The sequence below is a fragment of the Zonotrichia leucophrys genome, chromosome 4, assembly GCF_028769735.1.
Source record: "Zonotrichia leucophrys gambelii isolate GWCS_2022_RI chromosome 4, RI_Zleu_2.0, whole genome shotgun sequence".
Taxonomy (NCBI): domain Eukaryota; kingdom Metazoa; phylum Chordata; class Aves; order Passeriformes; family Passerellidae; genus Zonotrichia; species Zonotrichia leucophrys.
Window position 1 is genome coordinate 57,115,845 of NC_088173.1, and position 116,053 is coordinate 57,231,897.

Sequence of the window (116,053 nt, forward strand, 5' to 3'; positions counted from 1 at the left end):
CACCCTGCCCAGGGCATTCTGAAGGGCTGCACAGCACTCAGGGGACCAGCCCAAAGCTCCTCCCAGCTTTGTGTTGTCAGTGAAGCTGCTGAGGAGGCAGCTGGACCTTCATTCCAGTCACTGATGACTAAGTTAGCCCTGTATTGAACCCTGGGGGACACCACCAGTGGCAGGCCTCCAGTACTCATCCCTCACCCACTGGGCTCTCCCTCACGCCACCACACACACACTCATCTATTACTCATCTCTTCCTAGCACGTTTCACTCATCACAACAGAATTTCTGCTCCCTGCCAGTCTCCACTGCCCAGAGAGGAATCCTTCTAACTATCAAAGCAAGGGGGAAAATGCATTGCTGTCTTTTCACAGAGTTCAGATTAATGAAAACTGACTTCCTTGGAAACTACTTCAAAAATGCAACTTAGAGTCATGGGAACCATAAAACCAAATGAAAAACCCCCATACATTCTATACCATTGACAGCTCTGCAACCATGACAACACCCACTCACCTGCCCAACCTCTGCAGCCTTCTGGCATGGCACTCTAAAAGCACAGATATTCAACTGCTGCACACATTTATTTATTGGTGGGAATGTTTTATTTATGTCTTTCAAGCCCAAATACAAAACCAAATGCAAAAGGAAGGTGGCAATTTCCCTAATTTTGCAATAAAAAGAACAACTTCAGGATGAGAGAAAAGGGGAAGAAACCAGGCTGCTAAAGATGTATAATTGTTACCCAAATGCAAACAGTAAAATTCAAATTCTCTGCGGAGGTTTATATTGTACTTACGGATTCAAAATTAAAAAAAGAAAGTCACCTAACACAAAATAATTCAGTAAAGTACAGTTAAGTGCCAAAATTGAAATAAAGTGGCATTAAAAAAAAACTGAAGATTTTCCCATCTTCCCCAAATTATGTAAAATAAAACCCAACACCCTTCAAGCCAAATGAGGTTGTGAGATTGTTACAACACTGTACAGTACACTCATAATTAAGATTCTGAAGTTGTGGGCAGGGTCAGGCTAGTATACCAAGTCTCACTCCAAGGATTGTTAACACAAGACGCGAGCTGTAAGTAAAGTGCATGAGAGGAAGCCTGCTCAGCTAAATGGAGGAGAGGGTCAGACGTCAGCGCTCACTCGCCAGAGCGGCAGCAGGCCCGAAAACCACACTGCAAATTCTGGCATCCACTGGCGGTTTCAGCATGAGGACCTGCACAAAAACAACAGAAACGTGAAAAGAAGGAAAGGCCACTCATTTAAAATCATAACTCTCATGAACTGGTGATTCAGAAAACATCTCATTTTTTACAATGCACTACTCTTCACTCAGTACCATGAAGTCTGAAATGCTGCTGGTGCTATCATGGTGTAAAAGCCTCACTTGGAACAGGTATTTTGAAGAGATTTTTGCTCCATAGCTTAGTCCCATGAAGGTAACACATCCCAAGCTACACAGAAGTACCATAAGCAACGCTAAATGAGCAACTTTATGCAAGCTGCCACAGCTTCAGAACTGAGTGGTTTTGACAGTGTATTTTTAATTCTCATTTTTCAAATTCAGATGCCAAAGAAACCATAACCTCTGAAACTATGTCTGTGATAATGGAAACAGGTATTTTGGCCTGGAAGTATTTTTTTTTCTCCATGAACACTTCATGGTTGGCCAGACTCTCACATACTCTTGACTGGAAATTCAACAACTATAAATAGAATCACCTTAACATCACTGTAGTCATCAGAAGCCATAAGGCTAAAGATGAGCCATTCAGAAAAAAGAATGAGTTGCAAGCACAGAAAGCACAAACCAACACTGTAACTACCCACCTCCACTTACCTTCACTTACTCGTTTCATGCAAAATGTTAAAGTGACCATGAGATAAGAAATTACTGCATTTATTCAAACAGGGTTTAAATTCCTGCAGCCATATGTCTGCTTTGAGACTCATTTACACTCAGGCTGGCTCAACTCTGGCACCCAACAAACACTGGAAATGGGTTGCTGAGCCACCTCAAACAAGCTGGTGAAGACCTAACGAGGACAACAGAAATTTTCTCCATTCATATGAGAAACAAATCAACAAAGATTTCAGCTGTTTTTAATGTATTTAGAAAATCTTTTAATGAACTAGGGCACCATGCCATATTTGGCTTTTTACCTCCTTCAACAGTAAAGCCATAATTCAATTAATTTCCAAGAGTCTGGGGTCTTGAAAACAGCTTCCTACTTTATGCCACAGACCAATAAGCAATACTCTATACTGTAAATAAATTAAGATACATAAGACTGAATGAAACCTGAAACTGTAATGAAAGACTAGAGTTACAATATAGTGAACTTTTCACTGGTCAATAAACTCATTTTCCTTTTCAAATCCTTTTATTCACCTGAACTAAATGTTGATCCTCCATGTCACTTCCGAGCTAGGGTTTGAAAGCTTCTCCGTAAGTCCTTTAGAAAGAAGACTCAGTGCTCCTGAGCAGCCCTGTGGCAGAGCATGTTCTGTGCAGCAGCATTTCCCAGGCGTGCCTGGCCTTCCCAGCACTGCCACAGCTGCACAGCACAGCAGGGACGCTGAAGCAACTGTCACATTTCTAGCAAAATGCTTGTTGACAAACATACAGAGCCACAACATCTCAAGGAAGGGAATTCTAAGTATAATTTAATATTGTTTTCCATCCTTTTCTTGCTCATTTTGTTACTCCTCATGCTCCTAACTAGAACATACCAATTTCTAGGTCTGACCAATGCTCCATCTAACACTCCCTTCCCCACTGGCAACAGCAAGTGGTGTCTAGGGACATGATGTAAGCCTATCATGCACCTTCTGTGCTTTTCCAACTACCCTTCCTGTTCCATCAGGGACACTGAAGTCCATTTCCTTCAGTACTTGTTTATGGCTCAGTTGTGCGTGCAGGTTTTTAACCTCTTTTTAAACCTCCTTCCACAGTTCTCCACAGGACCAAGTTCCAAAGTTCACTACACTGTGCATCTGTGTAAAATTCACCCAGTGCCCTCGAGCTCTAACACTGCAAAATTTGGAGAACTACCACGGCACATTCACCTCATCTACTGCTTTCCCAGTTCTGTAACAGTCATGCTCCCTTTTCAGCCACCTCATTCCCACACTGAAACATCCAGCTTTTTGAGTGTTCAGTTCCCTAACTTTTTAGAAGGCCTCTTCTGTATCTTCTGTAACTCCAGTGCATATTCTCTCTCCTCAGGATGGGGAGACCAAGCCCACCATGCAGTGCTCCACCTGTGAGTGCCCCAAGGCTCCCAGGACCTTGCACAGCACCCTCTATCTTGTTCTCACCACCCTGACGATGGTGACATTGGTGGCTTTTTGGCTGCTGCTGCAAATAGGAAAGATCTCAGAATTAGCACCAACAGCTCTCTGAAATCATCATCTGCACACTGCACCTGCCAGCTCTGAATTCTGTTTCATGCAATCACAGTTTGATTATTCCCAGCCACCCAGACCTTCAGCACACATACAGCTACAGTGAAGCTTCCAGAAATCATCAGTATCACTATCATTACTTGAAGACCACAAAGCACCACTCAAAACCATGGAAATTACTGTGTGCATTTCTTACACCACAACATAAGAGAAATGCTGGGTAAGACTGATCTCAGCACAGAACTCTTGGGAGGGGAACAGGGAGAAAGCTGTCACCTCCCAGGTTCCTCTCCTGAACAGTGACCATTAAGCCCTTTCTTCCTATCCTTTAGCTAGCTTTCAGTTTTTAAATTTAAGCCACTCTAACAGCAACTTAAGATGTGAAAAACTTGGATATTTCTAAGTAAATTGGACCATCTGAAATGCTTCTATGTTCATTTCCCAATTCATTAGGCACTGACTTACAAATTACATTAAGCATATCACAGTGAAATTTCACCCTTCTTCCCACACTGCATTTCTTGCCCCATGTCGAATCCTCATACCACCACTAACTTTCCTTTACAGCATGTAATAAAGAATTCAGATAAAATACAACATTCAGTGTTCAACCACATCTTCTGAAATCTGCCCTCCCTCTACTCTTTCTTATCATATATGGGCAACTCCCATCACTTGGAGGGTATTCTATGTTCTTGTTATAACAAGGTAGTATCATTAATGGTTGTTTTAACAGTAAGGCTATCTGGGTTTGAGCTATTTATGGTTTGACATGTCAGTTGATCTCCTCCATCATAAATCATTTACCTTCTCTATAAAATCCCTAGTGCTTACTTTGCTCTTTTTTACATTTGGTACAGAGAGCAAAATTTAAATGCCTTTACTTTTGTTAGCCACGGACACTGGGTTTGTTTTCCTGGCTTTATTTACTACCATTGACCTTTGGCTAGATCTCTTTGGTTTTGTAACCTCTGACTTCCACAGTCTTTCCTACTGACCTCATTTGGACCAGACTTTGTTTTAGAATTCTGTTTAAATTCAAATGGCCTCTTCAATCTTGCCAAAAGAACACGTCTCTTCTGTTTCCTCTGGACTCTGTATATGAGGTCTCCCAACTCCTTTCACCTCACTGAAGCATTAAGGTTAAGCAATATGGTAACTGCATATATTCCTTTCATATTGACCAGTGTGATGGTCATTTCAACCTAACAGTGGAGATGAATCACTTCCACAGAATCACAGGATAGTCTGGGTTGGAAGGGACCTTTAAAAGCCATCTAGTTCCAACCACCTTGCAATAATCAGGCACATCTTTAACTGGATAAGGTTGCTCAGAAAACCCTTTCAGCCTAACTCCAAACATGTCCAGGGATGAGTCTTGCACCACCTTTCTGGGCAACCTGTTCCACTATCTCCCATCTTCACTTGCCCATTATTGCTTTCAGCACAGCCCAGTCAGCAATGCACTGGGTATCTAGGGGACACTGCTCCACACAGCAACTTCACACACTGCACACTTGGAGGACCAGCTGATGATCTGAATGAACTTCGACAGTTTTGATGGGCAGGTATAGCAAGCAACCACTGGGTGTTTGCAGTGTCAGGTTCTGGCTCATGTAAGAGAACATCTTGACAGGGATGAGCCAGATACCATCACTGCTGGATGTAACAAGGAGCCCAAAATGGAGTCTTTTAGAACAACATGTGATGGAAGTGTGGGGAAGGAACAGTACATGCAGTGGATCATAAGAAGGGTATTTCCTTCTGTGAAAGCTTAGGAGGTGCTAGCAGAGAAGTGCTAAATTAAATGTGTTTTGGGTTCACCTGGGAAAGCAAAGTTATTCAGATTCTCATCTAACCTGCCACAGTCTACATTACTGGTTTAGTTACTTCTAAACTAGATTACTGTAATGCTCTTTACAAGCACATCTGATTACTCAGATGCTTAGGGGACTCAAAATAGAGGTGAGGTCTGTTTACTTGTGGTGAACATATAAACACATAAAGAGGTTTGGTAATGTAGGAGAGGAGCAGATCTATTTGATTACTCCATTTTGTTACATGTACTAGTAGAACAAAAATTAGTCAGAATTCCCTAGAATGAAGTTTGGCATTCCACCAAGAACACATGACAACACGGATCAATACCACAGTAAAAGAACCTCTCCTGCCAGGGCAACTGGCTGCCACCAGCATATAATATCCTTCCAGAGATCTGTGAGTACACTGGTAATCTGCAGAATTTAGACTGAGACCTACACTTGGAACACTGTGCTCCCACAGAAGTCTGCACACAGTGGTCCATGAACCTTAAAAGAACTTGCAAAGTTTTGGCTTGACTGCTGAAAGACAGAGCAACTATGACCAGTGACTTTTAAATGCTGGAAGAGTGAATAATTAGAGTCAAACTTTATTTCATTAATGCCCTATTTCTTTAATTACAGAACCTGAGGACTACATAATTTAAAAAAAAAACCTCTAGAAACTGAATCATACTTAAATGCTGCAAAGAGCTACTGCTGCAGAAATTAAGGAGCTCATTTTTCTAATGCCAAGCTGAAAGCACTCCAGGCTTTGAAATGGAGAAACGAGTCAGAAGAACGGACACAACTGGACAAAACAGCCCGAGGACAGTAAGAACTGAGTGGCAAGATGTAACTCAAACAGTAAACTCTTCTTGCTGAGTTCAGTGTGATCCACAACCAAATTTGTTTTAGGCAAATGAAATCAGCCATTAGTAGGGATGTACACTGACAGATTTGTTTTCAGCTGCAGCTGAGATTTCTCTAACTCCAAGTCTCCAGCACTGTGAAAAACATAAGAGATCCTAAACATTAGTATGCAAACCAAAAACTGAAGTGAAGCTAACAGTAAACAAACACAAAATAGATCTGGAAGTATATGCAAATTCATGGTTTCTGGTCATAAAAACTGTACCATGTTACTGGTGTGCAACAGCAGTCAGACTTAAACCCAACTATGTCACCATAGCTGCTCTACTTTTCTAATCTTGCTCTACTAAAAAGGTAGAACAGTAACTGCTGAAAATACAAAAATTGCAACCAATGTGCCTACCAAACAAGCCCTCCACAAAGACATTCCAATGAGGCTGGGTTGTGTCTAAGGGGTCCCATTAGGCTTAGTGTTTATAGGGGGAAAAAAAAATCTTTAAATAAGCTGCAGGTAAAAATAAAGCCCTTATTCATCAGCAGATGGCAAAGTTATATTTTTATTATTCATAGATGGCTAAATTCCATGCTGTTGGCTCCATGGTTTTTTTCTGCAAGACCAACAGGTTTTCCAATCTCTGATCCCAGGGTAAAACTCCTTCCCCAAAAACAATCACTGATAGGCTGGGGGGCAAAAAAAATGCAATTATTCTGTACATGCTTACAGATCAGTAAACTTTGTGCAGCAGTTAGTAATACAATCTGTAAATGTACAGATAAACAGCTTCAGGTATGGATTGATTTAAATGCAACAGCTACTGCTTTCCCTAGTTACTTTAGAAACACTAAATGATACAGAAACAGCTGCTGTAGGAATCCTGCTGCCCACAAAATGGAGTAAGTTTCACACTGAACAGCCCTATCACAATGAAGTTTGATTGAAAATGCAAGGAACAAAATCCAGACAAAACTGCAGGGAATTGATTTATAAAGGCTACTTTCCATAAAGCCATAAACTCCTGAGATGACATTATTCCTCAAGAGATGTAAGAGTCAGACCCTCAGAGGCTCCCTGTCCTGTGCACTCCTCTCCACAGGAGTAACTGTTGACCCAAAGGCATGCAGGATGCTTTAGAGAACTAAGCAAAGCTTATCAGCTCACAGATTCCAGCAGGCAGTAAAAGGAAGGAAGTAAACAGCAAGAGGATCAGACAACTTTACAGAATGATGCAAAAATATTGTTTAAATTGAAATAATTTCTTGAGGATACTATGAAACAGCCAAGCTTTAAAGTGGCGGACTCACACACAGATTTGGGCATTGCAAACTAATATAAAGATGTTTTGGTGGATTTTATAGGGACAAGATGAAAAACAGAAATGTCTGAGGACAAATTATGTCTGGTCTTACTGGCAGAAGTATAAACAGAGGAAAAGTAGCAAGCAATTAGATGTAAAAGGAACAGGATTCTAACTGGTCTTTGAAGACATCTTTAAATTCAATGCAGGAAAGAGAGTCAGTGAAGGATTTTTAAAAAAAGTACCTTAAAATTTTCAGGTGGAAATGAAAGACAACAGAAAGTAGATTTTTAAATGCTGTAGTCTAGACAGAATGCAAGAAAGTAACAAAAAGCGTCTCAAAAAAAAAAAAGCAGGGTCAAAAAAGTGCATAAAGTGCAAAAATTATGGAAACAAGATAAGATTTAGTACTTTCACTTCTAATATTACAATCCAATCCAAGTGTATCATCTTGTATCTATTTCCATGGATTGAATACCCAAATATCAGTACAGATTTACTTGCATACCAAAGTTCTGACATCTGATTCCCAGGCTGGGACTGCATCTCAATACAGATGCAATTATTGAGCTGGACACCATGAACTAGCAGGTAATACAATTTTGGTTTACACACAATTAGATGTACAGGCCTGTGAACTTGGTTATCATCTTCTTTTCCCTTGCCTTCTGTTGCACTTACCTGTTTTAAATTCACACACGGAATACCAGTCACACCATGGCTCCCATCTCTAATGCTAGCAATGCTTACTTAATAGACTGAATTCCAATGTGGAAAATACCAAAAAGACTTGCACCATGAACAGACTTTATGCATTTTTACACATCCTTCTCCAGATCCATCCCTAAGTTACTGACTCAAGCAAAACCAGAAAAAAAACTGAATTATGTTTTCCATAAGGACATGTGATGGTAGAATCAAAAATATCCTAAACCAAAATCAGTGCAATAAGAGAGGTTTGCATGGCAAAACACACATCATTGGTTTCCTAAAAATCCCAGCTTTGGTACCAACCTAATGAAGCTTCTGTCTGAGGTTATGACCACATAGAAAACACACAACTGCATGGTTTACAGTGGAAACATGGACAGGGCAAGTGTGTAATAGCAGCTATATGGAGACTTACTTTCTACCCCTATTAGTTATGCTAAACTAAGTTAAGAGACACAGGCACTAAAAATGCTTTCCTATGTAATGCAGAACTGTACTAGTGTTACCAAAAAAAACCAACCAAACAAAAAAAAGGCAAAACTGATTTAACAGTCATAATTTTGTAATTAATCTGTGAAACCCAGTGCTACACAGACATTAAAACCAGGTGAGTTTTGGTGGTTCTTTTTCTTTTAAAAACTCCCTACACCGAGCATCACTCCCCAGAAAAGCATCACATCTTCCTAGAAAGACATTACCGTTAATGTTGTCACAGTAGTAAAAGTGTTCATCTTTCAGAGAGGGGCATGCAGAAACCAGCTCCTGCAGGCCTGCCCCAGTTACAGAGAGACAGCCCGAGAGGTTCAGGTGCTCCAGATGTGGCAGTCCTCCTCCCAGCGTCAGCGCCCTGTGGGGACACACAGGAGAGCGTTAGGAGCCCGCACCGCAAGCACTGACACCGTGCTGCACCACAGAGCTGCTGCGCCTCCTGCAGCACACACACCCCTAGGGAGCCACTGAGCTTCAAACCTGGCACTTCTGTACTCTCTTTTAAAGGGGGATCACCCCTGAGCCACACAACAGACCTGAACAGATTTCTACAGAAGCAAGACTTTAGCGGGAAACCAATTTTTTATGGATGACACCAGACATGACCAACTATTTCAAAGAACTACAAAGCCATTATTCTTCAAAATATCAATTATTTTGTCAGCTCTTCCAAGGTGATGCATACTCCTCATCTCACACTAAAACATGACACTCCCAAGTTTGGTTATTTTTATGCTTCCCAAAGTTTGACCTTTTTTTTGTTAGACTTATTTTGGAATCCAAATTAGTGTTTTCCTAGCACTGACAGCAGAGCTTCTCTCTGCCAACGCACCATCTTATTGTTCAAATGTAGTTCTCTAGCTTTCTCTGAGTGTCAGAGAATTTGGTTGCTGATTCAACAGGCACACAGACGGACCACACCTGAGCAATTACTCCATTGAACCTGCTCTCTTCTCTGTGAGCCAGCCCAAGCTCAAGCAGAAACAAGCTCACTCACCTGAAAAAAAACCCACCAGGCTTGAATCACCAAACTGTAGATTCAAGCCAGGATTTAAAACTGAAGATGCCATCAGAGCACCACTGTACAATCTTCTCCTGTCAGCAGGGAGAAGTAGAACTGCAGGCCACAAAAGCAGCCATCAGGTAACAATTTACATGGAGTAAATGGACTGGCATGTGTTTGTATTGGGGGGTTTCACTCTCTTCCCCCAGGGACTCCAAGTACTCTTGTGACTACAAGAAGCACTTGTTGCAACACACTCTCAGCTCCTCAATACTTTTACCCAAAAAGCACCAATGGGAAACCAGCAATGCAATTAAACCCTTGCTGTGACTCAGTGACAAAATCTCCCTTTGCTCCCACACTACTGAGTCATGAAAAACCAGACCAGTAACCTGTAAAATACACACAGCACAACCTAAGCAGCACCTAACAAAATCTGTCAGGACAAGTCCACTGCAACACTTGAAGAGAAACAAGCTGCAACACAACGCCCAGCTATCTGAAGCATACCCTGAGGAAGGGTAACACTGGTGAGGGAGTGGCAGAAGAATCACAAGAGACACCTGAATAGCTGGTGCTTGTGAACATCAAATGGGGACAGAATCTCAGGAGAGACAAACTGATGCCAGCAGCACCTCACACTACTCCTCAGTTTACCAGAGCAAACAGCACAGAAATGCATGAAGTCTTCCCACTCCAAGAAGCTTTAATTAGCCCTTAGTGCTGCAGCACACCTGAGCAGGAGGCTGCAAGTACCCCAGCCTCATCCCATTTTCACTACAAAGCAGTAACTACATTTTTCGGACAATACAAAGTATCAGTGGCAATAGCAAACAGAAAATTCTGTAACTCACGAAGCCATCTCCATGTTCAAGTTAAACATTTTTTCTCCTCCTTTAACTGTTACATGAGGCTGCATTGAACATGTTGTTCTGCACATACAGAATTATCATAGAATCATTTGGGTTGGAAAAGACTCTTGGGATAATCACATCCAGCTGTTAACCCAGCACTGCCAAATCCACCACTAACAGCACCAAGTGTCACAGCCTTTGAATACCTCCAGGTATGCCACTTCCCATGGCAGCCTCTTCCAATACTTGAAAACCTTTCAGTGAAGAATTTTTTTCTAATGGCCAATCTAAACATCCTCTGATGCAACTTGAGGCCATTTTCTCTTGTTACTTGAGAGAAGAGACCCCACCTGGCTACAGCCTCCTTTCAGGTGGGTGTGAAGAGCAGGAAGATCACCCCTGAGCCTCCTTTCCTCCAGGCTGAGCCCCCCCAGCCCCTCCTTAGCAGACCTGTGTCCCAGAGCTTTCCCCATCTCCACTGCCCTTCTCTGGGTACAGTCCAGCCCCTCAATGCCTTCCTTGCAGTGAGGAGCCCAAAAGTGAGCACAGGATTTGACGTGTGGCCTCACCAGTGTCAAGAACAAAAGGACAGTCACTGTCCAGGGCACACTATTGCTGATACTGGCCAGGTGCCCCCTGGGCACACCTGGCTCCTGTTTACTCACTATCAAACAGCACCCCCAGGTCCTTTTCTACCAGGCAGCTTTCCAGCCACTCTGTCCCAGCCTGCAGCACTGCCTGGGGTGCTTGTGACCCAAGGGCAGGTCCTGGTCCTTCACCTCATGGAACAAACAACTGCCTCAGCTCATTGATTCAGCCTGTCACTAAATTATATTGTTATCCAGACAGGTTAATCAAGATGTTACTCCAGTTTTACAGAATTTTAAGCATACTGCAGGCATAATGAAAAGATTAGTGAATCAACACAATTTCTTAACAATAAATCACTAACGAGTCCAAAAGCATTAATACTGTCTAGAATAACAAATCCACAAAAATACTTGACTTCAAAAGACAGATATAAAAGATTTTACTGTTATCTCCAAAAGAAAAGCTGGAAAAACTTTTCAAGTCTAGTACTGTAACTATTTAAGAGGGAAAGACCACTTAAAACTTACCAGTTTCTTCAATAAAAATGTTTCTACTGAAATTATGCATTCATCCCAAAATGGTCCAACAAATAAAATCAGAAAAAATATCCCACAGCAAAATAGTTTGAAAACATCTCCTCACCTGAGAGCACGGTCTGTTATCTGGTAACAGCCTGACAGACTGAGGAACTGAAGAACTCGTGCAGTCTCTTCCTCTTCACTCCCAGAGTATGCAGAGTCTTTTTTCTCTGACTGCTTAGTCCTTATTGGTTTTCTACACAGCGCAGAGGACTCTGGAAGTGCTCGGATAGTTCTTAGTGCTGTCCCAGCACAACAAAAGGAGTGACCGCAGTAAATCAAGTCAGTAGAAGCACAGTGCTGCTGCCACCCTCTAGTCCTTAACCCATAAATGTCTCTGTTGTAGCACAATGCAGAACAATTAATATGGGATGTTGGTTCCATAAGACAAAATCCTTCAACATTCCTGTGTCTCCACTCTGCAGCATCTTCAATGTCAGCTAAATCATCTGCATCTAGCATCCACACATAAGCAGAACTGAAGTTTTCTGAGCTGTCAGGTTTAGTCCAGTGCTGCTCACCATTTCCTCCCTGAATGAGATTTTCGTTGCTGATTTCATGCAAACCATTATACTTCTGGTTGGACTGCAGTGTAATTTCTCTGTTTTTCCACAAAGTCTTAGCACTCCTGTTCCTGCAGCTTTTCAGAATACCTCTGGTGTGATGAGTTGATATGATACCCAGTGCTCTGGAAATCCTCTCTATAGCCACATCTGTAATTTTTTCACATCCAGACAGATCAAGGTGGCGTAGATTTTGACAATACCCAACTGAAGACCAACTGAAATCAGGGGGGGAAAAAAAAGTGATTTGGTTGAGTGGTGGTGGTGAAGTTTTTATAGGTTTTGCTCCGAAACAACTGTTAAGGCTAAAAGTATGAAAAAACACTTCACAAATAAAGTACTTTTATTAATTCACATAATATATAGAGAAGCTACCCCAGGCAGATTAGATTTGATACTCCAAGTGCTCTGTATACACCTAGAAAAATTATGTCTAGAGAAACATGAAATCATTCATGAATTAGTAACAACTTCTATTTCTCCATGTACTGAGACTTAAAAGAAGTCCAAAGTTACTACATACTGAATAACTGTTTGAATAATAGATCAGACTGCAAGCACCAAATACACACATAACAATATTGAAAAACAAGTGGATTATACTCACCAGAAGCTACCATGAGACATCTGAATTACTAAACATTAAAATTACTTCTTAAAAGGCTGAAAATACCAAACCAGCAAATTTCACCCCCAAAATTTCATCCCCAAAAAATACATCTGAGATTCCATACTCAGTTTGAAGTATTGTAACAGTTGTAATTTCTAGAATTTTGAGTTTCTCAAGCTTGGCTGAAATGACAGTGTACTTAGATCATATGTCCTCCTGTCCTTTCCCATTTTTCCTAGGAATACTAGATGGATTCCTGAAACAGAACCTGTGTTTCTAATTATTCCATCATTAATTAAAAATCAGACTTTTCCATTTTAACAAAAGCTTACTCCCTTAGTCTTACCTTTTGCAAGTGGAATGGAAATTTTACTTACAGTAATATTTTTACATTATTAGCTATAAAAGTAGGTAAGTGATTTCACTGACCTTTACCTATCCATAGTTAAAATTACCATAATTTACTACTTTAAGAAAATTTAGTATAAGTAAATTAATATTAAATTTTAATTTACATAAATATTTTAATTTATCTGATTTTACTATAAATTTACTATAAGTAATTTACTTCTATAAGTGACTATTTATATTTAGAGCAAGCCAAACTCATTTTCTGAGTTACAAATTGGAGTGTTGTAAATACAGATATATGATGAGAGGCAAATAAGGTAAATTTCACTAGATACTGACTTCTGAGCCCTGAAAATTCTATTATGCTTTTATTTCAAATAAAACTTCTTATACAAGCTGCAGGGTGTTGCTACCAGCATCCATGCTGGTAAGATTTTGTGTGGTGTTCACACTACCTGAGAGCACTACATGATATAAATGCAGAACACTGAAATACCTGCTGAGTTTCAATACCACAGTCAGACCCACTGGTGCAGGTTCTGCATCCATGCACCATCCCACTGACATCAGTGACCTTTCTGCAGGCCTCAGTAACACTCAGGAACCCACAGACAATACACCTAAGCCTTAGAGCTTTGCCTATCATTTGATTGGAGTGTCTGAAATAGCAATATTCCACACTCTAGCAGCTGTAGCAGGCCAAGAGAACTTCCTTAACTGAGCAACTCCATAAAAATCTATGGACAAGTTCTTAATATTAGAGAAAAACCACAACCTACCCATAACCTATTGTTATGGGTAGGTACACACTGATAGGTAAAAAGCATCCAAGAGTGAACACAGAGAATTTTAAATGGCCACTACAGTGTTACATGTTTTACTTCATACTTTAGTGATTTGTTACCCTGGTTTAGTTCTTAGTCACAAGTCACATGGGAGTTAATAATTTGATTTATCTTTATTTCTTTCTTTCTTGGCAATGGACTAAGAAATGTTTGAATGTTTCTGCCCCACATTCAAAAACCTGGATTATAAGTTTTTTTAAAGGAAACAACAGTTATCTAACCTTTCAAATACAGAGTCTGAAATATCAGTTTGAGTGAGATCCAAATATTCCAAGTTGGGGCAAAGCTCCAAGATCTGTCTAACCTGGAAAAAAAAGGAAAATAATCAGTAAAGATACAAGCCACTAGGGCTGCTCTAAGTGTCTAGAGACAACTTACAAATTAGCATTGTTTTGGACTGCAACCCACTTAACTCCCTAAACACGTCAGTTATTAATTAAAGACTGCATAGCCACAGTTATTAAATGCAAGTTTCAAATCACACACCATTTTGCTGGACACTGCAGAACTGTAGGCCAGTACCAGTGTCTTCACTGAGGAGCCTACAAGCGGGAGGACATGATGAATTAGGCCATGAAGTAAACGTTTTTCCATTTGTGCTATATTAATGGCAAGTGAATCTTCAGCTGCTTCTTCTGCAAAATAAACCCAGAGAGAAAGAATTAAAATCATTAAAGGACTTGGAGAAATATTTACTACAGGTTATGTACTGCTCAGGGCAGCCCGGAGCAGCTGTTTCCAACAACTTGCTTTAGATATTGAAATTCTATCTCACAGAGCATTTTATACCTCTATCTATCTATCTAGATATATCTATAGCTGTCATTTAACAGCTTAGGACAAATTTTAAATCAAGCCTAGAGTGCATCAGGATGCAAGATGATTAATCCAAACTTTCTGAAGAGATGAAGCCTACTCTGTACCTTCAGACACATCTCCATAACTCTTTTACCTCCTCTCATGTTTGCTCTTCCCTAGACAAATTAATTCCAGTCATTAAAATCAGATGCCTGCTTGTCTCCTACCAACTCCATCTCCCATTTTTCCACTCAGCTTGTTTCTTACAGCTATGTCATCTTCACCAAAATCAATTTTACCTACCAGATTCATCTATGTCAGCATCTTCATCCCATTCCTGGAAAGCACGACTTTCATCTTTTCTGTTTTTCACCCATTCCTCATCAGGTTCAGTCTCAGTATCTGCAGCAGGACCACTGTACCAATCACCTACCCACCACCACCCCCAAAAAGAAGAAGGAAAAAAAAGTTAATAAAAATTTCTCACTGCAGCAGAAATCAGCACTGAAAGCTTTTCAGTATACTGTGACCTGATTTAAGAGATACAAATGAATTTTAAATTCATCTCAACTAAGACTGGACTAAACCTTAAAATAATTATTTGTTTGATCTTCATCCTTAAGCTTCAAAAGATTCTTAGAACAGTTTCAGTACCACCCCAGAAGTCACAGCTTAGTCTGCCTGTCTGATACACACCTGCTGTCCTCACTTAGTAGGGACCAATACGATCACAAAAATAACAGAAACAATCATGGAATATTTGGACTGTCTAGGTGCTTAAGTTCCTTCTGGTAAATAATTATTCATCAGCTTTTAGTTTAATACTTGGTTGAAGAGATCTCTCTTTTCCTCTGAAATATCACAAATATACAGTTAACCAGCCTGGTTTTAGTCCCTGCACGTGACAACTCCAAGACCACAAAAAACCAAATTCTGAAAGTATCCTACTTAAAACAGCTACAGAATACTTGTAACATACATATGACTCAAATCAATACACAATCATTTTTTAGAACATCTGGATGAACATGAAGATCAGCAACAGCTCTGCTGTTTTAGCTGGTAAAGCACCCCTTCCCCCTTGAAGTGAGTGCACAGGCATTAATTTACTTCTAGTTTGGATAGATGGTAGCACTGGGCTCAGGATAAGCAGTGTACACATAACTGAAAAACAAACCACCTTACTGAACTGTCTCACAGGGGGGAACCCTACTCTTCCTAAAGCAAGAGCAACTCCTGTTGAGTCATAGCTAAAAGAACAATGTTTCTTCTATGAATAACACAATGACAATGAAATCCTAATTGACTGTCAACCATGAAGGTTTTGGTAACATTTCTCATCATCTTTAATCCATCTTCATATTGCATAAGAAGCCTCAGAGGCCTGTGTACTAGGAGGGGGAAAAAAGTAAAAAATTTAACTAAGCCTACATAAAAATACAAATTTTTTCCCCTCCCTGTTGCAGTAAATCCCATCTGAGAAGCTTCCACCAAGTTAGAGCACTTCTGTACAAACAACTGTAGTAGTACAAACAGTACATCATGAGAGCTGCTTCCTGTGTTGTGCCAAATCAGATTTAGAAGCACTCATTTTAGCAGTTGCCTATTACCTTTTTTTTTGTTTTGTGTGTGTGCAGCACTGAATTATCAAGACACTGTGCTGCAAAAGCAAATTTAAGAATTTGAACTTTGGAGCCTCTCTACTCAGTCTTTGGAAGCTCAGGAACCAAACCATTGCTTTCAGGAAGATTTACCCAAATAAAAAAAAAAATCAGACCAAGAAGTTATTTAATTCCTCCCTGCCTTGTACAAATTTTAGAAGCCATAAAGAATTCACTTTTTATATATCTCTAAAGCTAAGTTATATAAACACAGCTTTTTCTCTTAAAATCTCAAATGCATACAAAAGACTTATTAAGCAGCAGAGACTTTCTCCTTTCCCGGAGCTACACTGACGTGACAGCACTGTGAAGCCTCAGTTCCACACTCCAGTGATTCTTTAATGCTCACATAAATATGGACATAAGGCTACAAATACACTCTGATGACTTGTAACTGGCCTCACTGGAATACAGAGTATTTTGTCTATTTGAACAGGTACTTTTGCAAAGGTCATACTTCTCAATAGGAAATTCTAATTAACAGAAGAGTTTGAGGGAAAAATGTTTTAAAAAAACACTTACTGCAGTAGAAATTACTGAAGTAATATACCTAGAGAATCAATACTAAAACTAAACATTTATTCAGTTTTCTTTGAAGCTTAACTAGATTGTGAAACAATTGTGAGGAAACATTAGAACTCCACTTATTTTAAACTTCCTTTCTGCAGTTATGCATTTCATTTTTACCTAGTAACCTAAGAAAATAATTTTACTGACATAAGTGTAACAGCAGCATTTATAATTCAAAACTCCTTAGATTATTTAATAATTCAGAAGTTGTATTAGTGAACATATTATCAGCATTCATACAAGCAAGAGAAGGGGGGGTTTTACCTCAGTAAAACTAGGTAAGGTGGATGCAAAATGTGCTCAGGAGTTTCAATCAAGACAACTTCTAGTTTCTTAATTCTACAAGACTGATGTATGTTTTGGGGATTTTCAACATTCAATCCAGTTTCAGGACACTATCCTTGTCAGAAAGGAAACACCTCACTTGCTCAGCTGCCAGGCTCAGCCTATACTAAAACACACTTTTTTTCAGGCCCAAAAATTCTGATAATTGATGTGCTTCCAAAGGAGCTACATGGGACTTACCTCTGGCCCAGCGAACAGGGTAAAGATGCTTCCACAGAGATCCAGTTTTAGCCAACTGTGACCATTCAGTGCTTACTTGACTACACTGACATAACTCTTGGGGATTAAGGTAACTGAAAATGGTCACCATTACTTCAGGAGGGAGATTAGTAATATTTGTGGTGTGCCCTGTTACTTCGGTTTCTGAAATACAGAAAGCACGTGTTAATTGAAGTACAGCCTCACAGCTTTAATAACAGCAGTGCAACTCACATTTTGACTTGAAAAGTCAAAAGTCAAAAAATATGTCTGAAAAACTTTTAACAACTGTTAAAGATAGGTATTGGTTTGGCTTTAAAAAGCTTTCACTGTAATGAAACACCTTGAACAACAACAACAAACCAGGCTCAGTTTTCTGTTTGCCACTTTCTCACCTGGCTCATTCATTCAAAAAAAAAAGTAAATTAATGCTACTCAACCACAGAAAGATGAAAGCCATACCTGCTATAAATGAAATGCTTTAAGAAAAATGCCTTCTGTTGCAGATGGTATCTGTACCTGGTCTGCCACATTCCCAGGAAACAGTACTAGCACGCAGAACCTACCAGCTGGGACCACTCTCGCTGGAAGCACTCAGCCTCTTGACTGGGACACAGAAAAGTTCATGCTCAACTCTTGGCACCTGCCTTGAATTTTATTTCTAGCTTTAGCTGCTTAGCATTGACAATTTTAACTTCTGAATGGTGATGAGCCATTCAGGCTGTAAATAAGTACTAAGATGAGATAATGCTAAGTACTAGGTGAGAGACTAAAGTTTGACCACTGTAATTAATACTTCAATGGAAAGCAGTAGGAACTATTTCCAGCAGCTCTCCTTCATCACCATACTGCAAAGAGCTGCAAACTATATAAATAACAAATTCAGAGCTTTGGTTAGTCAGGCCCTTGACTGTTTTAAGAGATTTTTAATGGTTTTTTTCAGAAAAATTTGCATGAAAAAAGTATTTCTAAAGGAGTTTCCAGGAGTCCTTTGAAAGAGCAGGCTTTACTAATAGTGGGGTTTTACTTCTAAAGTGCCTAAAACTTTTACAGAGAGAGAAGCATTAGATTTTTGTTTTGCAAAGAAGCTCCAAAACTGAGCATAATGTAAACTTTACCACATCATAAGCTATTGCTACTTCAAAAAATACAATTAAATACAGTTTCACTTATAAATCAATGTATTTATTTGTACAACTAGGATGCTGCTGCATGAATTACAGAGAATTTTGCAGGAAAATACAGTTAAGCCTGCACAGGACTGCAAGCTATTTTACTTTCTTCCCTATCTTAAAAATTAATGAAAAATACATATTCTCCTCTCCCAAAGCCTGAAACACAATGATTGCAGAATTACTGTCCCCAAACTGCTATTCCAGCTAGATTTAACAGCAAGTAATGCCACAAAGCTACGTCTGTCACATTCATCTGTTAAGACTCAATAGTATTTCACAGAATGGACCATGATCTTTTCTGAAGGCTTCACCTGGAGGGCAGAAAACGACCAGTTGAGTAGTTCAGAGAAGTCAAGTTTTATCAAGAAAATCTGATACAGAGTAATTAGTCAAGTTTTTCTAATGAGAGCAGCACATCTTATCAACATCACAATCTCAGCCCTTGAGAGCTCGCTCTACATATCAGACTCACACCAGCCTCACACTTTTGGTACATTAACTCCCCTTCCTTGTGGCATCAATTCTCTTTTGTTAAGAGAGAAAACTCTAAATACTGACAACTTAGGCTGATTCAGGAGTCATAAAATGAGCCTGAAGTCTAGCTTAGTAGTTATTTATTCTAAGTTTCACCAGAAAAGGTAATTGGAGATAAATGCAAAGTAAGTACCCACTTTCAGAACACACATTTCCTCTCACTTATTCACATGCTGCACAGATTCATTCACTTGCATTACTCACAGATCCTTTCTCATTCCTGAGAGGCCCAGGAAAGTTAGGTAGAGGAGCTGGGAAGGTGAATGCTTTTAATCTGAAATATTGTCACTTGGATAACTATTCTGTGTTATTAAAACATCAACAGCAAAAGCTTACAAAGCTTACAAACCAAGAAAGAAATGCAGAGTCTGGAAATAGAAAATATAATTTCAATGGAAGCATGAAATTAGAAGTTCATTACATTTTCCATCTGTTTATTGTATCAAATATTAATATGGGAGGGAAGAGAGAAGAAGACTGTTGACAACAGGTAAACAGTGAAGTACTATCTACCTTACAACCTGCCAAGATGCTCATATTAAACAGTTAAGTTTCTGAAGTTTCAAAACTGGTTTGCAGATATGCCCATTCTATAAGAACTACTCTTTCTGCCCATCCATAACTAGGTACATCACTAGGTGTGTTTTTTAAATAAAAACTGCAGTTTGAAAGTTACTTTAATTAGATACTTCACCTTGATCTGCCTTCTCATCCACAGAATACTTAAAGACCTTCTGAAGCTCTTCTGCTTGATTCCACTTACTGAGACCTCTGAATTCTGCAGCCTCTTTCTGTGAGCAGTGCTGTGCAATTACTTTCTTCTTTATATCTTTCAGCTCTTCATAAGTGAAGTATTCCATCAACATTGGCTGAAAAACCTAACACAAAGGAAAAAGGGAAAAAAATCTGGTGCTGACAGAAATAGTCAATAATGCTACACAGATCTACCAACACAGAATTTCCTGTTTCAAATTCTCTCAAAGTAAGACATGTAATGCCTTAAGGGAACCTAAGGACAGGACCATGGAAATTTTAAATTCTAACTCTCTCCTTTCTGACAGAACACAGCACAGTATCAGGCAAGCTGTTTTAATTGTTTTCCCCACCAGAATAAGGAAGGCATTAAAGTTGCTTAACCTATATAACTTATCAAGGTACTCACATGGACGGCAAAGTAAAAAGGAAGAAAAACATGAGAAAAGACTTCCCATGGATAGACTTCAGAAGATGCTTCCCAGTTTTTGGATACCCATAAATCATCAGACTGGCAGTACTAGTCTGTGTTTCAAATATAGGTCAGAAGCTGTTTGGGAGTGTCAGTTTGAGTCATGAGCACTGGTTTACAGGACATCCCTTTTCTCATTTAAGTTCTGCTACATATCCATTTAAACTACTTGCTGCAAACAATCCTAGCCCCAATGGACTTCTGTTATCAATTTTTTTAAGAATTAGAATTTCAGCATAAACTTCCTACATTCTCAGTTTCAGAACATGTCACTTTCCAGTCAGAGTACTGAAAAATGACACCACAGTCTTGAATGTAAATTAGCATAGAAATAAAAACAGAGAACTGAAAAACCAAAGAACCTCTGAGCCAGGTGTCCCTATTCGGTTATTCCAAACTCCAAGGAAGGTCTTCATCACATTTGAAGAAAATCTTTACCTACCTCCTCTTCCTCTTTCATATGAGGAAGGAAATCCCTGGTAAAGGCCTCCAATCTCTCCTTCAGCTGTTTGGCATAGTTCAGCTGTTCATATTCGTTCTGAGAAGAAAGCAAAGACTTAATGGTTACCCAATCTTATCCAGTCATCCAAGGATTGAACTGTCCAATAAAGCAGTGCTTCAAAGGAAAGCCCATTATGCCCTTCCCATGCATGCAGCAGGTTTGCCCCATTTCATGGTGACAATGTCTTTACTTAATGATGCTGACACTGTACTGGCCTGTTAACAGGCAGAGCAAAGGTCCCATTTATTGTCTTAGCATATATGAATTCATTTCTCTAATCCCATTTTTACTTTGAAGCAAAGACTGAAATCTGCCAATCTGCAATCTCACACAAAGTTCAAAGTAGTAGCAGACTAATTTAAGTATTTGCATGGTTTGTATATAAAGTGTTCTACGATAAAACAGCTCTACTTGACCTTTTAACTGACTACATTTTACCTTAGTTATTCTAAAATTCTAACTTACAAATTATAATCAAAATTTACAGTCAGGCTTGCTATATAGATTTTTACTTTGGAAATGGAAAGAACTCTTAAATAAAGATGTAACTGACTTGTAAACATTCATCCAACCTCATGTATAAATTTGTTAAGAGTACTCTCTGAGTCACTAGTAAGAAGCTGGTTCTGAAATCTGCCCAGTAATTGCAACACACTGAAGTTCCTTCTAACTCTTACTGTGAATGTTGTTTTTCTTTTCAAGCCTCTACAACATCAAGAAATCCTGACTATTACAGAGACAAGATTAAGCCATCAGTTTAAATTAGCCACTGAAGAAATCTGGTTTTGCACATTTAAGAAATCAAGTAACAGAATAACACTAGCATCCTATCAGAGAAGGTGAAACACAAAGCCAAGTGTTCACTTTCCTTCTTTCCTTCATTTCCTGATTAGTTAATGGACACAAAACAAAATTTAAGATTTATTATGCATAGGGGAAAAATCATTTGTAGGGTTCCCAAGTAAAAATGAGGCTTAGTAAAACTGAGTCAATCAACTGCATATTTAATATTTTTCTTACTGAAAATCTGTACCACACATACTAGAAATGCAACGTGGGATGTCAAACTGGAGACTATAGTTCTTACAGGGCAGGAAGGAGGAGTTGAGTTGGGTACCCCAAGAGAAAGACATGGAAGAATTCAAGAAAAATTCTACTGGAGAAGAACTTAGAGATAAGTCACTGTCAAAAAAGCCAGATGCAGAAATAATATTTAGAGTTCTTTGATGACTAGACTACTAACAAGACTGCTGAGCCACAGATTACTGGAAGGAGTACATGAGTCACAGAATAAAACAATGCTGCTTTTTTCTGTAAGTCTGGGAATCATCTCCACTTGTAACAACAATCATAAAAAAAAAAGATCCTCAAGGTTTCCTAACCAATTAAGAAAACCCTATTATTTCTATAGCCAGGAAGTTCTGAACAATTAGTCAAACAGTCTTTATATTTGAAACTTTCCTGCTATCTCTCCAAAACACCTCAAATTATATGGTGAAGACTGTCTGTCACAAAACACATCTCTGAAAAGACTTTTTACTAGAAACTTAGTAAATGTGGTGAATGGCAAAAGAATTTATGTTTCGGACTAGAAATAAAAGTTTCTTCTTCCTCATTAGTTTCATTCATAAAGAATATGAAGAAGAGCCAAGGCAAACTAATATGTAATCACAGCATGTTTTCCTCAGGTCACAAATCTCTCACAGCCTACTCACCTTGACATTCTTTAGCCCTTTCTCAAACAGGCTAAGCATCTCGGAGAGTTTGTTGTCCGAGTGCACGTTGTACACGGTCCGGCTGCGCTGCTGAAGCAAACCAATGATACACTCATTTTCAATCTGCTCATGCATCTTAAATTCCTTGAATGTAGCATAAAGGGACTGCAGCAGAGCCCGAAAATCATTGTTGTTGGAGAAGTTGGTCTTGGAAAGCTAGGAAAAAGAAAAGTTCATAAAAAAACAATGAAAATCATGTCAAACTCAAGTTAAATCCTTAGAATAGGAATCAGCTCCAAGGAATTCATCGCTCCCCTTACTTATAAAAGGTAAACACCGTCAGTTTTTAACATAAAACAAAGCCATTAAAATCAAAGTTGTATTTAAGCAACAGAAACTAAATCTTGTGAAACACTGAGGTAAACAAATGTAGAAAGATTTCCTGGCGGAAGTCAACGCAATCTCCCAGCCCAGCAGATCAGCGACAGGACCTTTCCCAATGCACATTTCTGCCATACCAAAAAGCCATTTACAGACCCCTGAGCCCATCCTTAGGCATGTACTACCCATAAGGAATATTGAGTCCTACCAGCAAATACAAACTACATTAGCTGCTGGAGAAGGTTTCCAATAGAGCAAAACCCAACAAATCAAGAGAGATCAAAATTCTAGGTAATAGAGTAGTGCCATTTTTACATGTGTACAGTTACCATCAGCAATAATACATTTAAAAACTGCATTTTTCTTCAGTGAACGTAGAAAACCAGAGACTTTTCCATTCTTATGCTTTATTCCAAGTGCAGCTGAAAGAATCATAGTCTACAGCAGTAGTAGGCTACAAGACCAAGCACTCTAAAAGTAGACTCCAGTTCAGAAAACAAGCTAACACAATATTCAAAAGTGGCTTACCTACAAAGACTCTGGAATCTATGAGTTTTACAAGAAATGAGAATCTGCAACATACATATTACTTACATCAAAAACAACTACAAAGTGAGATATGCAAAACTTTTTTTCATTAAAAACCCCTAAATGTACTTACTCATTGTGACATTGCATTGTCACTTCGTGGCAGGCACCAGCAAAATGCAACTGAAACATGCTGGACACCTGCCAAATCCTTATGCAACTCCAAGTCAGCTGTGCATACTGTACATTACATGCTGTACATATGAGCAAAATGACTCTCACTATGGAAAGAGAAAGTTACTTAGCCCTAGAAGTCAGAGAAAACACAAGTGAGGTTTAGGAGAGGTTTTTAGCTTTTCTTTTTTTCCCCAATACTCCTTAGACCAATTACTGACAGAAGTCAGAAAAAATTAATGTCTGTAACACACTGTTAGGATTTGAAGCATATGTTGTTCTGTATTCCTAATGGGGAAAGATTTTGGCTTCAAAGGCCATTTCAAACCCCCACAAGGCCCAGAGAATGCAGCCCTAGAAGCAGTGGCACTTCATGAAACTGAGGGCTTGACTTTCTGCACTGAAAAGCAGAAGGCTGAGCCAGCACAGGCAAAGGGCACAGAAACAACTCCTCAGGACAGGCTCCTCACCTCCCAGCACCTGTGGGTAACATCTCAATAACTGACTGGGGTTTCTCAGGTGCCATTTCCTTTGATTAATTAAGGACAGCGTTGATATAGTTCATTCTACCCATAAGGATCCACAAAGTGACTGAAAGTAATCTCCAAGGACCCTTTTCTCTCCAAGAATCCCACGTGCTCCCAAATGCTTAGCATTTTGATTAACTTAAAAAATGTAAACAAGACTACTGAAGTGGGTAACAGGAAGGTTCCACAAATCTACTGTATTCTGCTGTTGGCTTTAAAAACAAATCATGAAATTGTTTCTGATAAAAACTAGAATCTTCTCATCATCTTGACTCAAAGCCTTTTCAAGACTCAAAATGTTCTGTTGAATCTACCTACTGTCATCCACAGAACAGGAATAAATAAATAATCTCTTTGTGCATGGAATTTAAGAATGCCTGTTAGAAATGGATTGTTGTAGAAGCCACTGTAGCATGAAGCACTTGTATATTCACCTCTGCTACTGAGACTTTCAGCAGATATCCAACAGATTAGGACCTATGGAGAGGATATTGAAGTTCAGTAACTATACTTGAATCAGAATTCACTGCATTAAAAAGGTCAGCCAAAGCTGAGAACAACTGGCTTTTCAGAGGACATGTAGCCTAGCAACAAAGTCACTTGGTCAGACCTGTAATTTCATTACCAGGATTGATGAAGTCTCCTGATAGGGGACCAAGACTATTAACAGACAGCAGCTACTCCATTCCAAGGTCCACTTTTCACCAGCTCTAACAAGGAGAACTAGTGCAGGAGTTTAGCAGGGCAAGTAGAAAAATCACACACCCCCAAATTCAACGAGAATGGCAAGGAAGAGGAAATGGACTGTATAATGGATTTTTTTTGACTTATCAAAAATATAAAGCACGGCACATGTGAGAGCCCTGAACAGGCTTAAAATACACAGCACTAAACCACAGCCACCAGTGTTCAAGAAACTTGGGAACTTTCTGGGCTTCTGAAGACATTACATTTAAACAGCTGTACCTTACACAACTGGTTTTGTGTTTGGAATGCAAACTCTAACTGAGGAGCAGTACCACAAGAGCAACAGTTTCAGTGGCTCCTGAAATTAAGAATTATTCACAACCCAAACAGCCTGAGCAACTGTCCAAACAACACTCAGTCCTTTGTACTGCAATGTCTGTTTGAAACACTTCAGAGACTTATGGCTGATGCAGGCATTGTCTAGAAGTAGCCAGGAGCTTTCAAATTTACTTTATTTATTAAACTTTTATTTAAAGAAAATAAATGATGCAATTAAAGCATAGCCATACTTGAAAAATCTCTGTAGTTCAGACAAGTATATGCCAGCTTTAGCTGAGTGTCCACCTTACTGGACTATAACAGAGCCATTAACATGGTCAAGGTGAATGTACAGACTTGTAGCAAACATTCCTCTTTCCTTACTAAAACACACTGCTTAATTTTTGTGCCTTAAGAACAAGATACCAATCCTGGCAATAGTAACAGCAATTGCTCTTTAGACAGTGCTTCATGCTCACAACACTCAACTGAAATAACTCTACACTCAACTCTTGCAGCTCCCTCATGGCTTTAGTGCTTTCATTAAAAAAAAGTGAAACTTTCTATCTGATGAAGACATAGACATTTCTATCCAAAATGTTGTGACTATATAAGGAAGCTCAAAACTGCTAATTAAATAACCAAACAAAACACAGTATTTAACTTGGTTTCTGGAAGTGTTTTACACATGTGCCAACATGGAAAAATGTCTTCTTAGAAGAAGGAAATTAATTTTCCAGCAATGTTAGTTTACAGTGAGAAACTGAAACAGTTTTTCCTACTAACTATGCCAAAAATACATTTAAGGAGTGAAAAATGTTTGTCTCCTCCTTCCAAGCATACTATGAACCAACAAGGAGAAAGCAGCAAAGAGGAATAAAGAAAAAGTAAACTGCTCTTACCAGACTAGCACAGCCATAAGCAAAGTTTATGCTGCATGCTAACATTCCCAGTTACAAGTATCTCTATTCCCAACTACAAGCTGGAAAACAACAAAAATTTGAGGAAGGAGAATAGGAGCAAAAAAATTTATTTTTCCACTCTCCCTACAGATTTCACTAATTTAAAATGGAATAATTTCTCAAGGTTAAAAAGTTCAATGTGGCTACAAATTCACAAGCTGCTTAATTTCAAATGAAATTTTTCCCTATAAGCACGTGAACTGTGAAAAATCACTGACCTTAAAAATTCAGTCTGGAAGCTAAAAAATTGAAGATATTTTTTGATTCCTGGTCTTCTTAATCAATTGTTGTTCATTTTCATGTGTCATCCCAAGTTAAATTTTTGAGAGGTCATTCCTCTATATTCAGTATTCTATGTATAACCACATCAAGACAATCAGCTGATAGCCATAGGAGATGAAATAAAAGACATAATATTCCTGATAATCAATGTAGACTAGAGTACTAAAACTAGTTAACTGACTAGATTTAAAACTAATTTAAAAATAATAAAGCATTTTTTATTATGGAGCTGATAGACCATTCCGATTAAAAGAAAAAAGATATCAAGATAAATCTCAGGAAAGTTTTTCACCCACAAGGTGGCTGGGAACTGGAACAGGCTCCACAAGGAAGTGGTCACAACACCAAACCTGACAGAGTTCAAGAAGCTTTTGGACAATGCTGTCAGGGACATGGTGTGACTCTTGGGGTTTGGATTCTTGCACAGGCCAAGAATTAGGCTTAATGATCCTGATGGGTCCCTTAAGAGAGTATTCCAACTCAGAATACTCTATTATCCTATTCTACGATTCTATGAAAGAAACCAACTGATTTTTAGAATGGAATAGCACCAGGAGAAAAAAGGAGCAGACATTACCAGCCAGCTGTATCTTTTCACTGTTACATTCTTAGATATTAGCACTCTGCATATGCAGCAGCACTAAAATTCAAAGGACAAACCTGGACTCTGCAAAGGCATTTATCTCAATTCTAGGCACAATAAAATGGAGGAACAAAATCCATAACAAGGTGTGCCTGTGTCAACAGCAAGAGCATGTGGTTTCATGTTATAGTTAATCTGCTGGAAATGAGGGCGTGGGCATGGAGCAGGAAACACACCGAGGGAGCTGCCCTGCCCCTGACTGCACATTCCTGCAGCTTCCCACAAGATGTGCTGGCAGTCATGCAGCTGCACGATGAATCCCTCTGCTGTACTAATCCAGGGAGGAGCTCTGCCTTTTACCGGGTTCCTTTTTCACCAGGCTGGAGCACTGGTAACACCCAGTTACAAGCCATGTCCTACTTAGGAACCCCCAAGAAGTTCAGTTGATATTGTCCCCAAGGAAGAACTCAGGTGCTGAGGCAGCCAAGCCAAGAGAATGGCTGTCCTCAGTGTTACCTCTCCTTGGCTTGCTCTTTATGTAAAACAGTACAGAATTAGCTAAACTGCTCCACACTCCCACCCATTTATGTGTAGGAAGTCTTTAACCAGGGGAGAAATCAGTCTTCCACCCTGGCACTTTTCTTGGCAATGGGTCAACCCAAAATAATAGCAATTATTTAAGCAGGAAGGACAGAAAAGCTTTCACATGCCCTTTTCTCTGATGTTGTCTTCTCAATGCCACCCTGTCCTCTGTGTAATCTTCTAACTGTTTTGCAGCATCACTAAAGTCTTGAAGTTGCTTTCTAAAAAACCCAACTACTCAAATAAAAAAACCCAAACCAAACAAAAATCCCCACAAACCAAAACCAACCAAGAAACAGCACAGAAGATTCAGGCACACAGAATTACAGAATTATTTTGTTTTCAAAGAACACTGGCAACAGGGAAGGTGAAACCTCATATTCTATTTTCAAAGGCTAAGATCAAGCTGATAAATGCCAAACATCAGCACAGTGAAAAAACCTCCTGTATTTCCATTTTCATTGCTGTCTTCCATATCAGTGTCTTGTACTGTATCCACAGTCATTTTGTCTAATGAACACCTACAGATCAGGTTTTGAATCATGAAGAGCATTTCACAATGAGATATGAATTACAATATGGGACTAACTCAACCAAGATTTTCAGTGATGCAATTGCTACAAATGTCAGATCCTCTTGGGGTTCACAGCAGAAAGCACAGCCCAAGATGCATTGATAAAATCAGCTAAGCCTCTTTCACCATGTGATTTCCACAGGCAGAAGCTTACCAAGGCTGGAAGAAAAAAGGACATCACCAGGTCTGTAGAGAAGAAACAAACAAAAAAAAAACTTTAAACCAATTAAAAAGCTACTAAATATATGAGCTACAAGGACCTTGAATGAAATAATGATGAACACTTGCAACTATGCTGTTATTTATCTACCTGTGTCACACTATTCTACATGCCATGGAAGGCTTCTTTCCTGGTTTATACCCTCAAGGATACAGGTTCCTATTAAGACCTGCTGGCCCTCTGCAAGGTCATACCTGAAGCCCCAGGAGTGAAATCTCCCTCTGCAGTAACTCACAAAACAGAACCAGAGCAAAAATGGCTTTGCACCTCTGCACCAGTCTGACTCCACGTTCCCAACACAAAGGTGAACACTGGAAAAATTCACCACCCCAGCTTAATCCATCTTGGGCATTAAGTGTAAAAGCAAAAAGCCAAGTCTCAAGAATTACAATTTGCAGTATTTAATCAGTTAAAGTGTATTCTAGGATAGCTGCACAAAACCTGTACTAACACTGATACCCACTAATTACAGTTCCTCAGTCCCTGGATTTTTAGAAGACATCAGTTTCTTTCTTTCTTTTTTTTTTTTTCTTGTAACACAGAACAGGAGAGAATAACTTGTTGCAAAAAGGACAAAGGTGGGTTGTTTCTGCTCTCCAGAGCAGACTGGGAGAGAGGATGAAAAATCAGAGCAGTATGTGAAAGGTGAACAGAAAACTTTTTTCATATAATGCTGGGGCAAAAATAGTTCATAAGCAATTACTTGGGAGAAGAAACTGCTATCATATCTGGCAGGCAAAAAAAGATACAAAAGAATCTGCTAAGTAAGAAAAAATAGGTGTTTTGATAGACAAAATTAAATAAACAATGAGAAGGTAGCAACAAGTGCTGGAAGTGTCCTGAAAAAAAGTGAAATTGCTGTATTGCTATACAGCTCTGAAAAACCTCAAGAAAGAAAACTGGCACAGCTCCTGATGAAACAGACATAGACAACAAATTGCCCCTCTACCCCTGGATGCTAATGAGGAGATTTCATTTCCTTCTATCAACGAAGGAATTTCCTTCCATCTTTTGCCTGCAGTGAAAGCACAGTCTGCCTAAGTTTGCAGATTTACTAGGACTAAACACCTCAAGCAGCTCTTTCTTCCTAAACACAGGTGAAGGCAGATGCTCAATGCTACAGCACATTAACTGGGAATAACCAAAAACTATGAATTTCTAAACATACACTTATTTGAAGCAACACTGGAAAATGAATGGCAGTGTACTAAAAGGGATTTCAAAAGGAGAAAAAGCTTTACCAACTTTTTTATTAGAAACACAGATACACTTATCTTCTTGGAACATGCATTTTCTGCTCTCAAGGGCATCAAGGGAAAAACATTTCACTTTGAAACAGTAAGTCCTAAGTTAATTGGTCGAATTTTTCAGATTTCAGTCCCCCTGGCTGCCAGAAAAAATATGATCCTGATGTGCTTATATAATGCCCGTCCAATGCTTTACAATGCCAAATCCACTCAATTCTGAGTATTTTTCACTTCTAAATGTTTCATCATACTACAGATGACACAAGAAAATCACGAATTTAACATATGAAAACATTTCATTCCATTCAGCAGAAGCCAAAGGTAAGTGCAGGTAACTTGAACAAAGCATTTAGACTTCAAGAGGACAGAGAACAGAGATTATAAGAGAAGAAAAATGATACTTTAAGTCAACTATTTACCAGGAAAGGCAGATGACAACAGACTAAATTAATGCCTTCTTTGCGCAAATCTGCATGAAAAAATTAACTAGGAAAAATATTTACAGCAATTAATTTTAGCAAAGAGTCAGAAGTGTAGACTAGAAAAGAAAAATACTAGTTAAATATTTATGCAAGTTCAATGCATTCAAGTCACCAGAATATGACAAAATTGATCTAAATTTCCAGGAAGAGCTAGCCAAAGCAATTGCTGAACCATGAGAAATAACTGCAGAGGTCTTTTGTAGAAAGCTGAGGTCACGGGAGACTGGAGTCAGGCAAACAAAAGAAGGACCTTAGATGCTTTTGCTCGAGCACCCAAAGGTTTCACAATAAAGCTGAGCTGTTAAAGCAGCTGCTCCCTCCTGCCATGGTCCATCTTGTTCCCTCCCATACTGACAACCTGGTTCTGGAGCTTGTTTGACCTCTTACTGAGCCAGTTTTCCTGAATCACCTTTCGCTTCAGTTCCCCAGATGAACTAGCTGCTCATCAAGCAGCCAGACAAGCATGAAGGATATCATCAGCAATTAACCCTTCCAGCAGCCCAGTTACTGCAGCCACTCAGCCACAGGATGAATCCCACACCCGTTTGGAGGGGCAGACACAAGGACGTGAGAACAACCAACCAAACACCGGTATCTTCAATACAGCATTTACGAGTGCAATCATTTTATTTACTCCTAAAGCACCCTAAACTTGCTGGGCAGTTCTGTATCACAAAGATTTGAAAACATGCTCTGGCTGCAGTGACTCCACAAGCGAGCAGAAGTTTGAAATCCCATACTGGAAGACACGGTGTCTTGTTTCTGGGGAAGGCCTAGCCAAAATTTAAGTGCAGTCTGTACATAGACCAGAGTCTGCCACTTTAGTAGTCCCAATCTTGAAGCTATAAGAAGTAATAATTGGCCAGTACAGACTTGTTTAGAAAAAAGAATCTGACTTCCTTTTGATAAGACAACCAAACCACCTAAAAGGAAAATGATGCTTGTTACAGATCATGATCTCTCTAAGGTTTTTGATATTGTTTTGCCTTACAGCAAAGTAACTGAGTCTGCAGGAATTCACAGGGTAGCTCAAACACTTGCAAACAGTGCTCTCGAGCCCAAGCTACCAGTCTCCAGCCAAACTAAAATGGGATTTTCATTATCAGCTGAAATCTGTGTTTCATTTGTGACAGATACAATACTTTCAGACACAGCTAGGAAAGCTGGTATTACACAAGTGGCACATTCTCGAGTGCAGAAAACACAAGACCATAATGCGACAACAGAGACTGCCCCACTGGACATCAGCACGCTGACTTGGAGGAAGGCACAGTGCTCCATACAGGACAGGAGCCTAATGACAAAAATGAAAGGGAATTTGAGCATCAGTCCTCAGAGAAGTATGGGATTAGAGGAGCACAAAGCAAGTACGCTGCTGTTAAAAAAAGCACTGCAGAACAACAAATCTGCTCTCCTCGACACCAGCACTGTCCTGTTGTGCACAAGATTTCAGGCAAGCACAGACATAATCAGGCTGAGGTTTCACAGCAGCTTCAGTCAATGTAGCTGCTGCCTGTCACAGTCCCACTCCCTGCCTCCCACTGGCCTCACTACCGATCTGACCAGGGCTTGCTGGCAGCACTACATCAACACAAAACGTACTCTGCTTCAGAAAAAAAATGTTTTCTGCCAGTCTGGAGCCTGAGTCACCTCAAGCACTGATGGGAGCCAGAGAGGCAGGCAATCATAACAGCAGCAGGCAGATAGCTTAAACTGTTAGAGAATGGCAGCTTAGTTCTGACAAAAGCAACAAGTACACTGAGGTACAGCAAGCCTGACCCACGTGATGGAGGAGAATGAATCCGTTTGCTTAAGCCAGAGAACACATAGCCAAGATGGAGGACCGGGCTACAACTGCAGATCAACACAAGATCCTTCTGCAAACGGAGAACGGTTCACTGGAGATGGGAAAACAGAATCTGCTCTATTTGTAGCAAAGATGACGTCAGGCATCAGGACAAGCATTTCAGTTATAAAGACGGGCTGCTGTAGCACTCCACTGCCTACAGGGGGGACATCCTCAGAGCACTTTAAGAATTTTCTCATCATCAGAGTAGGAGACAGATTTGGCAACAGTGTGGATCTCCTTATTAAACATAATTCTAATTACTCATATTATCCAAATTCGGGGCAGTGTATACAATACAGGTAAAAATGTCATTTAGGAATGCAGCAAAGGTACAGGGAGATCTTCAACTAGCAACTAGCTAAAAAAGTAGAATAATTTTCCTAAAGCACTAAACAGCTTAAATGTCCAGTTTACTGTTCTGTCTCACATGAAGTCCCGGGAGAACAAAATAAACTGTGTATCTCTGCCCTAACGGATCATTTAAGTGCCTACTTACTTTATCCATCAGAAACAATGTAATTGTTCTCCAGAGAAGCAAACATGGACGAGCCCATTTCACCCTCACTAACATTCGGTGGAATTTACTACATTCAGGCACTAGCAGCAACTATATTACAGCATAAAGGGAACCTGATGAACACAGGTAACACGTAATTCACAAAATCAAAGAACGCTCAAGGTCAAACTAAACTTACCAAGAGCATGGCTTTGGAGATTACACTTGCCATGTAAGCAGAACTACAGACTTACCTAACTGCAGCATCTCAATCACACAAGAAAGAAATGCAAATACTGGGAGCTTTTCTGGTGCAAAGCTGACATTATAAAAAGTCACAGGCATGGCACACACCCCAAGTTCTGCAACAGGGTTAAAGGATGTAAACCTGAACACTTTTTTAAAAAGTGCCACTCCTTCATGTTTGCCCTTATTCAAAAGAGAAGGGGAGCAAGAAAATTCCTGTATAAAAACTGTTAGAAAATGAAAGGCTATGAACATTACAAACTGGATAGTTTTAACAAAATTTTGCAATACTCAGGAAAACCAGTAACTGCTTCCCAGGAAGCTTGATCAGGCATGGTAAATTTGGTCAAAACTTTGTGGAGGCTCAATAAAAGTGACAAAAATGCCTCTCTAGGAACAAAACCCAAGCGACTACAAGATCTGGATGTTTAAATGAAACCTGTTCAGCTCTGTCAACAACACACTAAAACAGCTACCTGGAGTCAGTGGGGGTGTTTGTTTCCACTCAAATAAATCCATTCTGTTACAATAGCACAAATTTTTCTGCCACCGCAGATTAAGTTAATTGCAAATGTACTCTCAACTAAAAGGCAAAGGGAAAGAAACTACACAAGGTCTCCCCTTCTCCTCCCCCCAGACCCTGTGGTCAGCCTGCACAGTTAGCAAATCCTGCAAAAAACAGCTGTAGGTTTTCTTTAACCTGTTAGCAAATGGAAGAGGCACACGAAAGGATGTGGTGAGTCCCAGAGCAGTGCAGGGTTCCATGAGGAAATCGGGAAGCATGAGCTCTCCCATGCTGCTGGCAGCAGTAAGCCATTGTAGCTGCCTCTCATGGAACTTCACCGTTCTTTTCAATCTCCCTGGCCAATCTGGTTCTCCCAAACAGCCATTTATGCCCGGAGATGGGAGGCAAAACTTCTTGCAGTAGGAGTGCTGGCTGTGAAGTATTTGCCCAAAACCTTCCCACAACACTCAAAGCTGCTGCAGGGAAGTTTGCCTTTCAGGTGACACACCAGCCTTGATTACTTAACTACTCTGATGCAAGAATAAAAATTACATTTGTCCACGAGCCAAATTACTTCTATTAAAAATAAAAGCACATACCTAGGGTACCTTTACACCACCGACCAGCAGAACGCTGTGCACAGACCCCAAGCACGGTCCCGTGCCCTGCCTGAGTGCAAGCACGGCAAGCACGGCCGGGCCGCGCTGCCCGCGCAGGGAGCGCCAGGCCCGGGGCGGCTCAGCCGGGCTGCCCGGGCGGGGGGCGCTCCCTGCGCGGCACCGCCGCCCTCCGCGCCGGGCCCAGCGGGACACGGCTCCCGGCAGGGCAGCCCCAGCCCTGCGCGGCCGGGGAGCGGCACCGGCAGCCCGTGAGGGGCTCAGAAGCCCCGCGGCAGCGCAGGGCAGAAGTTACCGGCGGGGCCGGGGCGCTGACAGCTGCGCACTCCCCAAACCCTCCCGCCCGCCCCGGGGCAGCGGCGCGGGGGCCGTCCCGGCCCGTTACCTTGTCGCAATAGAGCCCGACGAGCTGCTTCATGCGCCAGTGCGGGGCGGAGAACACGTCCACCTCCTCGGGGAAGGGAGCCATGTTCTCCCCATGGAGCCGCGCCGCGAACGGCGGCGCGAACGGCGGCGCGAGCATCCGCACCGCGCGTGCGCCCGCCCCGCGTGATCGCGCCCGCCGCTCCGCGCGTGCGCGGCTGGCCCCGCCCCTTCCCGCCAGAAGCGGCAGAGCCGGGCCTGCCTCGGCCCGGGCGGTTCCCGGTGAGGGATGCGCTCCTGCTCGGCAGCACAGCCCTAGGTTCGTCCCTGTGGGCTGCAGTACTGCCGGACTGGAGATCCCATGCCTTGGCAAGGCCAGGGTAGCGGCTTGCGGATGTAAAAAACATTTACAGAATCAGGTTGGAAAAGAGCTCTGAGGTCAAGGAGTCCAGCCCGTGACCGAGCACCTTGTCTGCTAGAGCATGGCACTGAGCGCCACGTCGCCTTTCTTTAAACACCTCCGGGCTTGGTGACTCAGTCACCTCCCTGGGCAGCCTATTCCTATGTCTAAGCACCCTTCCTGTGAAGAAATTCTTGCTAATGTCCATCCTAGAGCCTTCCCTGGAGCAGTTGAAGACTGTCCTGTCCTATAGCTATTTGCCTGGGGGAAACGACCGACCCTCGCCTGCTCCAGCTCCTCCCAGGTGCTTGCAGAGAGCAGTGAGGTCCCCCTTGGCCTCCCCAGGCTAAACACCCCCAGCTGCTCCTCACAGGGCTTGTGCTCTTGCCCTGCTCTGGATGGGCTCCAGCACCTCAGTGTCCTTCCTGAACTGAGGGACACAGAACTGGACACAGGATTTGCGGTGTGACCTCACCAAGAAAGGTCCTAGGAAAGCTATTTGTGTACGCTGCAGCATGGAATCTGCACCCAACCCTTTGCAGCATTTGTGCCAAACAAGTAAAGTGTGTTTGTTTAACATCTGAGGCGAATGGACCAGAAACACCTGCCTGTCATACTGATCTGCTTGTGCAACATTTCAAAGTAAACAGGAACACTGGGCCAAGTTGAGATTGCACATCCATTTGATGAAAGCTGTACCTGTCAACCAACATGTAGTGTTGTAAAACTGTTGACCAGCATTGCAATGCTCAGTAAATGTCACCAAAATACTTTGTCAAACACACAATAGATGCAGCAGGCCCTTCTGACTGAAAACTGTACAAGGTCTATGTTGCAGATATTAAATGTATTAGAGCTAGTGGGGTCATAGGTGTAAGCAATTCATTGTAAATGTGTTGAAATATTTTCAGCAAAGTCACGTGAGTTTTTAGTCTGGTATTTCTCAACATACTAATGTTGGGAATAAAATGCTGGTAAAAGCAGGAAATAGTGAACTAAGCAGAAGAGCTCATGAGTGTTACTTAGCTGACGCTGTGCACAATAATCTTTTTATCTCTTTATCTAAGGAAATGGGTCTTAAGCAATTGCAGAGCTAGGCATTTCCTTTTCCATTAATCCCTTCCACCTCAAAGGACTTTTGAACACACTGACCTATTTAGCCATATTTGCAAATATGTACAAACCTTGGAAGGTTAAATTCTTACAACTTTGGTGTGGGAAAAGAAAGCAGTTACACAGGAGGGAAGAAAGGAAGGTGAAGCACAGGTGTTACACAGCTGGCTAGCCAGCACACAGCTGTGTTTACTGCTTGGCAAGTGAGCAGAGTTCTGGGTTTGGGCTTGAGCATGACTTTCACAGAGAGTGTGCCCTGGCACACAAGGGAGCAGGTAAGACCTTGTGTTACTGTAGGGGACTGATGCACTGAAGACACAAATCCTTAAGAAACAATGTTTGAAGTTCATTGCTTACAGAGGAGCTTGTGAATATGAGGTCCTATTTCCAGGCCTAGAGCATGTGGCCATACAGAGTTGAGGTTATTCAGAAATTCATGCTTGAGTGGTAGCAGAGGATTAACGTTACCATCTGTTACACCTTCCTACTGCTGGAACTTACCACTCCCACCTGATAGAAATAACAGGAGAGAACATCTTGGTTCCTCATCTTCTGGGGTTCAGAATGTAAACATTTGCTGCATTTCATGGTTGTTTGGGTTAATATTCAGTTTGTGAACTGTCACAGACATCTTTTCACTAAAAATCCTTTCTTAGGATTTTTTCCCTTCTGAGGAGCTGAGGCCTCAGAAACAAAATGTAACACTGGTTATCTGCTGCTGTGGAATGCATCAGGTGGATTTTTGATTGGCCCATCTTGGATGTTTATAATTAATGGCCAATCAAGGCCGAGCTATCTCGGACAGAGTGCGAGAGAGCTGCCTTTTGTTATCATTCTATTCTATTCTACTCTATTCTATTCTATTCTATTCTATTCTATTCTATTCTATTCTATTCTATTCTTATATAGCCTTCTGAGGAAACCTTTCCTTCTATTTCTTTTTAGTATAGTTATAATGTAATATATATATATCGGTAAATAATAAATCAAGCCTTCTGAAACATGGAGTCAACATTCTCATCTCTTCCCTCATCCAAGAACCCCTGTGACCACGGTCACAGTGAACTACAGTATCTCCAGAGACAATATGCTGCCAATTTTCTGACTTTCCTTCATGAGCAATATCATCTAGGAGAGAAGGGACAGAGAGGAAGGAACGGTGATCTACATCCACCATGAATTGCCAGACCTCAGGAGGCAAGATGGGCAGCCAGTTTGTGGCAGTGAATTACAATACTACAAGAAAGATTACCTGATAAAATTATTAAAATGCTGAACTTTCCTGGACTAGTTTAAGGGTTGACTTGGTAATTTTTTACAAGAATTTACATGGAGAGATGATTCTGAGGAGGGATTCTTCATTAATGTAACAGAAAAAGATACTATGAGATTCAGTGACTGGAAGCTAGAAGTAGACAAGTTCAGGCCAGAGCTAAGGTTTTACGCTCAACTCTGGAACCCTGGAAATTGTTAGAATATTTAGAACAAAATATGAAATATTTAGAACAAAAATATGAACACAAATTTAAAATGGCTGTGCTGAGTCAGATCAGAGGCCCTCCTGGCCTGATGTTGTGTTTCTAGACATTGCCAGTGGGAAAAGGAAGCTTGACAGGAGCTGAAATGGGGAGCCTAACAATTCTTGGATCCAGTTCCTCTGGGATGTTTTGACAGGTTGTCTATTTGTTAAGGAATCCACACCTTCTTTCCCAAGGTGCTGTGTCCTAACCAAGTGTGCACTTGGAGAAACGTTCAGTATCTGTGTGACTTCTTAACTTATACTGTATACTTTAAGCAAAAGTTCTAGCCTTGATGCAAAAATCAGTGACAATTTCTGCACATTTCTCTATAGAAGATCACATCACATTCTGGTTTCTGTTAGATTCTGAAATTACTGAGCAAAATTTGATTGCAGCAAAGTCAATAATAAAAGAAAATATTCCGTGACTTCCATGACTATTGCACTCTCTAATCCTGAATCCAAAGTATTGGCTTGAAACCATTTTATTATTGTTCTGGTGCCCTATCAGCATGGACATAGAGAGGTTAGGGAGAGAAATAAGAAAAAAAAAACATTAGAAAAGCAACAGGAGTAAAGTACATAATTTCCTGTGTCTCCGCCATATCAAGCACAACATTTCACCTCCATTTCTGAGTAAATCTGGCTTTCCTGAAGACTCTGCTGCAGGTAGCAACCAATTGGCTATATTTCATCACATTTATAGCAGAAATCCATCATCAGGAATTTACTCAATGATTAGCCAGATTTTTCCCTCAGTAAAATCCACCAGGTGAGTACCAGTGCATCAACAGAAGTGTGACAGTACATAAATAAGCACACAAAAAAATAAAGTTATGTATTCACTGAGGGAAAGAAACAAACAAAGAAAGAGAGAAAGAGAGAAAGAAAAGAGAGAAAGAGAGAAAAAGAGAGAAAAATAGAGAGAGAAAGAGAGAGAGAAAGAGAGAGAGAGAGAGAAAGAGAGAAAGGGAGAAAGAGAGAGAGAGAGAGAGAGAAAGAAAGAAAGAAAGAAAGAAAGAAAGAAAGAAAGAAAGAACGAACCAGACCATCATGGTTCCTCAGAAATGTGAGTGCAAAAATACTTGGAGATTGAATTTATTTTTTTAAAGGAAAAAACCCAATGTGGTTGTATTTGCAGCAGTGTGTACCAGAGAATATTCTGAAGATAGATTGATTGGTGCCTTTTGACGTTCTAACAGAGTACTTGGAAAGAACCTGGAGGAGGATGACAACAGAAGCTGAAGACATTTGTTCAGTGCACAGGGTATAAACTGTAACCCTTATGCTTCTCATTATGATTGATTCATGACTGCAAGGCAGGGTTTTTTCACGAACATATGATGCACATATCATCACAACAAAATGCCGCTGTCACTGCCCAGGGCAGAGATGGAAAAAGAGCTGACTAATGTTACCCCTGATAAGATAACTCGGGGACTTGGATATTTACACTGTCTTTGCTGTAACTGCATATTTTAGGTTTGTTTTTTTGTTTGTTTTGTTTTGCTTGCAAGCATTTTTTAATGGTTTAGGAAAGGGAAGCACAGCAACGAATATTAAGCGACCCAAAGGCATCCTAAGTATTCAAGCGGTAAGGGTTTTTTTCCTCCCTTTATGGATATATACTGCAATTCTCTTCAGTTATCACCAGGTGGCCTTCAAAGTTTCTCGTTTTTCAGAAGTGGGGAATAGTTTAGACACGAGGAAGTGATGTATCCCTGAGCTGCAATCGTTCCAGGAAATAGTTAGGTTATAGTTTCCAGCAAGGGTTTTTTTTCCGCCTTTGTCCTCTGTACTTAGCTGTCGCTAGTACTGAAAATATTAAATTTTCAGACTGCAGGTTTCATTTGAATTGTATCCTTGAACTCTCCTTTTTTATTTCTTTTTTTTTTTTTTCTGTTAAGTATTGGATTGTCAAGAATTCGGATTGTCAAGAATTCATTATGATGAGCCTTTTTTTCCCTCTTTTATTTGTCTCTGTTCTGTGTATGAACAGCTTCTCAGCAGTGCAGGGAAAGAAATGGAAAGGTGAAGGTACTACTCAAAACCTGGAAAGTATTGTCATTGGAAGATGCTATGAGTATATTAGACTTGTGAATCCTGCTGTTGGGTAAGTTTTGCTTGTTTCTGGATTAGTTTTTTATGTTCTGTACAAAATGGTTGTTAATCAGAAGCTTGATGTTATGCTTCTAGCCATGCTGGTGATCCTTTTGAAGCCAACATGCTTGTAGCTGTCTGGAAACAACAAAATTACTTCAATGCATGTCATATTTTAACTAAAGTAGTGTAATTGAGGCAAGATTTTTAATTCTTCAATTCTTTATTTCACTTTTTTGCCCACTGCACCCCACCTTTCTTTCTGTAAGGAGAACAACAGACAGCAATGACAGGGATGGTGTTTTGGAAGTACCAAATCTGACAGCAGTCCTGGCAAGACAGCTTTGCCTTGCATGTCTTTGTGTCAGGTCATATTCAAAGGGGAACATTCACTTTACAGCTGTCCTGTGGTACTGAGGGAACTGTTTAGCCCATCCACCTGAAAAATCAAGTGCTAATCAACTGCTCCAGTGGGGTTATCTGTGAGCTTCTATTGGCTGTGCTAATTATACAGAACTGGAGGTAAATCACACACTTTGCTAAAACAAGCACTTTTCTGTCTTCCTTGCATTGTAACGGCTTCAGTAAAGAGGACGAAAATAAGAAGGACAATCTCCTGGAGTTCAACCCTTTATTCTACCACTAAAAGCGTGAAGAGGTATTTGCAGAGGGACTCTATCTGTGTTCCAATGGCATTGAATTGCTTTCTTTAAACAGGATTAGATGATGTTGCAAATATCACCTCCACACCCTAACCTCCCATTTTCAGTTCCTGTTTCAAAAGAGGAAGACAAAGGACTTAAATTTTTCCCTTTTAACAAAGGCAAAACAATGTACTTCTTCACAATAATACTCTTAATCTATTAGAAGTGTTTTCTTTTAAGTTTTTTATGAAGGAAAAAAGATCATCCTATTGCAAATAACACAATGCATGAATTTCAGTGGAACAGTTCATGGTTGCCAAATTTATAAACATGTCACAATGGAAAGTGGAAGTAAACTTTAAGGGTAGATTTCTACATTCCTACAATATATTACATAATATAAAATATGTGAACTTAGTTTACAGTTGTGTAGGTAATCTGCTGTTGTGGCAGGCTCTAGATAGGTAGAGCTTCTGCAGGAATTAACAGATGCCACTTCATTTATATCTGAAACAGGACATTAATAATAATCCAGAATATGCTAAAATGAGCAACATAAAGGATAGTTACTGTAGAAATTTGAACTGCATCGTTAATTGTTGGAGTTTTAGAGATATAAATGCAATATTCTGGAAAACATTTCTCTGTGTCTCATGTTTATGATAGTTTTGTGATTTACTGAATTCTGGTTACATTTTCACAACATGATTTTAAAAGTTAGATGTTTGAATATGTTCATCAATGCTCAGGATAGCATGAAGCCAGGCAGGACATTAAGACTACTTTCCTGAATTTAGACCAAGAATGGCATTATTAAAAGAAGAGCTACTCAGCTGATTTCTTATAATGTGAGGATTTTTCTCTTTCCGTTAGCTCTACATGCTAATAATGTAATCCAAAGAAAATAGAAATTTCATATTGCACAGGTGCAAAATAGATATTCTAATTATTAATAGCCCATTCTGTTCATTGTCTGTTTCTTAGTTGCCTCTGACTAGCTTTTATAGAAACGTGACCACCTGGATAGGTTTTGCTTCTGAATTTATGTGCAAGTTTTCTAAAAAAACTTTGCTAACTTAAAGGAAGCTAGCAAAACATGTCTTTACACTGCAAGATTGTTAAAACATAAAAATGTTTATAGGAACAGAAGAAAAACTTTCCCGCATGTTAAAACAGAATGTGCAAAATGGCAATCAAAAGAGGCATTTTACAAAATGCCGTGGCCATACAGAAGTGATGAATTTGAATTAAGATAATATTTGACATTTCCTAACAGGAGTACACTAAACACTAAGGTTCCTATAATGCATATAATTCATAATTATATGCATAATTCATCCATATTTGTTTATTTGTAGTATATAATGAAAGCTTTGAAAACAATTTTTTAACTAAATAATGTGAAATTAATTTGACTTATTAATGTCTAGTAAGATTAGAGGGAATTGTCCTGAAAGCAGTCCTGAACAGCAGGCCTCCCCAACCCTGTAGTTTCAAAAAGTGTTTTTGCCAGCTAAGAAGTTTTGAGTATCAGAGCAGAATAATCCTTTTGATTTACAAGCTGTTCAAAACTGGGTGAGAAGTCATGAAAAAAAAAGCAATATGTGAGTTAACCAGAAAATTATTGATGGATGCACCTGCCAAGAAAGATCTTAAAAGTTCAGTTGATCGTAACCCACAAGTACTAGCGTAAGTGCTTTGAGTAGAAAGCTCTTTAGCAAAATGAGACCTAAGTATATACAACTGTCAGAAGCCAAAGTATAACAGCTTGAAATCAGAAATAGGGTCCAAATTCTTTTATTAAGTAGATCTGTTTAAACCTTGAAACTAGTGATCAAGGATCATATTGCATCACTGAAAATTTTCAGGTCAAGATCCATATCTGCTTACAGTATATAGGGAATTTTTATATAGTTGTTGGAAGCATGATAAGAGATTTCTGTAAGAAAATCTGTGGTCTATTTCCTGCAGAGCTCATCACATGGGCTCCTTTAAAGTGTCTGTGACATTCAGTGTCACAAAGAAGCTCCCTAAAGAACCTGTATCAGCAGAAACCATCCTGTATATGGATAATACTAACTGAGCAAAGCACTGTAATGGCAAAGTTTGGTTTACTTATCAGGACTACTGTTGTTCAAGCTAGAGCTTTGCAATGACAGCCATTCATGTTAGGAAGGCTGTATGCACATAATGTAATTATTCTGTTGTGCAGAGTGTTCCTGGCATAGACATTGTCACAGCATTATGTGGGGAAGGTATTGTGGAAAAGTGGTGAAAACAGAAATTCTCTTCCTATTTACCCCAGGCAGGCTCAGAGCTGTGACAGGTGAGATCCTGAAAGTCTAAAGAGATAGGACACTTCCATCTCTAGACAGCCTGTCTTGTCCCTCCATGGAGGTTCTTGTCCCCAAGACAGAAGGGAGCTGGCAGAAGGGAAATGTAGGAGTGCACAGCCTAGCATCTTATTTCAGCACTCCAACTGTTGAATGCTAGCAACATACTTGTACTTCTTGTAGCTACTGCATAGTGACAGTGTGTGTCCCTGGTCACTGTATTCATTCCAGCAAGAGAAAACTGCACACTCCCAGGGCCTAGAAGCTGAAGGCATCTGTCACCATCATTACTCTACCATCAAAGCTTTTTAGCGACTTGTCCTGCATTTGAATCTGACATTTTAAGAGTAGTATTGCATTACAGCAGCATTGCATATTTAGCTATGGTTTATTTGAAATGGAGTTTTGAATCTGGAAAATTTTAAAGAAAGCTATTTCTTCAGTATTTCTACAGTGTTGAAGAGCAAACTTGCTGTGTATACCATACCTACTAAGGTTTTTGTTGAATCATAATGTGTTTCTAATTCCACACTGTAAATGCTAATATTTTCCTTGCTACTTCTTCCTTATCTGCTGCAGTTATGACTCAGAAGAAAAGATGTCTATGCTCTTCCTGAACTACAAGTTTTTTACCACCCTGACTTCAGTTTTCTGCCTTAACCTTATATGAATTTTAATTGGGGTACTTCAAAGAGTTGAGAACATGCATCTTTCTTGCTCAGCTTTGAAAAAACAATTTTGCTGTTTGTTTTTTTTAATGATTACAGTGAGAAGAATTGTTCACAGATATGGGAAGCATTTAAAAATGCATTTATTAACAAGGATCCTTGCAACATTCTACCTGAGAATTACGAATTATTTATCAACCTCACATTTCACACGATTCCACCTAACAAGGTAATAATTTTTTATGTTAATTGCCCTGTGACATACAAGAGATTTTACGGGACACAGTTCAAGACTGACAAGTCATTCTGTAACTGATTTGTGAGTCACTCTTTTTGACCAGTCTGTAGTTTATAAACTAGAATCTGTAGTTTATAAACTAGGCTCAGACTTGATAGCATGTTTCAATGTGTTTGGCTCAATTTATTTTATGTGGTAACTTCTCAGCAATGTCTCTCTTTTCATACTACAGAGATCTCCCCTTTTCCCTGTTGTGCTGGGAGCTCTGCCACAGTCCCTGAACTTCCACTTCTGCTTTTCCTTAAGTTAGGTGCTCTGGCTGCAAATGCTGTGCCTGCTATCACCTTTTGCTTTTACTCCTCACAGCTAAGTCTCATGGCAGTGCCATGTTAAACATTGACACGCTGAACAAGCAAAAGCAGAAATGAGAGAGGATGTTGTTCTGTGCCAGGGAACAGTAAGGGTTTGATGTGCTGGCAAAGAACCATGGAAGTGCAAAAGATGTGTTGTGCCTCTGGCACAATTATTCCTCATTTCTAAATACTACAAGCTAAACCAACAAATACTACTGTCAACACGGCTTAATTCATGAGGAGTTCTGCAAACACGGAAATAACATCTAGACATATGGGGTTTTTTTCACACCATAAGCCAACATAGCAACGTTGAGAGATTTCTGGTGACATATATCTGGTTTATAAATATCTTCCTTTTTTTCTTCTTCCCCTAAATCTGTCTGCTGAGGCAGGCAAAGCTAGGCCTAACTATATTTAAAGTAGGATTATATTGCTTCTCATCAAACTACTACTGTTCCTCGAGTCACTTGTGATCAGAATTTACACCTCTGTAAAATTAAAAAACTTTATTCCTTTAAAGAGATAGCTAACATTTCTGGTTATTAGCTTGATTTTGAAAGAAATACCAAAACATGTTTTCAGCTGTTTTCAATACCCCATAATCTCACTGTGTCTGCACCCAGGTGTTGGTACATTTCTTCTCTATGTTTTTTTTTTCTAGTCTCTTTTCTGGGAAAATAATCAGCTGCTAGTCACCAGCCTTGCTGCCAGAGGACGTCGCTACATGTCTGTGGGTGATACTCTCTTTGGCTTCCTTGCAGATTTTCTGATCTGGTGTGGGCAGGCAGACAGCCCTGGTAAGACAATGAGGGCTATGTTAAACATTTATCTGTAAAACCATAATGGAGACCAACTGCTGTGTCCTGGAGAAGCTAAATTTGCTCTTACCCCACAAAAAATCAGGGATAGCTTCACTGTCTTGTTCTCTCTTGTATCATGTGAATATTTAACACTGCAGTCAGGGGAGCACACAGTGAAATCTAAATGGTCCTGCAGTGGGGATAAACCTCTCATTCAGTCTTCTGAACCTGGAGCTCTTTGCATCCCAGAAACAGAGTTAGAGCCATTTCAGCCAAATTAGTGAATCCTCAGAATGTCACTGTTTGTGTAAACTACAGAGGATGGAAGATAATTGAAAAAATACAACAGCTTTCAGTGCTATGTCAAACATAGGCTGTGGGTCAGTGAGTAATGCACAAATATATTTAGTTGCTTGCTAAAGTCAATTTTATAGCCATTATCATCTCTCTAATGGCACAAATCCCCTGCCTTCCTGCAGGCCTGGACTATGAATCCTGCCCCACCATGGCGGAATGTGAGAACAATGCAGTGGATTCTTTCTGGAGGATTGCCTCAGTCACTGTAAATATTTTATTAGTGCTGACTTCATACATCTGTGAGTGTGTCCAGTGTGGTTCAGGAAAACACTGCTAGTTCACAGCAGATTTAAACCTGTAACTGTACTGGATTATTTCCCCTGATAGAAATACACTGTTTTAGACTAGCTGCAAGTGTTTTAGCAAGGAGAACTTAACATTCACCTTAGCTAGATAACGTGTTAAAATTCTGTTAGCTTTGTTAACAAAAACCATATACTAAGCACAGTAAGCACACTGACTGTCTACTGATTACAGGTCCTAATTTGACAGCTTTGCTGAAAACCCTTTACTTACATATCAAACTCAATAGAGAATGCCAAAGTGCTTTCTTTTTGTGCTGAAGAATACTTATAAATGTGAGAAAATGACTTGAGAAGAATCATTGAATTAAACCATGGCCTGTTTGGTTCCTGTCCTTTTTACTTCAGTGACCTGCTAGGGTGCTAGTCTAGATTATTTTTGTGGTTCCGATAGTCTTTGTGGTAAAATTCTTTCCTTGGTTACTGTTGTTTGCAATAAAATACCAAGTTACATGACAAATCTGAGAGATCTGAAAAGCACTGTTATCTATTGCAGTATGCAAAGCACAGCTCTGGGGTGGTCCAGGTCTTGCTGAATGGTTCTGCAGAGGGAGGAGCTTATCCACAGCCAGGGTAAGAGAACTGACTGATTTCTGTCTGAAGTCTGTGTAGTGTGATTTTCTGTGTAGAGTCTGGATGACTACAAAAAAAAAGAAAAGTCAACCAATTGTTTGGGTCGTCTGCTACACAAAGCATGGGAAGTGTGGCTGAAAGGACCTGCTGCATCAAAGGCTTCTGAGTTGTGGGGACAACTGTTAATTGTCCCTAGCTGAAGGATTAATACATATTGGATGGGAACAATCCTTTCAACTCCTGCGTTTTACAAACTGCTGTGGCAAGCATGGTGAATGCTCTAAAGGCTGCCCTAGAGTCAGCCAATGTACTGTGGCAAAATGTGTATGTCTTCAAAAAGATGAATGTTAATGAAATTTCTCTTCAGGGACATGTCCAAATAGAGTGTATTGTTATAAGGAGTGTAGCTTTTGTCAGTCCTACCAGCAAACTTGGTAAGTTCTAAAGGGAAAGGTATTTCTCCAAGACCAAGAGTGTATGTAGTTTGAAGTCTATTATTGTTTCAGAAAACAACAAAAAAAATGTTTGTTGAGGAGGATACTAGTGAAGATGAGCTTCTTCTTCATAGTTCCTTTTATATTAAGGACAGGTGTATTTTTCCTGATTCAGAGGTGTACCACCATGCAGAAGCTTATCTAAGCTTACTTTCAGAATTTATTGTAAAAGTACAACCTTTAGAACTTTTACTATGTGTCTGTAGTGACTGCTTACCTTTGGTAAGAAATGCATCCTTCATTGCCTCAGCAACTGTCCTGTCCAAGGCAGATCAAAAAATTACATCTTTTAAAAACCCATAGAAGAGACTCTCCTCCTGTGTATTCATTATTGACTAAAAATAACCATTGAAAAGGCAATTTTATCTCTGGATGGGAGAGAAAGAAGAACCATCTTTTCCAAAACACCTCCTAACTACTTACTCTGTCCCCCAAAACATCCATCTCTGTACATAGCTTTCAGCCAATCACAAAGACTTAAACTGTCTTCTTGGGCTGGTCAAATGGTCAGCTGGGATCAAATCTTCTGCAGGTGGTAATACCTGGCAGCAGGTCAATATCCAGAATCTATTATAGATTCCTTATTTTAGAAATGTATTCCTTATTTCTGTTAATTTACAGATTCCTTATTTCAAAAAACATCCCACACACACATTAATTCCACCAGCCCCCTGGGTTGCCAGTCTGGTGGTATTTTAACCAGTGAAATCACCCTGGAACTCAGCCTGTCAAGGAGAAAACAAAGCCAGTGACTCCATCTGTTTTCTTTGCTGTGTATCTTCTGGTCCATTTATGACTGAATTTGTTTGAGAGATCATGTTTGAAAAAAGCTGGAAGTTGAATAATTAATAGCAAAAGTAATCTCAAAGATCTGCCTGTCTTTCTAGCCATCTCTCTGGTCTGTTTTCAAGTATTTCAAGCGCTTTTCAAAGTTTATTCAGTTTAAAGTTTGTACACTTAAATCACCATTAAGTCACTTGCTATCATTTCAGTTAAGATTTATTTCTCATTTCATGGCAAAATAACTTTGCTCATTCACACAGTATGAATTTAGTTGGCAGATTTCTTTAATAATAGAAGCCAGTTTGAAAATTTGTTTTACTGAAGTCAGTTGTACATTGTTCCTCCACAGTTTCTGACACCTCTAGTTAAAGATTTCTCCAAATTTGGGTGCAAGCTTCTTTTTTTCTGGTAATAGCCTATGAATGACTGAGTAAATGAGTTGGAACCTTTATATTTGTGTTCTATTTTCACTATGTGTTAGGCAGGCTTGGACACCTTGGACAGAAAGGCAAACGTCCTGTTGCTGCTGCTGGTCTCAGGTCAGCTACCGCCACACCAGACTGGACCAGAGAAAGCAACTCCTGCTATCTGTCCTCCTGTTCCACTTCTCCAGAAATCTGAAATAATTTGCTGACTTCATGAAGCACCAGCCCCTGGCAAGCAGCACATGTCCTGTGCTTGCATGGCACAGCCTGAAGGGCTGGGAGGACACATTGTCACTGCTGGTCCCAGGAAGGGCAAGTAATGGTCCCTTCTTCTCTTTAAATGTTCTGAGACCTTTGTGGAGGTCTGAGAACATTTAAAAGGGCTCAGAGATACTGTAGTGCTGATACAGACATTTAAGAATACACATGATAGCAAATAGCAAATTAGAGGAGAGACCTAGGCCCAGACTTGGACCAGGCATTCAGCCCTTACAAGCTTTCTGAGTGAAAAAAAAAAACCTAAAAGACTGGAAATCATTACACTGTATCTTGCTAAAAGGGTTAGAAATCTATGGATCTGAAATGCCAGCATCTCACAAAAAAAAAGTAAAAATCAATCTAGAGACATTTAAATCAACCTTTGGATTTCATATCTTCTTAGATTAGATATTATGAGGAAGTATCAAAGGCTTTTTGATTTGTTTTTGCATTTTTGAAAGTTCATTCTTGTTCACTTTTAGGTGAATTCATTAATACAGAGGAGGAAAAGGACTGTTTAATTTTCTTGTTCTTTACAGTTAATTTTTTTTTTCTTGAATCAGTTTTTTTGCAGATTATGAAATACCTAATTTCCAGAAAGACAAAATCTCACAGGTTGTCATTTGGGTTGTGGATGATATTGAGGGACCAGATAGGTAAGTTATGTCTTCAAAATAAAAATGAATTTCTCCCTTTTGAACCTGTCTTTATAATTTCACCTTATCTTTCTGTTTGATTGTATTTGCATACTACTTAAAGCAAAGTATTTTAGATGCTTTCATGTACACAGGAGACACAACCTGGCATTCTCAGAGAGTAGAGAAATACCAGAATTAGAGAAAATATAAATAAATTCTAATATTAGATCTGGAGCCAACTCTTGGTTAGATGTGTGTGTGGATCTCAGACCCTGAATGAAGATAGAGCATGAACAGTTTTACTAAGAGTCAATCTGAATTTCAGATTAAGTGCTGATTAGTGATATTTCTTTCACCTTGCCATATGCATTGTTTTCATTTTCACCTATCTTAACTGTTTGAAAATTTGTAGAAGCAGGCAAATACGGGTAAAAGCGGGCTCTTTTTCTCTCAATAATTAATCCAGTAATAAAATGTAGGCTTTAAAAGTGACTAATTTTACTAATTTTGGTAATTTAAATAAAGCAAACAAATAAGTAATAAGCAAATATAACAAAACTGATCAATCCAAACAGTTTGGGCTGTCTGTTGTGAATTTTACCACAATGCTGGGGAGTGTACATAACACAGTTCAGATTAGCATTTTTCAGTCTCTCTAAATCAAAGAATCATACCCTCTGAGAGTGAAAAAACATACAGCTAATCTTTGCAAAAGTTGCCCTTTTTACAAAAAAAAGCTAAGACAAGCACTGAATCTTAGTTTATGTTTCAGTAAATGGATGCATGGGAGTAATTGTATACCTTTATTAATTGTTTCCTACAATTACTTTGTTGGTCTCTATATGCTTTCTTTAGTCATGGGTATTTACTGACCAGCAGATAAGTAGCACTGGCCTTAATATTTTATGTTGGTGCAGGTTTAGATGTCTCAGTAGGTTCTGTAAACTTTCTTATACTAATTGGACTACAAATTAAAAAATCAGTGCTAGAAACAAGAGCTGTGTTTAGGAATGTTTCTGAGTTTTTTCTCTCTGTATTTTTCTATTATTCAGTATTTAAGAGAGAGAACAAGATTCAAACAACAAGTATAATTCTCATTTATTATAACAAACTTATTGTGTAAAGACAAATAGCATCAACTTTATCACTACCTAAATAGTTGCCAAAGAATTTTACAAACAAAACAATATTTTACAAAATTATTTAGGTCTTTTTCTGTCTAGTCAAATATTAAACATAGAATTATTAGTGAATAGAATCTGAAAATGCTACACTGGCTGAAGCTAATCTTCCAGACTCTGTAAACTGTGAAAAGGATGAATTGTGAAACAACAGTAATGTAAGCAAATGAAACACAAAGAGCAATGTACACCATTCTTCTAGTGGTGTTATGGAATACAGAAGAGGCAAAGTAATGGGGATTTACTTTACTTATTCCATCAAGTTCAGTGAAAAAAAATATATATAACAAAATATTTGCAATAATATTGAAAACCTTCCTCACAGAGATTCCTGTGGAACTAATAGTGTAAAGACATTAGAAACCAGGCTGAAAACTCTTGGATTTGATGTCACTTGCACTGACAATTACAAGTAAGTGAAAACCTTATCTATTTTGATTCTTACTGTGCAACTCTGAAGTGCCATTAATGTTGTGTCTTCAGGAGGGACTGACATGTTGGAGGGATGATGTCATGTTTTTAAGACTTGGCATTTTTTGGTTGTTTTTTGAGCAAAACACTACATCTTACTGTATGATTGAGTGGAACATTGTTCTTAATGTCAGACACAGAAGATGGCCTCACGTACTTGGATTTAAAATCTAAACAATAGTTAAAAACACTATTGAGTGTCTGCTGAATTACCAGTTATTCGCAATAGGTTTCACAGCTCTAGTATTTCCCATAGATGGTAAGATAAATTTAATGAAGGGAAGATTTACACATGATAGTACTGTGAATTTGTTTCATTTTTTCATGTTTTTTTTTTCTCAGTTGTCTGCCTGAAAGGTGCTAAATAAAATGGTATTTTCACAGGTCTGTAATGTTCTTACTCTGCCTGGATTATCCTGATCATTCTAAGTGTGCCTTTGCATCGTAAGTAAAAGAAGTTCAACCTAGCCCAGTGTCATTACAACTGAATAAATTAGGCAGAAGTCAACAGATCTCACCTCTACCACCTGTTAAATATTCTCCATATGCAATACACAGTGGTCTTGAATTTGTTAGTTACTGTGGATTGAATTAGCAGTTTCTATTCACAAATTGTGCACAGCTGTCTGTGAGCACCTGCTGTTCAAAATTAGGTGTTAATGGGTTCTCATTGATCACACAGTAACACTGTATATCATTGATGATGTGAAGTTTGTACATATCACTGTTCTGATATAAAATCTATTACAAATTTGAAGTTGCTTTCATTAATAAAATTTCTTGAATAATCAAATTATAGATCAAATGGCAACAGATCTAAAAGACATTTACCCAACTATTGGAATTTTCAGTTCTAAATTTTGAGGAAGTTTTCTTTTATCTTCCATTTTGTGTGAGACTTAATCTCTATATTTTGATGTATTTACCTTGGGCCAGTGAGTTATCTACAAAGAATGCAGATTACATCCAAGACGTAACTTCTTGATTAGCAAGCATTCCTCCCAAACTCCCTACTTATCCATATTTATCTATATTATATGAGGAGCACTATATTAATTTAATTTATCGTGTATTTCAGTGAATTTACAGTAAAGATTACTGTTTTCAATTCTGACTATGTTTCATAATCTATATGCTTGGCATAAATAGGTAGAAATGAGATACTTGAGCATCTGAATGAGAACTTCCTCACTGTTTGGAATGTTGTAGAATATATCAATACATAAACACTGATTTGTGGTTATATTCTTCTTATGGATAATCCATGCTTTATTTCTTACTGTCCTTTCTTCCCTATTCAAATTTTTGTTTGTTAATACCTGTGTGATATTGCAATGACAACATCTGCAGTGAAAGTCCTGATTTGCTGTCCCTGGTTATGGCAGCAGAGGTGCAACTCCAGCTTGCCTGCCTCTGGGAGGGGCTGTACATGCATTCATATATTCATGGAGTGCTTCCTGCAGTACAGAAAAGGAGGTGGACAGCACCTTCTGTAACATATGCCCAGTTCTTGGTACACACCAACAGAGAAAGTGAGCATTCCCTGTTCTTCCTGGTCACTGAAAACTTTTACTCACCTTGCAATGCAACATGTATTCTTGCATGAAAATTATATCCTGGCATATAAATGTTATGCAAATGGTGGGGTTATAAATCCCACTGATAGCTCCAGACCTCTGGGCAGTAGGTCATAGAACAGACTTCCTGTTAGGGCTTTGATTGGTTACAAAATGCCACTTGCTCAGTGGATTAAAATACGGTTTCCTTGTTATGCAACTGAATGGTCACCCCAGGACAACGTGTCAAATGAAAATACAGTTATCCCCTTCAAAATAATAGCTGTGAACATAATGACAATGTCAACAAACTGGAAGAAGAGCACAGGATTTTGAAAAAAACAATACTTTATTGAGGTCTTGACAGAAGATTTTTCTCCTCTCCCAGGTTTTAAATAATTTTCCTCAAAGTTTTGTGATGTGTGTGTGCTACTCAGCTGAGGAAGCCTGGATGAGAAGGTTTTTGGAAACCACTAATGTGTTTTTCCTTTCAGCTGAGGGTGAGCATGCAGTTCTGCAGTATTGCCACAAGGCGTTTGCAGTGTGCAGGCAGGGGAGCAGCCGCCCCTTCCCTCCCATCCTTGTCGGTACTCACAGTAACATAATCCCTGGTGAACTTGAAACACCAGCCTCACCCTCTCCTGGGGTAACTCCAGAGCAACTCAGCTGTTCTCATCCTCCTTAGGAAAAGTTTCCTTGCTTGCTTCCTTCATGAGCACTGCATTCCATCCTCCATGCATGGCACTGTAATAAATATGATTAATTTCTTATCTATCCCAAATCACAACAGAGCTTCCCAATCTGAATGCAAAACTATCATTTCCTCTCCCTGAAATTTAAGTAATTTAAATACTATAAGCCAATGAATACTTACATTCTTCCCAGAATCACTCAATTCTCTGCAGCAAGTAACACCACCTCCATAGAAGAGAGCTGCCTTTTCAAAAAGAGCCTTAAGCAGATGCATATAAATGATTTGATAATTGATTACCTTTTTAGGCACGTTTTCTGTGTTCTGTGGTGCTCCATTAGCTGGCTGGGGGCTGGTCAGTGGGGGTATCACTAATTGGAGTGGGTATCTGCTAGGAAAAGTTTCCTTTGCAGAGCAGGTGCTGTCAGTGTTCATTCTTCCATAGTAAAGAGTGGGGCAGGCATGCAGGGGCTCATGCATCCCCTTTCACCAGGGCTGGTTGCTGTTCCAAGGCTGATAGCTGCCCTCTCAGCCTCCACAGAATAATGTCCTGAGCCCAAAAACATCAGAGTTGGACAAGGGACTTTTTATGTCACCACAACTCCCATTACACGGGCATAGCAAAGGAGAGAGCTGGGCCAGGGCAGCAGAGGGATGGCCCAGAAGGTGCTGTAATGTACCTGGGCCTTCTTGCACGGTGGTGGTGCCCCTTAACTCCTCTCCAGACCTGAACGATGTTCCTGCTGAGTCACATTTGGACTTCGGCTTGTTAAGGTGACAGCCTGACGTTTGAAAAAACTTATGAGTAAAAAACACCCACTAGATGGCAGAGATGGCTTACAAATGCAAGCAGGAGGGAAGCCAGACAAGCTGTTGGTGGTGGCACAGATTATTTACATTATTGCAATGTCAGGGAGACATGGAAGTGGATCTGGGTACTATTGCGTCCAGTGCAATACAATCCTCCACGACCACTGCTGTCTAGAAGAGCACTACAAAATCACAAGCATAAGGCCAGAGACGGCACATGGATGTGGAGAGACAAGAAGGCACTTGTGTGAAGGTAGAAAGAAGAGTTCCCAGGGTTTTGCAAAGATATTCTGTTTATAGAATCATGACAGCCAAAGGGAATCTGTTGGCAGGCTCATATAAAGAAACTTCTAGTGTAGCACTTGGGCCACAAACTTCACCCTTGGCAACAAACCCCTGATATTTAGAAGAATCCTAACTCAGCTCTGTGCTGTGAACATCCTGTTTATTTTCTCTTCTTCAGATCTGCACCAGCAGCACAAAGAGGACCTATATCTTCAGACAGAGAAGGCAGCTGGAACAAGCTCATGTTTGTTTCTTTTGCAGGCTTTTTGTTCAGATTTGCTTTAGTGTACTGAGTTAATCAACTGAATCCATATCCTCTGTTTGCCTTAGCTTTGCCTTGGCTATAAGTTTTGCTTCAGCTGATTTCTAACTGCAGTTTCATCCTACTTTTGGGACTGCAAAACCTGCATATTAAAACCTTGCATACTAGATACTGGCTTGTTTCCGTATCAAAAGTTATCCCACTGCTGCTAGAAAGCCTCACCCTTCATTTTCTCTTTCTAGAAAAATTCATGGCTATTTCCTCTTATCTTTATTCTCCAGAATTAAACCAAGACTAATACTTCCTGTTCACATATTTCAGAAAGAAAAATGATACTATGCATACATCACCCACAGAGATTACTTGTTTGTAAAACTATCCTAGCATCTGACCTTGGAAACTAAGTGACTGATTATCATGTTTTGGGAAGGTGAAACATAAATTTAAGTAGGAGAGATCTTAAATTGATACTCACTTGGTACAAGATGCAATAGGTAAAACAGTGGAAAAGTAAACTCATTTTCATAAGTGGTCCAGTACTTGGGCCAAGCTTCAAAACTGGGGTACAGCAAGATTCTGGGTGCATATTGCGTGCAGTAATTTAACACATAATATCAATTGCTTCATCATCTACACAGCTGTTCCTCAGCTGGCTGTTTCCTGGCCCCTGGATAGCAAATAGTCAGAAATACCAGGTCTAGAAAGTTCCCCAGTTTTTCCAGCACAATGTGATTTATGGTATATCAAATTCAGATGAGAACCTGCCAAGTCAGACATTGGCCTGCTTGCAGTGAGCTCGGACACAGGGTTCAGAACACACTGAGGAGAGAGCAGATGCCATCCTGGAGGTTTCTTGGGTTACTTGTGTGAATTCCAGTGCCTCAGCTAGAGGCTTCTCTAAACCACCAAGACATCCAGCTACCAGGATGACCCACAAGTCTTCAGAAAAAAATAGTCATTCTACAGAGAATAATTGTATGTAGCTATTTTTTGCACCTTTTAGTTTCTGTATTATTTATTTGTGTTTGTATTGACTGGTTGCCAGGAAACTTGGAGAGGATGTTCCTGTTATCTCAGTGAATCTGATTTAAGGGTCCATAGTAGATTTGCATCCTTTCAATCCCTGATGCAACTGTATCATGCTGTATGTTTGAAAGATAAAGTATTTAAAATATGTTGTAGTTGCTTATTTGTCTTGCTTCCCTGCCTGTAATAATCTTTAATTTGGTTTTAATGCAAATCTCTTTACATTACACACATATTTGGGTTTGCCTACATCACAGGAGGGTTTAGGCTCCAGCCTGGAGGATTTTTGTATCTGTTTCAGACACAAAAAAGTACTGAAAGTACAGAAGTACTTAAATCAAAAGTTACAGACCTTTAAAAATCTGGGTTGTATTATGCCTCAAAATTGTTCCCTATCTGTGCTGTAACTTTAGTTCTTTGATTAGTTCCTTGAGCATCCTGTTCATTTTTTATTGATTTGTTTCATGTTTTATTGTTTACAGCAGCCACCAGAGTAGTAAGAATGGTATCTGTAACACCTCAGATAGCTAAAGGTGTCTGAGTCACACCTCAGATAGCTAAAGCCAAGCAATTCTGATCAATCTTCTATTTGCCCACAGCAGATGGTATCAGTTCTATTTGCCCACAGCAGATCATATCAGACACATTTTGGGCCACGGGCTGTAGAGATTGTGTGTGCGAGGCTCCCAGGTGTCCCAGCCATCATCAGGGCTGGTGTGTGCTACCTGCTGAGCTGTGTGTGAGATCCAGAGAGCAGCCTAATCCCATTAACCAGCCATGTGCCTCTTAGGCAACTTGCAGCCACAAGCCAAGCATCCCAGCTGGCCAACTTTTGCTTTCCAGCTTATGAAAGCTTTCCAGCCTCTGCATGTGATCGACTCCAGCAGCACAGTCAGTGCTGGCACTTACACATGGTACCAAACATTCTGTAGAAAGTGTTCTGTAGAAATTCTGTTTTGGAAAAAAAAAAATTAAAATATTAAATAGGATCACTTCAGTTTAAACAATTGAGATTATTTAATGAATAGCCTTATGTCAAAAACAACACACTCAGAACCTCTTGCAATGTTTTCTTATTTCTAATGTTCTTTCCTCTTTTCACATTACTTCTACTCAGTAGCAATGATAGCAATTTTTTTCTAATACCTGTTCAATAAAGTTTCTCAAACTTGCTTAAAAAACTTGGGAATATCTGTGAAGATTTTTAGCTAACCAACTAATATAGCTAGTAAAAAAAAAAGGAACAAGGAGAAGTTCTAGACACATAAGTTTCCTGAGACTTTCAGAGGCAGCAAATTTCAAGGTGAGCATGAATCATTTGTACTGAGTTTAACATAATGGTTTTGATCTCTGCAAAGAGCAGTGTGACTGGTGTCTCAGGCTGAGGGGAAGGATGTCAGCAATGCAAGAAACAATAGGTCATTTGTTACTCCCAGAGGGAGGGAGAGACATGAACATGACTCTTTTTTTTTTATTTCTACATGTATAAGGGTGTGAATAGCACTATTTGCAGATAAACATTACAGTGAAGTGGTGACTGTCAGCCAGGTGAGCCTGTGCTATGTCTTGAACAGAAAATGCTCTGATTAGCAATGTCAAATGTAAGAGCTGTGCCAAATGTGGAGAAATCATATTGTCCAAAAGCCATCTACCCTTTTCCTTAAACTCGTTCAAGCCTGGGGAAATTCACAAATATAAATTCAAAATGTTTCAAGCATTCATATTTGTACTAGCAGTACTACAAAAACAGCTATCTCCAGATGTGAATTTGAGGGAGAAAATGTTTCAGATGAAAACAATATGTATATCGCTTACTTTTGAGTCCTGTTGGATGCCAAAATCCTGTGTAAATCTATTCATACCCAACTATTTGTAGCAAATGAAAACATCAGGTACAGGAGCATTACAAGGTTTTCTGCATTTCTGCAGACAGACCTGTGGAAGCTACTGAGACTAAGGCAGTATTTCCTGCTGTGCCCATTTTGTGGACCATGTAAGAACTCAGTTATCTCACATTCTTCATTCCTGTATAGAAGTTAATATAATCTCCCCTCCTACTAACCTACTTTTTCTTTTTTGCTACATGCATTTCAGTCATTGTATCTGGCAGAAGCTGAACTCCAATTCAGAGTAGTTCCTTTTTTCCTGTTTGTATATGCATGCACACATATACATCTGCTCACACCTGCTCTGCCTATTTTTAAATGCAAAGTCCTGAGTGCTCTGGAGTAAAAAGTTATGAGAATAAAGTGAGGACAACTTGATCACCTCTCTGCCCTTTTTACACTGCCGGTGTTTATTTTTGTCATATTGGTCTCAATGTGATATTCAGATGACATGAGTATGTTTTCAATCAACAATCTTCAGTGTAGTGAAATGTGATCTGAAACCTCAAGAATTTGTAAAATACTTTTTGTTTCATTAAAGATAACTCTTTTATAGTGTTTTTCTCAACTGAATTACCTAGAAATAATTCTGATGTGTTTTGCTTCAACAATTGTGTGAAGTGGAAGAAGAGTGCTTTTAGCAGAGCCAAGAAGTTTGGTTTAAAATAGCTCAGTATGGGGAGGCACAGTATCTTAATTTAGCCAAATGTCAAAGTGGCTCAAACACTTCACAAGTTCTTTTTGCTTTTCAGGTTTTTCCTAATTCCAGCTTCTGCCCAGTCTAAATTTGCATGCGATTTTATGTAAGAGGCAAAGAATATAATCTGTCAGATTTTGTTTACAATCTGCAGGCATCTGATTTCCTAGCTTCCTGAGAATCATGAAGGCAAGCTCAGACATCCTCACTCCCCGACAGCAGCAGCATTCCCAGTGCAGGCTGGCAGGGAGGCTGGTGCAGGAAATTGGAGCCTGGGAGGGTGGCACCAATGTCCCCTCACCCTGTGCCAGAGGGCCCGTGCTGCTGGCAGCCCCCTCCTCCTACCTTCTCCCTGTCTCTGCAGCTGAGGTGAACCTGATCTCCATTCAGATGAGCTACTTTGTATTTTTAGCAGAATATGTGAGCAGAAAGTGATGCTGTTCCTGTACGAGGAAAACAAAGCTGGAAATTATAGTGCACATTTCCTCCCAGCGGCAGGCAGTGCTGTGGAAGTGATGTAAGCGGTCTCTCACTTGTGGACATTTGACTAGGAATAACTGTGGGCTGTGGGGACAGTAAATGTGGTAAATTCCATAAGTGCAGACAGAGATGATACTCCAGAATTCCTCCAGTATGCCTGGAGTATCTTATGTCCTTAGTTACAATACTTAATAAATAATTAACAAAGAATCTAAGTATCATAGGCAGAAATCAGAATTATAAGTCAAGACTGTGGGGAATTCTGAGTTACCAAACTGCAGGAAGATTTTTTTATTTTTTCCCTATTAGTGCTGGTAAAGAGTGCTAAAGAAATTACAGGTGTTCTATCTGCTACTCTGTGTCAAGGTACAGATGTGGAAAAGATCCTAGGTTACTTTGTGCCATTCTGAAGAGCAGCAAGCAAAGAAGAAAATAAATAGAAATAGGTATCCCATGGAAATTTTAATCTTCTGATACCAAGTTCCAACTGTAGGAAATGCTGGCCTGTGTGGAATTCATTTTTACTTATCCCTTTGCTTTGATGAAAGGTACCAGAAGATCCAGAGATGGTATTTCCACAACTCAGAATGTATGCTCTGGGCTTTCACCCAGAACTTTCTGTCACCACTGCACATTAGCAGGGGGTTAGATGACATATATCACTTGACATATATCACTTCAAAAGCAGTTAAGGACAGTAAGCATAACCAATAGTCTTGTAAAATAAAGCATCAAACCCCAGACAAATATTTCTGCACATGTATACAAATACATATTTTAGATAGCTGCTAACTAGACAAGATCTTTGTCATGTTTTTTGGGTTTTGACCTTTGAGCCATCACACAAAGCCTTTACAAGTGGCCTGCCTACCCTGTGTAATTCTTTTAGGAGTAATTGTGCTATTTATGCACTCCTGGAGTTGAAGAGCCTAATTCTGTATCAACTTTGTTTCCTTGGCTGCCTCAGTGAGATGGGAGCCTTATGGGTATTTCTCTTCAGAATGTGTGAGCAGCATAACAATTAGTCCTGGCTAGAAAACAGGCACTCAGTTTCATGAAAGTTGGTAGGATTACTGCATGTGCTTTTCCCCTGCACTAAATTAAAGCTTGAAAATGCTTTGCCCAAGAAAAGTACAGCAACCTCACCAGAATCATCAGAGATTCCTCACTGATAGGATGTACCTTTGGTAAAGCTCTCACTTACTTGCAAACTCAACTATCACAGCTCTTTAAAATTTTTTATAAATTAAATATGTCTTGAGTAAAAAACACTTTCTTCATATTCTGATTCAAGTAGAATTAATGAGTCATTAAACATGGCCCTCCCACTCTTCAGAGCCGAGCTTTAAACAATATAGTTTGGAATGTGTTTTTCTAGTTTGCCAAGGGCATAATTTTCTGAAAGGCATAACAAAAAGTGGTGAAGGTGATACCAAAGAATGAAGCAACCTGTTTCCCCAAACTGTTCTGGAGCTACTCCACATCCCTCCCCATTGGAGCAGTGTGCTGGTGTGTAGGAGATCTCTTGGCATGTTGCCTCATTCCTTGACAAAATCAATGTGCAAACCTCAGCTATGACTTTGTTTTGTTACAAACCCAGCACTTTGGCTAAAGAAAAAAAAGGATTCGGGAATTGCAAAATACAAGAAGGAGCACTGGTGGCAGCAGGAAATTCTTCAGGAACAGCAAAGCTCAGGATGCACCTGTAGAATTGCCAGGCTCTCCCAGGGAAGGGGAAGGAGCAGATGGGGTGACACTGAAGAGAGCCAGCAGGGGAAACAAGCTCAGAAATGGGAGGAAGACACTTGGTCCAAAGAGGGAGAATTTTTTGGATCCTTTGGGATCTTTGTTTACCATGAACAAAGAAGGAAATCAGTAATTGGTGTGTGTTCCCGGCTGACAGAGAGCAGCACCGCCAGTGCTGTCAGGGCTCCAGCTGGCAGCAAGAGAGCTCTCACAGCCAGCACACAGAGAGGCTGGGCTGCTCAGACACACAGGGGACAGGAACCAGGCTGTGCTATCTGCATGGAGAATGATCAAGGACTGGCTGTGTCTAAACAGCCCTGCCCTGGACATGAGCTTTGAATGCACATCCAGTCATGTTGTATTAGTTTGTAGGGCAGTCAAAGCTGCAGTGCAATTTGAAACATCAGAGCTGAAGGACAGATGCCACCACTTCTGAGACTGCTCATGTCAGGGCATCTCACCAGTTGCTTGATTCTGCTGAAATAATATGACTGTTCATATATCACATCCTAGAAAGAAACCATTTAAAATGTGTCATTCCAGTGCCATTTCAGCAGAGCACAACACCAATGGAAAAAGCAGACAATCAATTCAGGAATCTCAAGCTCTGTTATTGGCCTTGAAAAGCTTTTATTTCTTATGCTGTCTCCATAGCCTAGTGTGAAACAATGTCATATAAAAATTTTGAGTTTATATAAAAATATAAAAAATTTCTACCAGACATACCTAGTTTTCTATGGTATGTCTGGTAGAACTTTCCTGATTGGGAAGATTTTTAGAGAAATTAATATATATAAACACAAAATTTAAAAAGCTTTTCAAAACATCCCTGAACCATTAATTGAAGGAGAACTTCACAGGAAAACAGGCAGTAACCATCCATACAAAGACAAACATACCTTACCAGGCAATCAGAAAGATTTTGTAAGTTAATTTACTGATCAGGAAAAGTTACTGCACTTACTGATAAAAGATTTCTTCTCAATGCCATAACACAGTGTTTGAAGAGGGGAAAAGAGTTTTCTTCCTATCTTCTTTTAGTGATCTCCCATGTGAAAGTAAGCACATTTGGAAAGACACAAATTAGGTTACATGGAGATTGTATTTTAGGACTCAAGGACTCAGAGTCTACAACTTCTGCTTAATGAAATCCCTAATGGAAATAATTATTTGGGGGAAAAACCCCCTAATCTCTCCTGACACAGCCATGCTGAAACTCTTTACCCCAGCTTCCCTTAATCTCATCAATTTCTTCCAAAAATACGGATCTAAGAGGAAGTATTTCTTTAAAATCTTTACAAAGTCATGTGGATGGGAGTCAGAACCCTGTGAAAGGCTGAACACCACAGCTCTCCATGAGACAATTATGTATACTATAGCAACAAATCTTCCAAAAGAATATCAGAAAGTTCTCCACAAAGGATAATTTCTTCTACTATCTAGAGAGCATTGTCCAGATGAAGCTATACTCTTTTTCAGGGGTACACAGTGAAAAGACAAAGGACAATGGTCAAACTGTGCAGCAAGGGAAATTCTGATTAAACATGAGAGAGGCTTCCCAAAGAAATTCTTGATTCTTCATCCACAGAGGTGGAAGACAAAACTGAAGAACACCCTGGGTACCCAAATTTAACCTTATAGTTAGCCATGATTTGAGCAATTGCTGGGGCCAGATAATCTGCAGACATCCCTACATCATTCAGTGATTTTAAGTTTTCTAAGAATGGAAATGATTAAATGTCTTCTTTCTGGAAGGGCCTGTCACACATAGTATTGTCCTCTTTTCTATTTAATGACACTACTGCGTAACTGGAAAGACAGCTTTATTTTTATAGCATCCTTAGCCATACATAGAATTTTAGCAGTCATAATGGATGACTGCTATTTTTATTTTTATTTATTTTAAAACCTGATGCCTAACATGTTTTATCAGGAACACTTAAAATTCTAATTTTGGCAGCACAACTAATATTCCACAGTATGTTGAATTCACAGTCAACCTTAAACTACTTGGAGGTTTCTCTTACATGTAACTGGCTTCAGCTCTTTTCATCAAGGAAACATTGGCTAGTTTTCCATCTGTCTTCAATTCCCTAAATCCCAGTATCTTTGGGGATCTGTCTGATAAAGTTCTTTAGTTCCACTAGTTAGTCATTAGAAAACATTCTGCAAATCATTTTCAGGAAATGATGGTTCCAGAGAGTCACAGCCTGAGGCCCCTCTGAAGGACAAGAGCAGCTTTGCAGTGACATAAGCCCACTTATCCTTACGGCCTTCAGATGTGTCTCCTCTGGGACTTGGATTCAATACATGTGTTTAAATCAGTCTTTGCTATGGGGGGGTCATTTTCTGCCCTAAACTCCTGTGTGAGTGTTGTAGGCACAAAGAGCCCATGAGACATGAGAACAGACCTTGCCAGTGAAGAGAGTGTGAAGTTTGTGAGTCACCTCTGCTTTATCAGTGTTCTTTGAGACTGGGTCACCTACCCTGTTCAGCAGTGGCTCCATCTTTTTCTTGGTGTTTTTTCAGCTTTGTTTGTGGGAGCCATTCCTGGTACCCTTCTACACCTCACCAATTTTAGCTTTGCTTTAAGTTTGGCTTTCTTAATTTCTTCCCTGCTTGTCTGTCACACACACAGGACCAGGTAGGACTCCCCTGGTCCCATAGCTCCTGATTTTAGAGACATCCAGGTGTTGCTTCGTCCAGAATGGACTCTTAGAGACACATTCACCCTTCTCCCAAGTCATGCCACCTGCTCACCAGCTCACACCATCACTCCCACACCGACATTGACTGTAGGCACCAGTACCAGGGACACAGACCCACTGCTGTACTCACACCCCAGTACACACCTGGGCACACAGACTGGAAAAAAATCACCCAGAAAAGGGCTGGGAAAGGAGCTGGAGAAGCCAGGACAGACTGGCCCAAGCAGACACAGAGCACTGCCAAATGAACTGACCAGCCAGCTATTCATATACAGTTGCCCTTTTAAGTCCCTTACCTGTCTATTTTACCACTCTTGCTCCTCACAATCTACCCAAATCCCTCTTGTCCCACCTTTGCTTCCCCTCCTAAATGTCTTAGTACAAGTCTTGTGTGATCATGAACTGCTTTTCTCCTGCACCCCACAATATATCTCAGGAAGAATATTACTTGGTTTCCCCACTCTGCCATTGTTTCTCCAAGGTCCCTTGTGGGTGTGCAGATAAGCTTTGCTACATAATTTAACAGTCTGGGAAATGCTTCTACATTCCTCCCAGATAGTCCATCCCTGCTTCTGCTCTCTCCTCATTCTTTTTTCCAACATTTGAGCTTGGTCAGGAATTCCTGATTTGGCCAAGCTGGACTCCTGCCACAGATTTGACTTCCTGCCCTTTGGAATAAGCTACTCTCATGCTTTGAGATTGTCCTTGAATTAACTTGTTCTCTTGGCCTCCTTTGATGTTCAGTGGCCCCTAACATCACATCCTGGGTCACACCCCCCAGGTCTCTGGAGAAACCACAGTCATTCAGCTACAAATGTTTCTATCACACCAAACTTAGTGCATTTACAGTTCTGTATCTGTTCTCCTTCATAAAGCCACTTTTCAACATTCCCTAAGCAGTAATTTTTGACTGATAGTCTGTTCTGATCACCGAATTTCCCGTCCTGCTGATTGACATCTAGGAATGGGTCACTGACTCCATCAGTTTTGAGGAAACTACTTCTAGATCATTTCATCCCCCATTCCAGACAAGGGAGCACAACTTCCCTACTGTACTAGGTCACTGAAAGACAACCCAGACACAGCTGGTGCCCAGCACCAGAGCACTGACCTGCCCTGAGAGGTTGGCTTTGCACAAACTGCAGGAGTGGGGCTGAGGCAGAGGGCTGCAGAAGATGGCAAAAAAAGCTGCAAGCATGGAGGGGGGACCTTCATGAGCAGCCCAAGCAGGTCCACTGGGCCCTGTGTAAGCTTCTTCCCATTTGCAGATCCAACAGGTGATTGACAGATGGACCAGCTCATCCAGTGACTGACACAAGAATCAAATGGCTTTGTGCTGGTGGCCCCGTGTCACCCCCCACCATGCCCCTCAGCAGTGCACAGGTATTGTATTTGAGAAAGAGGAGGAAAAAGGCATGGGGATAGGAGACTGATGTGAGCCTGTGCAAATACAGGAGGGTTTGGTTTTGTCTTGAATCAAGAGTTCTCATTTTAGATGTTGCTTTGTCACGTGCTCTTGTGCTGGCTCTTTCTGGTTCTCCAATTCAAAATAGGTGCATCAGCCTTGGGGTGCAGTCCAGCATTAAGCTCTTTGTGCATGTACTTTTCCACATTAGTAAAACAGAAAGCAGAAGCACTATCATATTTGTTAGATTTGGTTTGTTAGATTGCTACTTCTTTCTTTCCTTATACCCTCAACTTCCTGCCCAAGTTTCAATAAGCAACTACATCCTGTTTAGCCAGGCTTGCATGCGGGGTAGTAAGAAGGTCACCAACAAAAGCTACGAGGCACAGTGGTGACATTTGGTCCTCCCACACTGTCCCTGTGTGAGAAGGCATAGGAAAAAGCAGCTGGTTCCAGTTGAGACAGCAGAGTGCATTATTGAGAGGACAGCAGAGTGCATTATTGAGAGGACACAGGCATTATGCTCATCAGCACAGGCTGATCCAGCACTCTCATTTCCCCACCCAAACCCCTCTGCAGTGCACAAAATGAAACAAATCAACTTCCACATGGAAAACAGGCTGCTTACAAGGGATAAAGGTAAAAGACATGGAAAGCCCCTGCAGCCTGTAGTGGGAAAACTACAAATAATGACTCACCAGTTTCCAGGGTGAATTTCTATGCCCTGGGTCCAGCAGCTCGAGCCTGTTGCTCTGTGGTCATAGAATCACAGAGTCACTTGGGTTGGAAAGGCTTCTAAGATCATTGGGTCCAACCATTAACCCAACAGGTCAGGTGGGTCTGCTCTTGCTGCAGCACTCCTTGGAGAACTTGTGCATGAAGCAGCCTGGATGAATTCCCAGTTCCAAACCCAGGAACAGACCGTCAGTCCCAGCCCCAAAACGTACCCTCAGCATGGTGTGTGCATCCACAACTAGTGCACCAATAACACAGATGAGAGCTGGTGCTCTCCTGCCCAAGTGGTGGTGTACAGCTGCAGGTGAAGGCAATGATCTGCCCCAAACTTCTCCTTCTTCCTAAGGAAGGGCAACACTCATCATGATGGCCTTACTTGCAGCAAAGATAAGAATAAAGTGGCCATATTGAGAACACTCAGAGTGTGCATGGTCACATTTGTGACTAATATAGGTATGAGGACTTGGGAAAGTAGTTTCATACCACCCTCTATCCAGCAATTTTTAAATACAAGGATGCCTAAGATCTAATAGTGTTTCTGTTTGCACTGAAAAGTCCTGAGCAAGTCCACAAGTGTCCACTCAGAGGCAGATAGCAATTAAGAAATTACTAATTTTCCCAACAAATTAGTTCAGGAGCACCTCTTCACAAAAATTCAGTAGCAGTGAGACAATGCCCTCACACACACAGAAAGCATTTCTAATTTTGAGGACTGGTACACAACTAATTTCTTTACAATTTTTCAGGATACTTAGAAGAAGAGTTCAGGACTGAAATCTTAGAGATTTGAAAAGCTGCTAGTGTCTAAAAAACCCAGTGAACATATAGTTATGTGTCTTTAAACTTAATGGTCAGTTTTACGTGTACATTACTGATTGCTCCAGTGAGCTACTTAGACACAGGTCAGGTACAAACAAAATCTCCATTTGAAGGAAACGGATTCAATGTAATAGTGCAAAGGTATAAGGTAAATGCAGCAAGCCCTCAGCTTTAGTTGCTTGGAGGAAGCTGTGTCTATCTCTACACTTACTACAAAGTGTAGTAAGTGTACAAAATTTGATACTACAGAATTTGATGCAGGGCAGTTGTATGCTAGCAGAGCCCTGGACTTTGTATACAAACCACACAGGAAACACAAAAAGGTTTATGAACTTTCAAGCAGCTTCTTCATGCAGCAAGGCACGGACATAAAAGGAGGCAATATCCTTTCAAAGAACTGAGAAAATGCTGAAGAGGTTAAAAATCTTTTCAATATACTATGGAACATTGTAGCATTAGATTAGCGGGCAAAGGTCTGACAGCCAGTTACCTCATCCATCAGGCAGATTTTATATTGCACCTGCAGCAGGTGGTGTCACTTATATAGCACAGCACAGGACTTTGTGTCACTGCTGTTTGCAGCCTTGCAAGTGGGAAGAGAATTTCCCTTGAGCCTGGTTTACAAAAGAAAGGAGTCCTACACAATCACTTGGTTTGCTTCTCTGTTCCTCTCTCTGTCAACCTCTTTCCTCACAAATTCTCGTGCACTAATTAGCCAATTTCAACCAGAATCTTACGTAATGGGCTGCAGAAGCCTTCTTTTTGTTATTTCTGTGAATGGAAGCCACAGTATCCGGTTCTGAAGAGAGTAACCCCCCCGATATCTGATACTTAGGGCTGAACATATAATGTCATCAGAAGTAATCTTAAAGAATTTACAGGAGAAGCAAGTGTAAATAAAGTCAAAATCTGTGTGGAGTAACATAAAGTGATCAATATGACAATACTGAAGAAGAAAACTATCTAACATCAACCAGGTGAACAAAAAGGATTTGGGGTTGGGAAGGGAAAGCTGATGCTCAGACCAACTCCAGGCAGCTCATCTGGTGAACAGGAGTATAACATGTCCTGTGCTCCCAGCAGCAGATGAGCCTTTGCAGAGGACACAAATGGAGTGTTTTCCATGTGCTTTAGATGGCCACCAGCACAGGTACAGAGATAAGGCACCATTGGCTCTCTGCCAGTGGGGGCTGCCACCAGGAAAATAGAGAGCAACTTACAGGTTAAATAATTCCCATATGCTGCAGGTCATGCACTGGGCCCACAGCACAGCTCACCAGGAAAATTTACATTTTAGCAGCATCTGCAGAGGAGGTAAAAGAAAGAAGAGTAAACTGGATGCCCAGACACCAAGTTACAAAGGCTTTTTTTGCAGGAGATGATGTTTGTGATTAGAGGGCACATATTTCTTCACAGCTGTCTCCTTCTGCTGGCTAGTTTCCTTGTCCCAGCCCTGTTATCACTTAATTTTCAGTTTCAGTTCTTCTCAAATATTCTCTAATTGTTATGACAGCACTGTGAAATTGGGAAACACTGAGATTACAGTCACTGCTATTCCAACAAAATCCAGGAAAGATATTGCTTTAATTGTTATAACAGCTTCTGCTCTTTTCAGATCACGTTCTCTCATTTGTAAGTTCTGCTGAGGAGTGACAGCCAGAAATTACAGGTGTCCACAGTACTGGGAGTGTTTAGTGGCACTGTGGATATTGTGGTTGTTTGGAAAGACTCAGTCACACCTGCTGCACACCTTTTATCAGCAATTTCCACCATGAAGGATTCTTTCTCTCCTCAGCCATGCTTTGAGTGCCTGAACTATCTACATTTGACATTGATATCTAAAAAAAGAAAAGGACAATCAAAAACTTGATTGATCAGGCCTTAGGAATAGCTGGAGGGTAGTCTTTTATCCCTAGCTGCCTCAAAAATATCATCCCCAGAAGTCTCAGGTAGCAGTGGGAACCTGCTGCTTTTGTCTCACAATGCTCCTATGCTGTTGGATAAACTGGACTTAACACAGAATCACTTTTATCAAGTTCCCTGCTGCAGTACATGGTGTCAAGGCAGAGGCTGGCAATTAGGTTCCTGAAGTATTTCTGTATTCTGGTATTTTACAAACACTTTCTAATCATCGTGCCTGAAGATTTAGTGTAAAGGCTTTCAAAAAAATGCATACACCTTAAAAAGGTTTGTTTAGATTTGATATCTTGGAAATTCACAAAGCTCAGAGGACTCCAGAAGTTGGCTATTAGTTAATGAGATACAGTGCTTTCAAAAACTGTGATTTTCCTTATAGAATGGAAAACACTTCAAGAGGAATAGAGATCCATGAGCCCTTAACTGCAAGCATAGGGGAAATCCTAAGTTTGGATTTCAGTAAGGTCCTGTTTACAGAACTGAATTCCAGTGGAATAAAATCATTCAGCTTGAGGTCATTGGCATTGGGAAAACTTCTCAGTGAGGAAGTGAAATCCAGCTCACTCCACAGAGCTAAGGGAATGCCAGGCCCTTGCACTGCTTTTCTCCTCCCTTCATCCCTCCTCATTTCACTTTATCTTCTGGTCTTCCTTCCCATCCCACTCAGGGAATAGTGTTTCATCTCTTCTTTGCTGAGGCACTTTTATTATCCTAATCACACCTCTTGTGGAAATATTAAAGGGCCAGAAAGTTTGCAAGGAGTGATTTCATGTTTGCAATCATGCTGGGAAAGAATCTGCCACCTTCTGAAACACTGGGAGTATGAGCTTTTACTGGTTTTTAGTGCTGCCTGCTCAACTCTGCTTGTCCTATTTATTCACCCTGATGAGGCTGCCAAGGCTTGCTGAAAGGAGGCTTGACATTTACTTGTCTTTGACACTCCTTATGTAGTTTGAGGTGTTACAAAATCAGCAGCAAGGAGACCTTCCAGAGCCTCTGAGTCTGCACTCACCTTATTTACTTACTCGTTCTTGGTGAATTGTTGTAATATCTGAAAAGAAAAGTTTACACAAATCAGGCTACTGAAAAATAGCATTTTTTTAAGTTTTAAGCCTTTAAATTAATTATTCCATCATTCCACTCTTAAAGTGACTCTTACATTACTGAAGCTATATATTTTCAATACCCAGAACAAGCAGCTATTGCAATGTTACTGCATAAACTGCTTAACAGTTAAGATAACTAGCTGGTTTTCCCAACATATTTTCTTAGTCAATGAAACTAAAATCAAAAGTAGAAAACACAGGAAAAAGAAAAAACAATACAGCAAAAATATTAAATTCAAGATCTTATCTTGTATTTGTATATAATAAAATAGTTCACAGTTCAGCTGTGAATACTTAGCATTCACATTTACAGGATGGTGAAAATAAAGAACAAGCAATGGAGCCTGCCAAGGAAAACACACATGCTTATTGAAAGGGATATGGGGAAGAACTTACTTTAAGAATTAATTCTTACTGAATGTCTCCTACAGACCTTCCTGCACTTTGTGCACTCTCAGCAGTGGGGACCACAAGCAGTGCCACAGAGAGAACGCCCTTATGAGGAGATGATATTGTTGTGACTGCCTGACCACTTCAGGTCTGGAGGCCTGATATGTCACTTTAAAACTGAAGTTTCACTTCTGCAAAGTTCCCATGATTTCTGGGAAAATATAATCAGAAAAATATGCTTAGCAATACCACTTGCCAGTGCAGGCTTTGGTGGGAGCATAGCATTTCTCAAGTTCTTTCAGAACTGCTTAGGGCTGGCTGAGATTTGTCACAAATTCCCTTTTTCAAATTCAATCTGTTAAAGACAGATGCTTGGTAAGCAATTATTAAAAATCTATGAACAATTTATAGTTTACATTCTGAATTGCATCGCTTTTTTTGTTAAGATTTGGAGATTTGAGTCTTATTCAGTTTTGACTTTTTGACCAAGGAAGTAGAATTGCCCTCTTTGGAGATTACAGTAAGGAACTAACCCTCTTGCAGAGAACACTTAATACTTCCTTAGATGATTTCACACAGCCTCAAACATCCATAATTACACACTTGTCTTAGAAATTCATGTGACAACTAATCCAAGCCTATGGGCAAGGGAGAGAAATAAAATAACCCATTGTGTGATGATAAACTATGTTTGTATGGCCTCTGCAAAGTTGCCTTAGGTGAAGTCAGATTCAACACCTGTCCTGCCCAAAACGATTAATTTAGAGCAAACAGACACGTGGTGGTTTGAACTCATCTTTTACTGGCACATTAGATGGAGCATGTAGCTGCAATTATATGAACGAGAATTACAAGAACTTCGCAAGTTATTTCCTGGGGTTCCCTTGAGTGCGTTACCGCCGATAACTTCCCGGAGTTTAACTCGGGGAGGTCACGGCAAAGTGAGGCACAGAGCACAGACAGCACCCAGGCTCTCCCTTCCCTCCCCAGCCCGAAAAGCTCCCGCTGGGCTCCAGAACCGGCGGAGCGGACGGGACCGGCGGGGCGGGGGCGGTGGGAGCGGCACCGGGTCCGGACCTGCCCCTCCGGAGCCCCGGAGAATCTGCCCCTCCGGACCTGCCCCTCCGGAGCGCCGGTGCCCGCGGGCAGCCCCAGGCTCCTGGGTCAGCCCGGGATCCAGGGACAGCCCAAGGATCCCGACACAGCCCAGAGATCCCGGCACATCCCGGGGATCCCCGGAGGGCGCCGCGCTGCCCGTTCAGCCCCGCTCTGCGGGCGGTCGCTGACCCTGGGCGGGCGGGGGTCAGCCCGGCCTCCCGGGCATCCGCGGGGGCGGGGGCGGCGCGGCTGCTGCAGGAGCCGCTGTCCCTCTGTCCTGCTGTCCCTTTGTCCCGCTCTCCCTCTGTTCCCGCTGCTGCCCCTGCTGTCCCGCTCTTCCTCTGTCCCGCTGTCCCCGCTGCTGTCCCTGCTGTCCCGCTGTCCCTCCGTCCCGCTGTCCCCGCTGCGGTCCCGCTGTCCCGCAGCTGCCGCCGCCGCTCAGCGCGATGCCGCTGCAGCAGGGCTCGGCCCGGGCCCGGCAGCGCACCGTGCTCCTGGCGGGCATCGCCGTGCTGCTGGCCGCCCTGGTCCTCGCCGTGGTGCTGGCCTCTCTGCTGACCCACGGCAGGCACGAGGTCAGTCCCCAAATGCTGAAGTGGAAGGACAGGGGGACCACGAAGAACTTGCAAGAAGTTATTGTGGGAAGATGCTACAACTACATCACGGCGCAGCACCCGGAGCTGGGGTGAGTGCAGGTCTGGGTCAGGTGTCGGGTGAGCAGAAACTGTCTCGGCTCCACCTGGCTGGGTTGGCAGGGGCAGGGAGAAATCAGAACCCTGTTTTGTAGGAAAATGTACAAACTCGGTGCCCCAGTGGCGGCTTTTGAAAGAAACTACCTGCAGGGGCAATAAAAGTAACACTAATCAAAACATAATTATAAATGGATTTTACAACTTCCCTAAAGCCAGCTGAAATAAAAGCTGAATTCTAGCAGGTTTGAGTACATGGAGGTGAAGCAATTTGCTGTAAAGCTGATCTGCCGAAGTCTGTAATGTGACACTGCAGCCCTGTAACCGAGACTACACAGGAGAGAGGGAAAGGACAAGGTTCAACACAGACTTATAGGGCAGGCAAAAATGTTAGAAAAACATGCAGAAGTACCTTGGTGTTATCAAAAGCTGTTTTTAGCATGTGGATATGATTTCTTGATGAGCTCAGAGAGCTTGCATGGAGAAATAGAGGTGGATCCCAATACCAGCTCATCAGTCCCTGGAAACCCCTTCCCCCAGAGGTGGTCCTTGCTCAGCTCATCCCAGCAGGTACTGCAACACCCCTGGCATCCCATCCCTCCTCTCCTGCACCATGGGCCCAGGTCTGCTACAGTGTGTTAGAGCTGAGAACTGATTTTCTGATCCCCTTCACTGCAGAGAAAAGCAAAGTATGAAATAAGGAGTGCCCTGGACCCCCAGCAGGTGCTGGGGACACCCAGGATGGCTCCAGAGCAGCCAGGGTCTCTCAGCAGGGACCCATCCATCCCTTCTGTGGCACCACAAAGCTGCCCTGCCCAGTGAGCCTCTGGCAGAATTTTCCATCACCCTGGGCTGAGTGCTGTGGGGCTGCCCCACGCCTTGGCCAGGTGACAGAACCATCCTGGTCTTTGTCCTGAAAAAGGCAACCTCTTGTTTTCATGACACTGAGCTGATGAGAGCAAAGCTGTGTATAGTTTGCTTGCATTTGGGTTTCTTTTGGCTTTGGATTTCCTGCACTGTATGAAAAAGCTGATCTGCAGTATTTGAAGGGTCATGTGGAAAACCATGGCCTGAGCACACAGAGACTTTTTCACTCTTTATGTCAAATATTTGAGTGGCTTTAGTGAGGGAAAGGAGGATTCTTTTGCAAATAAAATTTAAAAGCTCCTGAAACTTGCAAAATGATATACATGTTTCTAAAAGCATAAATTAATTTATTAAAGAATTATCTCTCGATATTTAAATCTGAAATTGTTTTCAGGCCTAATAGCCTTTGTTACATGGGCTTGTTTCATTAAAATTGAGGTGCTGAAGATGTGAAAACCACTTTTGTGTGAATATGCTTTCAGCCATGGCCACGTGTGTTGTCACTGACAACAGCCTGAATCTGGACCACAAATATCTCCAGGAATTATTTTTTTAGGCAATTAAATCAAGGACAGTTTTAAAAAATCACAAATCCATGATCACAAGTTTTCTAAAAAGTTTGTTAATACAAAGTGCAGTATTTTGGCCTATTCATAATCCAACAGTGTTTAACAGTGCTACTCATAATCCAACAAGTGGCTGTGAGCTCACTTTCTTTCAGATTAAATTACTTCTGTATAGTAGGACCCTTTTTTATTTTATTGAAGTGACAGATTTTTCTGAAGCATATAGAACAGAAGAAGGAAAAACATGCTTGTTTGTGTACATCTGAAATGTTCAGAGGTTTCCTGAATGGAGAATTAAATGCAGATGCTTTTCTGGAAATCAAAGCCAAGATTGCTCCTTTCTGAGCTCTGTGCAGTTTGTGTAACCACCCTCTCTGTCACTGGCACTTTCTGATAATGAGCTGGGTGCCTTTAGGACACATCAGAGAGTGGAATCTTTCATCATTAATGTAGGCCTTGGATCCTCTGTGGTATGGGATCTGTGGTGCAGTTAATCAAAGAGAAGAGTAGGGACAGGGACCTGCAGAAACATGGGCAGAGCTGTGGGCTGGGCAAGCTGTGCCCTGCACTCTGCCAGGGCTGCTGCTGCCACTGCTTCCCACCATGGCAACTTCGTTATCTTGGCTGGAAATATTTTCATTTTCTCATAAATTTGTCCATATTTTGTTCTTTCCCTTTTAATCTTACACTGATGTATATATTTTTTAAAAGATCTGCCTTGGGTAAACTTGTGGACACTTCCATGTATTTTTACTTTTTTTTTTATCAGAGTCACTAAGTTCCACCTTTGAGGATATTTTCTGAACAATAAATCTATTCACTGTGGTAGTTAGTGACATTTACTACACTTTGGAGTGCCATATTTCAGATTGGAATAGATGGCAGGTTTTGAAGAATGGGATGGTTGACATGACAATGGACATTGTACTGTTTCTGGCTACGACAGGTGGCTTTAACAGAGTTCTACAGCCTCCATTTAGCTCTGTTTTTGCATCTGTGTGCTGTAAATAATTTCAGAAGGCTTCTGACATGGTAGTGCACACCTTCACTATCACAACTCTAATTCTAGAGGATACCTCTTTGCATTCTCCCTCATCTTACTGGAGCCTTTCACCATGCCCAGCCAGCTCACTCTGGTTGTGCTCTTCTCTTTTCCAATACAATCTTTGGGCCGAACCCAAGCCCACAGAGGCCACTGGAAGGCTCTTACCTCATGCAATCAGATTTTATCCTGTTGATTTTTTTATTCTTAAAATTCATCAAAACTTTGTGTTGAACTTGCTCACAAAAGGACATTTCTCTGGTGCTGTGTTACAGCATCTGCTGGTAATAATTTTGTTCAACTGCTTGCATGCCATACAATCCTCAGATTTATTTCTGCTGCTAGCTGACTCTCAATATTTGTACACATGCAATTTCCTCAGTCTTCCTGCATAAACTTTGTCATGGCAAAGTTCATGAGGAAGAGGAACAGAAAGACAATACCAAACATTTCAATAAATAAATAAAGCATTTTCAGTATTAGTCCTATTTTTTAGGGAAAAATGTGGATGGTATAGCAGCAGGCTTTAGGGGGTTTGTTCCCTGCACACAGAGTCACACACCTGCATAATACTGACAGTAAGGAATAGTATTTCTGTTTTGACTTCTCTGGAAAATACTGGCTCCAAAGCAATAGTTTGTTTCAGCTTGGTAGTCTTACCTTTTTTTCATTAACAGAAGCTGGAAGTTCTGATTTCACTAGTCTTGTAAAAATCCCTTGTGGCCATGAGTATGCATGGTAGTTTGGGCTGAACAAAGCCAAAAGCAGTTTAGTCTGAAGCAACAATTTGACCTCCAATGACTTCCTCCTCTCCTTCCCAGCAATAGGGACTCCCTCTTGTGGCTGTCACAGCGCTCGCAAGTCTCACCTCCAGTCTCACACCGCCAAATTTCCAATAGTGTATCCCTGGCACAGCCAGAGCAGGGAGGGCAGCCGGGGCTCAGGGCTTTGGGCTCCCCTGCACAGCTCAGGGAGTTCAGCAGATCCCTGCTGAGACCTGCTGTGGTGACACCATAACTCACCCATCACTCCAAGATGCTGCTTCTGGGGCTGCTTTGGCACCTCTGTACCTGTTGGGGCAGAAAAAGTGGCAACAGCTGCAGCCTAAATTAGCTGGGTTAGGTTTCCTCTTCACCACATTTGAATTGGCAGGCTGAGGTCAGGAACCAGCAGCCCTTTGTGACCTGGGGAAGGAGTGGAGAGGCCATGCTATCTAAAAGGTCATAGTCACTAATGCCCAAAGCATAGAATATGCTTTTTTTGGATCTAGAAATAACTGATTTTACATTGGCAGCTCAAGAGAATTTTCATTCTCAGCTAGTGACTGCTCCCCCCTCACACCTGCAGTCACTCCTTGGTCTTTAATTCAAAGAACCCCAGAATCCCAGAATGGGTCAGGTTTGAAGGGATACAGAGGTCAGCTGGTCCAACCTCCCTGCCCAAGCAGGAACATCCTAGAGCACATTACACAGGGCTGTGTCCAGAGAAGCTGGCAAGGACCTACTATTTATATATTTAACTATTTAAAAATTGTTTGAAGTCAAACCAGCTTATTTTTTGCCTAACTTCTGACAGGAAGGGGGCACCAAGGACACAGACAGAGAGCAGTTTCAATAACACATGTAACTGCCAGGCCAAACAATGCCACTGTGCCTGACTAAGCAACACAAAAACCTGATGATGAAGCTGAAAGTGTAAAACTTCAGTACAGCTTTCATGCAATCTTGTATGGACACAGAATATGTTTCCCCCTTAAATATAATTAGATCAACCAATATTGTTTTTATTGTTAGTGGCAAGTTCTGTTGTAACAAATTTTAAGTCTGTAATTCCATTAAATTTAGTAAGAGTTGGTGCATGTCCAGGAGAGCTCTGTCTCCTGACTGCACAATCATGAATGCATTTTACCTTCCCATTCCTTTGCAGCCTATGGAGATACATTTTGTCAGAAAGAACACATGGATCATGATTTTGTGTGAGATACTATTGCATTCACAGCATAATTCCCTCCTGAAGGAAATCTGGGGTTTGTTGTACGCTTACTTTTGCATTTTGCCTTCATGCTTTACTAGGCATTTTTAATCTAATTTCTTTGTGTTTGTTCACTGATTGTTAATGCTTTCACATCAAGCATGGCACTAGCATGATTTGATTCAGTGTCACAAAAATCCTAGCTTTATTTTACAGCCATGACATTATACTGAAACTTACCTAAGGTTTGTTTTTTCATTGAGAAAATGTGCCTTGCATGAGAGAAACCATTACTGAACCAGTCTTCTGAAAAGCACAAATTACTACTCAGTTGTAATGCATTAAACCCTCTTAGAATGCTCAGCAGATTTCTAGAGCTCCCTAATTTGATATCCATCAAAGGACTCAGTGTTTGTTTGTAAGACTATGCTTTCTAAAAAAAATCTGTTGTCATTGCTGTGCCATCTTTTTTGGTCCCAGAGCGAACAAAAGGCTTTATTTGCACTGTCTGTGGACCAGGACACAGGGGCCTGGTGACAAGCTGATGTGAGCCAGCAGTGTGCCCTGGTGACAAGGGCCAGCAGTGCCCTGGGTGCCTGAGAAGGAGCCTGGGCAGAGGGGGACACAGGGCACCTTTCCCTCTGCTCAGCCCTGGGCTGCAGTGCTGGGGCCAGTTCTGGTCCTGTCACTGCAAGGGGCTCAGGGACACAGCTGGAGCACACCCAGAGAGCGACCGTGACGGTGACTGAAGTGTCTGAGACACACAGAGGGGTTCAGAGCCTGGGACTGCCCAGCCTGGGGAAGGGAAGGCTCAAGGTGGTAAACACCAGCTGAGGGGAGTAAAGAAAAGAGAGTCAAGCTTTTCTCAGTGGTATTCAGTTGCAGGACAAGAGGCAATGGGCATTAATTACAGTACAGAAAATTCTATTTAAACATAGGGGAAAAAAACAGTTTTTTTACTATGAGGGAGAACGAAGACTGGAACTTGACTGGAGACTTTGTAGAGGCTCCATCCTTGGAAACATTCAAAACAAGACAGATCCTGGTCCTGAGAAACCTTCTCTAAGACAGAGGCTGAGCTGGATGATCACCAGAAGTGCCTTCCTTCCTCATGCTGCTTCATTTCTTAGGAATTGCCTTTAGACTTGTAAGAAGTCCATTGGGAAACCAGGACAAACAGCAATGAAGAAATGTTTTGGCTCATCTCTACTGAAAATTGTTTTGATATTTTGTTCCTACATCTGGTTTGTCTCTCAGCATTAAGATGGGCACTTTATCATCATTATAGCACACTGCTTATTAAAATACCCAAGTCCTAACATTTGTGTTTGCCATTAAAGTGCCCCTCCCCTATGTGCTTGTGTGCTGATTTTAATACCTTCTCTGTGTTTACCTTTATTACATGAAACCTACAGTGCTCTGCTTTTTATTTGTTCTATCCTTCAATGTTTGTAACAAGGTTTTTTTTACAGCTGTTTTTCCCTAAGTTGTATACAAGTGACTTTGACTGTTCTTGTAGTTTATTGGTAGCAAAGATTTCATTATAAATATTAACAGCTGTTTGAGTCCTACTTAAAAGTACACTTCTATTGAAATATGCTGTACTGAGCTTTAATGGGGAACTGGAATATAATGTTTAGTGGGCACAAAAAGACAGTGATGAGTACATGAGAAATAGAGGTGGGGCTATTGGCTCTGGGGTTTATCCCTCTAAAGAGTCCTCACGCTGCTTAAAGCTAGTTCCATACTGCTCTGGGCTGGGAGGTAGGAGTCCATTTGGGTATTGTTGTCATCACTTTCTAAAGGAAGCTCATTAGAAAGAATTAACTTTCTTTTAGCAAGAGACAAGTTCATAGGGCAGTGGGTAGCTATCATCTATTTGTTCTTGAGATCATTAATCACCAGCATATTTATTTCTGTTCTTCTGGACTATAAATGCCACTGCTGGGCTGTGAAAAGCCATCCAGTTCTGTGCAAAGCTCAGGCTCAGTTCTGTGCTGAAAATCTTCCCTCCCAGGCTGTAACTCCACAGAAAACCCAAGGTCTGAGTGCCCAGCAAGGGTAACAGGGAGATGTCAAAATTTACTTTGTTCTTTGTCCCTGGCCAACATCAGTGTACTGCTAATGGGCAGAAATGTTGTTGAGATCTGAATTTATCTCTCACTTGACAGCCAAATGTCAACTCACCTATCAGTTTTCTATATTGAGGTTTTATAATATAAAAATTGTTATTAAATAACTTTATATTTCTCATATACACAAACTTTTTTACATTGATTTTACAGTGTATAAATATTTAATGGTTCTTACTGCAAGATTCCATAGGATTTCAAATAATTTTTCACATTTAGGTTAGTTTACACATATGGCATCTATATTAAAATATCCTTGCAGTCAAAATGTCCTTTGGTTTTAATCCCAGATACTAGAGAATTATTCCGTCTGTGCTGATCTTCTACATGTTAATCAGAAGTATTTGCTGATGAAAAGCTTTTCAGCTTAGTTTTCCACTGTACATCTTTGCAGCTATTTAGTCATGCACAGTCAGTTAGCTGCCTGCTCTTTAAATTTTCTCTTGTTTATTGATTTTATAGAATTGACTCTACAGGGCAATGTCTGGTGGCTGCCTAAATTACAGCACCACCCTAGGATTGAAATTATTAAATGTTTTATGAGCTGATTGCTGTAAAGGGGAATACTGGTCTATCCCACTTTTCCCTGCTTCTGTTTTTCTATAACATCTGTGGAGATGTCGGTGAGAAAACCCCACAGTCAGAGGTGATATAATTCAGCTGTCATTGCTAAGGTATGGTTAAAACCCTAGAGCAGTTTAACACCTCAGAGCCCCATGAGAAAATGTATCTCTGGTTGTCCATAAGGATAGGAGGAATAGATCCTTTTTCCCTCTAGGGTCAGATGAAAGTCTGTCTCAAGTGTTCAAGGGAAAAAATGCTAAAGATGCATTCTGTCTTCCCAGGGATGACCACAGAATAAGGAATTATCAAGAAGATCACTCACAGGTGTACTAGAGCTCCAAGCTGTTCTCTTGTCTGTGTCCTGCTGATAGAGACCACCCTTGAAGCAGGAACTTCTCCCAAATTACTGCATTTATGCCACATTCCAGCAGCTTTAGTGCTATTAAAAACAAACAAACAAGCAAAACAAAACAACGTAGTGCAAGTTCATGTAATGGGTGAGAAAGTGAAAGTGCATTAAGCCACTGAATTTTCCACTGTACATCTTTGCAGCTATTTAGTCATGCACAGTCAGTTAGCTGCCTGCTCTTTAAATTTTCTCTTGTTTATTGATTTATAGAATTGACTCTACAGGGCAATGTCTGGTGGCTGTATGTACTTTAATTTATGTATGTATGTACATGTATGTACATACATGCCCTGTATGTACTTTAATTTAGGTCACTGTTACAGAATTGTTCTTAGAAGTTTAATATTAACATTGAAACTCTACTACTTTCTGATCAAAGAGTAGATGTCAGCTAAAACTTATTCCCTCTATATCTGTTGATGACATGGCCCTCACTTGGAAGATAAAATTAAATAGAGCAACTATGATCCTCTGCCAACATGTAGTCCAGGTGAGATTTCTGCCCTTCTGGGGGCTCTGTTCCACTCACAGAGCACATCTGCACATACCACCTGCTTTAGCAGCTTGTTTTTCACCCAGAGAGGCTGAAATCCAGGCAGCAAAACAGTCTGCTCATGTGGATGAGCCCTTCACTGGTTGCAGCTGCCTCCTCTTGGCTCAGCCCTTCCCATAAGGGGGACAAGGCTGAGTGTTGTCCTGCAGCAGCAATTCCCCGCTCACATAAAACACTCCAGGAGCCATAAACCAAAGCCACAAGTACTCCTGCCCTTAAAACCTTCTTGTTGCTGCCAAAGGGGAAGGGCTGGTGTGCTGAGGAGCTGGCACTGGCTCCAGGCCATTCACTGTCCAGGAACACACAAAGCCCTGGGGTGCCTCCAGCAGCAATCTCACTCAGGGCTCCTTTTCCCAGACCTCCAGGCTCCCCCTCTTTGCCATGCTGAATTTACTTGCTCTGCCTACAGGCAGCCTTTCCAGAAGTGATCTGCCTGTGAGGCAGGGCTCTGGATCTCCCTCTCCATGCCCAGTTAGTTCTTCCAATGCTTTGGTTACTGACTTTTGAACTGTGTAATCAGCAGAAAGCAATACTTACCAAACCAGGCTGCCAAAAAAATCAAGCATGTCATTTTCATGTTGACAGAAAATCTGTTACCAAAAGTGTTCTGGTGGCAGACAATTTGCAGTAATTAAACTAAATGGGAAACGAGAGGCTTGTGCTTATTGAAGACACTGAGCTTGACAGATCTGATTTTCTTCTTTCATCGCTTTCCTTGCTAATTTTCTCCCTTTCCATTATCCTAATGCTGAAACCAGCAGGTTAGTGTCATCAAACCCTCAGCAACAACAGTGGCTTGTCACAGACATCTTTTGTGAAAAATCCTTTCTTTAGGATTTTTCCCTCTTCTGGAAGGCTGAGGCCCCAGAAAGAGAATGTAAACACTGGTTATCTGCTGCTGTGGAATGCAACAGGTGCACCTGTGATTGGCCCATGTTCCATGTTTACGATTAAGGGCCAATCAAAGACTGAGCTCTCTCTGGGAGAATCAGAGAGAGCTCCTTTGTTGATTCATTCCTTTTCTATTCTTAGCTTAGCAGCTTCTGAACTTTCCTCTCTATTCCTATTAGCATAGTAATAATGTAATATATATATATCATAAATTAATAAATCCAGCCTTCTGATCATGGAGTCAAGATTCTTGTCTCTCTCTTCACCCCTGAGGAACCCTTGCAGCCCTGTGACAGTGGGTGACCTCTCTTGATTTTTATCTGATTTGTAGGACAAAGATGCCCGATGGGAGGTTTGGGTGCTGCAATGACAAGAAGGGAGCCCATCCATTGTGTGCTCATCCCCATTTCCAGCTCCGTGCCCTGCAGACGGGTCGGCTTGGAAGAGCCCCACGTGTTTGGTGTTGCTGTCCCGCGGAGCTCCTCTCCCACCTGATGGCACTGTTCTCCTTGCTTTTAGCGTCCAGCCCAGCTTCACTCCAGGGAGCCTCGGCTGCCTGGGCTGTCCTTGGCAGCAGCTCCAAAAAAACTGCTCCAAAGCAGCAGCGAGACACGGCAAGGCTGGAATTAGGCAGGGGAAAGCTGAAGAAATAAAACCCCAGGAATATTCAGGACAGAAAAGGTAGCAAAATTATTCTGAGTTACAGAGGGCTTCCTCTCAACACAATTGTATATGTATATATTTGTATACCAATTGTATAATTGTATAATTTCTGGTCCTTGTATAATTTCTGACATAAAGGCATAGCTACACATGACTATAGATTGACTACAGATGTATAAATTTCCCTGCTGTCTACAGCCATCACAGTTCATCAAAATGCAGCAGATAAATTGGCACAGGCAAAGGTAGGGTCTGTTAGATGCAGAAATACTGCTACATCATTTAGTTCATTTGATACACATTCCCCTTCTGAGATATCTGGGTTTTTACACCTGAAACCTGTGCCTTAGATGCCCAGAAGAGTGAAAACTGGCTTTATATCTTTAAGGAGCTATGTTACAACCACAAACATCTTGCTGACTTTTTAAAGAGTCAGATTTCTGAGTGCTTAGGTTCATCACAGCTCTGGCTGGTGATGGTAGCAAATGAGAAGTATTTTCTTACACAAATTGCAGAGATTTGATCACTGCACAGATTAGGGACATGGGCTCAGGGGAATGTATCCAGCTGTAACTTTGGAGCTTCACCACAGGGCCACAATTAAAAACTCAGGGTGGCCCAAAGACACTGCGATGTTTTAGAAATGAAATTCTGGACCTTGGAAAACCTGATCTTGATTGCAGGGAGAACAGGTGTCCCCAGCAAAGTGTCTCTGCCTGGCAGGGTGATTTAAAAACATGGGCAGAGTTGGTTGAGTTCTCCAGAACAAAGCCTGGAAGTAATTATTTTCTTATAAATTTGAAATGGGTCCCATACTTTAAGAATCACTCTCAAATTCTTGAGTAGAAAACTAGAGACAACGCTGCCCTTCTTCAGATATTTCCAGCATTCAGTGTCAATCCAGTGCTGAACCAAAACCAGACTTTGTTCATGGTGTAACTGAAATCAGAGGGGATGAAACTTATACTTGGTATTATACCAATTAAATCAGCTTCAATTGGGAATGAATTTGCTCTGTCATGTCCAGTTAAAGAAAAAAAAATTGTAAGGCAAAATAAAATCTATAGTAACAGTTATTTACCAGATAATTCAATGCTATCCCATTCCTTTCAGTGTAAGAATATTCTTTCAAGGTTAGCCCGACCAGTGTATGGGTATGCAAGAAATAATGATGCAGAAGCTGTCCATTTTTCTAATATGCACATTAAAATTTGGCTGCTGGGATAGATGCTAATGGAAATATTCTTGGCCCCAGCTTTTGCTTGATAGATTAACGTGATATTCATATACAAGGCAAATAGATAGAAATGCTCAAATTTATTGGAAAATGGAACTTCTACCCCAATGTAAGGACAAATGGAGGATATGCTTTGCAGTATGCATAACATTTGAATTTAATAAGGAAAAGTTTATTTGTATCCCAGCCCTTATTGTGTCCTATACTGAGTTCAGGGTAGAATCTTTGGCTCAAAAAGATCCTAAGACAAGTTCTTCAGTCCTTGTTTTCCAGAGCAATGTTGCAGTTTTCAAGTTCACTGAAGATTTCATGTGTTCTTTCTGTTAGCTTTTATTTCACATTTACCAGTATTGCCCAAATTCTATTAATAAAAAGAAAACTTGAAAAAATTAAACAGAAACAATTTTTTCAAGTCTATTTGAAAAAAATAAACTTGAAAAAATTAAACATTAAATATGTTAAATGTAACATATTTATGTTACATATCACTGAATTTGGATTCAATAATTTAAGAGTCTATAGCAGAATAAAATGTTTTAGATATTTCAGCACAAACAAAGGTAGCCTCAAAGGAAGAAGTCCATTATCCCTGAAGAGATAATATAAACATACAAATGCCAGAGAAAGAGAGAGCCCAAGGCCCCAGCAGTGTGGCACATACAGTATTCCTCATGCACTCTATATTTATCTAATTCAGATAATTCTGATTAACTGGTAGAGTGACAATCTCTTTTGTGGCCTTTCTTTCTTCTGTAAATCCAGAAGGAACACTAAATCAACACATTCTATGACTTAGGAGCAACTTTAAGGGAAAAGTTTCTTTCTCAGTCATTTGTTTTTTGGGTTCTTTTGGCAAGGCACATGTTCTTGTTTCAACCTGAAGCTATTCTTGCTGGAATTTTTAGCATACCACATGCCAGCCAACTTCTCATATTGTGCCAGAAGGCCCAGAGCTACAGCAAGTCTCTGTCCTCTCCTCAGTGTGAGTTAAATGCTGCACACCAGACAAGTATTTATTTCTGTGCTGGAAAAAGGTCAGGTGTAAATTTATTAACAGAATCTACCTCAACAGTGAGACTGGAAAGAATGGCACATCCTTCCTGGAGCTGGGTTTGCAGTTCCTCAAACCTTCTCACTGCTTATCATATCTAAACCCAAATCACAGTTCTAAGTGCCTGGTAATCTCTTCAGGGTGTGAGACAAAATTAGTGCTTCATATCTGAGAAATAGTTTTTCAGTGGCAAATCAATGATTCATTATTATTCAGCTGTAAAAAAAAAAAAAACCAACCCATGTTGGTAAGTGAGCACAGCAAAAAGAAAAGGTTGTTTAAATTATGTATTTTATTTTACATTGATTATTTGTATTTTTATTTCTAAAACAATGCTTGAAACTGCCTAGCTTCCACAAAAGCCCATCTTCATGGCTGACATTCCTCCCTGTGATGCACCTGACAGTTCCACAGTGATCAGCAGCTGTAGAAGAGCCTCCCCCACTTGCAGGCTAAGACCTACCAGGTTTTATAACTTTAAAGATGCAATTTTGCTCAGCTCTGCCAGGACTGTGCATACAGACTCTTCTCTCAGGTACTGAGATGTTGACACACATCATGCACTGCTAAGGATGGAACACTGATTCTTTGGGTTAGTGACTCAGCAATCTCTCTTGTCATGATCGTGAATCACCTGGCTGGTTTCTTTGTGCCTCTCATGGCCATGGCTTGAGTCTACCAGCAGAAATGTTTTATATTGTGTCTATCTCCTACCTCTCTGCTTTGGAAATAAAAAAAAGAAAAAAAAGGGGTTTTTTTTAATGGTTTCTTGAAAAATATTTTGTCTTCTGAGACCAAGCATAAAAACTTTGCCATATGAAAGGACAGATCACCTGTTGTCTTATTTATCAAGAGGTCTAACATCATTATAGTGCAAGGATTCCATATCACCAGAGTTTCATACCTCCTCAATGTTTCTCATAGGCAACTCCTCTAAACACTGACTCTCCCCAGTCTTTGTAGCAATCCTCTGACTGCAGTTCCCACCAACCCACTCTTTTATACCACTGTTCTTATTGGCTACAGGTGTGGCCTGTTAAGATCAGCCCTGCTCCTAATCTTTAGTAATTGGCTCAGCTGCAACTCTTTAGGGGGTAAGATTACATTCTATACCACCTTCATTTACCCATACTGTATCCCCCTACAGTAGCCAGCTGTCACCTGGGGCTGTTAATGCTCTTACATAAACCAGATCTCAGGAGTAGCTTAAAAAAAAAATAAAAAGAAAAAGAAAAATAAAGGTCTGCCTGGAGTCATGTGACAAATTAGAAAGTGTGAGCCATATAAATGTTTATGAGATGTGGCTGTGCTTACAGCCAAGCTCTACAAATTGTCTTTGTGATACCATTGACTGTGCAGAGCAAAGGGGACAGCTGCCTGTTCTTTACTGTCATCCCTCCATCAGCAGGAGCCTCTCTTTGGGATGATTCAGTGTGTCCATGTTGTAATCCTTAGTGGCAGTGAGAGGTATTTACAACTTCCTAACCTCTAAATAAAGTACCAAGGTTTGGAGTATGGTCTCTGTGGGTTATTTATGCTTTGCAGACAGAGAAGTGTCCTCCAGTAGAAAATTAAATACACCCAAGTCAACAGCTGAAAATTAGCGCATAAATAAAAATAATCTCAGGTCCCAAACAGGTAAAACTCCGCTTTTGTTTTAGATAAAATTACAGGGGTTTTTCCTAGGGTCAAACTCTCTGCAGGTGCAAGCCATATTTTTGGCTTGCTGTATCTGAGGGGACAGTATTCTTTGACCTACTTTTAAAATGTACAACCTATAGTCTGAGAAGCTATTTGCTTCTTATAATTTGGTGTGAATAATCAAGAAATTTGAACTTTTGGTTATGTAAAATCATCACTGTTTTTTTTAAGGGGTAAAGATTTAAGGGGTAAAGATTTTTTTAAGATATTGCAGTGAACTAATTTGAAATGCAGGAAAGAGAGATATTTTGAACTGTTCTTTCCTCAGTATATACTTAATCTGCTGATGATACTCTGCTTTGGTAATGGATCATGTATTTGGTGCCTGGGCATAGGTGGAATTCTTCTAGTGTTTGACCACAACAGAGAACCTTTCACAGGCACAAATACTCATAAATATTTACTAACTATGTTTTAATCTTTTGGCAGAGATAAGGATTGTCTAAAAATATGGGAATCATTAAAAGATGCCTTCATTTACAAGAACCCCTGTAATATCACACCAGAAGATTACCAGCCTTTGATGGAGCTGGCAAGTCACCCTATACCCTGCAACAAGGTAACACCAGTGCAGGGTGGGCTGTGGTGGGAAGCCAGCTCTGGGCAGGGGGATCTCACCATCTCACCCATCTCACATTTAACTTTTGCACTTACTGCAACCGTCCTGCAGCTGCACCTTTGGGCTCAGTAACCCTGCCCGTGTATCACTGGGAATCATCCCTGTGTAAGGCTTGCCTCAAGCCAGGGTCATCCCAGGGAGGTGACAGGGATGTCCCCATTCCCTGAGCATGTGGCTCTCTGTAAGGAGCATGCCACCATGCTGAGAGAGGGACACTGCTTCCAGAAAGCTGTTCTTCCATGTGCAGCTCAAAAGCAAACAACAAATTTGGGAACTATCCTATGAAAACTAGCCAAACCTTTCTTTCAAAGCCCCGTAAAAGCTAACTATGTCCCTTTACACCAAAAAAAAAACAAAAAAAACAAAACACCCAAAATATTCTGCAAACAACAGTGTTCAAATGAGAACTGACCCACTGAGGTGAACTCGCTGCATTTCAATAAAACTCCTTCATTGTCATTAACTTTCTGGTTTTCTCCAGAGCAGTTTTCTGGCCAGCTGTGGTATAACTATCACTCACCACACATTGTACCTTATTTCACAGTCACTGTTTTGGAGCAAGACAAACGACCTCGTTCATCGTTATACAAAATCCAATCAGAATTTCCTCACCTTGGAGGACACCTTGCTGGGTTATATGGCTGACAGAGTTTCATGGTGTGGAGACCCCTCTGCCCCAGGTAACCTACACCTAAACACATTCTTTTTCACATCATTTTCTCGTGATTTAATTTAAAATCTTAACTGTCCAATATTTTGGAATTCTGAAAATAGCACCTATTTCTCAGGTTAAATTAAAAACCACAACTTTGGATGTTATTTTAACACCAAGTTGCTGCTTTACCTAATGGCCACATCTAGCCCCCTGTGCTTTGTTTGCTTGCTTCTACCCTGTGATTTCTATGGGACAGACTGCAAAGCAGGAATGTCACTCAAGAAGGACCTGGCCACATCAGAGTGCTGGGGCAGTGTGCAGGTGCCTTGGGGTTACCATTGCTCACCTGACTCCTGGCTTGGGGCTTAATGCTAGGAACCTTTAGACTGGGCTTGGATTACTGAAAATGTTGGGCAAAGTTTAAATTTTCAATGCAATCAGACAGTAACTGTCAATAGCCAGCCCGTTTCTCACATTTGGGATTGTGTGTTTTCCCTTCTCTGTTTTCTGAGAATTGTGATATGGGATCTGCAAGTGCCTCCCTGAAAATACTGTGAGCAAACAGGAAGGCCTTTGAGCAGATGCAATTTCCTTCTCCTTTCAGAGCCCTCTCCCCATTCAGCCTTCTTGCTTTGACAGAGGGCAAATCTTTTTGCCCACAAAGCCACATAAACCTTGCAAAAATATTCACTCTAACCTTAGCTCTTCTGTAAATGTATTTTATCTCAGGAATCAACTATGAATCTTGTCCAAAACGAAATGAATGTGAGAGCAACCCTGGCTCTGTGTTCTGGAAAATGGCCTCCAAGATGGTAAGATCTGGACTGCATCTCCCTGAATCCAAAAGTGAGGAAAGGCACTAAATTCCTGACAATGCCAAGGAATAGTAGAAGTTGACAAAAGCTTTAGTTCCAGGTGTTAAAAATCATGGTGTAGGATTTCAAGATCCCATATTTTATGTACAACATTTGATGCCTTTGTAGTTCAGGCACTCTTTTTGTGGACAGAGGCTGAGTGTCAGTGTCTGGAATAACCCTTGGCAGAGACCTGGAGCTCTGCAAGTAATGCAGTTATAGCAATCACCTTAATTAAATCACAGAACATCAATTGCTGCAGTAAAATCTATTTTAGCCTGCCAATGTGGAAAACAGCACCCAGATTGGCACAGACATTTTCCAAGAGGCCGAGAGTCCCCTTGCACTTCCCAGCATAAAGCTGAAGAGCACATCCTCCCACATCAGGGCCTGGCAAGGCTCCTGTGATATCCCCACCCACAGACACATCCAACTCCCATCCCAGGAATGAGATCCTGCTGGTCCCAGCTAAGCAATTAGCCTGTCTTTGTTGAGTCAGCACTGTACAGGAGCAAACTGCCAGAGAAACACCTGATGTCCTGGGTTACTTTGATTTTACCTGTCTCTCAAGATTTCACCCTTGGTATGACTATCAGTAGATGACTACCCAGGTGGAAAACCAGCATTCCTGTATGCTCCAGTTCTCTTGTGTGTAAGAAAAAGTCTACTCATCACATAAAAAAAAGATGTTTTGTGAGTAAACTAGGAGTGAAAAAGGTTGAGTTCCAGTATCTGTGAGAGACAGAACGACGTAGAGACCCAGGTTTGCTCAGCTGCAAGCTTCCTTGCCATGTAAATTCAAGATCTGCTAAAACTCATGCTTAATACATTTGAAAGTAAAACATAATGAAACTTTCTGAAACTTTGCAGCTCTCAAGATTTTAATTTGAGCCACATTGTTTATGAGGACATGAAAGATTTGATAAGCACAGTTACCCGCATTAAGCTTCTTAAAAATTCTTTGCCTTACCAATGGTGTATAGATTTAGCATAGATACTTTATGGACCTTAGTAGTCTTTAAATATGGGCATGGGTTTTAAAGAATAAAAAAGCAGTGATTACATGATCCAGTATATTAAAAATCAAAATAAAAAACCTCTGTGATAATTTTACTAAAACATCAAGAGAGAAAAATCCCAAGCCACAAAAGAACACAGAGCATGAGTGACAAGGAAACAAGTATGTGGTGGTCTGTGCGTCCTTAAACTGGGGATAGCTCTGCTCTGGCTTGTCCTTGCTTTCTGAGCTAAAGCATCTGAGGATTGCTGTGAGTTCCTACAGACAGCTGCAGCTGTAGGAGCTCTGGAAAGCCCTGTAAAAACTGAAACCAGACAAGCTGCTGTACCAACCCCATGCACCCTAGACTGCCCGTTCATAGCTGTCTAATGGGGCTTTATCACAGTTTTGCCATAGCCTTCAGAGACTTTTTTTGCGCTGAAATGTTCTGCAAAAATGTTGCCCAGATCCTGTGCTTGTGTTAGGCAGTTTTGAGGACATCAGTGAATTCTACCAGCCCCAAGCCTGCCATGCACTGCCTGTAGTGTCAGAGTGTAATGTCCCTTGGTCTGGTTCAGTTTGCAGAAGCAGCTTGTGGTGTGGTTCAAGTGATGCTCAATGGATCAGTGGAAGCTGGAGCTTTCAGGAGCAGCAGGTACTCACCCAACACAAATTCATTCATGTTCCTGTGGGGCTGCATGTGCCTGCCTGCCTGGGAGTCCCAGTGCAGAAGGGTTTTGGTGAACTCACCCCTGGATGTTGTAAAGCTGATTCTTTTCACTCCTTCTGTTCAGAGACTGTGACTGAAATCCTCCAGAGGATGTGGGGGTATGCAGGGTGCTCTTACTTCTTATTTTATTATTACAGTTTCTTTGATTTTATTTCACTAGACTTGGCTACCTGGCTGGAAGTGCAGTCATGAATAATTTCAAAAGCTGAAGAATATTCTTTCTGGGGGGACAGCCATGGTCACTTCCCTAGCACCAAACCAATAGCCAGGAAACTGAAAGGCAGAAGAGGCACTAAAGATGCCAAAACTTCAGCTTGTATCTGTCTGCAGGCAGTTTCAAAAGCTCCCCTGAAAGTGAAATAAGAATGGGGAGACAGCATTTGACCATAAGGCAATTAAATAGTCTGTGACAATCCACTGGCAAGATAATGTTCTCTCACAGGGTGTAACAGCAGCACTAATAAGCACTGGTGTTTGGGGAGCATACTCTCTACACCTTTCTGAGATAACTAAGAGAGTTTTGATGTTCAATGTTCCATTCTTACAGCATCTTTGGAAGTATTGAGATCTTTAACCTGGATCCAGATAAAGTCACTGAAGTGCACATTTGGCTCATGCAGAACATTGGTGGCCCTCAAAGGTAAGGCACAGTGATGAGCACTGTGGGGAAGGCACAGGGCACAGCTCAGGTCTGGCAACAACACTGTCTTAAACTCATGAAATCTGCTTTACACTCACCTTCTAGGTGCTTACTTTGCAGGAAAAACAACATTTGTACTGTTGTTTCCTCTAGTATTTTGTAGGTACTGCTGAACAGTTACAGGTAAAACACAATGACATTTTCCTTGCTTTCAAGAGGTCCCATGACCTTTAAGTTCCTTTCAGCTCCACTGAGGTCTGCAGACCTTTGCTATGGGTGCAGCAGTGAAGTCAGAGACCAGGCTATGTCTGCAAGGATAAACATGTCCAGGTATCCATCCAAACATGGATATGTTTGTTCACAGGAGCTGTATAATTATGCTCAGCCATTTTTGAATGACAGATCAGATTGTGGAGTCTCCATCTATGGACATACTCAAAACCTAACTGGGACCTGAGCAACCTTTTCCAGCTCATATTGGTTTGATCTCAACTGTTTCTTCTTGCCTAAATGATTCTGTGATTTTTAATGACAAATCTGTAGTTTAAATGCTTACCATGGAATTACTGATACCAGAACAGCAACCTAAAAGCACATCTGAGCCTTTCTGACTGATGTTTTTCATCCCATTCAGATTCATTTGCAGATCTACCACATTTGAAACACTAAGCATGATGCTCTGTGCCTTTGACCCCTCCTTTCAGAGCCAGTTCTGTGGCCATAATGCCCTGCCACAGTTTAATGATGTCCACGACAGAAAGGGCAGCTGTGGTGCCATGGATCAGGAGGGAGGCTGTGATGGTGCAGTGCAGCCCAGGAAGGAGTGAGGCCCCTGCTCAGCCTGCCTCACTCTCTGACTCAGCTCCAGCTCGTGTTGCAGCCCCTCCCTCAGCCCAGACACCCAGAGGTGTCCCCTGTGCACCTGAGCTGACACCCCTGCCATGGTTCATGGTGTGCCTCTGTGCTGGGGCCAGCGCACCAGCCTTGGTCTTGTGCTCCTTTGCATAAAGGTTTGCTGGAGAAAAGGACATTGAGTAATCTTTACATCAGTGTCCCCTCACATGGCACTGGATCCTTTGTCCCACGATTTCCCAGCATCAGATATTTTTGTTGTGCTCCCCTCAGCAGCTCACACAAGGCAGAGCCCTGCCAGCCCCCTTGCTGGACACATCCTCCTCCTGTGACAAATTCATAGCAATTTCCTTTTTATGTTCTACTTGCTGCTAAGGAGAGAGAGGGGGGTAGCCCCAATAGTGTGCATTCCTTGTATCTTCTGATTTGTATTCCATGTTGAATCACTGATAACTTGTAAAGTCTAGTGAACAAAGAAGAGCTGGCAGTGCTCTTCAAATCCAGGAAGTGGATTTGTCTCCAGTAGTAGAAGTGAGTCCTATACTCTGGATGAGGAGAGGATTTTTACCTTGAGGTAACAAGGCTTTTGCTGTGTCTCTGTCTGTGCCTATGACATTTGTCAAACCTCTCACTACAGCTTTGGGACCCTTGGGCTATTTAATGAAATTAAACATAGAGGTACAGCTCTTGAAGATATGAGAATGCTACCTGCTTCTTGAAACCTTTATCTGGATGGGAAAGAAATACACAAGTTAGGGCTCCTACCAATTCAAAAGTGGTTGAAACATCCCCTTTCCAAAACAGAGCAGCTGCAGCAACTGTAAACTGAGTCAGACATACAGGAGGTGCTCAGAGCCTGCTTCATCCCCTGCTTTCTGTCAGTTTCCTCCTATCTCACTTCCTACCTGGACTTCACTGCTGGCTTTCATGGCCTTTTCTCACCACACAGAGGACTTGACCCTTCTGCCCTTGGACAGATTTCAGCAAGCCTTGCATTGTGCTGCTGTGGAAGCATCAGCAGCAATGGAGCAGTTCTGGAGCCCCCTGGACTGGGAATGGGACTGAGGGATGTCCCACAGATGTCCCCCTGCACAAAGCTCTCATGCAAGATGCACAGCTGGACACCACATGGACATCACAGAGCCTCTACCAGCAAGGGCCAATGGCAGCCAAAGCTCCACAACCCCCATGGGCTTCCCAGCACATTGGCAAACAAGCTTCTAAAGCATCTTACCTATAATAAAGCAGTGCCATAGTGTGGAATTTAGGTGAGCATTTTGTGCACACAAGGAACACGGGTAACTGAAGTCTTCTCTCCACAGTGAATCCTGCTCAGGTCAGTCCATTCAGAGGTTAATAAACATTCTAGAAGAACGAAACTTTAAGATCATCTGTGAAGACAATTACAGGTAATTATCCACTCTTATTGGTGATGACTTTGCTAACATAAAGCTAATACTGCAGGTTTACAGCAGGCTAGAGCAGACCTCCCCCTCACTGCCATGACATCCCTCCAGTGGGGCTGGGTCCTTCTGAGGGGCTCCAGCCCTGGGGCTGGCTGGGGCTGGGGCTTGCTCTCTTCCCATTGAGCATGTTCAGTTGTTTTCAGGAAGGGACCAATCCAGCAATCCAGCCACCAGATTTTCTTCTGACTGGGCTTTTACCTGAAACACTCTGAACCAAACAGGCAGCTTTCCTCTTGCTGTATACAGATAGCACAGGGTGCCAAGGGTGGTCCTTACTTCCTTCACCATGGTTTGAGCATGCTTCCTGTCCTGCTGCTTTGTCAGAGAGTGAGGCATGAGACATGATAAGCATTGCTAATTACTGTAATTTACCATTGTCAGGAGCAAAAAAGAGAAGTCTGTGAAACAGCAGCCCAAGTCCTGACTTGCCTGAAATCTCCATCTTCCTGCTGAGGAAATACAAAAGCCACAGACCCTTTATCTCTTTGTATGTGTGGGTTCAGAGACCTTCACATTGAGCAAAATTTTTCTTTAGAGACATTAGAAAAATAGCAAACATTCAATATTGCTCATATCTTATCTGTCAGGAAGAGCTTCTCAGGGTCAAGGACTCATACTTGGATAAGAACAAGTAAACAAAGATTTCTATGAACTTCTGGGTTTGTGACAATAGTTGAAGTATGGAAAAATTGGTCTGCAAAGGGGACAAATGATAGGTCTTTAAATCTGAAGGCAGAGCAATATATTTCTGTCTTGGTACTGCTGAACATGATTAATGGGTGTTCTGCACTTTGTGAAAAAATTAGCTCTGGTGTGGAGCATAAATCTGCCAAATCGTGTGCTAACTTTCTCTTTGGGTAAATGGAACCTTAACCAATACTCCCAGGACCTGTAAGTAGGTACAGATTATTTCAGCCTAGGATGAATTAAGCTATGGGGCAAGACAGGGAGGGGAGATATATCACAGGTTAGACCCCTTGTGGCCCAGCCCAGGGAGGAACCTGACACTCATTGCTGTGTCTCACAGCTGAAGGTAAGGTGACAAGTAGGGCTGTTTGTCAAAGTTCAACTAACACACATATAAACAACTGAGTTGCACAACACAGACAATTAATTTTTCTATTTTATATGCAGTATAACAATAAAATAAGAGATGTACAGGTAAAGCCAAAGTTCAGGATAGACTGTGTAAGTGTATTGCAAACAGAACCGTGTGGGTCTGTATCAGCTGAGCATCTGCCTTTTAATGCCATGTAGCAACTGCTGCTGGTCATTTTATCTGGCTTTTGTCCATCTCAACAGTATCTTTCAGAAGTGGCTCTTAAACTGGATTCACTGGATGCATTAGAAAAAAATCTCTTCATATCTGACATTCACAGCAACAGCTTTCTGCTGTAGCAGTGGGGTTTACCAGTGAATAACACAGATGGTGAACTTCCAGCATGGTAGGAATTCCACAATTCCACAATCTGTGCAAGAGATCTTTCTTCGTTTTCGTAATTATTTTTTATTTTGCAGAATAGCTGTGAGGTCAGTTCCTACTTTGGTTTGTACTGATTTGCCCTTGTCCCTAAAAACACCAAAGTTACCTTTCTGCAGCAAGATTAAAAAGAATTACCCTAAGAAAATCCATCTGCTTAATAAGCATGGATGTGACATGTGCTTTGACTTTCACATTGCATTCAGTAACTGTGAAGTAATTCTGTTGTACTTGCAAATTGATTATTAAATATTTCTTTGTTTTGTGTCTTATTTCAGGCCTGTTCAGCTCCTTCAGTGTGTGCACAACCCAGACCACACAGACTGCAGGCTTTGCACCAACAGCTCAGCAATTCCCTGAAGCAGAGTTCTCTGTGCCACTGAAGAATTCCCTGACTTGTGTGCAAAGCTGGAGAGGATGTGGCTGCATAGCTGAGAGTGATAACAGTAGCATGGTGTGTGCTGAGTGCATAACCAGAAATCCTTGCTGTGGTACTAACAGCCAGATAGCAGGAGATGGTACCTGAGCTGTGATGCTGTACACACACACACACACAAACACACCCAAACAAACATACAAACACTGTTTCAGATGGTCAGCAATTGAGGGCAGATGCTTTGCCCTGGTTTGCTCCCCTCTGTACAGCTTGCCACTGGCACAGAGCAGGGATTCCCTGGGACATGCACAAAGAAAGAGACTTTCCAGGATAGGCAGAACTGGCCTAGATCAGTGCTGGAACTTTGCCTGGATCATCTTCTTTCCTGCTGAAAGGTTAAGCAGGAAATGACCAGGGCATGCTGCATTTTCCCTGCATCCCAGTGCAAATTTCCCCAGAGGGGAATGTTGCCCGTTGGCACATGGTATAAATCGTGGCTTTCCCAGGTACTGTGACACTTCTGACCAGGTAAAGCAAGCAATGCAATAGGCACAGCAGTTCTTGCCTTTTAATGGGTATCACAGTAAGCAGCTGGAGGGAAGACAGCTGAGCTGAGCTAAGAAAAAACCAGAACCTGCTCAGAGGGTTGCCTGCACCTGTAAAAACTGCTTAGTATGCAGCTGGGAGAGAAAATAGTGAGGCTGACTCAGATAGCTCCATTAAAAACCTAGTGGATACACCATTGCTGCTCAGATTACATTTTGTTCTTAATATAGCAGTAAACAGCAGCCTTCCAACTTTCATAAAAGGTCCCCCAGGCCACAGCGTGGCCATGCACTGGAATAGAAACAAACATCAAATGGTTGCCACAATAAGGAGTCTCTCTTGACCTCAGTTTCTGCAGTGAAAGGTGATGCCTTGGGGTGTAGAATTCACAAGCACTGACATGCTGTGGTGCACTGAAACAGCAGCTTTCAGTGATTTCCTGATTTCCATTTTACCAGTCTCAAGTGCAGTTTCTAGCAAAAAAGTGTCTGAGGCCAGCTTTGGCCACGGCTGCAGCGCCATTGACAGCAAGAGAGCAGAGCAGGCTTTGCTGCAGACACACTCCCAGGTGCTGAGGTGACAGTGTGAGCAGCAGCTGCCAAACCTGCAGGCACACTGGGCTTTCCATGGTCCCACAGGGAGAAGGTTTTACTGTCACAAGTTTTAGTGACTGCCCAGAGTGCACAGCATCGTTATGGAGCTGCACAAGCTGGTGTGATTCTGAGCATCTCTAGATAAGCCTCATCTCTTCAATAGCAATAGAAGCCTGCACTGAGCCTGGCTGGACCAACCCAAGACCTCACTTATAATGTTTACATTAAGTGAAATGTATTTTTATTTGCAAGATGTTATGTAACTTCTTAGACGAATCAACACAGACACAAACCAATACTTTCAAATAGGATATTTCTGACTATCAGTTACAAGTTTGTCTTCATGCTCACTTTTGTACTTCTGTTGCAATATATTGACTGTAAAATTAAGATCTCTAATAAAATTGCTGATGAGAAATGTTCTTAATTCAGTTTGACATTGTACAGAACCTGAAAAAGTTAAGAAAGAAAGATTCTAAGAAGACCAAAATAGGGCACTTCCTAAAAACAGCTCAGAAATGTGTTCAAGGTATGAAACACAATATGCAACCAACCAGGGGAGCAGAGTAACAGAGCACATCCTCCCCAGCCTGTGTTCTCCATCTGATACAGAGAAGTCATTGCCTTTGTAGGTGGCTGGAAGTGAAGCATCCTGAGTCCTTATCTTGAGCATAGATTGTTCTTGGCCATAACAGTGGAGAAAGATGATTGTTCTTGTCAGTGGTGGTGTAGTAAGATGGTAAGAAGCCAACTGTGCCTTTGGAAGCTGAGGTGCACAATTAATATGGGCAACTGTGCTGGGGTAAGTGATGGCTTTGAAATGCAGGTGGCTGGCAAGTCTGGGCTGCCTGGATCACATACATGGCAGAACATGAGCCAGCTCATTTCCAACAAACACTTTCATTATGCATGATCACACATCTGAAATGCTGTGCAGACATGCCCTACCAGAAAAGTACACTTGCAAATCCTCTTGCTTTGCTAAAGACTTATCAAGCAAAAAACCCTTCCGAACAAATACAAAGTGTTCCAAATCCACAGAAAATAAAAGGAAAAACAACCATGCATTTTTCCCACTCTTTGGAATAAATGTTTTGTAATATGGTTTGGAAAAGGTTGGGTTTTGAAAATATGTTTTTAGTCTGAAAAAGCTAACTCTCATAATTTGCTCAAGGTAAATAGGCTGGCTTATGCCTCACCCCACATCAAACACTGCTACAGTGCAGCCCAGGAACACAAGCGGAATCTGAGTGTGATAAGGTGATATCAATGTTATCACTCCCAGAACCACACAGGGCTGCAAAAGCCATTCTCTGACCCTGTCACAACAGCATTGCTGCTCCCCTGGTCTTTGGTGCACTTCATCTGACCAGAGCAATCAATAAACTTACTAGGAAAAAAATGAAATACAGAAAGATCTGTTCTCTTTGCAACCAGCACTTGGCCTCATGTTCGATTTCATGTAATATGGAATTGTTTAGGTTGGGAGGGGCCCTAAAGTTCACATAGTTCCACCCCCTGTCATGGGCAGGAACACTTTCCACCAGACCAGCTTGCTCAAAGCCCCATTCAGCCTGGCCTGAGCACTGTAATATGGGGGAAAAAAGTCTTTGAGAGGGTTTTGATTTGTTTATCTGTGTACTGGCAGCACATTGTGCAGTGGGTCTGGGTCCCCCTGGGCTCTGGCAACAGGGGAGTGGTTTTGGATGGAACCTGCTGTTGTGGCAGCACTGCAGTGTCCATCAGTATGAGGCTGAAATTTAGGAGTTTTTTGGGCTCCCCTTCATGCAGGTTCCTGGGAAGACTCCTTGATACTCAAAGCAGTGACCCTCAGACATTGTCTTGCATAAAAGAGCTCAGTAGAAAGAAGAGAAAAATGAGATCAGCAAGTGTTCAGGTAGGAAACCTGGTGAACAGGCTGAATCTCAGAAACTTTCTCTTAACAACAATGTCATTTACAGGCTTAAAGTGACACTTGAATGGAATAAGTGATCCTTCCTATTAAATAACTGATCCTTCCTATTAAATAACTTGAAAGGAGCAATAGCAGATTCAAATAAAATTTTTGCCTGTAAAATATGGAGGCTGGTGAAAAGATTAAAAACAAGTAGTATGTCTGAGTAGTTATCCCTCTGCTTTGCCAGCAGAAATTTCATTAAATTCCTGAAGAAACAAGAAAGGCAAACAGTCTGGGAAAATACACTTTTTCTTTGCTTAGAAAAGAAAAAAGATCTTCTTTCTAATGGGAAAAAAGTTGTTTAGTTTGAAGAGCATGTTTGTTTTGAGCACTGCACTGGGGAGCAGTGGAGGGCAGCTGCCTGCTTGCTGTTCCTCCTCTCCTGTGGGGCAGTGATTGCCCAAATCAGAATAGCCAGGAAGCAAATAGAGCAGCATGTGTTCCACACCAGCACACTCCACAGCAATACAGCTGCTTTACCCCCAGTTCACTTAATTATGGGATTTGGGCATGCATGGAGGAAGAATAGAGCAGAGAGGGTTAAAATCCATGCTAAATATTTTAGATAGGATTTCTATCACTTAAGGTCAGTCACCTGATTGCACAGACTCCCTCTATAAACAAAAGGACAAGCCAGGCACCTCCTGAGAGCGCTCATCGTGCTCTGCAGCAGTGAGGGCAGCACAGAGGGGATGATGTGCTCTCCAACACAGGATCCTTGTCTCTCTCCACTCCCTGTGAAAGTTTCCTAGATTATCAGCTCAAATTCATAAAATTAGCTTCCGGGTACTTAAAGTTGCATAAAATAAGCCTCAAATATATTTCCCTGTGAGAAAAATTATAAAGCAGGAAAGGACATCTAAGGATCCTCTCAAACGCAGCAGATAAAAGGCTTTTGCAAAATATTTTAAAATTATAATTTCACAATCCATTTGCTGAGTATCTAAAGCCACAGTCCTAAAATTTGCTGATGATTTCAGGAACTGACTGTGTGATAATAAAGTCTTTTGAGCATATCATATGCAGCCAATTAGAAAATCTGCATTCTGCTAGAGAAAAATAAATTGTTAATCATCTGTTCACTCTGGGTCATATCTTGTTTTCTGTTTGTTTCTGTTGCCTGAATTTCCAAGACTGAGATCACATTTGCTTGCTTTATGGCTTTCTTTTTCTGCATATGCCATACTTGCTTAGATTTTTGGCCTCCCCCCCCCCCATTTTAGTTACAGGAGCACAGCCAAAATTGCCTGATGGAAATGCCGTGGAAAAAATCTTACCATTTCTTTCCTATGGCCTAGTAGAGTAAAAATACAACAGGTGTAAATTATATTTACACCTTCAATATCTTAAAGGGTAGCTTAAAAATGGGGGGTGGGGGATGTTTCTTGATGAATCTATAAATTAGTCAACACAAGAGAGTGACAATAATGGTTTGCAGAGGACTGGGAAACTCTGGGGGAAACATTTTTCCATTCTTACTCTTTTATGAATACTAATCAAATCCATAGCTCTCCATTGCAATTAGACCTGGGACCTCTGCAGCCGAGTTCTGAACCTTCAAAGAATGGACAAAAAGGCCTCCTGTGTGAAGGCATCAGCAAAGCTGTGATCCCTGTGGGTCAGACGCAGAGGGGTGTGTGACTCACTGAACAGGAGCCACACTGGGATGGGTGATGGACTTCCTGATGGTGAGACCCTACCCAGAGCACAGCTTTGTGCTCCAATAGCCTACATCCAGACCCAGGTGACCAGAAGGAGCCAGCTTTTCCTCCCTGCAGCAGCCTTTCAACATCAGTTTGTGGATATGTGCTTGGGTTACAGCAGGGAAACATTAAGTGGTCTAGACAGAGGTAAATTACAGAAACAAACACAGTTGTAATTGAGATTACTCATTCCCTGTGTTAAAATGCTACTAAAAATAGGAAGCAGGAAGACAGTTACAGTGTCCGTATTTTTTTATGTTCCAAATTTTCTTGAGTGATATCAAACACTCTTAATAGGTGATACATGGGGCTGCTTCATGAGAAGAAGTAAAATAATAATACATGTCTTGAGAAGCTTCAGCAGGTCCTGGTGTGTTTAAATATTTTTTCATTAATCAACTATATTTTTGTGTGAGCTGTAGCTGTACTGAATATACTGTGTTGCGAGGGATTAATTTCTATGGCTACTATTATGGGACACTGGGCAAACAATTTAATCTTCAAATTTGAGATTTCCTGCCTGAATGGGTGGCATGATAAGCTGATATTTTGCAATATTTTAAGATCCTAAGGGTTATCATAATGTCTAAACTGTTGTTATGGATATTACAGCTATTTAGTTTCATCCTGTGTCATGCCTCTATCTCATCCTCAAATTGTGCTCCAGGTGACACAAGTTGTGCAGAGCAGCTCTGCTCTCATGCTCTCTGATAACATGAGGTAGTGAAGCACTTTTCACCACAGGCTGTTCCACCATTACTGAAATTAATTTCTAGTTTGCAGTATTGGCCTGGTTGGGCAGGGCTCTGGGCTTGTGAAAGGTGTCCCTGTCCTGGCATGGCAGCTGGAATTAGATGATCATTGAGGTCACTTCCGGTTCAGGCCATTCCTTGATTCTTTCCGTGATTACACTCAGGTGTTAACAACTTCCTCTTGTATCCTGTGTTAAAGATAATTTCTTCTGTGGGGAAGGGCAGCTTTTTCCTCCTGACAGGAATTCTTAATCCAGGCACTTCTCCTGCTCTTTTCCTGGTGAAATAGGGAGATCAACCTTTATAAACATTTCAGGATGATACATTTGCTAGAATCTGTCTTTTTTCTTCACCCTCTCCCATTCTTTAATATTCTTTTAGTGCAAAGACTTATCTTGTATTTCCTGTGGCCTGTTGACTGACACAGCTGAACTGAAATGCACTCCCTACTTTTACTGTGCTTTATGAGTTATAATAAAATTATTACAGAAAGTATTCACAAGTTTGCTGGGGCAAAGTTGAGAGGCCATGTAAAACCAGCCCAGTTTAAGTGGTTCTATGCCGTGTAAAACCAACCCAGTTATTGCTACAACAACCAGCAGGAGTGGGTGGACATTGAAGTTAAAATACTTGGCTTCAGGGATGTTTCAGGGAACCTCTCTTCCAAGTATGTCTTTCATTTGATCTATTTCACACATTATCATTCATAATGTAACATCATGGCATCAATTAACACATTATAGGAGGCAAGATTTCTTTTTTTCAAACTTACCCCAGAGTACCCTCTTATCATTTGACCATGGTTAATTGATTGCAAAATAACCTTTCTCTTTAATTATTAGCCCAAACATTCTAGTTTAATAGAACTATAACAAGTTGATATTTTTCCTAATCCAGAGCTTTTGTTGCTCCATCTTCCTTGAGAGAATGAATTCTACACAGAAATATACCTTCAAGTACAAATTATAAGTATCAAATTTACTTCTTAGCTTTCCTTCGAGCCTAAAAGATTTCACTAGCATCAGCATTTCTCTGTCTCAATTTACCAGGAGAAAAACAGTAATGCTGGGAAATTAAAGACCACTTTACCAATGTCTGAGTTAGTTCCTGGTTTGAATACTGAGTTGAAACACAGAAAATCATGGAGACATAGGTGTAGACCTGATGATGCTCTGCAGTACCTTTAACTTCCCAGCCCTGCTCAAGGGCCACACTTGTGTCCTGTAAGTGTTCCCTTTGGCCATAACTCTACACCTTTTTCCTGTTTATGCCATTTTCACTCAGTTCTCCAGTACAAGAGAGATGTCCATGAGTAAGCGAAATGGAAGGCACAGCACATGGACTGTGGGATATGATTGAACTTTGAAGACAAAAAGAGATGATCTATGTTTCAAAGAAAAGGAGCAAAATCACTTAATATTTGATGTCCTTTTGCTTTGGACTGTTTGTGTTCACAGTCTCCCAATACTGTCTCAAAGGAGCAGAGATAATTTATTGGGAGATGATTGGGATGATCTCAGGATGTGCAGCATGACAAATCATGCCTGTTTAAATGTAACTGCTTTTTAATTACAATGTCAAAAATTATACAGTCCCACAGCAGAAACATACCAGTGTGCCTCTCTAAAATTGCCTTTCACTCTTTTCCGTGACATAATCTTCAATTAGTTCAGGGAAGGTTACTGTGGTCACAACTTGACATGATGAAGCCTGATGTAGTAAATTAAAAATGAATAGGAAATTATTCACATATCACTGCCTGTGTGGTTTTCAGCAGAGGGTGAGTTGTACTGAATATTAAAGCCTGGGCTGTCCCCTGAGCTCACAGGCACCTGCAGGTCAATGAACCCTGTTCATTGTTGCAAAACATCCCTACCCAGAGATAAGAGTGTTGTGGTTACCTGCGTTCAGTTACAGCCTGGTTAGCACTGACAGGGATATTCCAGTTAATCATTACTGAGCCAGAGCCCAGCCCTTTGAGCTGCTTTGTCCCCAGTTCTGATTCCAGGCAGGAAAGAGCCCAGCCCATGCATGTGAGCCTTGAACACCCTGATGTCCTACAGTCGCAATCCATGGCATGCCAGGATTCCTGAGGAGCACCCCTGCAAAGGGCAGTGCTGACAGTGGGAGACTCCCCAGAGAAGGAGGACATCAGCCATTCCCTGGGCCTGCTCAACAGCCCAAACCTGGGGAAGAGGAAACAAGAACCACTGCAGGCTGGATAGGAGACTCTGACACTGGAGACCCAGCATTTCCCAGAAAAAAGGGCTGTAGGACAAGGGAAGAAATATGATGCATCATTGGCAGTGGTGAATTTTCATTCCCTGTGTATTTGCCAGGATTCTTGATTGCCCAGAAAAGTCAGCACTTGGTAAAAATGTTGTAATATCTGAGAGGTTTCACCCTGCACCCTGCAGCTGAAGGTGCAGCCAGAGGAGAGAGGGATTGGCCAGCTTCTCTGACCACTTCCACACTTAGCAGCCAGCAAAGCCCTCTAAACACCCACATGTTTTGGGATGCTCAGAAAATGGAGCAAATTTAAATCAAAAATCATTGCTTGAATGAAATAATACATATTTATTGGTAATTTACACACATTACTGATAATGATGATGGACTAGCATAGCAAAGAACTTTTAATTTTGTAATTACGTATTTCCCAGTCATGTATCAGTATCTTAACACAGATCTCAACAAAACCACAGCTTTTGTTACCTACTGAAACAGAACAAACTGTTCCATGAAGAAATATTGTTTCATGTGATGTTCCTGCCTACAAAATACACAAGATAGCCTCAGGTAAAGGCTCTTTTCATGGCTATAGAATTAAGCAAGCAAAAGCTGATTAACATTGGATTTTGACATGTCAGCTTCAGTTTTAATTTTTTAAATTTCCTGCAATCAGCAGGTTCTGTGGAAAGTACGCTGCTTGCAAGCCATAGGGTTATTTAGGGTAAGTCTTTCCATGAAATAACACAGCAGTAACAGAAACTCAATCTGTGACCTATAGGACCTTGGACAATGGCACACATCAAAGGCACATGTATAAACTGCAAGAAGCATAGATAAGATTAGCACTGGTGTCACACACTCCTAGAGCTGCTGCAGTTTGTCTCTGCTCTCTCTGTTTCCTCTAAGTAACAGCTGTGGTTGCAGGCAGCATGTGAAGTGACACAACTCTGTCCGAAATACATCCATACACTTTGCATTGCAGTGTCCCTCAGCTATGTTTAAGCTACAAGGTGTCCAGAATCCTGGGTGAATGCTGCAGCCCTTGGAGAATTCCAGGACTACATTTCTTGATGGAAAAACAGGTGAAGCTCAGGCGAGGCCATGCACATTGGTCTTATGGTTTATTTCCCCAAAGGAAAATCATGCTGCAACACTTTTCTCTTTCCCCCATCTTTATAGTTTTTATTGTAACAGGTCCCTGCTGTTACTACCAAATAAAGTATTCAGCATCCTCAGATGGGATGAGAGTGCCTGTGCAGGGCTGCTGGTGAGCTGAGCCCGTGCAAGCTGCCCATTGCCTTCTGCAACACTGCTCAGCATAAACATTGCCATTGCTCTGCTGCTGCTCTTTATTTCCCATCTCATTCCTCTCCCAGCTCTTGCTCCTGCTGATCCAGAGCACCAACACCTTGCCCTGTTAGGGTACTCTGTACTGCTGCTGGTAACTGAGCACAGCAAATATTTGGTTACACGCAGTCAAACACGTCCCTCATGTCCTGAGGAACTTTCTTCATTAACAGATGACAAAGAATGAAAGAGCAGTGAATAACTGCAGGCTTTTGACTAAACTGAACACTTAGGTGTGACTGTTTGATTATTTCATTACACATTTGATCCACCTCTTCCTATGAATGGCCATTAAATGAAATGTCTAACACCAGGTACCACTGCTTGATTCTATTGTTTTATTATTACTGCTCTTTGAATTTTCAAAAAATTTGGGTGAAGGAAAATATTTTATATGTACAGCTTTGTGAAAACTGTGGTGTATTCCAACAGCATTTAACTTGAATTCTTGTCTTCTGTGCAGTGGAAGCACAGGAAAAGCTCAGCTGTAAGTTGTATGAAAGGGATCAACCTCCATTTCTGGGATCTTCCTCGGAATGAGGGGTTTTGCCTCCAAGGCAGGATGGATACTGCAGAGCTGTTGGTGTAGTCTAGAAATCCAAAGAAACAGTGAGGTCAAGAATGTTATTTCTTGCAAGATTCAGATTTCAGTAATTTAAATGTTAATGTAGAAGATATGAAACTTTTTTAATTGTGCAGACAATTGTAGTTTTTGGACAAGCATTTTAAAAGTCGGCACACAGTGGTGACTGGGATCATTGGCTTATTTCATTTGTTGCATCCATTGGTCATGGATTTTGAGATGCTGACCACAAAAGAGGCACATGAATTTCCCAGTGAAATTTTTCCAAACTGAACTTTACCTACCAGTAATGGTATCTTCATCAGACTTCACTTCCTATTAGCCTCACAGTGAGACATCTTAAATCTCAGTAAAGGAAACTGGATTCTGGAAAGAGCAAAGAAAGCATTGCTCTTGTTGCCAGACAGATGCATATCCAATGTGCAATAAATCATCTGGGCACAAAAGGAGCATTGATAATGGTTTTTCTACAATGATTTTCAAAAGAGATTTCTTTTATAACTCCAGTCTGGAGCCCCTGAAGCTCCTGAGTGGTCTGCCCTGTGATGCACTGCCCAGATTGTGCCTGTTATTTGTTGTTTGCTGTGGACCAGCAGTATGTCTGTCTGGTGATTTAGTACCATATGACTAAACAGAAAGAGAACTAAACAGCCTCCATCAGAGCTCTGGAACATAGTATAGTTCCCTCCAACTCATCATCTGATGGGTCAAACCCACAGACTTCCAGATTCCATCAAAATATCTTTTCTTATGGCATTAAGAGTTCAGAGGTGAAGTTTTAGGGCATGTTGATAGACTTCTGAGATCCAGAGGCATTTGTGAAACACCACCACTCCAAATAAAGGAGAGAAAATAGGACCATGAAATTGGCTAGCCTCAAAGATGCTTCTTACAAACATCAGACATGGTGTGGTCTCCTGCACACCTGTGATTGGTGGAAGAAATCTGAGGTGACTCTGATAAGCAGAAACTTGTCATAGTTGGTTGCAGTAACAAGAACATTTAAACTAGTGAGAACACGCCTAAAGAAAGCCAACAGTTCAAGTGTTGCTGCAAACAGTGAAGTTTGTTTCCTCCTGTATTTAAATTAGGAGGAATACTGTGATAGCAGCCCCTGGATGAAACTAGCTCACTGCCAATGATTAATTGAACTTTGGGCTGCAGATGAATAACACCCTTAAGAACATCCTGTGGCTGCAGCTCTCCTCACAGAGAGCAGCAGGCACAACTTCCCCAGGATTTTTCCTGTTGAAAGCAGTGAGAAAGCTCAGAGAAGAAGAAAAACTATTCTTATCTTCACTTACTGCATCTGTTGTTTGGCACATTCAGAATCTGTTATGAAAATTGTTTACCAAAAGTAGTTTCTTAATTAGGCACTGGTGACAGATATTTTAGATTGATTGACCAATTAAGTCAAAATTGTGTTGTGACTGTCTGAAAAGGTCACAGGTTTTTCTTTAGTTTTAGTTTTAGTATTAGTATTAGTATGGTATAGTATAGTAATGTATTATAATATAGTATAGCTTAATAAAACTTTTGTTCAGCCTTCTGAAACCATAGAGTCAAAGCCCTTTATTCCCCAGCTGGGGTTCACCCAGCATCAATAGTGTCCCATCATCAGGAAACATCATGAGCCCCCAGCCTAAGAGTGGGAACAACACTCCATGATAACTGGGTGTCCCAGTCACAAAACCAGCCAGAATGAACACATTTGGATACTTTTGGGCGGACAATGATTCCCTGGCCAGGTACAGTACCTCTAGTGGGGCCATATGGGCTGGAGTGTGTGCTGAACTCCTGCAGCAGCTGTGCCTTGTATTCATAAAAAGCCTAAAAGACATGGCCTAAAATCCATGACAAATGAGAGTGTGAAAAGAGAGCTGTTGAGGGATAGACACTGACTGTGCCTCTGCTATTTTCTCCTTTGATCCTGTTTTCAATTTTTCAATTAATTCTATTTGCAAGCCCCTAATTATTTGACCTCTTCTGACTTACTCATCCATAGGAAATTACAGTAACTATTTCAAAAGATAAAATTAATCCTAATGATAGTCAAAATTACTTCTAAGCGGTGCTTATGTAAGTCCAGAGGAGCTTCCTCAGCACTGAATAGACAAATAAATGTCCTCGAAAACAGTGCTCTGGTAGATGGGTGGAGCTCAGCAGTAGAACACAAGGCCACTCAAGGAGTACAACTGCAAAGAGAAGTCAAACTCAGCATTCAGGAGATAGGAAGGGTGATATGCAGACCGGTGCTATAAGGAAAGTAAGAGAGTTTTAATCTCCTGATATCTTTCTATGCTTCCAGAGGGTGAAGCCAACGCACAAGGGAAATGTCAGCTGTATTCCAGACCTGTTACAAGAGCAAGTATGGGGCGAATTCATATGAACCCTGCAGGTGGGATCACAAGCTCCTCCATTAGCATTGAATGAATTACACTTTTAATGAATTACACTTTTATTCCACTAAGAATCACCCCCACAGAATCTCATGTGATCATTTCTGAACCTTTCTTTTGCAGGTACATTTTTGCTCCATTATTTTGAAAAGGTCAACTTTACAAATGTCTACTAATTCTGTAATTTCTACTGATACTGCTCATGTTTGACTGCCTGGTATCTCTCTTCTCACACTGTAAAGTACTCAGAAGTGGTGGATCACGCTTATGAGATTAGGTTAGAAAGCAATTTTTAAAGTAATAACAAATAGGAGGTTCTTTGTATTTGGAATCTGGCTTTTGAACTGCTGGTGCAGACTTAATTTAAGTTTTTAAGCCTTACTCATGCTGTGAGGGTAAAGATATTCACATCTTCATAGGATTCTGTGGATTGTAGTATAAATGAAACATTTATATGAAAGAATGTTCAAGATAAAACCACTGGATAAGAAAACTGTGTTTCTAATTGTTAATATTTAATCTGCCTCTCTGAAAATATCAATTTTTCTGCTCTTGTTTTTAAACCATCATTTTTAATTTTTTTAAAATATCTTCTCTGTAAATAACTGAGACCCTCACAGACAGCTGATCCCTGACCAGCTGGGGCTGTGCACCCCAACACCCCACCTGCACCAGCACGTGCAGCCCAAGTGTCCCCGTTCCTTTGGAGACAATATTTCCTCTGGAATTGCACAATATCCAGCATCCCTAGTGTTCCAACTGCTCTGAGCTTACTCCTTAGCTCTCTTCTGTGCCATTGGCACATATAAGTGAGGAATATTCTGCATTTCTGAGTTTAACACCTACCTGGAGGCCTCCCTGCCATCCCTGAGGACTGCAGGCTTTGAGCAAGCAGTGGGAACAGAGCTGCCATGGCATGTGCATCTGTAGGAATTCAGCTGCTGTGGAATAGCCCAAAAGAAGTGCAAGATCTTTCAGGGAACCACGCCACCTCTAGGGTGACTCTAGAGACCACAGCACCTTCAGGCAAAAGATGTAAAGGTAACTTAAATTATTTAAATGATATTCTATTATCTAAGCACACCTATTACATATAATTAGTGCACATATTATGGATGTACAGAACACATTCCTGTTACAGATAACAAGGTAATTCCTTCATTTTAAGACTAATTTTAACATCAAAGGCTCTGGCTGGCTGGAACAACTCTCTTCCTTGGCATACACAAAACACCACAGAGTACTTGTATGTGCACACTGGTGGATGGTTTGAACATGTCACAGGCTCCCATTATATAACAAAGTCCCTTTGATGTGTCTGTTTGTTGCCTGGAAATCAGTGTGAGACCTACATGTTCCACTGGGAGCTTTGGGTTAATTAAGTTTATCATTTCCACGTGGGGCCTGGTATGATCTGTGGCCAAGGCAGGCAGTAACTTTGGCTTGATGGGAACATTTCACTGTTCTTCCACTTACTATCACTTCTTTAAAAAACAGGTATTTCCAGGGGGGGGTGATGAGCAAGTTTGGAAGAAAGTCTGGTGGCTAAATAAAACACATACTTTACATGGATAACAGTATGTTTCCAAAGAAATCCCTTGTGTGTGAATCCTTGTTTAAGAGATAAGCTGGTCTCTAATGCATCCTTTCCTGTTACAAAGCTCTGCACACAGGTAAAAGCTGTATGACATGGCCAGTGCCCTCTCTTTATCTGTAACCATGTATTGCGTATCTGTAGTCACAGCAGTGGAAGGAGCAGGAGGGACACACAGGTGCAGTCTGAGCCCTCCAGGTGCCCAGTGCCTGATAACCCTAACCCTTGCATGCTGCCTTCTCCTCTCTGACTCTTTGAAGAGAGGTGATGACTGCAGCCAGGGTTCAGAGTTCCTCTGCTCAGCCAAGGAGGGAGCAGAAAGAAGTTCCAGGATGTTAGGACACAGAAATGCCCTAGGACTTGCAGCATTTATGGTGATAACAGGCAGAGGACATGCATGCTCCTGTCGGGAGCATCATCCAAGTGACAAGACTGCAAGAAACCCCTGCAGGCTGGAACCTGCTGAATTTCCCATCCTTGAAGCTGGATTTTTCCTTTTGATCAATTCCTGTTATGGCATCATTGTTGGAATAGCCTGGAGGAACAACCTGTATAAAATATTGATTTGGAATGCAAACCCAGCAAAGGCACGAGCGAGGTGCAGCAGCAACCAGCAAGTGTTGAGCTGCCTTGCTCCAGGCAGCATCAGGAAAAAAACAGGGCAAAAGTGGAAAAGGGAGGGGAATTTATTCTCCGGGTTCAGCTCCGTGTGCACAGGGAGCATGGCAGTGTGGAATGTGTCCTGTCTGAGCACAGACCCCACCAGGGTTGGCCAGCTCCAGGTGAGGTGAGATCAGGTGGAAATACCCACTGGGGCCCTGGGGGAAGAGGAGGGTGGGAACTCCTGGGAGCAGCAAGGCTGAGTCAGTTCCGCTCTCCTTCAAGCAGTCAGGCAGCTTTGGAGATCAGATACACAATCTGTCCTGTTCCACAGTGGTAAATGAATAAAGGAGCTTGCAAAAGGATTGGAAACTCATTCAAATGAAATGGTGCATGAAAGTGGGCTTAAAATACACTGCAGTAAATAGTAATGAATAAAACTTTGAGGGAGCTGCAATTTTACAGATTCTTAAGTAGTGCTGCTCTTCCAGAGCTATTTGCTTGGCATTAACAATGTCTTCCCATTTCCTAGTGAATACAAAGAAATATGTAACTTTTTCCAGATAAAACCATCATATAGGTTGGTAACTATAGGAGATAACTGTTGGAAAAATTCCAAATTTGCCTCTTCTCTTTTTAAAATAAAATTGGTCTTTTGACTCTCCTAAGTTTAAGGAGAGTTTAAGAATTTGCAGGAGGAGTATGTGAGGGTTATCTAAAAAGATCATGCATCACCTAGAAGAGAAACTCCCTGAAGCTTCATCTCTGAAGATAAAATGAGTTTCCTCTCTTCAAAAGCTCTTTCTTCCTAAGTAAATATTCAAATTATAACACCCAGGGTTGTCTGGAAAACAAACTATATTGCAGAGAAAGTAATCTAATTTTTCACCAAGACACTTCTAATGATTTTAAAATATCTAGAAGTTATCTGGATAGCTTCAAGAGCAAATCCATGCAGTTGGTGTGCAGAATGGTCTAATTATGAAGATGGGAGAAAGGAACCACAGGAACTCCAGACCTCTGTCTGGTAGCTGATCCAGCCTCTGATATTCTTCCCATAATTGTCAAGGTCATCCAGCCTTCCTGTACTTTATTTCCCCAGGTGTGAAATAGGGATGATTTTTCCATAAGTCACATTAACACTAAGATGGCTGAGACTGTAGGTTTCCAATATGAGGACTTGGACCGTGCACTCAGAATTCAAACCCATTCATTGTTCTCCTTCCCTGCAGTCCTTCCTGCCCTGCTAGAAAACGTGTTGGAAAAGTCACCACCATCAAGTTCTTCAAACATGAAGTTCTGACACAAGGACAACTGGTGCGCCTGGGACAAAGAGTCAGGGAATTGATCTCAGCTGTGAACTTTTGCATAACGAGCAGAGGTTCTAAGGTGAACAAAGCAGGAGATGTTTTATGGATGTCAACTAGCTTGACTCCACAATCACCAAAGTCATACTGGCTTCAGTCACTCTCTAAATGCCCCAAGGAAAGACTCATATGTGATTGCAGTCAAGTGATTGCTTTGTGGATGTTGCCTGAAAAAACACAGGGCTTGGTAGCTGCAATGAGACCTTAGACCCTCTTAGCCACAGAGTTGTGGTCAGTACAATTATAGAACAGGCTGTGATGAAGGTAGACTCCAGATGTATTTGCTTCAGACCCTGAAATGTACCCTTCTGAAAAACATTCAAAACTACACTCTCCTGGAGGTAAAAAATTCCAAATTCCATACTTTGGCTGGGACCGTTTTGAGATGTTCACTCTCACCATAGCCCACCTTCTGAGGAAAAAGGCTGCACAGAGATCTCCTTTTTCTGCCGGTGCTCCACACTGTCCTTGAGCAACTGCTTGCATTGAAGGTGAAATGCACCCATGAGCTGCTGAGAATGTGCATGTGTTGCTCCTGCAAAGGGCCACACGTGGAGATAAAAGCTAGCCCTGAATGGAAACAAGAAGATGAGGCAGAAGAAATGTAATGCATCCCTGGAGAGGAGCGTGCAGCTCCAGCACGTGGGTCCAGGTGCTGACAGCCCTGCACATGGAGATGGAGCTCACAGCTCTGGAATCCTGGCTGGAATTTGCTCTGGGACGTGTCAGTGGCCCAGTGTGCCTGGCTGGCAGCCACAGAGAGAGCAGTGCCTTCTGTGAGCAGAGTGATGTGCTTCAGGCAACAAAGCCCTCGCTCAGTGCTGCCCAGAGTAACAGCAGCTGAGGGGAGCTAGGATTGGATGTTTTCCAAAATATCTGGAGCAAGTAAGCCTCTTAAGTCAGGCCTTCCCAGTGCTCTGGTTATAATCTGGAACTAATAGAAAGGTGTCTGTATAGCAGAGCAGACATTAATAATTAATTACTGTAGTGTGCGATTGCTTGGGCCAAATAAAGCTCCTGATACTTCCTCTGCATTTTTGACTTTCTAATCTCAATCATCTCCTAAAGTGAAGGCACAAAGTGTCTAGCAGCTGCAATTTGCCTGCCCTTTCAGCATTTATGTATCCCCCTTAGTAATAAAGAGCTGGTAGCTGTTTTCCCACCCTTCTTGGCACCAAAATGGCTTTGTCTTGAGCCTCCTAGGTGTTAGTGTTAATGCCCCTTTTTACTGGAATTTTGCTTTTGGTGGGCACCAGTCCAACCAAATTTATCCTGCATGGCCTCGTAACAGCCAGTGTTTCCACTGGGCATGCAGAGACAACAAGTTTAGTAAGAAGAATCTCTTTTTTTTTTGTCATTTTTACTTGGTGAAATACATCTGAATCCTTCTCAAATGCAGTTTGTCTGGCTAATAGCAGCATCCCACATTCAACTCATTGCTACCCGTCTTAAAACTATTCTAGCAATGACATATTACCAGAAGGAAACAGGCTATATTTTCTCAAGAGACAGAAATCCTAGTTTAATTTTCTAGAAATTATCAGGGAAATTGTTTTTCATAAAAATTTCAAGTTTCCTCAAGTGGATCACTAGCAAAGACCATAGTTCTATGCTCAGATCCACAAGAAAAGTGTAAGCTGAATTTAAGAAAAGCATAAGTCTCTTACAGTTCTTCCAGATGAATTTTCAAAAATTAGCAAAGATCAGTTGTCATTATTTAGATTTACATTTTAAAAAATCTTTGTTCTTGGAATTTTGTGGGGGGTTTTTATGTTGTGGGTTTTTGTTTGTTTGGGTTTTTTCATTAAACTTCATCTTCAACACAGATGAAGTTTAATGAACAGACAAATATTAGTGTCCTCCATACAGAAAAATAAAAGAATATAGAATTTCAAAAAATCCTGCAGACAGTGTTGAGTATGAGCTCTTTATTTGCTGAGTAAGGGATCCAGTCCTGGGCCCATGTACAAATCTGTGTAACTCATTCTACCCCGTGCCTCTGTTTACCTACCAGAAAGTTTGTAAAATGTGCTTCAGACTGTAGGAGAAAAGAGGGAATTGGTGCTGTCAAAGTGTTTTGACATCCTTTGGTGAGACTAAAAACTGAAGATCTGCACGCTTATTGACAAGTCAGAAAATTTTGTTGCCCTTCATTGCTACAATGATGAAAATCTAACAATAATGTAGCTCGCTATCAAAAGCTAAAATCTGCAAAGCTGCAGAAGTGTTTTTAAAACTACTTTATAAACAACACTTCACATAGATATTGTGGAAGATCATTCTTTGACTAAGATATATTTCACTTATAGAGAAATCTAGTAAAACACAGAGAGAGGGAGGAAATACTTTTAATGTATTTCGAAGTTTATTTTTCTTAATAACTTTTAGGTCGAAAGCATGGTACATTACCAAGAAGTGCATGGCACTGAATTCATCACTTTGGCTAGCACAGCTCAAAGAGGGCCAAGGAGATGACTGATACACTTCTGCACAGAGCATGTAACATCCACTGGCAACACATCCATTGGGAAGCAATCTGTGGGCACATAGCATCTATAACACCTTCAAATGTGGTAGTCTGTTGTGTATATACAAAATCAGAAAAATATATTCCTTCTTGCTTATATACACTATAAAACATGAGAATAAAATCTGGAATGGTTTGCAGTAACTTAAAAGAGACCAAACTTTCATGATTCAGAGCTTCAGAAACACCTCCTCAGCATCGCTTGTCTTGGACCATTGTGATAAAAAAGTTGCAGAAGGAAAGCAAACCTTCTGGACAGTATTCCTCAGCCACCTTTTTCTGGTCAATGTAATCTACATCTTCCACACAGTCTTGAGGACTCTGTTCCAGCCTTTTTTCAGTCACAGAGGCATCTGCTGGAGCCTGAACAACTTCTTTGGTGGGATTCATTGTGTTCTCTCTGGCAGGACCCTCTGCTGTTAGCAGGCTTGAGTGAGTCAACCTGAGCTGAGCACTTCGTGGGCCTTTCCTGCATAATTTAGATTTTAGTACACTTTTGGGGTCTTGACAAATCTGCTTCTGCTTCTTGAGCGATCGGGAGACTTGTCTCCAGTAGGATTTCTGGTTTGCTGCATACTGTGCACAGCTGGAAGGGTCTCCAGAGAACTCACACCAGAACTCGCTGTGCCCCTGCCTGCACCGCACCTGCAGGGTGACAGCGTTTGTGTCCAGCACTGACCACGTGCACTCAGCATTTTCCTTGGTTTCAAACTTGCCTTTAGGAGATGATTTTCCTCCTTTTGCCTTCTGCCCCTTTTCATTTCCTTGTTTAGATTCCTTTTGTTTTTTTCCACCATGTTCTATGCCTTGTTTTCCCTTTTTTCTTTCCTTCTGCCTTTCACAGTTGGCCAGGAGCATCTGGGAGACCAGCATCAACACACAAAGGAGTCCAAAACTTTTGATCCTCATGGTCTCTGTCCTGCCTGGTATCTTCCTTCAAAAAGAAACAAAACAATAAAAAACGTTTTCACTTAATGCTGTATTACATTTGACAGTTGAAGTTTTTCAGACATGGCATTGCACTGCATTTTGGTACCTATTAAAGTGATGTTATCAGCAAAATTATCTGTCCTTTGTGTAAACAATGCCTTGTTTAAACACCATTATGAATTACCCTTGTGAGAGGCTGTGGAGTAACTTTCAGTTACTTTATCTATGCAATGGGGAACAGAAGAGTCACTGCCAGGGCATGCTACAGCCCAGTGACTGAAGTACCTTAATTAAAATCTTTTCTGCAGTTAGAGAAGAAATTTGGACTTTGGATTTGTCAGATGGATATCTTAAATTATAACAACAAAGCAGTTGTTCCCACAATCTCCCATTTTGTAAAATCACTCATAAGCATTTTTGACTCCAACCTCTGGCTATTCTTCAAAAATATCCCAGACAGAAAGGAAAATGTTGGGTTCAAGTTGAGGCAAGCTATTTTGTAGGCATCCTGAAAATCCTTGCAATTCACTGGTTATGTCAGTATTTAAACTTGCTCTGAAAAAAATTGGTTGTCTTCATTGGTTATGGTTGTCTTTCCAGACAGCAAAAAGTAACTCTTGGTGCATTCTTTTCCACCTTGACTGCTAGACAAAGAGAACTACCTTTTTGCTGTTGAAGATAACCTGCAGAGTACTGGGCTGTGCTTAAAGCCACCAAATTTCAGGCATAAATGTGCAACTTCAGTTCTGAAATTTAGCTAGTTAGCAAATAATTGTCAAGGTGATCCCTGCATCTGCACAGAGCATGCTTATTTCTGTAGGTGTTTGCCTTAATAAAACAGCTTTCAGGATGAAAGAAGGGTGTAAACCTGGCGTTTTGATGATCAAAATCCTAAACGTATTTTTAAGATGTTTCCATCATAGTTATCTCTGTAGCCAAGTTTTTGTGTTAGAAAGCAGAAATGAATGTGCAGCCAGGCTAACAAAGAATCTATTTCAGCATTCAGCTATCTGCAAATATTGAAATAATCTAAATATCTAAATAATCTAAATTAATGTAAATGAATTTAGAAAGTAGAACACACAGGTAGCAGCTTCTATGAGCAGGCTGTACTCAGTTCTCACTCGATTTGCTTCATGCCTGTACCATACCCAAACCTTCCTTCCATGAACCCCTCTTTGGGAACCTCATGTGGCACTCGCAGTTCCATTGCAAGCACAGCAAACACAGCGTTAAATGGGTCAGGATTTCTCAGTGCCCTCCTGCTGCAGGCGGGGCAGTGCAAAGGGAAGGTGAGTGCAGCGCGTACCTTGCAGAGGGCTGGGACACCCAGGCACAGCTCCCGGCGCGATTCCCTCCTCCAGAAGAGCCGGAGCTCCCGCAGGGGCAGCGCGGGGTTTATAAGGGCAGGGACACGCCTTCGGGGCTCCAGAGAGATTGTTACAGCACAATGGGACTCTGCAGGGCCATGCTCACCCACCTCTGACACACCTCCCTGGAAAAGTGCCAGTCCTCATTCCCAGCACAAAAAAAGCACCTGGCTATGGGGGCGGCAAGGCGAGCTTGCGTAATTTGGGTGTTCCTTTGGCCAAGTCCTTCCCTGCTCTTGAACAATGATAAGAACTTTATCAGATCATGAGCTTCTCTAAAGTGTCTTTTACCAGCTATTGAGGGATGCGTCCTGCAATGCCCTCAACATGTTGCACTGTCATTGTGCTTAGCAGAATTTGATAATGATAATGAAAACAATTCCACAAAGCATTTCAAAGTTACCTTTTGAACTTTGTGTTACCTTGTGTCACATAAACTGGCACTGAAGAACTTCAAACACCCAACATAAGGAACTATTTGAGTAGTAAGGAATACCAGTCCAGAGGAGGGCCACTAAGTTTATCAGAGGGCCGCTCTCCTGAGAGCACAGGCTGGGGCAGGAGAGTCAGCTGGAGAAGAGAAGGCTCCAGTGAGATTTTCCAGCAGCCCTTCAGTGCCCAGAGGGGGTCTGCAAGAGAGCCAGGGAGGCACTTTGTACAGAGCATGTAATAACAGGACAAGGGGTGATGGTTTTAAACTGAAAGAGATTAGGATTAGATAAAATAGGAGGAAGGAAGTTTTTTTATGCTAAGGGTGGCAAGAGACTGGATAGATTAACCTGAGAGGTTGCGGACTTCCCATCCCTGGGAATGTTCAAGGCCAGGCTGGATGGGCTCTGAGCAAACTGGTCCAGGGGAAGGTTCCCTGTCTATGGCAGGGGGCTGGAGCTAGATGGCATTTAAAGGTCCCTTCCAATCCAAACCATTCTAGGATTCTCTGATTGTATGACTGCATTTAGGACAGTGTCCATAACCATGAAACTCAGAAACAAATTCAAGCTCCTGCAGAATTAGTGACAGACAGGTCTAAGATTCAGCTGCACAGCAATGGTCTATTGTTCCCCCCTCTCTGCCAACTTCTGTGTGTGAAAGGTGTGTGTTACATCATTATGGGACCTGATTGAAAGAAAAAGCATTAGATAAATCTAAAAACACATTCAGAGCTGTGAAGAGGAGTCCCTCTTTGTAGCTTGGTTGCTTCAGGTTTATTGAAGAAATGTGAGGCATTTGTTGTCCATGCTTGGGGAATATAAGAATAAAAGAAGGATGGAAGAAGAGAGAAAAGCAGAAAGTGGTGTAAGATATAGACAGGCATTCCTCTTTGGTTCTTTCCCATCCAGTGTAAATTGAATTACATGAAGGGACAGGGCTATAGGCAAGGCATTGTCTAGACTGGTTTGGCAATGAGGAGACTGTTAACTTTCTTTAAAAAAATCACAAACAAAAATTAGAAAGAGAGAGTGCAATTCTGCTACTCATGCAGGACAGAAATGCAGAGAATGGGATGCATTTACTTGAAAACCAAAGAGTTTGATCTGTATATCAGAGCTATCTCCCAAGACATGTCTGCTTTTTGAGTTCAGCCATTAGATGTGCCCTGTGCACTTTTGATTGGCATGAGTATGTATGAAACTATTTGCAAGAGTCCACTAAATGTGAAAGATTTGTAGTTAACACTGGCAAGAGATGATGAATTAGGGGCAGGGATGACTCAGGGATCAGAAAATAAATAATAATGTGTGGTGGAATGGAATCAGAGAAGTAGGACAATACAAGAGGTAAGTAAGGCTGACATTGTCATGCCCAGGAATCCTAAACCAATACCCCACAGTAGGCACGGCACCTTCTGAAGCATTTAGTATATTGTGGGATCCTCAAAACTGTGCAGCTGCATTAGAGTGGCTGTGTGCTGCAGCTAATGAGCTTCTCATCAGGGCTAATTACCCTGGGGACAGCATAAAACCAAAGGGCCATGCTAACCTCACGTTCTGGTACTGATTTAGGTACAGTTTTAACATGCCCGATTACTTGGGCAAACATAAATAAACATATAAATTAAAATATTGGCAGATGAGGGTATAGGTTCAGTGATGAGAGCTTTGAGCAAGCTGCTCTTTTGGCAAGGGACGGCCAAAGCCAAAACCCTCAGCAAGCCTAAAACCTCACCAAACCACCTTCCTACTGCAGCTGAACTATGTGTCCAGACAGGTAAGAGAGGGAGGTTACAAGTATTAAAGAACCATGGGAAATGTGACCAAGCACTGATTTACAGGAAGGAGCTATTTGCTCCTGTTCCAGCTCTATCACACACTTTCTCAGAGATATTCACTAGGAGATGCCAGGAGTTCTTCACCTGGAAAGGGAATGTTCCTGCAGGTTATGTTGCAACAATTTTTTTGTCTGCATTTACAAAATGCCATTTATTGGTGAAACTAACCACAAGGTATTCAAAATATTTAAGCACTCCACCATTCATCACTTTCAAAATTCCCTGTTTTGATGGCTTTGACAAGCAAAATAAGTTTCAATGTCAGTGTTAGTTCAGCTGCTCCATTGTCAATAGGACATATGAGCCTACTTCACAAAAATGGGGGAGGACAGGCGGAGAAAAGGCTACAAAAGTGAAAATCTGCTTTCTGTTCCTTTGGTGCTCCCTCCCCGAGGCTGTGGCAAGCTGGACATGTCAGCTCTTCCTGTCTGTGGTGTGCAGGAGCTTCTGTAGAGTTCTGCAGTCAGGTGTTTGTTGACATGGGCTCTCATCTTTGAGATAATCTGTCTGAGCCAGCTGGAGCTCCTGCCTGACCTGCTTAGATGCTTTCAAAATCTCAGGAAACCAAGATTTACATATTTAGGTGCATAAAAAGCAGCCTCAGCCTATGGAGGTTGGTCTGGACATCAGGGAGTTTTATTGCTATGCCCTCAGAATACCTTTTTTGTTTGGTTGTTATTAGATATTAACAGA

The 116,053-nt window shown here is 41.2% G+C and overlaps 4 protein-coding genes across 4 annotated transcripts; 2 read left to right on the plus strand and 2 right to left on the minus strand.

The window, feature by feature from the left end:
* Positions 1 to 576: 576 nt before the first annotated feature.
* On the minus strand, positions 577 to 34,495 carry FBXL5 (F-box and leucine rich repeat protein 5). The gene is made up of 11 exons (XM_064711816.1): positions 34,339 to 34,495; positions 22,694 to 22,909; positions 20,919 to 21,014; positions 19,946 to 20,129; positions 17,525 to 17,707; positions 15,072 to 15,197; positions 14,457 to 14,605; positions 14,192 to 14,274; positions 11,666 to 12,382; positions 8,785 to 8,933; positions 577 to 1,216 (listed from the first exon to the last, which is right to left on the minus strand). The coding sequence occupies exons 1-11, from the start codon at positions 34,474 to 34,476 to the stop codon at positions 1,140 to 1,142; spliced, it is 2,118 nt and encodes a 705-aa protein (XP_064567886.1). The 5' UTR covers positions 34,477 to 34,495; the 3' UTR covers positions 577 to 1,139.
* A 4,777-nt stretch (positions 34,496 to 39,272) lies between these two features.
* BST1 (bone marrow stromal cell antigen 1) lies at positions 39,273 to 56,045 on the plus strand. Its single transcript, XM_064711817.1, has 9 exons — positions 39,273 to 39,461; positions 43,193 to 43,322; positions 44,349 to 44,484; positions 44,967 to 45,049; positions 45,643 to 45,719; positions 48,243 to 48,335; positions 49,824 to 49,910; positions 50,354 to 50,413; positions 53,490 to 56,045. The coding sequence occupies exons 1-9, from the start codon at positions 39,295 to 39,297 to the stop codon at positions 53,602 to 53,604; spliced, it is 948 nt and encodes a 315-aa protein (XP_064567887.1). The 5' UTR covers positions 39,273 to 39,294; the 3' UTR covers positions 53,605 to 56,045.
* Positions 56,046 to 69,803: 13,758 nt separating this feature from the next.
* LOC135447074 (ADP-ribosyl cyclase/cyclic ADP-ribose hydrolase 1-like) lies at positions 69,804 to 94,155 on the plus strand. Its single transcript, XM_064711818.1, has 8 exons — positions 69,804 to 70,271; positions 84,352 to 84,481; positions 85,086 to 85,221; positions 85,926 to 86,008; positions 87,626 to 87,702; positions 88,325 to 88,417; positions 90,592 to 90,678; positions 92,494 to 94,155. The coding sequence occupies exons 1-8, from the start codon at positions 70,033 to 70,035 to the stop codon at positions 92,573 to 92,575; spliced, it is 927 nt and encodes a 308-aa protein (XP_064567888.1). The 5' UTR covers positions 69,804 to 70,032; the 3' UTR covers positions 92,576 to 94,155.
* Positions 94,156 to 110,846: 16,691 nt separating this feature from the next.
* FGFBP1 (fibroblast growth factor binding protein 1) lies at positions 110,847 to 113,157 on the minus strand. Its single transcript, XM_064712413.1, has 2 exons — positions 113,031 to 113,157; positions 110,847 to 111,725 (listed from the first exon to the last, which is right to left on the minus strand). The coding sequence occupies exon 2, from the start codon at positions 111,698 to 111,700 to the stop codon at positions 110,984 to 110,986; it is 717 nt and encodes a 238-aa protein (XP_064568483.1). The 5' UTR covers positions 111,701 to 111,725; positions 113,031 to 113,157; the 3' UTR covers positions 110,847 to 110,983.
* Positions 113,158 to 116,053: the final 2,896 nt, after the last annotated feature.

Bases quoted from the DNA above. Each gene is read 5' to 3' on its own strand.
- LOC135447074 (XM_064711818.1), top strand. From the start codon at position 70,033: ATGCCGCTGCAGCAGGGCTCGGCCCGGGCCCGGCAGCGCACCGTGCTC. The intron at 86,009-87,625 runs GTAAGATCTGGA...GGTCTGGTTCAG, and splicing joins GGAAAATGGCCTCCAAGATG to TTTGCAGAAGCAGCTTGTGG. The intron at 88,418-90,591 runs GTAAGGCACAGT...TTCTCTCCACAG, and splicing joins AACATTGGTGGCCCTCAAAG to TGAATCCTGCTCAGGTCAGT.
- FBXL5 (XM_064711816.1), bottom strand. From the start codon at position 34,476: ATGCTCGCGCCGCCGTTCGCGCCGCCGTTCGCGGCGCGGCTCCATGGG. The intron at 22,910-34,338 runs GTAACGGGCCGG...TCTTTTTCCTAG, and splicing joins TCGGGCTCTATTGCGACAAG to CTTTCCAAGACCAACTTCTC. The intron at 17,708-19,945 runs GTGAAGTATCTA...TCTGTATTTCAG, and splicing joins GGATGAGAAGGCAGATCAAG to AAACCGAAGTAACAGGGCAC.
- FGFBP1 (XM_064712413.1), bottom strand. From the start codon at position 111,700: ATGAGGATCAAAAGTTTTGGACTCCTTTGTGTGTTGATGCTGGTCTCC.
- BST1 (XM_064711817.1), top strand. From the start codon at position 39,295: ATGATGAGCCTTTTTTTCCCTCTTTTATTTGTCTCTGTTCTGTGTATG. The intron at 45,050-45,642 runs GTAAATATTTTA...TATCTATTGCAG, and splicing joins GGAGGATTGCCTCAGTCACT to TATGCAAAGCACAGCTCTGG. The intron at 49,911-50,353 runs GTAAGTGAAAAC...GTATTTTCACAG, and splicing joins ACTTGCACTGACAATTACAA to GTCTGTAATGTTCTTACTCT.